This window comes from Salvia splendens, chromosome 10, assembly GCF_004379255.2.
Source record: "Salvia splendens isolate huo1 chromosome 10, SspV2, whole genome shotgun sequence".
NCBI lineage: Eukaryota > Viridiplantae > Streptophyta > Magnoliopsida > Lamiales > Lamiaceae > Salvia > Salvia splendens.
Window position 1 is genome coordinate 2,505,975 of NC_056041.1, and position 140,974 is coordinate 2,646,948.

Genomic DNA, 140,974 nt, shown 5'->3' on the forward strand with positions numbered 1-140,974 from the left:
CATTCTATGTATATATTTACAATATGAATATAACTATTTTGATATGCATGGAAAACGCCCAAAAAAAAAATTAAAAGAAAATAAAAAACTTCACCTGCATTTTATTGTTGATTTTGCATCTCTATAAGTTTTCACTAACTAATTACTCTTAATAAAATATTAAATGATAAGGGTTACGATTAGTGCTTTATAAAGTAACTAAGAGTTCATTGAACCTGAAAATACCAATTCATGCATAGGCCAAAAGAAAGATGGTATCCTCTTTTAAAGCAAAAAAGAGAGCATGTCATAGGTTAATCCCCTTACTTAGGTAAATTGTGTTCTTCTTTGGCAATATTTTTTGCATCCATTTCATTTTCACTAACTTTAATATATGCTAATATCTATATAAAAGTTTTGATTATGAACCAATTATCTTATACAATTCATAAAATATTATGGAGCATGGATGCGAAATGGAGAGGAAAAAAAAATCAATTATAAAATTACATGCAATTAAATTAGGTAAAAGTAAATGAGGTCCACATAACTAAATAGAAGTAATATGCAAAGATATAGTAATTAAATTTTGGAGAGAAAAGGGAGTTTAACTTAATGTGTGCTTTGTTTTAGTAGTATTACTTATCTCTTAGATGGCATAATCTGATTGCTAAGAGATTTGCCGGTTTCACGATTAACTTTTTTATTTAGGTGGAAGAATTATACTATAAAAAATTAAACATCCTTGATTGTTTATAATATTCTTATATTTATATATGGAATATTGTTTTCTCAATATCAAAAAAGTAATATGAAATGTAGTATGCAAAACAAAATTCAAACTGGAGATAACGCCCCGAAAAGAATTTTAGTTTTATCCGTTCAAGAATTACACATGCTTATGTATATATAGTATCAACTGTGAGTTAATTGTAAAAAGTGATCTTATTCTTTAATACTCCATAAAAAATAATTTATTGTAAAAAAACACAAACTTTTTGATTTTGACAGTTGACTGAGTGTATAAAAAAACTAGTAAGAGTAGGGGTGTGCATTCGGGTTTCGGTTCGGTTTTTTGCCAAAACCTAACCAAAACTGAAAAACCGAATTTAGTTCAAAATCCAAACCGAAAACCGAACTTAAAAAACCAAAAAATCTGAAAAAAAAAATAAATATAATATAAATATATATTTATATATGTGTATTTTATTTTATTTTATATATACTAATAGAATATTTATATATAATATAAAATTAATAATACATATAATATATATTATATAGTAGAATATATTAAAAGAATATATATTATATATAATATAATATATTAAATTAATTGAATATATATATAATTCGGTTTTTCAGTTTTTTTCTTCGCCCGAACCGAACCGAACCGAAAAACCGAAATTTTTTTATTTTTAAAATCGAACCGAACCGAAAAACCGAAAAAACCGAACCGATTTTCAAAATTTCGGTTTGGTTCGGTTCGGATATTCGGTTTCCGGTTTTTTTGCTCACCCCTAAGTAAGAGTGATTTTTATAATTTCGTGCACCTTTAATAGTGTGTGTGTGTGTGTGTACACTAGTATCGTAGATCACAAAATATATATGGAGATCAATCCATAAAATCAACCGCCTAGACTATTCTCAATTAATATTTTTTTTTAAATCTCCAAAAACCGTTTAAATGTAACTTTAACCATTTGATTAATCAAATCGAGCTTTTGAAGGGTAAACTAAAAAGAAAAAAAAGAAAAAGAAAAAGCACCTATTCTATACCTATTTACTAATCACACTATGAATGGTTAAAGAAAATTGTTGCAATAAATAAATTGGGCTACTTAGTATTATAGGCCCAAAATAGGGGTTGGTAAGATACTAGGTGGTCTTTCTTTGCATGCTATGAAGCCACATGCATTTTTTTTCTTTATAGTTCCAAAATAAAAATGAGAACATTACAATAGTGTAATGAACATGCATGCTTGCACTTCTCAGCAACTTTTGTGTGCCTACTTATATAACTTTCTCAATAAAAAAACATGGGTAAAATCTGTCACAACCCTTTTTCTCTTCTTCGAAAATTTTCTTTTACCCTTCCTTGGAATATTCTTTCTACAAACTTGAGGGCTTAGAATTATGTTTCTATTTTGTTTATAGGTAAGTTTAGATGCTCACTCGAACCCTTTAGATCCTTTTAGTATGTGTCCACTAAGATCCACGTGTTTGTGTCAGGTTCGACTCATCACTCATGTATGCCTTTTTGTACTTGTCAGATTTCATTAGGTTTTAATCCCGTAGTCAGTCAGTTAACATTACCATCAGTCGATCACTCACTACTTGGTTTCTGATATAACAACCGACAAATATACATATCTTTGTTTTAGGTCCTAGCGAGATATGTAAGTATCTTCATTTGTTAGTTGGACCTCAATTCTTCACAAGTTGTGGTAATCAAAGGATTGAAAGACCTAATCTTTTGGGGTGCAATCCCAATTACAAACCCTAATATATTGCTTTTAGAAATAAAATCTAGGGTTTTGAAGTACTTTTGCAAAAAAATAAAAATGTAACCACAAATAGTGGTCCAAGTGCTATAGTCCTAGAGTACTATTCATTTTATCCACATGCTAATGATGGAGGGCACTATTTTATACACCTCTTTACGTACGCACATGCAATCTCAATAAACCATCCAATTTTTATTTATTTATTTTAAAAAATCTATGCTATATTTTGTACTCCTTGGTTTATTTTACGAATAAAGCAAAATTTAAATTTCTTTGAATTTTTATTTATTGTGGTCCAGCAAAAATTTATTGTATGAACTGTAATATAAAAGAATTGTGTTTGGGGTGAGGGGTTATGGACCATATTGAATTGGTGTCAGCATCATATGGGGTATGTTATTTGTCAATGATGATTGAAATATTTTTCGTGTAGAGAGTACAAAATTTAATGATTGGGATTAATTCTTTGTCATCATAGTTTATTTGATGAGAATGTCTGTCATAACTCATAAATGTATGCTTTGGTTTCTCCATTTGGAACTATGCATTTTATGCGTAAATATACACATAAGTTAATTATATAATAATATTATAGTATTTTAAAATCGGGAATAGCTATATGGCCATGTAATGTAATCCGAAGGCGGGATCGGGATCGGGATCGGGGTAGGCAATAAGGGATATGTAAGTGCCTGAACCAAGGACCTATGGAAGTCCGGGCTCATATTCGGTCAATATTGGATCAAACAAAACAATAGTAGTAGGTAGTAGTACCGACCTTCCAGTCCCTACGGAACACTCGATCGACAAACCCCTGATAGAATTAAGTCCACAATCGTGTAGTAGGCGTGTTGAAAGATCATTGAGTCCGTATATATATACTCTAATATTTTGCACATTCTCTTGAATTTTGATATGACTAAATAATACTAGTATTTTTTTAAAATAATATCCGTATTTATAGCATTTTATAAATGACAATGAAAGAGTAGAGCTTAAGCACCCCTTATCATATAATACTAGCATTTTAGAAAATTAATTATTTGGAGGATACATATATAGGTCGAAAATGAGGGAGCTTAAGCACCCCTTATCATATAATCATTTTATTATATGCATATTTCACGTTATATATTTTACGAGCTTCTCATAATTAATTAGCATAAATAAATAAATTAAACATGTTAAATTAGTTAAAATCAGTAGAAGGCGTGATAATTAGTGAAAATCAGTAGAAGTCAAGAAGCTTGAAAACCGACATAAACGGGTGTGATTTCAACGTCCCACATTAATCTGTAAAGAAAACTGAAAATTATTAAACATATAATTAATAAGTGGGTTCGTCAACTCTCCTATCCACATATAAACCAAAAAATTTATCAAAATTAAATTAATGTTGCAAACCTTTTGAAACACTAAGCACGATGATAAAAGGTCAAATTAATCTCTTGTGAATTAGGTCGGTTCATATTGGGAAAAACAATTAAAATACTAGTAAACTTCTTTCTCGTGCAATTACTTACAAATTGTGCCAAAAAAAGGTAAATGAGGCATTGATAAAGAAGTTCAAACATTTGAAGCTCAATCGAATTAGAGACATTTTTTAAGACTACATATATAGATGCGTGCAAGGTATTCCTATGTAGAAAGAGTTATATGTGGCATCCAAATTATGCAGTCATTACTCCACCAATTAATTAAGATATCGTGTGATATAAATAATACTACTACTAATTTTCTTTCTATTATTAAAAAAAAGGTGCATAATTTATAATCGTATGAATTTTGCGGTCCAGCGGTATCAATGCAATTTGAGGAGGCTCTGAGAAGGATGCTGACTGGCCAATTAGTGCCTTGAGCATATGATATTTTTCTTTTATTTTCACCCCTTTAGGAATTATATTTACTATTAAGGTTACTGATTATACAAATTATAAAAATATAAAAATTAAAAAAAGTGAGCTTTATTTTGAAACATTTCAAAATTAATTTCGTGTAAATTACAAATTGGATAAACTGAGGGTCTATTTGATGACATCGATGACTAATTCGCACGAAGCCCGTGAATAATTATGATATTTCATGAGTACTTATGAACACTAAATTTTATGATAGTAATCGATTTAATTTTTATAAGTATTAATATTACATTACTATTATGGGTAATTAGTTTTCAAAATTCAAGATTCAATTTAATAATTTGGTTAAAGAAAAAATAAATCAAAATATTTTTAAATATATAGTATTTAATACTAGAATTTAACATATTACAAATAAATATTGAATCCATATTGTTTTTTCTAACGATTGAGAAATACTATAATACTTATGTAACGTCAAATAATTATATTGTTTTAATTAATAAATATTAAAATTAAATATATGAACTAATCTAAAAAAAACTAGACTGCTTTAATAGGACAACTCATTGAACAAAATCTTCGAATGAAAAAACCACCAACACATTAATGCCATATGGTAGACCATGATACAAAATTCCACTCAATGTCAACTAATAAAAGCATCAACACAACTAATCAAATTAAGCCCAAACAACCACTAGTTGGTAGAGGCTCCCATTTATAGAATTAAGTTTGAAAATTCCCAAAAATGACCCAAACCCATCACAAGAATCATAATATACCAAGAGCTTATCATAACTATTTGCATAACCTTTGACTAAAAATAGACCCCATGTTGAATTATTGTATTTTTCACAATGGCCCACAAATTTTTCCAGTATCTTTGGGATGGAGAGCAAGAAAAGAAAGCCCTTTATGCATAACATGCAAGAAAAGATCCATACATCATAGGCGCATGTAAATTGATGAAAATGACACATCATGAATTCATCATCATCTTCACACATAATATCATCAATGCCTATGATCATCAGAGAATATACAGATCACCACCATTTCACTCACCTCACAGTGTGTGTTTGTGTGTGCAAATTATTATTTTAGGGACCAGAAAGACCACCTTGTGTTTATTTTATTTTTTCTAAATAGGATTCAAAATATCCTTATGATTACTTACACCTCTAGGTCAAAATATTGTAGTATATGAAGTTCATTTAGTGGTGGTTCATCATCGATAACAAAAAAATCAGCCAGATACGAAGCCAAAAAACACCTTCATCCAGGCAAGGTTATAGTTATCCAATCAAATATCTGGGGTACTCAGTCTGAATAAAATCAAATAACTAAACCCAAAATCGGCACAATCCAATACCTAAAATCCGAATGGGCGAATGGACAACCGTAGACAAGCCCGAGGGGCAATAAAGATACAACACCAAGGCAAGCATAAAACTTGAGTAACCTACTCAATTCGACCCGATGACAACATGATGATCTCTAAAGTTCGACCATTCCTGTCAATGCGCCAATTTCGTTGTTTTCATCGTTTATATTCTGAATTGTTTTTGTACTGCTATATTAGCGCTTCTCTTCTTTCTTTTAGTTTGATACTCCAGTTTGTTGTACATCAAAAACATTTCAACCATGCATAATATTTTTATATAAAAATTAATACTATATTAAAAAGTAATATGAACTCAAATCGACTAGATTCTATTTTGATACCGCAGTCCGCACTATTAGTTTGATGGTGGAAAATCTACATAATATCTATCTATCATTACACTTTATCTGTCATTTGAGATACTTATCTCTCAATATCTTTCCTTTTTACTGCCTTCCCTTTTTCCTTCTACGGAAACAGACAATTCAACTAACAAAAGTTAGTATTTTTTTAAAAATTTTCGAATATTTTCATCTCTTTGATTGGGACACATCTTTTGAAGACATGGAATCTAAAGTATCTGTCGAAAGCCCATGTTCGAATTTTCCGAAACGAACTTACAAATAGTGAATATTCCTCTCCCTAAAAGGTATCTTCCTCGACCAAAAAAAGAAACAAGAAAAATGAAGAAAATTAATTAATAGTATAATTATATATGTTGTATCCTACTTTCCTTCTGTTAATGACTTGTTTGTAGGTTTTCTAGAAATTAACCCCACAAACACGAGTTGCTAATTTGATGAAAACAATTTTGTGATACTTAATTACTCATAAAACGAATCTTGAGTTTTTTAGGAAGTTGTTTCACTATTTAAAGTGTGATTTGGATTATCGTTGCTTTGGTTATGTTGGCTACTTTATTAGTCAATGTCGTGGTACACTTTAATCATGTAGGCTACTTTAGAGGTTGATTTTTAATTAGATGCAGAATTAAAATGTGGGTAAATACTATTTTGCCAGCTATTTTACAATTACTAGTAATACCCTGCAAATTACATGAGAGAAATAAATCATAAGTGTCAATTGTAAGACGTTGGTTGGTTAAACTTACTAGTACTACTAACGTATTAGTATTTGATTTGAAGAAAATGGCAAAAGATGTGTATTTTCGGAAATTCGTAAAATAAGTCATATCTACATTCTATATCCAATTGCATATTTGTAAGTAGTTTTATACTATGTATTAATCTGAATTTGAACCCACCTTACAAATTGTAGAATTATTTTGAACTCAAATATGTGTTTCATAGGTTTTGGGCTTGTATTCACTAAAGAGTTCTGCAGATTTATGATTTTGCAATTGAGTACTTATAAAACACAAGAAGTCCAAACTTTCTGCAAAACACAATCAAATCTTGGGCTGTTTGAAACCCACTTCTTACTATCATAAATTTAAGACCACTAGACTAAGAAAATTTGAAATAAAAGTTGACAATTCATTAACCCCAACCCAACCCGGCCCAAAAAAATTGGGAACCCTCACCCGAAAACCAAAGAATATCCCACCCGATACCCGACTATGTATATTTGGGTACCCAAATACCCAATGCGGTACCCAACCCCAACTATTCGGATATCCATAAACCCAACATTCTTTTCTATATAATTTCCTATATTTATATAAATTATTAATTATATGAGTTGTGATGACTGATGAATACTAGTACTATAACATTACACGACACCAGACTAGGAAACAAATATTAAACACTTAGCAGAAAATAATTATTGTAGGAATGAAATTTTCAAATATAAGAAGTTCGAAAAAGGTGAAAAGTGAAAACTAAAAATAAAGGGAACTAAATTCCAATGAAATACGCAAACCCGATATATGTGTATTGCAGGTATCTGGTAAACAATACCCGGCAGTGGCACCCCTAGGTAAAAACAAAACTATAACGAGATCATTTAACAAGGCATGTTGTAGTAGGATTTAATTAGAAACACAAAAATGTTCAAGTCCAACTACCAAGATAAATTTTGAAATATACGGTTCACGTAAAACTTAAACAAACACACAAAAATATGTTGGCTAATCAAATCAAAAGACCAAGTTAATTAAGTTCTATGTTTGACGTGCTTACTACTGAGGCAATACAAATATGATTAACCCAACAGTCAAACTTGAAGAATTCTTCCTTTCAAAACACACCTGATGATTGTAAAGGCAAAGTTCAGGCTCTCGATATTCAGTTCCTCGATTTCTTCCTGGTCTTTGAGGAAGGCTTGGTTTGTTCTGTGCTGGCATTCTGAGATGTTCCTTTAGAGTTGTTCGTTTGGCTCGATTTCGAACTAACAGTGTTGGCAGCTTCTTTACCGACTGCACCCTGAGAACCCCGGACCTGTGCCGCTCTCTTATCCTTTCTCTTAGGCCTATAACTTGACCTCTCCCGCTTTGGCAGCCACCTTTCTGGATCTGGTGGAGGACCAGGGTTTGCAGGGTCGAAGCCTTTTGGGTACTTGGGCTTCCTCTTTCTTTTCTTCTTTGCTTTCTCCTTATTCTTTTGTTCATATGCCTCAGGAATGCCTGCGATTGGCCCATTGTCAACGTGCTTTGCACCAGAAGTCTTCTCCAAAGCATCCACATCAATTCCCTTTAGACCAGTAAGGGGTTTCAGCTGCTTCTCATAAGATTCCGCCTTTGCAACATCTGTATGAGCAGCAGTCTCAATGAGACCTACCAAAGCGTCCATGCTTTTATGGGTTTTAATGAGCTCCTCGAACAGACGAGCAGCTTCATTTTTCTTTCCATGTCGAAGCTTAAATAAAGCTGCCTCTCGCATGATGACAGCAAGTTTATTGTCTTCAGCCATGGCATTGGACCACCACTGTATTGCAGAATCAAATACAGCATCAGCACCATCTATGTCTCCAGCACGTTCTTTGAGTGACACGATGGTAGCAGTCGTTGCAGGCATGTGCTGAATATCTTGTATTTTTAGCAGCGACTCAGCTGCAATTTGAGGATGGCCAGCAGATGCCGCAACCTGTGCCCTCGCAAGTAGGACAGCGTTTGACTTATCAGGAAACTTATTTGCAAAATTCCCAAGTATCTCCTCAGCCTTATTGGCTTTGTTTTCTCTCACATGCACAGCAGCTTGCAGAAGCACTGGCATTATACTCTTCGGAAACATGGTTGGAAGTGCAGCAGCAAGTTCTCTAGCCTGCATATCGTTTTATAATTAGCTAAAGAATCACTAGAAACTTCTGATAACAAAAATTCTCAAAATAAAATAAATAAGGATACTGAATGGGAATGGAACTAAAAGTCTAAAACTATATAATAAGAAAAAGAAAAGAATTAACACTATATTAAATAGATAGAGCAATCTCAAAAAAATTTGAAAATGCATTTTCTGACTACCGCATTAGAATGAAATATATTGCCAACGTAAAACATTTATTGCACAATGCAAAATTAGAACAATCACAAAATTTACTGAGAAAGAAGGGCTCTCGTAAATGGAATACCTGATCCAACTTATTTGAATGTAGTAGTAATAACAAACGGTTAACATATATAGCTTCCCTCTGCTTTGGGGAGAGCTTTAGGTCAAGGCCGCTAGCAAGAGAGAAAGTAGGTCCTTCACCCTTCACTATTAGCTTATCAAGCTTTCTCAAACCATCTGACACATCCTTAGGGCCCTTCAATGCAACAAGGTTGTTTTTTGCCACCGCAAGTGATGTTTCATCTGCCAAATTTTTCTTGATAAGAGTAGAGTAAGCTTCTAGAGCTTCTGGATTGTTTCCTAGGACCTGCAAAAAAACATTCAGAACCTGTTAGATTTCTCTCTACGACAAAGGGAGATACAAAACAATGATAATATTACATCGCTGAGAACCTGTTGAACATATCCTAGTTGAACAGCTACAGGTGCCAACTCGGTTTCTATGTCATCATCCAATAAGTTCTCTTCCATCAGTGTTTCCTGGCCAATTCTGTATGAAATAAGTGTCAGCTTAAGTATCACTCAGATTCTCATTTTGCATGATTTCATGACGAAGTGCAGGCAAGTCTCTGAGGAGTTTTAAGAGTATTGCTAGACCTACCCAGCATGAAGTGAAAGGAAAAAATGTGTCCATGTGCAACCTCCTCTTTGCAGGACCACAGAAGTACTTAGCCCAAGGCAGAAAATGATAAAATTCGACTTCCACAAATTGTCTACATACAACTCATTGTTGTAGGAACAAATAAATAAAAGCTCACACTTTTCAGTTTCATGTATATAAACTCCCGATAATGCTATACATCAAATTCTGAAATGATAAGCACAAAACTCAAAATTGTTTAATTGATTATTAATCGTGGTTCCTGAGATTGTACATTACCTTCGAGCTGACAGCAAAAGTTGTTCCGCATCTTGAAGCTTGTTTCTTTCTATCAAAGAGCAAGCAACATTGTAAGCCAATTCGAAACTGCTTGTTGGTTTAAGTCTGAGAGACTCAATTGTCCCCTGGACTTCGGTAGCCCTCCCAGCAGTTACCAATGCAGCAACAAAATTGATTTCTAGAGAATCTATCTTGGACTTCTGAAGATTTTGATACACTGATACACATGCATCCATTCTTCCTAAACGAAATAAAATCTGTGACTCTAACAACATAGCTGCAGAGTCCCCATTATGCCCTTTCAGAGAAGTCAAAGCTTCATCCAACTTATTTTGTCGATATAAGCAATATGCCTATTTAGAAAAAGGAAAAAGACATTAATCTCTAAAAAAATAAACCCTAAATTTGGCCAGTTAAACATATCATCCTACTATAAGAGCCGAAAACAGTTTATGGATACAAAAAATCCCAGCTGCTGAAACCGGAAAATATGAACAGATACATACGATGATTGCAACTTTGATTGTAAATTAGCTCTAAAAATCACTGAACTTTGAGATTCACTTATTTGTGTAAAATATTGTCTCAGTAGTCTGACATAAACAATCTAATGAAGATAATTTATGTTAACGAAAATAGTATATTTTTCAAATTTATCAGACTCCTGAGAAGGACTAGAAAGTTCTAACATCTATAGCAAAAGGATCATAACACCACCCAAAACTATGCCAAACTTTCTAATGCGTTCAGCTGCAATCAGCATTCTTTTAGAGTTAAAGAATTTAACTCTACACATTGAATAAGAAACTACGCAAAAATAAATCCGAGATCAAATCTACAAACAAATCATCGGAGTACCTTGAAGAAAGTTAAATCTACTGAAGATTTCCTGGATAATTTTTCAATTGCAGACAGAGCATCATCAATTTTGTCGTTTTTAATCAGAGCCACGACTTTGCACCGAATCGCATCTTCATCTCCCGGTGCAATCGAAAGAACTAAAGCAGCAACCATAGACCAAATTAAATGAGATTTAAAACATCAACAAAGAAAAATCACTATTAGCATCGCGATTCTATATACGAAATATGTTAACTGATATGAATGCGGAAAGTAGTTAACTGAATCTACATACCTTGATCTGACACCCTAACGGCGAGGTGAAATTCAGAGCGCTGGATGTGCCGATTGAGTGACGTGAATAGATCTTCAATTGACACGGTGGGGGAGGCGGCCGCCGCCGCTTTAGGCGCCATTTCGAGCTTCGATTTCACGGCGGCGGAGGGGACGAGGGAGAGGGAGAAAAATTAGAGGTATTACCGATTTTGACACGTAATTGGAAATTGGGATAAATCGGCAAAATATCGATGTGTAATTAAATTCATTTTTCCAATATAATATGGAGTAATTAGAATCCATTAATATATGGAGGTACGACTGAATTTACATTTCTAACCTTAATCTTGGCCAAATTATTATATGCAGTAATTTAGTTACGAAGTCATTGTATCTCGGTGTGGATAGATATATTATGATACACAAATACTCCGTAAAATGCTTCGATTTAAAAATGCAAATTATATTTCAAAACAAACTTAGTGTAGTTACTATATAAAATAAACACTTACTATATTAATTTTATAAATAAGAAGATGAAATAATTTTTTTTATAATTATTACTCCATATAAACTCTTTTAGGAGAATTACTATACAAAACTTTGCCGAAAAATATGTGTCATAAGTAGAATAGATGGTATATTAAGTTCAGAGGAAAACATATTTTATTATTGAATCCGGACTTTCTCTATTCCATTTTCTTTTTTTTATTGTATCGTTTTAATTAGTTAAATACTGATTATTTTGATTGTTATTCCTAGTATACAAATTTTTATATTTTTTATTTGAATATTAGATGTAATTATAAAACTAATTGGATAATTAAATAGAACGAGACACATGACAAATGCAGAGTTTTCTTTCTCAGCATACTGCAATATGCTCCAAAAATGTTTGTCTCTTGGAATGATAGAGCTTGAGAAACTAGAAGAATTGGTGAAATCTCAAAATTTAAGAGGATTTCGATTACCACTTGTACTCAAAGAAGAAGTAATCGTATATTTAGTCGTAAAGGGCTAGTATTTCCTTTTTAAAAATAGACAGTGGTATATTATATTGAAACGATCAATTTTCGAGTGGGCAATTTTAATAAGTGATGGTTAGATCTATTACACACGGCTTTATAAATGTGTTTTAAGATTTTGTTTTAGGAGATCCTTCCGAGGCCGCACCGGATATGATAAGCAAAACAACGCGGGAGGCTCGTCTGCGTTTCACATTGCAAAATTAAATTTAGAATTGATTTTTATTCAGTAAACGAATACTCCGTATTTAATTTCACCAGAAACATAAAATAGTGTTTGAATGGTAGTATCATATTTATGCACTTTAATTCAAAATTAGTCCTAAATTTTTCATCGATAAAACCTCTTAATCTTAGCTCGTATCCGATCGATCAGAAACGGAGCTATTGAACTAGGGTTTGATTAACGCCGCCGCAGAGGCAGTAAGCTCGGAGAATGAAATCAATGGCTGCGGCGGCTGGCGGCGGCGCTGCGGGTTCTTCGAGCCAAATACACTTCGGCGGCAACCGGAGGCCACCGCTGTTTCCATTTTACGCGGCTTCTCACCATTCAACACGGCTTCTCACCATTCAACACGATTCTTCTTTATCTTACGACTCATCAGCCGAAATCCCTCTGCTACAGAAGCTTCTTAAAGCACCACTTTCAACGATCAAATCAACACTCGATTCTGAGTTCAGCTCCGTCGCGGCCGAGTTCCCCTGCGCCGCTCTGCTTTCTTCTCTCTACACATCCGCTCCTCAGAAAGCTTATTTGGTAATTTCACATTCTCGATTGCAATTCATGTGTGTGATTTCGCATTTCACAAAGGAGAGCTCCTTAACTTCTACCCGCTATATTCGTAGCGATTGAAACTGAGAAGTTTCGTCAGTTTAGGTTAATTGTTGGAGTAATTTGATTGTTTATATTAAAATTCTTATTATTATTATTATTATTATTATTATTATTACTATTAATTACTGTTTCCAATCTGCCATAAACAAATGTTGTTCACATCTTGTTTGATTGTTCCGAGACTCAAATATCGGCGTTTTTTTGCAGTAAATTTGATTTTTGCTGCATAACTACACTCCAAATTAATGACTGATACAATGTTCTTGGCCTGCTATAGCCAGATTATCGAATGGAAACTAGAGAATTTGAGAAACGATGATGCAAAAGATCTCACTAGCTATGCTCTCGATTGATATCGTTGTGCGGGAGGATCAAAAACCTCCATTTAGCACTGCCTGTGTTTTCATCAATGGAGGAACAAGGAATTATTCCAGCTTCTCCAGTTTTTAATGCCCTAATATCGACAAGATTATCCTCGGGTAATTTGATCACAGCATTGAGCTTATTTGAGATAATGGAGGGCTCGGAGAGCTACAAACCTGATGAAGACACCTACAATGCCTTCATCTCTGCGTATGCAAGCATGGGAAACAAGACTGCAGCGGAGGATTGGTTCAAGGCTAAGGTGGAGGCTGGATTTCATGCTGATGCTCGGGCATATGGTTCCCTCGTGCATTGCTGCATCAAACTGAGGGCTTATGAGGATGCTCGGAGATATTTTGAGGAGATGCTGTTTGAAGGTATATTGCCTGATGAATCATCGGTTATTCAAGACGTGCTGCTGATGTATTGTCAGCAGAGAAACTTGCAAAAGGTGAAGGAGGTTTTGAAGTTTGTCAGGTGGCGAATTGATTTGAATGTGTGTAAGAAGGTTGTGGATTTGTATCAGGAGCTAGGGTTGGCAGGAGATCTGGAAGAGCTAGTGGTGGCTTTGTCATAGTCGAGCCAGAGTTCAGAAGCTAGATCTGTGGTTCACTGCTCGTTGATGAGAATGTACGCGGATAGGGATAGATTGGACGATGTTGAGTACTGTGTGGGGCGAATGCTGAAGGATGGCGTCTCGTTTAGCTGTGATGAGGATGTTGAGAAGGTGATATGTTGCTATTTCAGGAGGGAAGCTTATGATAGGCTTGACATGTTCTTGGAATGTATGAAACAGCATTCGTGTAAGCTCACGAAAACAGCTTATGATCTGCTGGGGGCTGGCTACCGGCGTGCGGGCCTGTTGGAGAAGACGAACGACGTGGTGAGTGAGATGAAACGCACTGGTTTTGTCTAGATTTGGCTCGTTTCTCAGATGAAACAGTTAATTATTGCAGTTTTGGATCTGTTTGTGTTGATGGAGCAGAAACTACAAATTTGGATTGGAAATACATGAGTAAATAGGCTAATGAACTGTGTGTTGCTATTATTGGAGAATTGATAGGAATTATTAACATCACGTTGAACTAGATATGTATGACTGCTTCAGTTGCATTTCCACATATTCTCTAGCATCGGAGATGGGTATGGAGTTACCCATTCTCGTCTGCCTCGTGTGCGCCCATCAACGACCTAGCCTCTAACTCGTCTGCAGTCGGTTTCGAGCCGGACCCTGCCTTGTCTGCAGGCATGCAAGACTTGAACCAATCCATCCAGGGAAGGGCTTCTTCCTGCTGCTCGACCCACGAGAGGAAGCAGCTGTCGAGTAAGCAAAAGATGTTGACATAGAGGAGTTGATACTCAACAGGCACAAATCTGAAGTTGGCGATCTGGACGAACGGCCACATGGTCCCCTCGAGGATGACGGCTGGGATGAAGTCGCGCCTCAATTCTTCCGCCACTTGGGAGACGGATTTCCCGGACGTGAAGCCCATATAGGTGAAGAAGAGGAGCAAGTCCATCGGCCCGAAGATCGTCACGTCGAGAGCAACTTTCATTGCGATGAAACAGAACGATCTCGGGTGTAGCTTCAGGCGCAGCCTGATGAAGCTGTCCAGCCAATCATACCTGCGTTTCGATGACCAAAATTACAACTACAATTGATTATAAGACAGTCCGGATCAAGTTTTTGGGATGTGGTGAGAGTGTACGGACCAGAGGTGGCCGACGGGGCCCACAAATCCGATACCAAACAAACTCGTCTTAGCAACTCGCTTCCAATTAATGTGGAAACGCTCCTTTTCTTCATCCTGCAACCTTTTTTATTATGTCAAATATTCATTACAAAGCTAAAACCTATCACAACATGTTGAGGATATTAAATTTAAAAATGCTTGAATTTTCCCATCTTTTATTAAATGAAAACCCAACTTTCTATATTTGGACAAATCAAGAAATCAAACTCAATCTCAGAACCTTAATAAATGGAGAAGGAACGTACTATCATAAAAATACAAATAATTGTACATATTTAAAATAGAAGAAAATGACAAACATTGCGTTTTTTGGCGGTAGTGTGCGTTATGGTTTGAGCAGCCATATCACCAATGCCCCATATGATGCCTGAGCTCACCATCTGCACAACGCAATTTTTAATCCAAAACGGAATACAATCAAAATTTAATATCTACACTTTTTTTCCCTTTTCTTTTTCGTTTGAGCGAGAGATCACCTCGGTTCTAAATGGGTACTTTGATAAATAATACTGGTACCAATTCCAAAGCTTCGACATGGTAGATTGTGATGAACATGCAGAGATTTTGCAATTCTTTCATTGATCACAAACATTTTCTGAATCAATCCCTAGATTGTTTCCTCGAGAAAATAGTTTTTATGTATAAATATAGTATATGGATGAAACGGTTGTGTATTCTTATATTCATCTATTCTCAGTATTTTGTGTCATCCATCAATTCTATACTTTTTCATTTTCAATTCAAAATAAATACTAATGGCATGTTACTTTAAGGAATTTAAGTAGTATAATTTCTCCAGACTTAAGAAAACAAGTAAATAGAAAAAAAAATGGAGTGTATATAATCAAGAAAATGCCATGAGATAAAATACATCAATAACCTATGCTACATAGACTACTACATTGTCATCAGTTTGCAATATACAATGACAAAACCACCCTCATCAATCATGGCTACATGATTCTTGAGCAAAGGGCGTCATAGTAAACCAGTGGTGAGTTTCATCATCAAAAAAAGAAGCCCTATTTCTCATCAGTTGGTGTGGGAACACTACTGAGCAGCCAGATTAGAACCACACCGATGAGAGCGCCCGAGAGATGCGCAATATGGTTTACGTTCTGCATAGCGTACCCGCCTCCTCGGAAGCTTCCACCTATTCTCGCCGAAGCTTGGGCTGCTTCCATCACCTGATATATGTGTTACCAACATCAGCCACAAACTTGCCAAATGTTTCAGTGATGTCCCAACATTTCAAATCTCAATTTCATATTCAGGCACCTGAAAACCTCTGATGAGGAAATACATGCTTGAATACTTACTTTCCACGTGGGCTCACAACAGCAAAGCGACGTGTGAGATTTCAAGTGCCTTAAATATCACATATGGGACATAATTGTGGAGATGTTGAAATTTGGGTTGTAAAAGTTAGCAAATTATTGAGAAACGGCCAAGTAACAATGTAGTAGCTAATTATCACCATATATGATTTCATCGAGGTGAAGCAAGAAACTATATCAAGAGACTCTACACGATTAAAAAGTTTAGGAGCAAACTAAAAGGCACATCAGCTTTGGTTGCATAAGTCACAGTCTCGTAGATACAAACCTTTTCTACCACGAATTGCCCCAGTATAAGAACTTCGAGGATCTTCCTCCAATCCCAAGACATCTGCAGCACATGTACGGGAGTTTCAGCAGCTCGGAAAAAAGGAAAAAAAAATATACGCTGCGTCACTGCCTAATCACCCAAGAAAGCCTAATGATCATCATACCTTCACAAGGACACTAATAGCAAAGAGTCCAAATACAGCACCAGACGCCCCAATGGAAACAGCATTTCTTGGAAGAACTAACCATGAAACAAGGTTCGCCCCTGCACCTGTCAAGATATAGGAAAGCCACAAAGCAAAGTTTCCCTCTTCTTCTTCAACGAGTTTTCCTGGATCACAAAATTACAAGCCATCCGTTAGCACTAGCCATTTCCTCAAAACTTTTTTAAAGGAAACAGGCGCAAAAGGTCTCACCAAAGATGTACAAGAAAAACAGATTGCTCGATAGATGGCTCCTGCAAGCAAAAACACTTGCTGAGTATAATCTCAAATTCCACATGTAAAAACACGAGAGAATGAGCAGCCTTACCAGTTGAAATGACAGAACGTAGACATTATAAACTGGTACCAAGCAGGCTGATTATGATAAAGATACAGTTCCTTAATCAACGGAACCTGAAAATCGAAGCAAATTCCTAGTTAGCTTCATTACAAGAACTATCTAACATCGGTTTGTAAAGAATCAAACCCAATATTGCAAGAGTTCTTCTATAGGGCAAATGAGACTGTTGACATCCATATTAAGCTAATAGAGAAAGCAGTGGAATATTTCTACAACTCTACATTTTACAGACTGGGGTAGAGTACATAACACAATAACCACCTATTTAGTACACCAAGATAGCAAAATTCACAAGAATGAGATTATACGAAACCTGGAAGACGTGATCAGCCACATATATCCCAATATTGATCAGTAGAATCCAGAATATGCCATTAACACGCTTCTCGCCCTTCCTTTTCTCTTCGGGCTTCCCAAGTTCCAGCTGTGATATAATGTCTAAGTGAAACATCATCAAACTGAATTACAAATCATACAAAAATCAAATTCCCAAATCATGATCAGTTACACAAGCTTACTCTAACTAGATAAACCTTTAATATGGAACCTGAAAATAATTTTCAGAAAAACAGCAAACTTAGGGCTTCACCAGCTATGGCATAATTTCTAAGTGAAACATCACCAAATTGAACTACACAGCCCTAATTCACTGTCAATAACAAGTTTATCCTGATAACTAGATAAATTTCAATTCTGTGGCAATAATAAATCAGAAATTCGTGCAATACAGGTGTATGTAAACAATATAAACTGACCCTGCAAAATATAAGTGGTAACTGACCTGAATTATCCTTCGCTCTGTGGAGCAACAATCGAGAAATCGGCTTCTTCCAAAGTCCAAAGGTAACTCGACTAACTTCAGGAAGAGGGCGCAGAGCCGCCGCACGGGCGCCGCCGTGGAATTTGGGCACTGTGATAAACTGCTTCTGCTGAAGCTGAAGATTGAGCTGAATCATTGCTCTGCTCTTGGGCTATCAGAATCCAATTTGAAGTTGGAGCGTAACAATTCGAAGGAGATCACATCCACATCGATGAAATCCGAAGTAGCACAAACACAATTGCCGAAATGTATGATTATTTGGCAGCCATTTCGTTTGTATGAGAAACGATAAAATTGTTTCCATTGAAAAAATATATTTGATGAATATAATAATAAATTAGTGCTAAATGTTAAAGAGTAATGCTAGAAAATTATTTTTTAAATAGTGAAAGGAAATTATTTATCGTCGATTTTAATACACTAGGCAAACTAGTAAACCAAACAAAAAATTCCATTTCTTTTAAGAAAATATTTCTAATTATTTTGTATTTCTTCAAGTACATATCATTATTTTTTAGGGAAATAACAAATAAAAAACACCCCCTCATTTTAAAATTTTATGTGCATCGAATCGAACCATACAACAATACGGCCCATTTTTGCTGATTCATTAATATTAGCCCAGTCCAAAATGAAATTAATTAGTACTCTCTAGAAATTCATATAGATAATTATATAAAATAAGGTATTTGCACCAGATTTTTTGTCTCATTTTGCTTATAGCTTTTTTTAGAGGGGTTCATGTTTTAGATTTAATGAATTGATAATTACTATTTTAAATTTATTTGACCAAAAAATATCCATCACAAATGTATTTTGAAACATCAAGCTGTGTGGCTTTATAATAAGTGGTGATCATAATTCTTATAGATGGTTGTGATTTCAAAAGAATAACACCAACAATAACAATATATAAGAAGACAAAATATACTAATTCAACATCAATTAGTAGTAATCAATAGGTCGTGATTTTTCAAGGTCATTTTCATATAAATCCAATACCAATACGACTGATAAGTCGTTTGTTTATTTCCCAAAAAGTTATTTCTTTTGGATATGATTTTATAATCTACCTCACAAAGCCACAACCAAATTTTTTTATTTGTTGTTTTAAATAAAAATATTTCAGGTAGACATACTCATTAATTTGTTTGATTGCTCTCATTTGAGTCGGGTTGGTACAAAACGTGTCTACATAAATAAATTTGCTACAATTTCAGTAGTAGATTTCTTTTTCCATTTAATTATTGAACCTCTAAAAACTAAAAATTAATGCCCCAATATTATTTCGAAAGGATGTTTGTTACTCGGAAATTCGAAGCACACTATCACTTCAAATTTCGAAAGGTGGAGAATATTGGATTTAATTTCATAAATTGACATGATGTTAATCATTAACATATGAAAATTGGTAGGTCATACTTTTTTCGGTTTCCTCTCATAGGTTATATTTTTTTCTTCTAGGATGAACTAAAAAATATAATATAAAATGATCAATCATCTAAGAAGAAAAGAAGCCCAAAAAAATAATTTTCCAAAAATTTTGAGTATGTATCTAATTTGATAGTGAAATTATTAGGAGTGAGGTTTTTTAACGTTGTAACGTAACATTACTCATAGAAAGAGTGCTTGGCACAATTTTCAGTACTGTTACTTAATTAATTATAAGCAATTAATATAACATCAAATAATAAAACATTCGTCTTATACTCGGTCTAATTATTGAAATTGAACTAAATGTAATCATAGACAATCTGCCCAGTTAACAATTTATGATAAGAAAAATCAAGAAGAGAAATCACAAATCTTGACCAATAAAGTAACCAAATCACTTCTTAACTGCAAAATAAAGTGAAACCGACAAAGTTAATGGCAAACACCCAAATTTAGAGTACTAAAAGGCGTCACTCTATAAAGTATCATTATTTGTATTTAAAATTAATTCATAATGAAATTACTACACGAACAATCAATACCAAAAGTAAGTAAAATATCTAGTGGGCAGATTCATGAATTTTAAAAAAAAATAAAAAGAGATAGAGCCTAAGAAAAATGATTGAATTTTTTGTGTAATGAAGAAACACATTTTTCATTCCATGAGATTGTAATAATATAAAATTATCACTATATCATTATACAATCTTAAAAGTCGATTTCGTACCACCTAATCTACCAAAACCAAGCAATCATAAGTTGATAAAGTTGATACGTTTGGGCAATTATATGATTTATAATTAAGAAAAATATACAGGAGTGATGTTTCATTACATTTGTTGGTCTTTATATGTCATTGGTTTAGGTATTTGTTGTTAGAAAACATTAATTAGACGTCCTTTCGATCTTAATAATTTTATTGAAATTTATGAATTCATACTCAAAAAAGTCTGACTAGTCAAAGTATGATTAAAAAATATCATTTCAATAGTGTAGTTAGTGATATGGGTTTATTGGATTATGTTATACCAATAAAAGCTAACACTCGTACAAGGAGGGCATGCCAAACCCTAAATAAAAGCTAAAAGGTAAATGTGAGGGCCAAAGTAGAAAAAAAAAACATGAAGCAAAAATGTTTACAATTATATATTCCAACGACAAACATAAAAAATATACTAATAAGTCTATATAAAAATTAGTAATTCCAGCGAATTACAATTATAAATTGTTAAGTCAACTTTGGAGTAAAAAGGACAAATTGTAGAAATATATAAAAAATGGTGGGGACTATACTCTATATACGTTATTTTGTTTTATATATTTGTGCTCTTATGACAGATAAATAGGTTTGAAATATATAAAAAAAAAGGAATCTTATTTTTTTGTGAGAATTGGTAATTTGTTGTGATCTTACTATAGGGTTTTAAAATGATAATTCGCTACTAATGAAAACCCCCAGATTTAGGAGTAGATTCAACCTTAGTCTGTCACGTGGCAGACTTGTTTGCCTGTGTATCACAGATTACTTGATTATCTCTGATTTCGTATTCAGATTTCTTGAAACCATATGCTCAATTGTTTGCATATGCATCGTATATTGTTTACCTAAATTGTCATTTTAATTAACTATGGTGTCACCATAGTGCTTTGATTTTGTGTTGCAAGTTGTTTGCAACCATATATAGAGTTGTTTGCCTATGTATCGCAGATTACTTGTCTAAATTGTCATTTTAATTATGGTGTCACCATAATGCACCACTCTTAGAATATTTTAATCTATCGGTTAATATTAGGATATTTATTAACTCAAGAGTTTTAAAATCTATCGATCATGCTTCCATAATAAAAACCAATATTTCCAAAGTATTATTCCGTACTATTAAATATAAACATTAATTAATATATTTAGATATTAATAAGTTTAATGTAGTACTACTACTTATAGGCAAATTATTTTATCTTTAATTAATTTTTTCTGAAGTCTGAGTTGGCCACCTGACTGTAACTTAAACATCAAATTTACATCTTCCAATTGATTGGTATAACTTAAATTAAAAGTTTTTTCGAGCATCAATCTTACCAAGTTTGAATCGAATCAACTTTTATTTTCCAATGGTAGTAAACAAATTGACAAATCTATAATCAGTGATTCATACATCAAATTAGTGGCCTTTTATTGTCCACGTCATCTGTTATGCTTATCTATTTGTAGACTAATTTGGCTATTAGAAATAAATTAAATTGAGTACAAAATGGTACTTTGAATTTGATTATTGTCTTGTTAAATTACAAAGAATATTCTTGAAATATATGGATATTGAGCACGATTTTACTATCGAATATTCTCATATTCTTATTTTCGTGGTCAATTCACGTGTAAATTAACATAGAGTCAAAGCTGAAATTATAGTTTAACATGGCCGCCATTTTACTCGAGAAAATGGTAACTGCATTTGTTCCATATATAATTAATTACTTTGTCAAATAAGTATTATTCTTTTCGAGAATAAAATATGTTCCATCATAAATATTCCTATTTCACACCTCGATCGTAAAAATATTTAAAATTTGCTATTTTATCCGAAACCTTGATGTAAATTATTTAATTGTTCGATTTCATACAATTATTAAAGTATATAATCGATAAATTTATCCACTTTTTTTATTAAATGAGTAATTGATTTTGGTATTTACTAATAAATGAACAGCTTGTTTTGGAATACAAATACACGTTTCGGTCGATTGAAATTTCTAAACTTGGTCAAGCTAAATTCAATTCCAACTAATTTGTTAGCAAAAACGTATAACTATATGATTACATGAAAGAATTTTGTCAAATATTATAAAAAATTCACCTTTCACGAGGAATTGTGTGGAATTGAAATTCAAGATAGAAAGTTTGAAATGAATCTGTAATGCATAATAGAGCCAAATATAATCGATCTCATACATGTTTTGAGATTTTGGAATTTCAAAATCTCTAGTTAGTATTATGTATATATATTGCGTCTTATTAAGCAACACTTTTATGCTCTAGTATTATTTTGTTTTATTTTTCTCCACTAAATAATGGAGTATAAATATAATCAACATTTGTTAGTATTAATTATAACTTCTATATACTGTTTTTTGAGATTTTGTTATTTGCTTAAAAATAATACCGATGTGATACCAATAATATAATTAAGTAACACTTATAATAAAAATGATTATGAATAGACAATCACGTGATGATTTATGATACCTCCACCTTCATTTGTAATTTGTTTGAACATTGGCTTTTGGCACGTAACAACGATATGGTGCTTATCATGTTTTGATAGGGAATCTTTATTTTGATTATTATTTTAATTTGGATATGATGTCATGGGTTCATCTGAATCTAAATGTATTGACTCTGACCAGCACTATAGCACTACTCCCTCCGTCCCTGATTAAGAGTCACTCTTTTTCATTTCGGTCTGTCCCCGATTAAGAGTCGCTCTTCCTACTTATTATATTTGGACATTAAAAATACCCTAAAAGTCAAATAGGTCTCACATTCCACTACCTAACTTCATTTATTACACCACACATTCAAACACTTCCTCAAAACCTGTGTCCGATCAAAGAGTGACTCCTAATTGGAGACGGAAGGAGTATATCACATAAAAAATTACCCAGTCCAAACTAAATTTTTGGGTTACAACTCATATACGCACATCATATTCGGATAGAGGAGTTTAAGCATTTATCACACATTTTAGTCGTATTGGTATCGTATCTGAAGCAACTTTTAATCCTTACTAAACTGATGTGTATAAAGAGTAATTATCTGAAATTGAAGAGTTAGTTAGGAGGGGCTAAAAGCCTAAAACAATAGAAATAGACAAATAAAAAATTGCTATAAATAATTGATTTGAGAAAAAAAAAATATGAAACGAGGAGGAATAGAAAGTGAGTACTAAAGTAAAAGAAAAAAATTAAATTTTTTGATATTAACATAATTTGAAATTAGATTTAATGTATTGTATTAGGTTTAAAATATGCTAAGATGTTATTGCTATGATTATTTATGTGATTTACTATTAGTTGTAGAATTATATAAACACATATCTTTTTTAATGTGTTGTATTAAGTTTAAAATCGCTCACAATATCTTTTTTTTTTCATTCATCACTTATTCAAACCTTGTAGTACTTCTTCCGTCCCGTTCAAAATGAAACATTTGCTTAATAAATCGCGTGATCTCAACTAAGATTCCACCTAATAATCTATATAAAATCAAACCATCCACATCGGTGAAATCGCCTTTCTGGGATCACGTCAATTGATTATTAAATAGTGTGACAAATATTTGCTTAAACATTTTCCGTTTAATATTAGTTTTTCGAAAGATCTCACCCACTCTTCAGTGATTTAATGGTTTATTATCAAATTAATAAATACTAATAATTATAATTAACATTAATTATGTTGACGGGCATAGATTCTCACATGCATATGCACATTAGCGTACTTAAATTTTATTTAGTCACTCAATAATCAATACTATAATCAATCACTGCAAGATCGACAATTTATATTTGATCGAATGTATCCCCACTGATACCAATTTTTAATTATGTTTTTTTTTGTAACTCAAAACATGGCACTTAATCGGGGTAAATGCATAACTCATATAAAATGTATCACCTTTATTTCATATTAGTACATAAAATTTGAAGTTGACATAAATCATACAAAAAGTTTCTTTCATTTTTCAATTTAGTACATTCAGTTATATGTATTTAAATAGTGTTAACTCTTTGTCTATATGAAGTACAAAATGTTTCATCATTGTTTCATGTTGGTACAAAAAGTTTTTTGATTGTTTCATATTTGTACAAATTTTTTTTATCATTGTTTCATGGTTTATACGTCATATAAGTAAAAAGTTAACACCGTTTGAACACGTATAACGAAATGTACTAAATTGAAACACGAAAGAAACTTTTTGTATGATTTATGTCAACTTCAAACTTTTTGTACTAATATAAAATAAAGGTGATACATTTTGTATGAATTTTGTATTCATCCCCACTTAATTAGTTAAATAATACTACTATTAATGAAGTTGTTATAGTTGCCGTCTTGCCGATGATGCAGAATCCGAGCAAGAAGTTGAATTTAAAATAAATCAAAATTATATTATTCATTTGAAGTAGGGACTCTCGTGCTATGTGACAGACGTAATTAAATTTTCAAATCTAATTAAAAAAATATTGATAAATTACAAAAAAAAGACTTTGTTGGGATCTGATTCATTGCAGAATTTGAGAAATGTGAAATTAAATGTTAGTTAAAGCAATTTAATTGGAATATCCAAATTTGGAAATTCGAGAATGCCTTATGTCTATGCAAGGAACCAAAATATTTCATAAAAAATGATACTACTAAACAACCAAAATAATAATATAAGTAACTCTTTTGTCACAAAGTGCCAATTTCAAGACCAAAATATAAATTTTATATGACTCGTATCCCAAACAAGTACATATAAACACTTTATAGTTATTAATTCAAAATGTTACTCCTTATTTTTTTATGAAAAATTTAAAGCATGTTATTCCAAATTTGAGGATACAATGTCTAGAAGGTTCGAAAAATGGACGATTTCCAAATACATCTTTAAGAAATACTCCACTTACTAACAAAAAGAGGCAATAATACTATGAACTTCTTGATTGCCTTCATAACAAGCGTATGTTGTCTCACTGTCACATGTTTGAAATTAATCATCAAAGATTCAAATCAATAACAAACAACAAAACAAAATTTATGTATGGATTATTATCAAAATAAGTGTTTAGGGATAGATTGTCACACTCTCTATAACCTACTATATAAGTTTCTCATGCGCATTCTTAGTCTTGAGCTCTTTTAACTGTATGATTATATAGTTATAGGTTAATATTGACTCATATTATGTAATTTTATTTAAAAATATTACTAATGTTGAAATTGGAAATGCGAGCTTACAATTTTTGTATAATGTCACAAATCATGTCAATTTTTTAAATTTTTTACTAATTGGTTTTAATTTTAACTTTCTATGATTGAGGATCACTACATGAAATGAATTTGTTGTCATTAATTGAGAGCTCTGGCAACATAAACCCCCACTCGTCGTTTTATGAAGTTAAAAACGAGGCACATACTAATAAATTGGGAGTTGAGATTGCGCCAATGACAATGTTCTATGTTGGGCAAGTCATGGTCTTCAACGACTTTCCGGCAAATAAGGTCACGTTGTGTTAGTGTTAGCATTAGCTAGCAAGTTGAGATCTTCCTGCGCTGCCCATAGTAGGGCTTGGTAAATATACTGAAAAAACAGTATATCGATCGTATCGTACCGAAAAATATAAAAAAATCATTTTTTTGGTATACCGAAATTTTCGGTACGATACAATACCGTATCGTAAATTTTTGATACGATAACGATATGAATTTTCTTATACCACGGTATACCGTTTTATATCGAATATTTGATATATATCGATATTATCGGTATATCAAAATATATCGAAAATCAATAAGTATTGAATTATCGATGCATACCGTTTATACTAATATAATAATAATAATATAATTTATTTTTTAAAGATTAAAAGTTTAAAATCATAAATAGTATCCATTTAATTTATTTTTATATTCAAAAAATATTTATTGGAAATCCTAAAATCATAAATAGATATCCATTTAATTTCGATATACCGTTCAGAACGGTATACCGAAGTTTGGTACGATATATCGAAATTTCGATACGGTAACGATATAGATATTATCCATACCGAAATTTTTAATACTGTAACCATATGAAATTCTTTCATATCGATATTTTTGATACGGTAACGATACAAAAGAGAGAATATAACGGGCGATGCGGCACATGCTACACATGAAGCCACGCAGTATCCCCCTGAACACACACAGAGGCAATCAAACGATGTCGTTTCATGCTCCAATGAATCATCTTGTCCACTTCTTTTTCTCACCACTTTTAATCCTATTTATGGCCACCGGCTCCACTCTCTCTCTCTGTATCTCCCCATCCCACTTGCACCCACACACAAAAGTTATTGCTCTCTTATAATCAATCCGTGTCAATTTTTCACACTCCCATCTCCATTTTCGAAATTCTCGCTCTCGCTCTTCCCAAAATTCTCTCCGTCTGTGATATAAAAACCCAGATTATTCGGGAAAGCGGAGGCCCTTATGAGCTCAGTGCGTAAAGATACCCGAAAAAAGTTGAGCTTTTCCGTTTAAACTATTCCAACGAAAGGTGGGATTTTTTATAATTATTTATAATAATTTAATGGCGGGAAATCTGGAGAAATGGATGGCCTTTGGACCCTTTTTCACGGTTGTGTGGAGCTTTTTGATGGCTGCGTTATTTGTTTCTGCTGAGAGAAACTTAAAGCAAGATACCTCATCTCGAAATGCGGCCGCGGAGTCGCCTCGCGATTTGGATTTTTTGTCGGCCGTTGCGAATTTCTTGTGGCAGGAGAATCAATCTGGATACCAGCACGTTTGGCCGGTGAGCTTTTTGTTTTTTTTGGTTCGATTGATTCTGAAAAATTCTACTGCTCGCAGTTATTTTTTATTTAGATTTATTTTGATTTTGAATTAGTTTTTTTATATCCAAATATCCATTCTCTCTCTGCTTTTATTCGCCTCCATCTCTCTATCTTTAAATTTTATTGCTATTAATGGCTGTGTATGGTATGGGGGCCGAACTGATACAAACATTAATTGATGTTGTTGAAATTGATAGCTCAGTTGTTATTGGGGTGTGGGTTGGGGGAAGGGTAAGAGATGATATGTCGTTTTAACTGTTAATGGTAGTTGCCACTTGTATCTATCAATGGAATTAAATTGATTGCTTCATAGCATAGATGAGGAGGCTTCCATGGTGTGTTGTACAGTAGGACTATTCATGTTAAAGCTATGATGATGTTAACTTAGATGAAGAATGTAAGATCATGTGACTGAGATCTGGTCTCAGGTGTCCCATACCTCATTAAACATAGTGTTCTTGATCTTGATATGTTGTGTGGGGGTGGTCGAGATAATACTATTTCCCTTCTTGATTCGTACAGGGTAATATAGGCATTTTCGTGCCTTTGATGTTGAAAGCTGAAGTAGTTTGTTTTGATTTGCTTGGTGGGGGTGGTGACTTATGTTGTTGTTCTTGGCCTTTGATCGACAGGATCTGGCATTCAACTGGCAGATAATTGTTGGCAGCGTGATTGGATTCCTTGGTGCGGCCTTTGGGAGCGTGGGAGGTGTCGGTGGTGGTGGCATATTCGTTCCCATGCTCACTCTAATTATTGGGTTTGATGCGAAATCAGCAACTGCTATCTCAAAATGTGAGAGAAATGAGTTTGGCTTTTGTGATATTGGATGCCCTTTTCTGGTTGTTTGATGATAGATTGTCCCTTGATTTCTTTGGAAAGAGACTGTTTTGACATTTTTGGATTCTTTTTGCTTTATTATTACATTTGGTCTTCATTTGTAAGTTTTATTGTGATGATCAAGGCAATGATTAGTGGAGTTCTTGATTCAATAGGTATGATCATGGGGGCTGCTGCCTCGACTGTTTACTACAATCTTAAGCTCAGGCATCCCACCATCAACATGCCAATTATTGATTATGATTTGGCCGTTCTAATCCAGCCGATGCTCATGCTTGGCATTAGTATTGGAGTTGCTTTCAATGTCGTATTTGCTGATTGGATGGTTACTGTGCTTCTAATCATTCTCTTTATAGGTAATAGTTGGCATATTGCGATTTATTTATTTGAACGCTGTTTCCTGTTGTATTGATCGATCTCAAATGAGGTTACAGGTACATCTACTAAGGCCTTCTTCAAGGGGCTCGAAACATGGAATAAAGAAACTATCATGAAAAAGGTAAGCAAACTTCCCCACTTCACAGAATAGTGGGATCACATCAACTAAGAATTGATTCTTAAATCTTGTTTCTACTTATAAATTTATTCAAATTTGCTGTAGGAGGCTGCAAAGCGATCAGACACAAATGGTGTGTTTTTGTTTCTCATTTGCTTGAAGAATGATCTTCCTTGTTTTGTTCTAACGTATTCTTGGAACTGAACCACTTATTGTCTTGTGTCAGGCAATGGTCAAGAAGCAGATTACAAGCTTCTTCCAGCGGGACCCAGTACCGAGGCCAAACCCTTCGAAGAACCATCTGTAAGAAGGAATCATGGACTAGGTTTTGATCTTTTAGTGACGAACTTGCACGTGATACATATCATCATTTCAGGTCGGAATTATTGACAATGTATGTTGGAAAGAATGCGGGCTTCTTTTCTTCGTGTGGTTTGCGTTTCTTGCCCTGCAGCTTATCAAGGTTTGCTTTCCTTCGACATTCTAGACTACTTCTTGGAGTCTACTTAAATTCGTAACAGTATGCGGAAACCTAACTGCTTTCTATTGATCGAAACAGTCGAATACACCAACATGCTCTGCAATATATTGGGTGGTGAACTTCATGCAGGTGCCTACACGAATCTCAAAATCAATGTCGTTTTGTTTGAGCCTTGTAGTGACCTTATCATGATGGAAACGTATATCTTTGCACGTCTATTCTTTCTATGCAGATTCCTGTCGCTTTAGGTGTATCGGGATATGAAGGGTTTAGCCTGTACAAGGGCTACCGGAAACTTGGTTCCAAGGGAGATGATGGTACTAACTTCAAAATTCACCAGCTCATCATCTATGGCCTTTTTGGCATTCTTGCTGGGCTAGTCGGGGGCCTTCTAGGTCTTGGAGGCGGATTCATCATGGGCCCGTTGTTTCTTGAACTCGGCATTCCTCCTCAGGTGAGCCCTGCTTTCTTCTAGGGTTATTGTCGCCTATGTTCTCGTATCTATAATGATTTGGTGAACTTGTGTGGTCAGGTTTCAAGTGCCACGGCGACCTTCGCCATGATGTTCTCCTCGTCTATGTCCGTTGTTGAATATTACCTTCTAAAGCGATTCCCTGTTCCTTACGGTTAGTGTATAGTAATATCGCGTTTTATGATAAACGAAAGCATCACCTCCACGCACTCATGAGCTCTCTGTTGGCAGCTCTCTACTTCATCGCCATTGCAACCGTGGCCGCCTTGATCGGGCAGCACGTCGTGAGAAGGCTGATCGTCGTGCTAGGGAGGGCCTCCATCATCATCTTCATTCTTGCATCCACGATCTTCATCAGTGCGATATCGCTAGGTAAAAAACTTCGCCCCTTCCGAGCAACTACTGTGTTCTTGATTTCTCTTCTAACTGCTCGACACGTGCTCTCGAGCAGGCGGGGTAGGCATCTCGAACATGATCGGGAAGATCCAACGGAACGAGTACATGGGCTTCGAGGACATCTGCAAGTACGACGCATGAAGTGTGTCGGGCAGCCTTTCTCGTCTGTGGGTTTGTGGCAATGATCGTCGTCGATCGTCCTCGTTTCTGGCCAAGAAGAAAAAGGTGGGGGTCTTTTCTCATCCAAGGGCAAATATTTTTTTGTTGTATCCATTAAGATTTGAATTGCAATGTGCAAGAGTGAAATCTAGTCCTCAAACTGTAAAGTGTTTGTGGTCCAGGTAAAATTTATGGCACAATTGTCGCAAATTATTAAAGTTTTTTTGTCTTGTTTTCTACTGTGATCATATTTTACTGCCAAAAGAATCCAATGGAAATGTGCTTCATAAACATTATTGCTTCAATAGGTTCACGTGACTATGTTTAATAGTAGCATTTATACAAAAACTTACTCCTGATTACGGGTCCATTTTTTCTGCATGAGTAGTTGTAAGAAAGGTGATTTGTTTAAATATAAATTAAATTTTTATGTATTAATTTTATAATGAAATGTGACTTAATGAGTTAGTAAAATATGATAGTGAAATGTGACTATTATGTAAAATAGATATTCACTAATAAATTTTCTATTTTGTCATTTTCGTTCATCAATCAATAAACTTTTCATTTGCTTTTATTATTTTTGGATATACCTCATATTCCACTAACTTTTATCTCACTCATATTTTATTTTATTATAAAACTAATATGCCACTTCATATAAAAGTAGAATCCACATTATACCTATCTTTCAACCATTTTTTTTTACTGCATTTCTTATAACTCGTACCGGGCCAAAACTCCCTTTGTATTGGTTAACGGAGGGAGTATATATTTTTTGGTAATTTCTTGTATTGAAATATGAGTTGAATCTTGAAGAGGATGGAGTAGAATTACAATAGCTACCGACACTTCACAAACCGCAGCACTTTATTTAACCATCAAGCACACAAATACTAGGATTGAATTCAATCATCTATATTTTGTAAATTACAATATTTATAAAATCTAATTATACTATTATTCCTAAAATAGAAGAATTAGTGAAAATAATTGAAAATAATGAATTACTGTGCTTTAAATGTGTAAAATCAACCAATGATTAACCAAGAAAGTAAAAAAATATCAAATATAACAAAAAAAACTAATAATAATATGGATTATATAAAGATGAGGACCCCCACAGTCCCACCACCAAAGCACGATACTTTTCTATAGAATGACTTTCTTAAAAGTTCTTTTAAAATGGAGTTAGGCAAGGATTTATTAAATGTTCAAGAGAGACTTGAGAGTGATAGTATTTGATACATCACATAAAATACTCATGGGATTACTGTAATTTTAGTACACGTCGAGATATATTATCATGGACTAAGTTTTTTAAAAAACAATTGAACAAGAGAAAAAATAAATATGAATTATAGACAATAAATCGAACAAGCACTAGATGTACATGCACACTTCTACAATCTTGAAGGTATTTGATTATCAGATTATTTATTTTATATTTTTAGGATAATGGATGGATTTAACTTTGTCGATAAGATTTACTTAAAAGTTAAGACAAGACACAAATTTAAAAATCAAGATTGTGCATTTAATGTAATGGGGACTAGTGATACATGGAAAAATAATTCAACCAACAATAATTTGTGGAGTTGAAATCCAAGTAAAGATGTGGATATACCAACATTCCATTAATTGTTATAAAACGAATTGATAATTGCGCATACCACATTAGTCATTATCATGCTACAAGAACCATATGTCTTACTACCAAATTAAAAAAACATTTTAAAAAGAATTACCAACTTGCAATTTATATTCATGTTATTTTCGATGTTCATATTCAAATAAATACTTTTCCCTCCATAAATACGCGTCACATATTTTCTTTTTGGTCTATTTATAATTATAAGTCTCATATTATATTAATTGGTTTTACTCTCATTTTATTATAAATTAATACATAATTTAAAATTCAAAATCATATTTTACTAACTTTTTATATATACAAAATCTTATATTCGAAGTCAAAATCGAACGTATATTGCGGATGGATGGAGACAGGAGTAATTGTATATGGTACTCATACGTACAATCCAAATTAATGTCGCATCAATATAGTCAGTGTAATATAAGAGTGTGTGGTTATATTTTTGTGAAAAAAATTGAGTGTCTTATCTTGTGGTTGTGGGAAAGATATACTCCCTCCGTCTCGCACTACTCGCACCTTTCCTTTTGGGCACGGAGATTAAAGAATGAGTGATAGATAAAGTCAACAATTACGGCTGTAGGTATAAATTGTTACTAAAAATGAAAAGAGTGCAAATAACTTGGGACGCCCAGAAAGGAAATAAATGCAAGTAGTGCGGGACGGATGTAGTACTATTTATTATACATAGAGATGATTATATTTGAAAATAATGGGACATTTTTCTTGATAAAACTTTGTTCACTTGTAAATTCTGTTGCAGCCACTTTTATAAGCCCATTTTATCGAGTTTAATAATAATGGAATAATTAAATTACTGCTTCGCGCTTTTATTTTTCTTCTATTTTTACGGTGAAGAGATGTGTTTGTATTCAATTTTTTACCCATCGAGGTATTCGTTGGTGGACTTGATATAAAAGGTGCCATAGATCTCATTTTCTTATCATGCGGTGATAATAGTACTTAGAAGATTGATACGTAATCCAAGTAAAATATAATTAGATTTTTTGGAATGATTTTGACATCCAAAAATAGAGTAAGAAACTGAAGATAACAAGCTATAATTCCAAACGAAACAAAATTGATTTGAGTTCAAGGTGAGCGGCGGCAGAAATTTCACTTAATAATACTATACTTTATTGGTCTATGAATAAATGTTTCATTTGATCCAACATTAATTTTTAAAATGGGTGAAATGAAATACTCCGTAGAAAACAGTAAAATTAAAAACGAGCTATTTAATGTTGGACTAAGGGAGTTTAATTTAGATTGCAAAGTATGCTTCCCAATAGAAAAACAAAACCCACATGAAGCTAAAAATGATAGTACAAACTAAAATAATTGGGGTTATACATTATAGTTGATTGAATCAAAATGAGCACAAAATCATTCATGAAAACCAAAATAGTTTTCCTCTATTGTGCAATTACAGTATAATTGGGCTTATGAATGAGAGCCCAAATCATTCTGGCCCAACAACAAACCTTTTGTAACAATTAAGGCCCAAAACGGATCGGATTGAATTCGGTTAATAAATAATGGAAATTATTGAGAAATACGGGGCAGTAGCGAGTTTCTTGATTTAATAAAAAGCTGAGAAACAGGGAGGGGAGGATGAGAGTCTTCACTCTTCACCTCCAAAAATTCATTTTCTAATTCACCGTAAAGTCAGCAGAGAGAAGAGAGAATTGAAACCCTAGTGAGAGAGAGAGAGAAAAAATGGTTTTCTACTTCAAGGCGCGGCTGGAGGCGGGGGATTTCACCATATTCATGGGCCTCGACAAGTATGAGAACGAGGAGCTCATCAAATACGGATTTCCTGAAGATATTTGGTATAATTATTTTCATTTTTTTTATATTTTAACAACTTAATTGTTGCAAAGCTTTGCGAGCTGCATTTGGGAGAGGGAAAGGGGTTTTTGATGCGTTTATGCGGAAGAAATTGGGGAGAATGTTGCTGCCTTTTGTTAGTAATAGGATGGTTTTGTTTGTTGAAAAATTATATAGGAATATGTGTTTTCGGTTATATGAAGCTATCTATGCTCTTGTTTGAGGCTTTTTTTATGGAACTGCATTTTTAATTTCGGTGGAAATTGAGTTGAGAAGTTGTTGACTATGGAATCAGAACGGATAGAGCTGTAATAGTTATGAGTTGTTTAGAGGAAGATTATTGGAATTTGTGTGGTGAAGGGAATTACAATTTTCAGATTGTAGGTCGAGGGGCATAATTTTGTGGGTTTTGGGCTATTTCTGTCATTCGTTTTTGGGATATGACCTTCTTTCATGTGTTTTAGAGCTTTAGGTCTATATTGGAATTCGACTGATGATAGGCATGGAAAAACTGGTTTTGCTTTTGGCAATCCCAATTTAATATTTTAGCCACTAGTTGCTTGCTTGTTGAGAGTGTTTCTCAAATGCATGAAGTTTTAGCTCAACCAACTGGATGGCGGATGCTAAAAGAATCGTAATGATTACACCTTGATACACTTTTCTCAATGCATTCTTGTGGATTCATGGTGGTTGCCAACAAGCTCTCTAGAACAGCCAAATATGCTTCTAGAATATGGCCTGTTGTTCTGTTCTGTTCTATAATCGTTGCAGCTTACATGACAGGGATGATTTATTGCAGGTTCCATGTGGATAAAATGTCTTCAGCTCACGTTTATCTGAGATTGCACAAGGGTCAAACAATTGATGATCTGTCTGAAGGTGTATTGGAAGATTGTGCTCAACTAGTCAAAGCAAATTCTATTCAAGGCAAGATCTCCTTTTTCTCGTATCAACTTTTAGCTGGTGAACTTGTCTGTTGAACTTATGTTCAATTGCTAAGTGTTTTTTACTGAACAAAAGCTTGATTTACTTGCTGAATGGTTATATTGTCTACTATCATGAATATGGCAGGGAATAAAGTTAACAATGTTGATGTTGTCTACACTCCCTGGCAAAATCTTAAAAAGACTGCATCAATGGATGTTGGGCAAGTTGGTTTTTATAACTCAAAAATGGTGAGGTTTGTTATTTGTAACTTTTCTGATAAACTATGTGGGTTATTCACTACTGCTTGAAGTCTGACATCGAAGGTCAAAATAAATGTGCTGTTTTCTTTTACTTAGGTTCGCACTGTCAGAGTTGAAAAGCGAATAAATGAAATAGTCAATCGGTTAAACAGGACAAAAGTGGAAAGAACTCCTGATCTGAAAGGTTTGTATTTAGTTATTACTTATTATTATGCAAAAATTCTGTAATCAGAGTCTTTCTTTTCTGTGTGTGGTTTGCTATTTTTTCTGCTGCATGCATGTCCGAGCTTGAAGCTCATGACTGAGTAGACTGTGAGTAGAATGTTTTCTGATTCGCTTATTAGTGCTGACAACTCTTTTTTGTGTGATTAGCTGAACTAGAGGCTGTAAATGCAGCAGAAAGAGCAGAAAGGAAGCAGCAGCTCCGTGAAAAAGTAAGTGATTTTTATCTCTTCGTATAAGTACAAGGGTTAGACATATAAGCTTATTATGCCTTTTGAGTTTTTTCATGTTTATGTGAGTGAGCCATTACGAATCAGATGCATATTGAAATGTCTCCACTGACTAATAAAACTCTCTTTGAGATATGTCACCTGAAGTTTTTGTTGTTTTTGGTACTCAATTTTCCTTACGAAATCTGTGAGGTAATCAGTTTTCCTTGCCGTCTGCAAGGTTCTGAGTATAAAAACTCTCAAAGTTGACTAATTTTATTTGTTGTTTTTCTGATTGTGAACTGTTTATTATTTTCGTCTCTCAAACTACAACTGTATATTAAAGACATCTATTCCTTTAGGCATTCAGTTTCTAGGAATAGTCCCCAAGTTTGAGCTACTAAGGCATAAAGAAAATTTACTCAGCATTTATTGTTACTACTTACTTTGGACTATCTGGACAAATACAATGAATTTTATTGCTCTCAAGTTATGTCCTCACCTAAGAAGAGCGCCTCTGGCTACTACTTATATATGGCTTGATGAAGGTATATTTATGGTGGTCATGTATTGATGTTCATTAAGATGCCTTGAAACTATTTTTCTATACTGAATGCATTGAGTATTGCCAATGTAAAATTTAGTGTAGCACAGAGTTGTTCTACTGGAGTTTTGATTGAGACACTTCTATAGCGGTGCTTGGACCTCATAGTTTTGTTGATGCATAAGTTTCCTAAATTTTGTTAGTTCTTGATTTTCTAAAATACCTATTCTGTTAGATTGTGCAGATATTTTAATTGCCACTATGATGACTTATTCAGACTCCAAATACACACTTTTTTTTAAAAATTACACCTTACAGTCTTGCACACATATCACACTCATGTGCAGGTATTTTAATTGCCTCTATGAGTTGTGCTTTATCGTCAACCAAATACATGCTTAAGCATATTAAGAGCTCTTTTGAGGCTTAGTTGTGTTTATGTATGTTTGCAGAAGCGGCGGGAGGAGTTAGACAGACTTGAGAAAGAGAGGCAGACTGAATTAAGGAGCTACAAAAACTTGATGGTAGCTGAGAAGATGACGTCTAACAAGGACATTGCGTCTACCAACAAGTCCCTTCAAGAACTCGAGGAAGATTTCATGTGAACATGAAATTCTTCTAAAATCCCCCAACATTCAGCTATTAATCGAGTATTTGGGTCCTTTGGCCACAAGGGGCCGGGGACCAAAATGGAGTTGAGGAGAGAAGAATGTCCACTCATTGTCAGATAGGTATTTTCCAATTTGGCCATGTCCTTAATTGAAGCGCTCGCTAATTGTAGTAATTATATAATAGGAGCAAAGATTTTATATAGAGGGGCTGCCCCAATTCGATCTGTTGAATTTCTGGATACGAAAAAAGCTCGTTTCCAGATTGTGATGTGATTTTGTTTGGATTATGATATTGCGTTGTTGCCCGCTTTCTTGCTTAAAATCGTTTCCTGAATTCTCAAGTACCTCAGTTTTTATGTATAATTCTCAAGTAGCCGTTTGAGATTGTACTGTGTGTTTGGGATCATCCGTATAATGTGAGAGGTTGTGTTTGTTTTATAAATGATGATAAAAAATGGTCCTGCAAGAGGTTTTGGGTAAGGATCAATAATGGTTATCCAAATCTAATGTATATGAGCTTTATTCCATTGGGTCATGATATTGAATTAAATTACTACTTGTATTAAATTAATGTGGAAGCCAATATACTAGTAAAAATTGGACAGGCAGCCGAACTACAAATGATTATAGCAACTCTAACCTAAATAGAGAAATGATGATACATTGTTGGAGCTACAAATAATTAAATCAAAAGAAAAAAAATGGATTGCTTGATGTGCATGCCAGAACCAGATGCTCTTCTTGCATCTTATCCACTTCGTTTTCTTTTCATTTTCTATAGTTAATTTTTGGGGGCTCGAAATTCATTGCTTTTCCAATTTATAAACTTATAATTATTGAGAAGACGTTTCTTGATAAATAAGAAGTTTTTCCCCATGAATAAACAATCTTCTTTCTCGCAAATTATACGTTAATCTGTATTAGGATTTTCAAACTGATTGATTGACTATTCAATTTTGTTTATTTTATTATTATTTCCGGTCAATTAAGGCATATCATGACTAGTAACCAAAAGCTTGCTACCTTCTCTTTTAATACCCAAATATTCAACCTCTCTCTCTCTCTCTCATGAAATATGCTATATATATAAGAAAAACACACCATGCACACACATTGTCTGTCTTTCTCTTCCATCAACCATTTCTCTGATCATATCTACTTCCATGAGCAACTGGAAAAGCTCACGCAGCAAGAGCATGAAACTGGGGCAAAACGACTACGAGTATTCATACTCTTGGTCGAGTAATCACAAATGGCTGATGCTTTGGCGAAGGATCAAAGGGAAGAAGAATAAGAAAAGCTCGGAGTCTCCGTTTGCAACGCAGAAAACCTACGATCCTCAGAGCTATATGTAGAACTTCGACGAGGGCTCTGCCACCGTTGAGCCCGACAACCTCTACCGATCATTCTCAGCAAGATATGCTAATCCTTCCAGATATGTTCAAAGGAGTTGAGGAGATTCAATGTATGTAAATTGTAATCATAGTTTTTCATATTTTGTTTTTTAATAGATTTTTGGTGTTAAAATCCTCTTCTTTTTCCTTTTTGTGGATAAATATGTATCCTAGCTCTCTGTCTTTCACTCTCATGGGATTAGTTTATTTTCTGGATAGAATATGAGGAATGAGGTTTCAAACTGTGAATTCTGATTTTGCATTTATGATGAAATGAAGATGAGAATAAGTCATCCAATGTAGGCTATTGGATTATAAAATATTGATTAGGGTGAAAATTGTGACTGCTTTGATGCAGAAAAGTTTGAAAACATGAAACAGAATACTACTATTAATATTTACAGTCAAAATTCATCCATGAGACCATGACAGGTATAAAATAAGGTATCCAGAAAAGGTAACACAACCGAGAGAAGAAAGGATCAAGACTTAAAATAGGCATATAAATGAGAGTAAACAGCAAGTGAAGATTTTTAAAACAAGGAAATGAAGAAAATTTTATTTATTTATTAAAGAGAAAAGGAATACAATGTGGTTATTCATCAGCTATAATAATAATAATAGGTAATATCACTATTTTTTGGTTAAGAGCGATTTCATGAATGAGCATATTTTAGGAGGTGCTTCTGTGCTGCTGCTGCTGCAGCAGGTTTACCAACTGTGTGCTTGCGCGGAATCCCCTGACTCGGGTTCTTCAGGACGTCTCCGGCTACAAGGAAGAATGCGGTGCCTAGCAGGAAGAACGATAAAAAAATATATGATTGTGCAAAAGACAAAAGGGCTCATTAACTCGAACAATTTGAGAGATGAATTTATTGGTAGAGTTGTATGTAATATTATACCTAAAGAAATTATCAATATTTCAACTTTGATTACTTGACTCAAATATGTTGCAAACACATATTCTCACATTAAAGACCATATTTTCCATAGTCTATGAGACCTATCATACCGCATGAGAAGGTTGTATGCAAAATTCCACAAACTAGTATGGGCAAAATCGAATTTTCAAACAATTTCCATGGGCAATGTGCAATTATGTAAATTGTACGGAATGTCTGGTTTTGTTTTCGTATTTCGAGTCCATTTTTCGTAATAAAAATACATATCCGTTTCACTCATATCCTTGCAAGAATCTGTTCTTCAACTTTTTCCCTGAAAAAAAATTCACTAAGCTATCGGATTCGCCTCTTACGGTTGCAGATATTCTGTCACACTCATAACAATTTCATTTTGATTGGGATTTGACACACAAGCGTCTATATTGCTGTGTGTATGCGATTGCCAGAGGAATTCGGTGCCTGAGAAATCAAAGTAATGGTGGAAGTGAATCAAGGGCGGCAAGCTCGCAAACGGCGCCGTTCGACGTGGGACGTAGCTCCGTCTGGGCAGCCGGAGGTAGTTGCCGAATTTTGGGAAATTAGGGTTAGGTTTTCATAGAAGATTAAAATTTGCTGTTTTTTGCTTTTTTGGCAGGCTGATCAAAGGGATTGTGAGGATGACGAAGCCAGGGCGCCGCCGGTGCTGCGGAGACATGTGTCGCCGCCGAAGAGGGATGATGATCCCAATGGGCATTACGTGTTTAGCCTCGGCGAGAATCTCACATCTAGATGTAATTATTTTTAATCTTGGTTGTCTGAATTTTAGTTAGTATTCCTAGCTGGGAGCTGAGCATGCAGTGAGAATTTGGTTATTTTTATTTAGATTTTGGTGATTGTGTGCTTTTGATTATTTGTATGCTGGGGTTTTGAATGTGTATAAGAGTATGTATGCATTTCTGTTTATATGGTTGCTTATGTTTTTGGGTTAAGTCTGAGAGTTGAAGTGTTTTGTTTTAACTGTGTGAACTTTATTCTAGCGGCTTTGGCTGTACTTAAAGGCACTCCTTTTTTTGTACTAGTGTATACAGTGGAATACTTCATATCATAGACTCAACTATTTGAAGGAATCAATTTAATTGTGAACTTTTTAATTGGATGGGCTTGCTCTTGGATTGTCATAAGGTCCAATTATTTCCACATGAAGTGTTTGAATATTCTTTCTGCTTGAATTTGCAGATAAGATACTTGGCAAGATGGGTGAAGGTTAGGGGTCACGTGCCTGATAAGAAAACCTTATATTTTCATCATTGTTATTGTTTCAAATCAGCAAGTTGCTAGTGCTGTAGGCACCTTTGGTCAAGTATTGGATTGTTGGGACCGTCATACACAAGAATATGTGGCTATCAAAATTATTAGAAGCATAAGAAAGTACCGTGATGCAGCAATGATCGAGATTGACGTACTTCAGCGCCTTGCTAAGTATGACAAAAAAGAGTCACAGTAAGTATCCTGAAGCCAGCTAGTTTCTGATGGACTTATATTTATCTTATTTTTCGGTTTTTTTGGTGTGGCAGTTGTGTGAAGATGCATAGGTGGTTTGATTATCGCAATCATATATGCATAGTAAGTATTCCTACGTGATTCCTTGCCTACCTCTTTTATTTCAGCTCTATGTGAATACCTATCTCTACATTTGATTCGTACCATTATTCAGAGGTTCGATTTTCTTTCAATTGATAATTGCTGCATGTTAGGATATGCTATTAATGTCTGTTTTGAACTCTCTATTGAATGGAATATATGATCCTTACTCACAACTCATAAACAATGGTGCCGATCTAAGGGAGAACATACAGTTAATGATCTATCTTGTTTTGTTAACTAATTGTTTGATAATTTGCATGACATTCGGTGAATGTCTTTGTTTTGTGCTCTCCTGAGTTTCATTTACAATTCTCATAGCTTCACAGAGAACTACCTTTCAGTGGATTTTAATGGTCTTATCAGGTCTTTGAGAAGCTTGGACCAAGTTTATTTGATTTTCTAAAGAGAAATAAATACTCCCCCTTTCCTGTGGATCTTGTTCGAGAGTTTGGGCGCCAGCTTTTGGAATCTGTAGCATGTCTGTAGAATTTTCATTTCTGTATTCATTTAGTTTCATAAGCAGTTGCCCTGATCTCTATTAGCCTGTTATACATATTTGGCTATCTGCACATCTAACAGGGTTGCCTTTTTGTTATTTTAATATACCCAACAGATATGCACGATTTACGGTTAATCCACACTGATCTGAAGCCAGAAAATATACTTCTTGTCTCTTCTGAGTTTGTTAAGCTTCCTGTCTGCAAGGTATTTGGACTTGGGCCTTGTAAAGTTAAAAAAACATTTATGATTGTCATTAGACTCAAATCTCATCCTTGAACTTTTTTGGTTGGTCCAGAAAACGTCAGATGAAACAAATTCCAGGTGCTTACCAAAGTCAAGTGCCATTAAGCTGATTGATTTTGGTAGTACTGCTTTTGATAGTCAGCTTCATAGCTCCATTGTCTCAACAAGGCATTACAGGGCACCTGAGATCATTTTAGGTAAAAAGTTACTGTTGTGAGTGAGATTCACAATGGCTCCTGTCTAATTCTTATGAGGTTTTACTCCAACAATCTGCTGGCATTCACATCCAGATTGTGTCAAGACCTGCTAATTTTAAAATTTCTGGTAGGAGAAGGAATAATCCTTGTTAAGGCTATTGAAATCTGTGCGATTAGGTTGATTATCCAGCCTCATAAAGGAATACTCCTTATTGTAGTGGAAATACATCCGAGTATTGACACACTTTTACTGTTTTCTGCGTATATGTTTATTAATTTGTGTTCAACTAAATGGCGTTGCATATCATTGTCAGGAACTTGGTTGTGTATTTTATTATTCTTGAACAAAGACATGGAAAGGCAATGTTCCCCGAATAAGTTCCAAGGGGACCAGTATTGATTTCTGTCTGTTTGTGCCAGGTTTAGGATGGACCCACCCTTGTGACATTTGGAGTGTTGGTTGCATACTTGTGGAGCTTTGCACAGTTTGTTCTGCTTCTCCTCATCCACTATTCTCGTTGTACCATAGTAAATTTTATTTATCTGATATGTTGAGATCCGTCGTTCTAGGGTGAAGCACTTTTCCAAACACACGAGAACCTGGAACATTTAGCTATGATGGAGAGGGTTTTGGGACCACTGCCAGAGCATATGATTCAAAAAGCGACGTAAGTCTTGTTAGGGTGATTATTTAGTGTTATGCATATATCTTTGTCGTTTTCTCTTCATCTTTCCTTTTCCTTGGTTCTTTATCTCTTGGTTCTTTTTGTAAGCAATATTTTGGGTTTCCAATTTTCCTTATTAGCTCGGCCTCTCAGTACTTTTTTGGCTTTGCATGCATTGAAGCATACTTCTCTCATAATATATTCGGTCTTTAAGATAGAAATTAGTTGAGACTATGCATGAGTCGGCCAAAAAATAGAGTCACCTTCATGGTAACAAAACACAAGAGGGGAAATTGAGATGGTTTGGGTTCCTTGTGGGTTTTGCAGCAAAGGTGCTGAAAAATATTTCAGAGGATCCAGACTGAACTGGCCTGAGGGAGCAGTTTCCAGGGATAGCATCCGTGCCGTGAGGAAGCTAGACCTATTGAAGGTTGCAATCTTCTCCCAGATGTTGATTTAAAAACTATACCTTACTTCATGCTAGATGCATCCATTATTTTCTCTTGTTATTTCTTTGTTATGTGTTTGTGGTCCTTGTTTTTCTAACACCACCATATCGCGGTTGATACCATCTGCTTTTGCTTCTCTGCCTATAACATGTTTAGCTATTATTTGCAGAATCTCGTCTCAAGGCATGCTGATTCCTCCAGATCCTCTCTCGTGAACTTGTTGCACGGCTTGCTGAAGTTTGAACCATCTGAACGTCTCACTGCTCGGGAGGCGCTGGAGCATCCTTTCTTTAAGGACCCAGCTTAGAAATTCCTCACCTTGCGTGTAAAAACACGTGTTTGATCTATATGTAGTTCTGTAGCAAGTATAACGATCATGATATAACAGTATCATTATTTTTGCTGTGTCTATTTGAAACCGCAAAAATATCCTCAGTTTTGGTCTATGTAGAGAAAACCTTCTTTTCCAACTGGGTGAGAGTTCACAGTAAGACTGCTTTATAAACCCCCTCTCTCTCTGTGCTTGACTAATGCCCGTTTTGAGGCGAAATTGTCGTGTTTGTCTAAAGCCTAGGTCTGTTGGAACATGCTTTTGGTGAAAAAACTTGTTTCATCAACTTTTCATCATATTGCTTAAAAGTGGAGATATCGGTATGTTTTAGTGTATGTCTAATGAAAAGACAAAATGGGATGTTGCTTAATCCAAAAGAAGTGTACAAGTGTTCGTTTGCTATATATGTGTAAATGTTTGATATAACAATTGGTGGTGTGCTTATGGTTAAGGATTAGTGGATAGGAATATTAGTAAAAACTCTCTTGAGAAATGTCAGATATTGTGAAAATATTTATTGGAGTACAACTTTTTCGGTGACAAGATTTAATAAATACTAGTAAAAACTCTCGAGATATTCCCTTTTTTTCATTTTTTTATAGTACTACTAATCTTCATTTACAAATGTTTTTACATTTTTAATCATTCATAAATTACTAGTACTAAATTAATTGAATCATATTTTTATATCCATATAACCATATTACTCCTCCACTTCACATATTTTTAATTCGGCAATCAAGTCTGTATGTTTAATTTATTTGCTTTTGTATTGGTAGCTTTATATGCATATCCGATTATTTTTTGCGCTTTTTAGGTTTGAATTGTTTCATACAAACTTATTGAAGGCAAGCATAATTTTTAATTGGAGCGGATTGTGTGTTTTTTTTATTTAAGCTGTGATCATATGACTATGAGTATAGCTGCTATATTTGCGTAGTTTACTTTAGTTTAGTGTTTAATCTTGTATAAGGCTACTAGAAGAATACATAAACTGGAGAGCTTTAGTAGTAAGAAATTTGGCTAATTGTGGATCCCTTAGGTAGGTTCTTTCCAAACATTATTTAGTTCGATTCGAGACTGGGATGGTGGTGATGTAGCGGTAGTACTAATAGTTGTTGGTGAAGAACTGCAGAAACTGCATTTCTTTGTATTTATGAGTCTGATAGTTCCATGAAAGTAGTAGTAAGTTGATGGAAATTTTAGCTAGGTATTGTTGAGAAAATGTATGATGCTTGGTAACTTTTAGTAGTAAGTTGATGGAAATTTTAGCTAGGTATTGTTGAGAAAATGTGTGATGCTTGGTAACTTTTCTTTGCTTGATCATTCATTGATAATGGTGATTCTTATGTTCTTGGTTGCACTTTATTGGTTTGTGCTATGGAGGTTTTTTAGGTTGTTGCCATTAAGCTTAATTGTAGACGTCAATCTCAGCCGTAAATATTGGAAAAATATGAATGTTTATGAGAAGTACTTGCTGGTAGAAGAAGCATGTTGTAGACTTGTAGTTGAAAATATAAATAGTAGGAGCAGGTGTTTTGATTTGTTGAAACACTTGATTTTTTGGCTCTATCTTCCATTCTTCTACAATTCTCAACTTCATAAATTCCCATTCTTGAATTTCATGATTTGCAATTGTTCTAGGACAAAGAGGTGCTGGAAACCCAATGTGCAGGAGAAGCGGCTCTTTAGCTACATATGCTCTGCGCTGCATAGACAAGGCAGGGGGAATCGATGAGTACTTGCTCAAGACACCTCACCACAAGATGGACACAGAAATGGGTCTTTTCTGGAAAGTTAAGGTTGAGAAGATGTATCAAGACCTTGGAGGGAAGCAGGTTGTCTTCTTTGCACCTGAGGACGAGGCCAGCTTTGAAGAAAAATTCAACGAACTAAGATTAGAACAGAAGGCTGGACGTCGAGAAAGATGTATGGTTCATCCGCCAGGCAAGAGCCAACCAAGGATGAAACAGACGTGGGCAAAGCCAGTGAACTAACAACATCAAGAAATGAAGACATGATATCTCACACCGACTTCCATGAACCATTGGTCGCCAATGCTTAGTGTTGTGTCTCCTAGCACGGGGCAGTCTTCGCCTTGTCTTTTGGCATTTCCACCGGAGATTCCCTCTGTATCTTGTAATCTTGGAAAGAATAACAGTTTTGTTGGCTTAGGTGGTCCGTTATTATAATGACTATATAAGTGCCCTACTTTTTGGGATGTATGTTAAAATTTTGCAGCCAAATAGTTGACGACTGGCTAGCAGTAGATTTTCGGGTATTTTTCAGTAACAGGCAGGTCCCTGTGTTTTTGACATTGTGATTGTCACATTACTAAAATAATATGGAATTTTCAACAAAAATGTTGATTGATGGAGTACGTACTAAACAAGCCCAAAAAAACAAGCCCAACAGCAGTAAAGCCCAAGAAAGAGTATCAGTTCGGCATGACTAAAGAGTTCAGTTCGGCACAACCAAAGAGTTCGGCCCCAGTCTACAGCTCGGTAAAAGCCAACCAATCAAACTCTGCTCTCAGGTCGGCATCAAGCTCTACTCTCAGATCGGCAAAAGCTGCTCGGCAATAATTCAGCAGTTCGGTCTCAGTATTCGACCGAACTGGGAGATAGTGGACTCATGCAGAACCTCCACGACCTCCACTACACCCACGATCTATTTAGTGGTGTCAAGCAGTCATTAACTCATGCAGGATAGTGGACCCATGCAAGATCGCCACGATCTCCACGACATCCACTACCTAGTAAATAGCTGCATGCCACGATCTTGGTCATTTGTATAAATAGAACCTAGATCAGATAGATAGGGTTACATTCTCTCGATCTCTAGAGATAAAATACAAAATAGCAAGTCTGTATTGTAAGCTGTAGAAAACAGATCAAGCAATACAACTCTGCCCTCTTTTCTTCCCGTGGACGTAGATTTACCTCAGTAAATCGAACCACGTAAATTCATTGTGTCGTGATCTGCCATTTTCCTGCATTCGTCACTAACATCAGAAATTCGCCGATTCATCACTGGCGCCGTCTGTGGGAAACAGAGAACCAAATTTGTGATAAAGCGAATTTTTGACCCTTTTTCCACCCCAAAAAAATGCATACCAGATCACATAACACCCATAATACCGTTCGTGATAACCGTGAGGAAGCTAGTCCAGCTCGCAGGTCTGAAAAACGGCCTCGGGAGACATCTACCTCCGGTTCTCACGAAGAAGGAACAAGCCACTCCAGGAGTCATCGCACCGAGTCTTCCCAGCAGCCCGATTTAAATGAAGCTGTCAAGCTGTTCTTGGCCGAGAAGCAGGAGGAGTTCTTAACCTTCCTGCAGAAGAGCCAACAGCCGGAGAAGACAACGACGGATTCTCCCTCCTCATCTAGGCATGAAAGTCACTACCCGCAGTAGTGACGTGTCTTCCAGGAGAAAGAATCCTCAACCCCGACATGTTCCTGTTCCTCCTCGGTACCGGAACCACAGGAGAACTCCATCTCCTCCGTACCGAAGAGATGTCGGGTTCGCCATGTACGGAGCATTAAAGACTCCGTTCTCGGACGATATCACCCGAACTCCTTTGCCGCGGAACTACCGAACTCCGTCGATAACCTATGACGGACTCGTGGATCCTCATGATTTCTTGGGACGCTATCAATATAACATGGCGAACCAGGGTCTCAACGAGGTCCACATGTGCAAGCTGTTCCCCGAGCTGCTCATCGGGAACGCCAGAAGGTGGTTCGACAGCCTTCCTCAAGGCAGCATTAGATCCTACCGAGATCTAATGGATGCTTTCCACAGGAGGTTCTTTCAGAAAGCGGAAGCCCGGATCACTTCGGCTCAGCTGCTTTCTATTCGTCAAGGTCGCGACGAAAAAATCAGCGACTTTATGACAAGATTCCACAAGGAATGCCTGCAAGTAGACGATCTCAACGATCTGCTTGTCATCTCGGCATTCCAAAATGGAATCCTGCCTGGAGCTCTCTACAGGAAGCTCGTTGAGTGCGGTCCGCAGACAGCTCAGGAAATGTGGGACATTGTGGACCAGTACTCCCGGGCCGATGAGGCAGACCGTCGCAAACGGTCGTTAGACAGCTCATCGTCCCGAGGAGACAGAAGGAAGCCCGATCATAGCGATCAGGGGCATCCTCGCCGGACTCCATTTGAAAGAATTCAAAGGGCTCCGGTGCGAGACAGATTGGGACCCCGTCTCAACCCCGAGAAGCCGCCTGCTCAGTTCGTACCGCTGAACAAGTCAAGAGCGGAAATTTTCGAACTACATTCCGATATGTTCGAAAGACCAAAACGGATGACGAAATCAGCCGTGCGGCGACCTCAGGATCAATATTGCTCCTTCCATCAAGCCCACGGACACGATACCGAGGAGTGCCGAGATTTGGCTGCAGGTATTGATGTTCTTGTGAAAACAGGAACGTTAAAAAAATACCAAAGCAAGCAGCCGAAAAAGAACAAAAGGCAGAGAGGTGCGAACTGCAATCCTCAGGATCCGAAAAGGCATGAGGATCCCGAAGACGACGACGAGCCGCAATATGATGGAGTAATCCAGACTATTGATGCTCTCCCTGCCGGGAAGACTAAGTCGTCCCTAAAAGCAGAACGCAGAGGTTCCAATCAAGAGGAACCGACACATAAAAGGCTGAAGAAAGACGAAGTGATTACATTTTCAGATGCCGATCCCGTCCCAGCCATCTCTCCTCACCAAGACGCTATTGTCATTCAAGCCGGAGTGGCAAATAAACTGATCCACAGAGTATTTGTGGATACAGGAGCGTCAGTCAGCATTCTTTTTAAAGAATGTTTCGATAAAATGGAAGTGGATCCAGCTCGGCTCAGTCCGGCTCCGCTTCCTCTGAAAAGTTTCGCCCAGGAGGACACCCGCCCGGAAGGTATTATCAGCCTTCCAATCACGGTGGGAAAAGCGCCTACAAGCTCCAATACGATGATCGAGTTCTTTGTGGTGAAAGCTCGGTCCCCGTACAACATCATCCTGGGGAGAGACTGGCTCAACACAGTTCGGGCCGTTTGCTCTACTTATCACCTCACCATCAAGATCCCCACTAAAGGTGGGATAGCGGTCATCCGAGGTGACCAAAAGAGAGCAAAGGAATGTCTGCAAATTGCGCTTAGAAGTGCCGAGCAGTCAGATCGGCACCACCAAGCATAGCAATCACAGCGGCCGGAGTCAGAGGCGATGACCGAAGTCATACCGGAGCCGAACTCGATGACAGTTCAGCTGTACGAAGACGATCCATCCAGAACGGTTAAGATCGGCTTCGCGGGAACGCCTCTACTTCGGGAAAAAACCATCCAGCTCCTCAAGGAGTATAAAGACGTCTTTGCATGGTCTCCGTTGGACATGACCGGAGTGCCCCCCGAGGTAATCACTCATCGGTTAAATATTGATCCTTCGGTCCGGCCGATAAAACAGAAGCAAAGACTCTTTGCGGCAGAACGAAGTCAAGTCATCCATGACGAAGTCCGTCAATTATTGAAGGCGGATGTGTTATTCGAAGTGAAGTATCCTTCGTGGGTGGCCAATCCTGTCATGATCAAGAAAAAGGAAGGAGGATGGCGGATGTGCATAGATTTCACCGATCTAAATAAGCACTGTCCCAAAGATTGCTATCCCCTTCCGAACATAGATAAAAAAGTAGAAGCTTTGATAGGCTTCGAAATTTTCTGTTTTCTTGATTTATACAAAGGATATCACCAAGTGTTGATGGATGAGAGTGACGCTCCGAAAACAGCTTTCATTACCGATTTCGGCATTTTCGCTTATAAAAAGATGCCATTCGGTTTAAAGAATGCCGGAGCCACTTATCAAAGGATGGTAGACAAGCTTTTTCGGCACCTGATTGGAAAGGAGGTCGAAGTGTATGTTGACGATATAGTCGTCAAAAGCAAAAGCACTTCGGAGTACGAGCACAACCTCAAATCCACTCTCAACGTACTCAAGAAAGCCAACCTCAAACTTAATCCCCAAAAGTGTACCTTTTTGGTAGATTCGGGAAAGTTTCTGGGTTGTTGGGTTTCAAAGGACGGACTCAAGGCAAACCCCTCAAAAGTTCAAGTCGTTCAGAACATGGCAATGCCGAAGTCCATACATGACGTGCAAAGGCTAACCGGATGTCTAGCCGCACTGAATCGATTCCTTTCCCAAGCAGCCGAAAAGCAACTGCCGTTCTTCAAGGTGTTGAAAAAGGCACCAAAGTTCGAGTGGGGAGCCGAGCAGAAAAAGGCCTTTGACGAGCTCAAAAGTTATCTAGCCGAGCTTCCTATTCTCTCTGCTCCAACAGAAGCCGAAGTAATATTCTTATACTTAGCGGCATCAGATCAAACCATCAGCGCGGTGCTTGTACGAGAAGAAGGCCTAAAGCAGTTTCCCATCTACTTTACAAGCCGAGCATTAAGAGGTCCAGAAACAAGGTATCAACCTCTGGAAAAAATTGCTCTGGCGTTAGTAAATGCAGCAAGGAGACTGCGGCCATACTTCTATGCTCACAAGGTATGCGTCTTAACCGATCTGCCTCTTCGGCAAGTTTTGACCAAGCCAGAAGCATCAGGCAGAATCGCCAAATGGGCCATAGAGCTGGGAGAACACTCAATCGAGTACCTACCTCGAAAAGCCATCAAGGGACAAGCCTTGGCAGATTTTCTTGCAGAGGCCAAGTTCGATCAAGCAATCCCTGTCATTGCCGAACAGAAAAATTCTGCCAATGCCGAACTAGCACAGCCCTTGGAATCCGAAGTAGAGCCGTCAGACTGCTGGAGCGGATTCGTAGATGGAGCTTCAAACAAGATGGGAAGTGGAGCTGGTATTTTACTCGTCGCTCCCGACGGACACGAGGTAACCTACTCACTTCGGTTCCTATTCCCCACTACTAATAATGAAGCCGAGTACGAAGCCCTCCTGGTCGGACTCCAGTTAGCGCAAAGTCTGCTCGTCAAATCTCTCAAAGTCCATTGTGATTCACAAGTCATAGTAAATCACATGTTGGGTACAAGTGAAGCCCGTGACGAGAGAATGAAGAAGTATTTGGACAAAGCGCAAAACTTCAGCCGAAGTTTCTCCTATTTTCGGATAATCCGTGTTCCCAGAGCGGAAAATAGCCGAGCAGATACCTTAAGTAAGTTGGCCTCAGATCCGAGCTCAAAGGCGGAAGAATTAATGCATCGAAGCATTGATGAAGCCGAGGTACATTCAGTATCCAACTCGCCGGACTGGATGACGCCGATCTTGCAGTATCTGGATCAAGGACAATTGCCCGAGGATAAGAGAGAAGCTCGGAAGATCACATGCCGAGCACTTCGGTACGAACTTCATGAAGGAGTCCTCTTTAGAAAGTCTTACCTCCAGCCGTTATTGCGGTGCGTAGGACCAGAAGAGACGGACTACATCCTCAGAGAAGTTCATGAAGGATCGTGCGGCAGCCACATCGGAGCTAGAGCTTTAGCTAAAAAAGTTCTAAGATGGGGATATTATTGGCCAACCTTGGTACAAGAAGCAGTACAGCTCGTCAAGACATGCCCGAAGTGCCAAATCCATGCAAATATCCCAAGGATGCCGCAGACCGATCTATTCACTATGCAAAGCCCTTGGCCTTTCATGCAATGGGGCATAGACATAGTGGGACCACTTCCTCAAGCTCCTCGGCAAATGAAATTCCTAATCGTTGCCGTGGACTACTTTACGAAGTGGGTGGAAGCTGAACCATTAGCTACGATAACGAGCTCGAAGGCATTGGATTTCGTCTGGAAGAACATAGTGTGCCGATTTGGCATACCCCACATCCTCATCTCGGATAACGGGACTCAGTTCACCGACAAGACGTTCAAGAATTGGTGCCAAGAGCTGAATATTCAACAGCGGTTCACTTCGGTCTCTCATCCACAAGCAAACGGACAAACGGAGGTAACAAATCGTATCCTGGTGAAAGGGTTAAAAGCTCGGTTAGAACAAGCCAAAGGACAATGGGTAGAAAATCTCCCTCAAGTCCTATGGTCCTACCGAACTACACCCACAACCTCCAACGGTGAAACTCCGTACAGTCTTGTGTACGGCACTGAAGCCGTGATTCCGGTGGAGATCGGCGTACCCAGTCCCCGAACTCTAAATTTCTCCTCAGAAATGAATGACGACGGACTGAGAGCCGAGCTAGATCTTGCCGAAGAAAGAAGAGAATTGGCATGCATAAAAGCAGCCAAGTACAAGGAGCAAGTAACCCGGTATTACAACCAAAGGGTGAAGAAGCTACAATTTCAAGTGGGAGATCTCGTCTTGAGAAACAACGAAGTAAGCCGAGCAGAAAAGCTAGGCAAGCTCGAACCCACATGGGAAGGTCCGTATCGGGTGTCAGAAGTCCTCGGCAAAGGGTCTTACAAATTGGCTCACATGTCAGGAGAACAGGTACCCCGAACATGGCACATTTCCAACCTCAAAAAGTTCCATTTGTAAGAGACAGTCCGGTCAGTCAGTCTTGAGTCTTGTTCAGTCAATGTGCTTTATTTGGTTTACTTGGTCTTTATTTGTCTCTGTGCGTTTTGTCTATATGCGTTTTGTCTGTCTCTGTGCGTGTCGTCTCTTACAAATGTTACTGAGGTATCTTGTTCTTCGAAGGCTGATCCCCTTCTTAGAACATATACAAGCTAAACAATTGTGAGTCAAAGCTTCTACAGAAGATACAAGACCACAATTCAGCTTAAACAAGCAGTTCGTCTGAAACGAGCTGCAACAAGCCAACGATTGTGAGTCAAAGCTTCTATAGAAGATACAAGACCACAATTCAGCTTAAACAAGCAGTTCGTCTGAAACGAGCTGCAACAAGCCAACGATTGTGAAGTCCAAGCTTCTAAAGAGGATACAAGACCACAATTCAGCTTAAACAAGCACTTCGTCTGAAACGAACTGCAATAAGCCAACGATTGTGAAGTCAAAGCTTCTAAAGAGGATACAAGACCACAATTCGGCTTAAAAATCAAGCACTTCGTCTGAAACGAACTGCAACGAAAGTCCGATTCTCGCGATAAAACTTGCCTGAATTAGGACAAGGGAAAGTCCGATCCACGCGATAAAACTCGCCGAATTAGGACAAGGGAAAGTCCGATCCCCAAATTAGGACAACGGAAAGTCCGATCCGAGCGATAAAACTCGCCAAATTAGGACACAAGCTTAGTCCGGTCAAAGATGTTTATTTCATCAGACCAAAGACGAGTCCAGTCAAAGATGTTTATTTCATCAGACCAAAGACGAGTCCGGTCAAAGAAGAGTTCACTTCATAAGACCGAGGACAAACATCAACTTACCCCGTACCTTTATTCAGAATGCCGAACTAATTCACTTCGCTTTCCGGGGGGGGTAGTGATGGAGTACGTACTAAACAAGCCCAAAAAAACAAGCCCAACAGCAGTAAAGCCCAAGAAAGAGTATCAGTTCGGCATGACTAAAGAGTTCAGTTCGGCACAACCAAAGAGTTCGGCCCCAGTCTACAGCTCGGTAAAAGCCAACCAATCAAACTCTGCTCTCAGGTCGGCATCAAGCTCTACTCTCAGATCGGCAAAAGCTGCTCGGCAATAATTCAGCAGTTCGGTCTCAGTATTCGACCGAACTGGGAGATAGTGGACTCATGCAGAACCTCCACGACCTCCACTACACCCACGATCTATTTAGTGGTGTCAAGCAGTCATTAACTCATGCAGGATAGTGGACCCATGCAAGATCGCCACGATCTCCACGACATCCACTACCTAGTAAATAGCTGCATGCCACGATCTTGGTCCTTTGTATAAATAGAACCTAGATCAGATAGATAGGGTTACATTCTCTCGATCTCTAGAGATAAAATACAAAATAGCAAGTCTGTATTGTAAGCTGTAGAAAACAGATCAAGCAATACAACTCTGCCCTCTTTTCTTCCCGTGGACGTAGATTTACCTCAGTAAATCGAACCACGTAAATTCATTGTGTCGTGATCTGCCATTTTCCTGCATTCGTCACTAACATCAGAAATTCGCCGATTCATCATTGATGTTACTCTACGATAGTTTTCTATGCAATGCACTGATTGCTATTATGTACACGAAATGTGGGGCACGTGTTGCAGGTGTGTGGAGCAATAGAGGAACGAGACATTGTCTCATTTAGGAAATCATGAGAGAGCTACTGAGTTGTTTGAGGAGATGCAGAGGGACAGATGTGAATCCTAATGAGATCAGAGTCATAGGTTTGTTATCTGCTTGCAGCCACGCAGGAGGATGGGATGGGATGGGCTAAGATATTTAAATATAATGGAGAGTGGTTACAGCTTAATCTGAGATGGACGTGGTTGCAGCGGAGCATCTCTTGGAGCTTGAACCGGGAGACACGAGGAAACTCATATTGCTAGCAAACGTATGTGCGGATCTCGGGTAGTGGGGTGAATGGGGAGAGGCCCGGGTGCAGCCTCATTGAGTTAGTGTTATAATCAATATACTCTGTATCTGTAGTTTGTAAGAATTCAATCACAAAGGTGTAATTGTGCAATGGTAGTTTTGTGAGTTAAAGGTTCAAGTAGTGGCAGTTAGCACTTAGCACAAAAGAATGCTAAAACAAAGAGGAAACTGTTGCATTAATTAAAACAAAAAGTGTGGGTGGAAAAATCAATGTCAGAAGTGGGATTTGAACCCACGCCCTCGTAAGAGGACCAGAACTTGAGTCTGGCGCCTTAGACCACTCGGCCATCCTGACCACTGTGAACGATTACATAATTTAAACAATATTATAATCAATTATTTGCTTTCTTTTTTGATATATATACGAATACGACACAGAATAATGGTAGTCTTAGTGTAACACAAGTTTTAGTAAAAATGAAGCAAGCGATTTGCGAGTTGAAAAAGTATTACGATCCCACTTTGTGTTTCTTATGTTTATTAATATACAGATATTGGTGGGCCATGTTTGATATTTTTATATATAAGTGTGTAAAAGAGAGTAAAATATAAAGAAATACTGTCCATGAAAAGTTTATAATATGTACAGTGTACTACTATATTTTGTGAAATAATTTAAAATGGGGTAGAAAAATAATTTGTGAATATAATTATTTTTATAATAAAATGTGAGTTGAATAATTAAATTTGTGGATTGTTTAATCCACTTAGCAGAATTAGTAAAATAGTAAAAGTAAAATGAGACATTTAGTGATAGAAGACAGAAAAGGGAGTATGATAGCATATAGCAAAATAAGCTGGAGCATTGGTAGAAACAACAGACAATTAGTCTTCACAAAACTACACATACTTGAGTGTTGAGACAGCTCCCTACAACTGATCTAGAAATGTGTCTCAAACTCTTTTTTTACTACAATGCCAAAATCTCTCTTTTGTTACTTGTTAGCTGCACCAAAGTCCCCCTTCTAGCTCCAAGAATCCTCTCAAAAATCATCATCTTTTACCCCGGGGCACCAGTGGTTGAGCAAAAACGCGATCAGTTTCATGAATCTTCAGCTCATGTCTCATGACGATCTATCGTCTTCAGAATCAGCAACCACTATGGATTCAACAGCAGTATTGACGGATGGCCTTTGCCTTGACCTGTTTTTAGAGCCTAAATTCTTGCTTTCTGGGATAGTGTGGCCAGGAACTCTAGCTAGCCTGCTACTGAAGCGCGATCCCTTTTGCCTGTGGACTAGAGGCATATTCTGCTTGAGGCTGGGAACTTTATCTTCGTCTTCGTCTTCATCTTCATCCTTTTCTATGTCATCTTCCTCGTTCTCCACATATTCTTCGTCCTGGGAGCCATCAGCACCGTCACTTTCTTCTGGATTGTGTTTCTCAGTATCAGTTTCACTAGATTCACTGTCCCTTGAAGATGTTGCTGAATTGTTAGATCCATCTGGGGTTTTTGTCATCCTTTGCTGGCTCGGTTTGTCTTCCTGCATTCGTTCTTCACTAGTCTTTCTTTTGCTGGAAAACAACGATATTGGCACATGATCATAATCACGAAATAAGAAAGGGACAGCTAAAGGGGAGAGGATTACTTAAAATCAAAGTAAGAATGTGTTTAAAGATCAATATAAATTGAAAAGACAACTACAAATGCTAAAGATACATGCTATTTCAGAATCTTAGTAGCTTATTAAAACATGCCACTCGAGCGTCTAATTCAAATTTTAGAGTAAAACAACTCCTTGTAATTAAGTAAAGCAAGAGAAGAAAATATAAGAAAGACTAACATAATGAGAAATAGGCTACTTACTTCGAATCTTTTATGGCCTCTGCAATGTCTCTGTCATATTTATCTGTAATAAAATAGGTGACGTTAGTCAAATATCGAGGTGGGAAGAGTAGATTTATCCGCATTGTTTTAACTCTACAATAGACTGTCTGGCTGTTGTCCGTGTATATGTGGATAACCTACAGTTTCTTGACTTGTAGCTATAGCTCCAAGCATGACGCATAATTCTATTCGACGTTAAAATACATTGGCAATGGTCAGTTATCAAGTATAACTTCACACAACATTTTGATCTTGATGTTCTTTTATGTGGTGTGTCAAAAGCCTGGTTTATCTAATTCCACGCTCTCATAGGGTGTCCATATCTCAAGCCTCAAGGTCACACAATTAGAATATAATCCGTTTTTGCAATTCAAAGTAAATGACTTATTCCTGTCCAAGAATCAAGACACAAGCCATGAAACTGTCACGGTGTGTCCAAGCATCACGAAAAAAACATATCAAGTGAAAAGCAACTTTGCAACTTAAGCATAATATCTTAAATGTTAGCATGTGCAACTATAAGCAAGTGATCAGCAACCACACAATCTAAAGTTGTTCTCTGGAATTTGGTCCATAAGCATAAATCAATACGATGCCACCACAATAAGCAGGATTAGTGAAAAGGCCTTCAGATATTTATCAAAATATATACACAAATCCAACACATACCAAATACGTAATCAGGACGCTTGTTAGTACGACATGATCGAGTTGAGACAAAGTTGTGAAAACCATTGAATCGTAATTGCTCTCTTTGCAGCCGGTACAGTGCCTTCTCTTTTTTCTGTCAAAAGGCAGTTATATAGAGATCATGCCATTTACTGAAGCCAACATAAAATTTGAGATATGACAAAAGTATAGTTCTGAAAACAATTCTCACTAACCTTCTGCTGCTTTGCAAGAACAGGAATTACATTCATTTCAATAGATTTAGCAAGAGCAACCTCCCATTTGAATTTACTAGATGAGAATTCATCCTACCATCAAAAGAAGCAAAGAATAAATGCAATGTGGTAGTGAGGAAATTGTGTAACAACCAAAACATGTATTCATACCACAATCTTGTTGAATCCTTCTAGATTGGTAGCAAGGGTTTCCCATTGGCAGTTTAATGTAGGGGCAGTATCCTTCTTTCTGGGTTGCTGATTTTCAAAGGAGTGAACTTCCTTATATAATCTGTGACCAATAGTTTCGTTTCCATCATACCTGTAACCAAGAGTCATTAACAGCCATTACTTACTTACAAAACTAAACTCCGACAGCAACTTACCAGAATGATACTCTGTTGCCATCACTTCCAAGCTTGTCCTTTCGAAAATTAGAGACACCAGTGCCATTTTTCATTTGCTCACTGATATAGGACACAGCATCATATTGCTGCAACAAAAGCCAGAAAATGGAAAATTCAAACAACTACATTTTCAGCGTTACCAGAAACATCTGGAAGTTCATTATGCTATACATAAAAAAGGGATCTTTAGACTTAAAAGAAAATCACCCCCAAAATCTCATCAAAAATATTGAGCAAGAAAATGAATATGCATAAACAAGCATGCAAAGATCAAGTGTAGATATATACATCTGCTCGAACTTCACAAAGAGCTTTAAGAATCATAAGACGAGCTGTTGGGTCGAGCTCCTTATAAATGGATATTTCCTCCCTGAACATTTGAGAAAACAACATATGTTAACAGAATTGAGAGAAAATACAGATTTGCAGTTGTGATAACGTGACATTAGAAATTACAACTGACAGAATATCAAGAAACAATATACCCCTTGGCTCCAGTTAAAGGAAAATCTCCTTCAGCAACCTGCAAAGCAAGATGTAGGACAGCTGCATCTTTTAGTATTAAAAAAACCATAACAGTAACCTTGGGGAAACTCAAGTAGCAAATCTCTTCTGTGCAAATAGGGTTCAATTTAGACAACTCCTGTTCTCCAACTAAAAAAATCCATAACCATAACTAATACAGGTTTGACCTACCCAAGGCCACCACGTTGAGAGAGCCTTACTTAGAGCAGCCATCCACCCATCAGAGGACTTTAATGTTTGGGCTTGGCTTGAAGAAATAATTCCCTGAAAGTCACATGTCATGCATCATTTATTCAGAACAAGGCAGATCAGATAAAAGGAAATGCATCAGGCCATCCGCAATGGGCGGACGATGGCACGCCCGATGGCGCGCATCGTCCGCGCCATCGATCGTCCGCGCCCATTGCGGATACGGACGATAGGTCGCGGACGATCGTCGCGGCCGATACTAAGGGCGCGGAGGATGGCGCGCCCGATGCCTATCGTCCGCGCCATCGTCCGCCCCATTGTGGCGTACACGGACGATGGCTGCGGACGATAGGCATCGGGCGCGCCATCGTCCTCCCCATTGTGGCGTACACGGACGATAGGTCGCGGACGATGGCACGCGGTTTGGTTGTTTTATAAATAGAGTTCATTCGTTTTACATTTCATTTCACAATTTCACTTTCGAAACTTACATTTACATAATTACTACGAAATGGCTTCAAGTCCAAATAGTCCTATGTTTAGTGGAGATGCGCGTTGGCCGGGTACAGAACCCGGCCAATATCGTTCGTTCGACACCAACGCCCAATACGATCCCGATTTCAGTACGGACTCGTATGGGTTGTCGGACATGGAGCCGTCTCCAACCCGACCAGTCGCCCCCTCCCGACGTGACGCCGCAGCGGCCGATCCCGACCCCGCCGCGACCGCTTCCGCCCCAGCCAAAAAGAAGCGGAACCGGCAGCGGGCGCAGAAGTTGCCGCCTCCCGGTGATTGCGATGAGTACGCCCCCGGTCGTACAAACTACACCGACGAGGAAACTCTCATTTTGGCCCGGTGTTGGGTAGATATATCGGAAGATCCGATATTCGCGAACAACCAGAGGCAGTTCGCGTACTGGGAGCGCATCGCCGACCTCTACAATGCGGCCAAGCCGCCGAACGCGTACAAGCGCAAGCGTGAGCAACTCCGCAAGCACTGGGATCAAGTGAAGAAGCAAGTGAACTTGTACGCGGCGGAGTTCGAGAAGTGCGCGCGGGCACAGGGGAGCGGCGAGAGCTGGGAAGACGTGCGTGCTAAAGCGATATTGTCGTACCGGTCGATGTTCGGCGAGTTCAAGCACGAGGCCATCTGGACGCTTTTGAGGGACAAGCAGAAATTCCAAGGTGGAATTCTGCACACTAGTGCGCCAAAGAGGATGAAGACCACCGAAGTTGGTGGTTACACGAGCAGCGGCAGCGGCAATCAACCGGTTGACCTCAACCGGTTGTACGTGGACGACAGCGGTTCCGGCACACCGATGTCCTCCCGACGTCCTCCCGGCGTCAAGGCTGCGAAGGCCAAAGGGAAGGCGGCCGCGACCTCATCCTCGACCGCTGCAACCCCACCTCCGCTCCCGGAAATGCTCCCGCCCCAGGCAGCCGAAGTGTATTCGTCGTTGGCGACAGCGTCGATGGCGAGGACGTTGTTGGAGACGCACAAGGCCCTCAAGAAGTGTACCGACCCCGACGAAGCCGAATACCTCCGGGCATTGATAGATGAACTGCGTCGGAAGTTGGGAATTGCACCGACTTAGTTTTTTTTTTTGTAAGTTGAACGGTGTAACTTCTTTTTTTATTAATGTGTCCCCGTTTGTTATTTCGACCTTTTTATTTACTCGTTATTAATTGTTAGTTGAAAACATTTAAATCAATTAAACAAATAAATAAAATGATGATGTGGCGCGCCATAGGGCGCGCCTTAGGGCGCCCCACTGCAGGTGGGGAGGTAGGAGGATAAAACTGCTGACGTGGCGCGCCATAGGGCGCGCCTTAGGGCGCGCCTTAGGGCGCCCCATTGCTAATGCCCTCAGATTTTGTTTCACAATTTTGATAAATAACATCTTATTTCAAGATCTTAGCAATTTTTATAAAAAGTGTATATAACTTATGAGAAGCAAAAGAAACCTTCAAGAGTGCTATGTGAAGCTGAGCAAGTGTACTGTTTTGCTCAATGATTGCAGTTTCTACGTCTTCAGCTGATAACTTCAGTTCTTTACCAATTACCGGATGGAATACCTGTAGGTGCATTATTTACAAGCATTAATTATCAGAGATATCAAAGTCGGACGAGTATAAGTTTCCGATGCCTAGTCTAAGTGAAAACAACTCACGACTTCATATCCTTTTCAAAGAACCTAAGATCAAAAAAACACCAAAAAGTACAACATTGTACGGTTCGTGTTAGGAATATGAGATCAAAATCTCTTTCCACAACTAACCCCTGCCTACCATAACGACAAATTTGAAGTAAGATATAAATCATGAAACTGAAAAGAGGTGGAAGAAGATAAACGTCTCAGAGTCATGGAAAAAATGGCGTGGAGGAGAGAGGTTACGTGGAGAAAGTTGAGAACTGAAGCCAACTCCCATCGTTGGCGAAGCTTCGTGAGGGAGGAGTCGAAGTCGGTCATTTTCGGCGAGGATGGCTCCGAAGCTCCAGCTGCGCCGTTGTTTACAGGAATTCCAGACAACGGCGACGGAGCTCGGTTAGCTCTGGCCATGGAATGAGATAATCTGCAACAAATTTGAGGGTTTAGTGGTTTAGTAAAACTTACTGCGCGGTATTTATTGGGGGATTTTGGAAGGGGTAAGTGTGAACTATTTGGTTTCCCGCCTAATCTCCTTCGCTCTTTCTACTCTGTTCGTGCCCTCCTTAAAAGTGCGAAAAACAATTTAAAAACAGAATTTATTGTTTTAGTGTTATTTCTACGAAATAAATCTAATTCAAATTATAAATATTCCCTCCTCTTTCTGAATTGCATTGTGCACTTTACCCACTTTTAGGTGTAGTTTGGTTACTCCATAAACTTATTTAAATTATTACTCATCATTAGCGGCGTTAGACCATCCACTACGCTGTCTTTATACCGTCCCTTAAACCGTCCTTTAACTACTATTTGACCACTATTTGAGGGTCCCACTGTCCTTTTTTCCTCCATCCCTTAACTAAGGGACGGAACCTGCAACGCTCCGTCCCTTAATTACTATTCATTCAATTTCATTTTTTTTTTATAACCCAATTAAATTTAAACAAACACAATTCATTAAAATTAAAACAACATTACAACTTAAACTAAAAAAATAGGAAAAAAGACATAATTAAAATTCTAAAAAAATAAAAAATGACATAATTTAATCTTCTCCGCCAAAGTTTTCCCAAATGTGCTCAATTAGATCCTCTTGGAGTTGGGTGTGGGCGCTAGAGTCGCGTGTCCTTGCCCAAATAGCCAACCGTTCTTGTATAGACGGATGCGCTCCACTTCGCGGCGGACTACTTGCGGTTGAGCTTCCGGGAGATTCGGGGTCGAACCAATTTCCCGCATCGGGTCCTTCGTCTCGGACAATCATGTTGTGCAAGATTATGCACGTATACATGATGTCGACCATGCTCTCCATGAACCAGGAACGAGCCGGGGCTTTGATGATGTTGAAGCGCGCTTGGAGAACCCCGAACGCCCTCTCCACATCCTTGCGCGCAGCCTCCTGCTTCTGCGCAAAAAGAGCCTGCTTTGGGTTCGCAGGCCTGCCGCACGTCTTCACGAAGGTCGGCCACTTCGGGTAGATGCCGTCGGCGAGATAGTACCCCATTTTATACAGCCGGTTGTTGGCGACGAAGTTGATGGCCGGCGCTTTACCATCCAAAACTTCAGTAAAGAGATCGGACTGGTGGAGCACGTTTACGTCGTTGTTCGAGCCAGGGACCCCGAAGTACGCGTGTCAAATCCAAAGCCGGTAGTCGACAACGGCCTCGAGTACAACGGTTGGGTGGGTGCCTTTGTGGCCGCTCGTGTAGGACCCCCTCCAAGCCACCGGGCAATTCTTCCATTGCCAGTGCATGCAATCGACACTGCCAAGCATCCCGGGGAATCCGTGCACTTGTTCGTGCAGGTTGAGGAGGAACTGACAATCATCCGTGCTTGGCCTCCGGAGAAATTCGTCACTGAAGGCTGCCCGGACGCCTCTGCAGAAGTTGAGCAAGAACATGCGCCCAGTGGTGTCTCCGATGTGGAGGTATTCGTCGAATATGTCGGCCGTTTGTCCAGTCGCAAGCTGACGGATGGCTGCAGTACATTTCTGCAGCGTCGTGTGGCTGGGACGGCCGACCGCGTCGAACCCTTCTCGGAAGAACTCTTCCCATGCCGCCAAAGTATTCGCTATGTGAAGAAATAGCGGTTTACTCATGCGGAAACGGTGACGGAAGTAGGTATCTCCCCAAATCGGGTTATCGCAGAAGTAGTCGCGCACTAACCGTGCGGCGGCTTCCTCCCGGTTCCGATTGATGTACTTCCGGGAGCGTCGTGGGGGTGGCGCGGCTTCCTCCACCTTTCGTCGTCGATCTTCTTCAAGTGATTGTTCCATTAATTGACCCATTTGCTCAAAATGATCCATTTGTTTGAGTTGATTTAAGATGGAAATTGGAGTGATAGAGATGATTTGAGAGGAATATATGTGTGTTTGTGTGTGAAATGAGTATGAAATAAGATTATTTATAGAGTAAATAAATAAATATAAATAAAAATAAAAAGAAAATAAAAAATTAACGGTATCATTACCGTTTGATTTTTTTTATTATTAAAATTCAAATTTTTTAAAAAAAATCGATTTTTTTTAAATGAATTATTGCGTCATCCGTGACGACGCCCACTCACGGGCCAGCGAGTGGGCGTCACGCATGCATCGGGGGCGCGCCACGTCGCCCGGGCGCGTGACGGGCCGGCGCGTCCCTTGTCTTGCGGATGCGGGATACGGGACGGGCTGAGGACGGGCTACGGGACGGGACGAGGGTTGCAACGCGTCCCGCGGCGGAACCGTCCCTCCGGGAAGGAACGCGAGCCGCGCGCGGGACGCGTAGTGAATGCTCTTAGGATGAGTCTATATTTATTTGATTGGTCTTGTTAGAATCGGTCATCTTCCTTTTTATTACGATTTTACTCACAACAAGTTGTATGGGCTAAAAAAGTCAAGATGACCCCCTTGTCAAGGAATCTTATGTCCCTTCGCCAGGCTAATTAGCGGTTTTGACTCACTCGTCCTTGATAAACATGTTGTTGATTATAATGTATGAGTAGATGATATAAACAAATAAGCCATTACGCCACATACGGCCTGGATCCTAGATGGTGAAGATGTGTTTGAAGCACGCTAAATGTGTGTTTTATGTATTTTATGGCGACCTCATGCTTCAAATTAATATAGCTATGTTGGGTCAGTTGCACACAAGCGTGACCTATTAAAGTTGACCATTGTAGACATAGATGTCATATGCGATGTAGTAGCGCATTGATGTCGACATCCAATAGCCATGAGATACACGACGCCCTTCAATTCAATATATTATTGAAGACACCAACGTGGTTCAAGACGATGGTGTCGTTATTTGACCCGGTACTACTGAAGATCGCATGTCAAATATATAATACTTGGTTTGGGATTGACTATAAGACGATAGTTTGATAAGAACCCTCTACTAATATATATAATCGATGCCATCAGGCACACCGAAAAGCCATGCACAAAACTCACACATTTATTTATTTTATTCCTTCTTTCTATTTTATGCTCACTCCATTTACTATTTTATAATTCCTACTCCAAAAGAAATTTCTTTATATTTTATGCTCACTCCATTTACTATTTTATAATTCTTACTCCAAGAGAAATGTGTAAATACCAAGAGATGTACATTTGGATTAAACAGCCTTCGCTCCATTTACTATTTTATAATCTTACGCCAACAGAAATGTCTAATTAACACCAAGAGATGTACATTTGTGATTCAGCCTTTAAAATTAATATGGAGGGACATATACGACGCCGTTTTCCCAATTGCTAATCGGAATATATTAGTACTGCAAACAAGACATGGAGTACTAAATCAATTCCTGCTGAATTCGTCTCTCTCTCTCATCTCTCAACGCACACACAACAATACATGTACACGAGCTCGTCTGAGCAGAAATTCCAACCATGGAAGACAAAGACACCGAGCTTCTCTCTAGAGTTGCCGCCAACCACTTATTCCTTGGCCAATTCGAGCCGTTTCGGGCCACGGTGCGCAGCCTCCGCGCTCGAAATCCCGACCTGGCCCGAACCATTCTACAGACGGTCGTCGCCCGGGGCGGGAGGCTCGGCACGCCCGACCCGGTCACGTGGTCCGATCCATGCCCCTCCCCCGCAGACCTCACCTTCTTCTGCACCGTCGAATTGCTCCAGTTCCCCGACGCTACCTCCAATCTATGGTCGTTCGACCCCAATATGCTGAAATTGCGATCCGAATTTTTGTTGTATGCACATATTGTTAGTTTTAGGATTCAGCGAACAATTGAAGGCGGTGTGATTAGGAATTTGGATGAGGACAGTGTGAGGAATGAAGAGCTGCGGGTTTTGGACTTGCTTACGCAGTTGGGGCTGAGCCGTTTGAGGCCGGATCTGGTTGAATCTGGAGAGCCGGAGGAGTTAGGTTTTAGGGGACCGGGTGAAGCTGAGTTGATGGTCTTGAGGGGGTCGATTTTGGAGAATTCTGATATATATGACGTGTTGTGTGACAATATTGGTGAGCAAGTGGGGTGTGTGGAGGCCGAGGATTCGGGGGGTTTGGCAATTGCTCTGAGAAAGGGAGGGAGGCGGGTTAAGGAGAAAGAGGAGGAGTTATTGAGGTTGGTTCAGAAGTGTGTTCAGACTACACATATGGATGCCATGAAGCAGTGCCTGGAGAATGGTGATGTGGATGGTGCTATTTCACATGTTAGGTTTCTTCATTTGAACCGAGGTGTTGAAGAGGCTGAGTACCGGTATGGTTATTCTCGTTGTTGTTGATAAGGTGTTTGTGCCTGCACTTGAGTTGCAGATGTAATGTCTAGTTGGTCACTGCGATAGCTAATGGGTTCAGTTACAGAATACGTATTGAGTATTTGTGTTTTCTTATTATTCGCTGGGAAATAAGCTAAACCTTGATGTTAGTATATTATGCGCAATGCATTATTGAATCCATGTGGTAATAGTTAGAATAATCTTCTTATGTGATGCCTTTATATCATACCACTGAATTTACACTCTCATTTTTTATAGCATGGTTTTGCGAGATCTTCTTAAGAGGGTGTTGTCAGGACTACATGATTATGGAGACACCTCACGAGCCATACAGAATAAAGTGTTTTCCATATATACAGAAGCGATTTCGTCTCAATGCACTCATCTTGTTCGGATGCTTCAGGTTTTGTTGATGCTCATATCTTATATTACTGGTAAATTATTGTTTGGAGGATGACTGTTTACTTCCGATACACATGACTTTCCATATGTTTGATGTGAGCAAGTAGCGCATGACCTGAATTCATGAATATCTGAGACTCTTAGCTATATGAAAAAGTCCTTTAAGATCTTGATAAGATACTGCCGAGTGCATCCATTTTCAGATTCTTGTGGAGTTCTGATGTGCAACTAATTGTTTTATTTGAAATGAGACTTAGTTTATTTTATGATATAAAGTAAGTTTGTTGATGGGCAGCAACCCGAGTAAATGGCCTTTTGAACGTACTAGAGGATTAATACTTGTAAAGATGGAGGTGCATTTGCTGGACTTTTGAAATGACCAGTTTGTATGCTTGTGTATGTGTTTGTCCGTTGTTTTGGTAGTCTCATACCGGCGAGGACAAGGTGGTTGTCTTCTAATAAGGACCTGTAAGGTGTATCCCCAATAGTTGGGTTACTTGGGTACATGTGTGCCAGCAATTTATGTCGGGAGCTGTTTTTAAGCATTTTTATGTTACTGTAGTCAATTTCATGGCAGTATATGTACTTTATTACTGCCTAAGTGCATATTTAAGGAACTAAGTACTCCCACCGTCCCACTCAAGATGTACACATTCTTGAGTGACACGGGATTTTAGGAGTTGTTAGGCGGAATAAGTAGAGAGAAAAAAGGTAGTTGAATATTTTAATGGGGAGAGAGAGGAGAGGGATTAATTTTCAAATATAGAAAGTGGACATCTTGAGTGGAACAAACTAAAAACGAAAGGCGGACATCTTGAATGGGACGGAAGGAGTATTAATTAAGACTCCGGCCAAGCAATAGGATGGGACTGTTATTGAAAGGGCCAAGGAAATATTACTAATCTTCTGAGCATTTTCTAAAATAAAGTTTGGCTATGGTGCACGGGAACATAAGACTGCATGACTGTCGCTTGCTAATAAGAAACATACTCCCTTCGTCCCGGCTAAGATGACACGTTTCTTACCCGGCACGGGATTTTAGGAGTTGTTGGTTAATGTATTTAATTGGAGAGAGAAAAGGTGGGTGTAAGTATTAAAATAGAGAGAAAAAGAGAGATGGATATTTTAATTGGAGTGAGAAAAAGTGGTTGTATTTATTAATTGGAGAGAGAAAGTTTCCAAAAAAGGAAATGTGTCATCTTACTTGGGACAAACTAAAAAGGAAAACGTGTCATCTTAAGGGATGGAGAGAGTATAAAATTAGGTGGATCCATGCACAACTGACAGTTGGAGATGGTATGTCGCCGCTCCATCCTTTCCGAACACTTGAAATGAGTTTCATCTGATGAGGAGCAAGCATGGTGTGCAAACGATGAAACAAAGATGTCTGTTTCTATGGTTTTAATTTTTGAAATACATTATCAGCAACTTGAGAATGAGTGAACCATTCTTTAGTCCGCATATTCCAAGTGAAAATGGGTTGTTCAACATGAAAATCCGCTTAGTCAACTCGTTGTCCATTGCTTATACTGAATTGTACATAGAAATAACTAAGCCAAAATTAGGGGACTCTAACATATAACATTGAGTGGAGTTAATCCTGTAGCCTTATGGATGTTGTTATTATTATAGTACACCTAGCAATCTAGAGGTGAAAATACTCCAAAATCAAACATTTCCGATAAGTCTCCAAACATCTGTTAACAATCAGAATAACCTCCGACTGATCATCACCTCAGGATGATAGGCCATTCTGATATGCAATTTCATACCCATAGAATGGAAATGTTTAGGGAGATGGGCGGATTAAGCACACGGCGCAATTGATGAATGCCACTCCATGTTTCATGACTTTTTGATTAATGCCACTTCATGTGTCATGGCTAATTGATTAATGCCATTCCATGTTTCTATTGTTTCATGATAATGTTCTCTATGCACCTAGCCTCAAATGCATTGCACTAAGAGGTAAAGGAGAAGGAAAGTTGTCCTGGGTCGATGTAAGGGCTTGTTGCATCACTTCAAAGTTAAATTGCTTCTTGCCCATACAACCAAATTTGGTTGAATATTTCTTGCATAGTCAGCGTCCGGGTCATCTTGCTGTCGTCTTTGATGAAATGACGGTGTTGCCCTATAATCCTCAGAAACCAAACACTCTGTCTAGAGAGGTGGAACTGGCTTTTGTAGACAATTAATATATTTCTTGGGTCAATGAAAACGCCCTTCGGCCCTTGAGACTATGTGCCCCAGTATTTTCATTGCTTGTTATCGCCATGATCACTTTTTAAGGTCATGCTAATTGCCAAAGAGTTATCACGTGTGATAGGTGATCATCCTAGATATCGTGTGGATATAAGTGCAAAGTTGTTATTTAAGGCTAACTGAAATTCCAGGTCCTATGTTGCATTCTCCTTATGATATGCACAGATTTATGATAATATAGGCACATGATCACTGTTGCCCGTGAATTTGTTAGATACAAGCTTATATGATCAGTTGATCACTAAAATTTCCTGTGAGTTTTGAGTTATGAAACTAGATCTGTAATCATAACCTTGCTGATGCTTTTGAATTTTTTTTAATGTATTTTGGCATTGATGTAGAATACAGAAGGTACAATGTTATCGAGAGTTAAAGGAAGTGGGAAGTCTTCTCATAGTCAGGGTGCTCATTTTCTAAATATGTGCACATACTATGATCTAAACTACATAGACATTTAGGGCTATGAATAAAGGTGACAAAAAACTTTGGAAAGAGGGGTTGGTGCTCATATAAAGTGTGCGAAAACTGTAAATATACGTGTTTGGTAAATGAATGGTGATGAAGATCTATCCATACTTGGCTCATATGAATTTATGATGGGTAATTCATGACTTCATGTTAGCTATTCAATTTGAGACTCGTGTTGCGTGAACTATGTTTTATAATGCAATTCGAAAGAATTCTTATGTCTATCATCGGCCTCACAGTTTATCCATGATGAATTACTCTCTCAAGAAATTGATGCCTACAGTGCTTCAGAAGGCGACCAGATCCCTCTCCCCCTTCTGCGCCTTCACAAGTTCATTGCGCAATTGATGCCTGACACAGTTTCAGCCGAGACACCAGTGCCTTTGAAAGTTGCAACTTCGCTTTGCATGAGAGACATGTGTCACTATGCTCGTATTAGAGGCTTGCATGTACTTGGATGTGTTATGGATACTGCTCTGTATCTTGTGCGGACAGAACAGATCCAAAAAGCTTGCCAGGTTTATTCTCTAGAACTCATCAGGGCAATGCTGTGTAAATATAAGTCCTGCCTTGAATTTAAGCTTGAATTTTAGTATGCTGCATTTAACTGTTCACTTGAGCTATTTAAACAGTCCACCCTCCCCCATCTCCCCCAGTGCCAACACACACAGATGGAGCTATTTTCTGCTGTAGAGTTTACCAAGTAAACTCTACACATTAAATACCAATACGGTACTTGATCTAGCTGATGTCTGTTGCATGTCTTCCATGCAAAAGGTTACAATTACAAGCTGTGAATATTTTCCTAAGATTTTCATATGTTTTCTAAAAAAGTGAAACCTTTTTTTTGGTGATTCTATCTTCATGTTCTTCTGCTGAAGGAAAGGGAAACTTTGGAATGCTCTGTACCTTTTCCTGGGACATACGCAGAAGTCAGAAAACTTTCATATGTTGATTCTTCTTTAGTGACATGTTATTGGACCTTCTTCTAAAAAATTGGCTTACTAAAATTTCTGATGTAAACAATTGGTGTCTTTTTTGGTCCTGGTTGAAAATTATCATTTTTGAGTTCTGATATTGTTTAACTTATGCTGGTGACTCAACACACTAGATTCTTATGCTCTTTCCCCGGCTTCAACCCTTGGTAGCTGCTTTGGGATGGGATCTTCTAGCTGGGAAGACAACAATTAGAAGGGAACTGATGCAGTCTTTGTGGGCAAGTAAATCTCAAGCTCTTCGATTGGAAGAGTCCTCTCCATATGATAATAAATTAGATGAGGTAAATATCTTTGACCCTGGTTAAGTTGCTAGCCAATTTCTATTGGTGCCAGTGAACTGTGCTTTTGTACGGTGACAAGAATCCTCTACTTAGATCTCCTATACATGCAAGCTACAGATTTGCCTAACATGTCGCTGTTGTCAGGTGTCCTGTGTAGAAAATCTTTGCGATACACTATGCTACCGGCTTGACATTGCTTCTTTTGTTGCGTGTAACAATTCTGGTCAACCATGGAGTCTAAAATCCTCAATACTATTATCTGGAAAAGACTTAGAACAGCGGTATGAAAATGCTCAATTTGATCCATTCGTGGAAAACTTCGTACTGGAGAGATTATCAGTCCAGAGCCCCCTTAGGGTAAGACTCTAAATTTGTTTTACTTGTACACACCCCCACTAACTTTCCTGTCAGATGACTAGGATGTGCTGGTCAAATTTGATACTCCTTCCATCCTTTATATTATTTTGCCAATTTAGTCCGTCCCTCAAAAGTGTGTACTTTCCACTTTTAGAAACCTCCTCACCACTAACCCCTTTATATTTTATTCTCACTGTATTGACTTATTTACACAAAAACCAAGCACGACAAACCACTTACCTAACATTCACAATTAAATACAATACCGCTACAACAAATGTTGGCCCCTTTTCCCTTTCATCTACTCACTCACCTAACATTCATTGAAACTTGTGCCGAAAAAGTGTGAGCACACTTATAAGGGACGGAGGGAGTACTTATTACTGAATGGTCTAACATAATTTTTTGAATTTATAGCTTTCTTATGCATGGTATTCCACCTATTTTTTTTTGTAGGTGATATTCGATTTAGTTCCTCAAATAAAATTTCAAGATGCGATTGAACTCCTTAGCATGCAGCCTATTACTTCCACTCCAGATGCTTGGAAGAGGTGCAGTTTTCATTTACCCACTTCTTGGGGTTGTTACACAACTTGCTAGCTTTTAAGTTTCAATTTTATTTTGAAAGTAGAGATCCTATTCAGCTGAGGGTGGTAGAGTTGCTGACTTAAGGAAGAACCTTTCTCTTCCATAATTTATACTCACATGTTGACTGTGACGCTGCAATTCTTTGTGGTTATCGGCTCAAAGATGACATTTATCAGTGATATTTGTTTGATGCCATCTCAATTATTTAGAACTTTGTTTGATATATTCTAGAATTCTGATATCTATAGCTTCCATCATGATTCTGAAAATGATTTTGTTATCTACTTGCTTAGCTGTCTGAATTATATATGAATGGTTCTGCTGATGATTTAGGTAAAATCATTTAAAAAAATTTATAGCCAAACCGATTACTTTTTCTCAGAACCTTTATAATTCTGAAATATCTTTGTGAAATACTATTGCTATGAGCCTTTTTCCTGTATATGAGGAGAAATTATTGATGCCTCGTCATAATAATTGTTAAGTTTCTATTCAGAAATTTCTTTTAGAACTGTGGTGGTTTCTCGATGCAGCCTTTATCTTGTTCTCAACCATTATGTTGTTGGTTCATATTTGGAAATATTTACAAAAAAGAGTTGTTGAACTTCCCAACCTACCATTTGCATGTTTTCAGGATGCAAGATGTTGAACTTATGCACATGCGATATGCTCTCGAATCTGCTCTTCTTGCACTTGGAGCTATGGAAAGGAGTACAGCTGATGGAATGGGAGATCAGCAAATGGCTTTCTATTGTTTGAAAGAACTGAAGAATCATTTTGATGCAATCACTAGTACTGCCCGCAAGGTTTTGTGAACTTTGTACTCTTCATATTTGTCATTATTGTCTTTCTGCACCAAAACGAGGAATTGTGACCCTGCCCTTGGTATTGCTATAGTCACCATTCAGCAATGCGATGAAAGTTAAGCAGCATGGATTTATGAATTATTTGATGCTTTCATGCTTCAAGCATGGAGCATCGCCTACATCTATATATGTGCTGTGGCTTTGACATCTGGAAACATAAATAAAACAACTCCCTGTATTCTTACTAATCAGGACATCTCTCTTGAATGATTCACACTGTTAAGTTAATTGTTCTTTCCTCCAAATTCTTAACAATTATCTTGCTTTTCATCCTTTTATGTCAGTAGTTTTGGGAGTAGGATTGACTTTAAGTCAAATATTTTATGCTGTTAGTGAACCATTATTTGCTATGAAGGAGGAATGATTGTTTTTAATCATATCTCAACATGAAAGCCATCATCCTTTTTGCAGAAGATTGGGAAGTGGTCTAAACTCATAGCCTTTCAGTTCTGTTGTCATAAGTTGGTGTCTTTCATTCCTTATCACTTCGCTGTACTGACTGGTGCTAGAGTATCTGTTTTTCCTTTCCCTTGATTCTCCATCATTCATTATGCTATGGCTGGTCATTCTGAAATGCAGATATATACGGTGAACATAATAATCTCACTTCTATACATGGACAATCTACAAATTGATTTGACACCTTATGACCTAATGAGAAGACAATCCAAGTCATTTAATTCTCGTGGTGGGCTACAAGTTGATGTAATAAGCAGAGAAGGGGGAAATGAGATGGTTGTCTCCTTTACAGGACAAGTACTTAATATTTTGCGGCAGCAACTACCGTTATCAATATCTGATCTGGACAATTCCTTGGATGGTCATATATCTGCTGGAAGTAAAAAAGCTTTAGATTGGAGAATTTTGACGGCAAAACGTTTCATTGAAGACTGGGAATGGCGCCTGTCTGTTTTGCAACGTCTCCTTCCGTTATCTGAACGCCAGTGGAGGTGGAAGGAGGCTCAGACAGTGCTTCGTGCTGCCCCATCTAAGCTACTTAATCTGTGAGTTTCTCTATTGGTTATGATTTATTGGTTCCGCCAAGTGATAATTTTTCCATTTCTGTATGTAATTCTATGGAACTTGGACAGACCCATGCAATTGCTGGTTATGCTATAAGAATAAGTCCATAATTTTGCAGTTTAGACATTGTATTTGCATGAGTATATGCTTGTATTCTTGTGGAAATAACAATTGATTCTCCACTGTTGTTGGCCGGTGGTGATTGCTTGTACTTCAGTTGCATGCAACGGGCAAAGTATGACATTGGAGAGGAAGCTATTTCTCGTTTCTCTTTACCTCCAGAAGACAAAGCCACACTAGAATTGACTGAATGGGTGGATGCTGCATTCAACAAAACATCTGTATGATCCTAACTATTTCTGCAAATATCTTTCTCCATATAAGTTTTGATGGGTGCTAATTTTATGTTCTTGTGAAACTTCTCATGTATCTATAACATCTAGTAGATTCGATCTAGCATTTTGGTTTTTCCTGTGAAGACTTGTTATTTTTTGTGACGAGGATTTCTTTCTTGTGCCTCCCTAAGAGCGTTGCCTTTGATAGCTTGACATTTTAAATTACCATGTCTGTGGCTATCCTGTGCTAGTCACACCAAATAAAATTATAACTGAGAAATCAGGAATTCTAGCATGAAATGTAATGAAAAAGCATGCTATGTTTAGTTTTTGCATTTATCTCATGAACTTTTACAGAGGGATTTCAGAGGACTACAAATCTGATTTTGGGTTTGATTGAGTACTAGGTGGAGGATGTGGTATCACGTGCTGCTGATGGTGCTTCTGCTCAGGAATTAGATCTCTTGTCGTTGCACTCTCAGTTGGGACCTTTGGCAGCTGTAAGTGTTTTGCACTCTTCTAAGCCCTGCTATGGTGAAGTTGCTGAACTTCTTGCAAACATTACTGACACAAATGGTGGTGTTTTTTGTTGCAGATCCTTTTATGCATTGATGTAGCTGCAGGTTGTTCGCGGTTGCCGAATGTGTCTTCGAAGCTTCTGAATCAAGTATCATAACCCAATCTTCTTTGAACAGTTTTTAAATTTAAGATTTTTTTGGTTTATTTAAAGTACTACTATTCTCCTAGTTTTCTTGAGTCTTATGCTGTAACGAGTGGAAAGGGGGGTATTTTGGATTTTTTACATAATGGAAAGTTTTAGTTTTAGTATTGGTAGTGGAGTTATTTCTAATGGTCATTTCTGATTTGAAATGAAATTCATGATATGATTGGATTGAATTTGACTCTAATCTTTTGACGCTAGGCCCAGGTTATGCTTTCTGAGATCTATCCTGGTAGTGCTCCAAAGACAGGACCAAGTTATTGGGATCAAATTCGTGAAGTGGCCATAATTTCTATTGTGAAACGTGTCCTTAGGCGCTTGTCTGAGTTATCAGAACAGGTAACTTGAGCTTTCGAGTTTGACACCAGAGAGCTATTCTGAATATCTATGATAATTCTATGCATTTGTCTTTAAAATCCAGATCATGTCTAAGTTGCTACATGTGTATTTCTTTTGTCTATGTTATGACTGGTGATTCTGAATCATTTTATGGATATCATCAGTCTTGTTTGCAAAATGCAGTGGAAGTCAGCACGAAATTTATACCTAGGGCCAACAACATTTTTAATTTAACAATGCATTAAGGAACTTGATATTATTTTATTTTTTTTGGTAAAATCACAATGTGATTTGGTTTCTTTGGAAACCAGTGTCAGGCAGATTGAGGGGTCTTTAGAATCTTTGCATTTCTACTGCATATCCTGTAAGAGATCATATTTCCTAATGAGAATTCTGACTTTCCTCTTGTTGACATGATATGGGAAGCATTGTTACCAACAAACATCTGAGTTTTCTCATGCTTTTGCTGCTAGCAAATTTTGTGATATTGCTTCTAACCGGATCTAAAGTAAATTATGTTTTGTGTTTATTGAATACTTTATGACAACATTTTTATTTTTGTTATGCATGTTCAAATTCATTTTTATCACATGGTTAGTCCTCACTTGTTTGTTAATTCATACCCCAGGACAAACCCACAGCTCTCCAGGCTCTTTTATCAGGTGAAGTGATCCTGTCATCGTCAATTGAGTTTCACAGACAAGGTAACAGAGATCGGGCTCTTGTTATGCTTCATCAAATGATTGATGATGCTCATCAGGGAAAGCGACAGTTCCTTGCTGGTAATCCCTTTGACGCTGTACATGTTTCTTCAGTGAACATAATTCTGGTGATGTGCAGATCTATCAACTAGGCTTGTAATCCTTATTATTCATTTAAATGTCAGGTAAACTACACAATTTAGCTAGAGCTATTGCTGATGAAGAAGCGGAAAGAGACCATGCTAACAGTGAGGGCTCATATTCTGATGGGAGAGGGCTTCCAGGTTTTGACAGGAATTGGGTTCTGGGGCTTGGTTTGAGACCCTCAAAGCCGCCACCTTTGGCTTCAGAGTCTGGAGAAAGTAATGCAAATTCTGCAAGTTATGATGTAAAAAATTCAGAAAAAAGATTCTTTGGTCCCTTTGGCCCCAAGAGCACAACATTCCTTTCTCAGTTCATTCTCCACATTGCCACAATCGGTGACATTGTCGATGGGACGGACACCACTCACGACTTCAACTACTTTTCAGTAGTTTATGAGTGGCCCAAAGATGTAAAGTTTCTTTCTCCTCTTTATTTGTTTTAAATAATTTCTGTCTTGTTTGTACCTTGGGAGCTACGTTTTCTCCATATATGGGAAAAATTGTGCATATTCTATCTGGTCTGCACAGGTTAATTTTAAAAGCTTAGATTTCAAAAAAGTTTTAGTTAATAATATTGATCTTTGGTCTGGATATTGACACAGCCATTGACCTTTACTTTACCATGCTCAAGGACAGTGTGATTCTCAATTCATTATTCTCTTCCTCATTATCTCAAGCAACATATTGTGTCACACCTACCTGCTTGTTTTACTGTTCTCAGTTTTATTTCCTTCAATTTGTTTGCCTCATCAGAAGTTTACCCTGTTTAAATGTGCAAACATCAGGAAACTGCTGCTGGGTCCATTCTGACTTATCTTATTGTATCATTTTTCAGCTCTTAACTCGTTTGGTATTTGAAAGAGACAGTACCGATGCAGCTGCTAAGGTAGCAGAAATAATGAATTCAGATTTTGTCCATGAAATCATTTCTGCATGTGTACCTCCAGTTTACCCTACAAGATCTGGGAATGGTTGGGCTTGCATTCCAGTAATTCCCACTCTCCCTAGGAGTTATACTGAAAGCAAGGTTCTCTCACCCTCTTCCCGAGAAGCTAAACCGAAGTTCTACACACGTTCTTCTGCCACTCCGGGGGTCCCATTGTATCCTCTGAAGCTGGATTTAGTGAAGCATCTTGTCAAGTTATCTCCTGTCAGGGCTGTCCTGGCATGTGTGTTTGGAAGTACTATGTTGCACTGTGGCAGTGATCCAGCAATTTCTAGTTCCTTAAATGATGGCTTATTACCGACTCCTGATGTTGATAGGTCCTTCTATGAATTGGCTCTTGATCAGTCAGAGAGGTCTGCTTCCATCAAACCATGCGGTTCCTTTTGAGTAACATCATGTATGATTTATGTAAAGTAACCCATGCTGTTCCTTTTGTTTTGATCTTCAGGTTTCCAACCTTGAATCGCTGGATACAAATGCAAACTAATCTTCATCGAGTTTCTGAGTTTGCTGTTATGACTGAACATGGAACAGATGATGTGAAAGATAATGCAGAACCCAAAACTGCTGTGAAGCGGTTTCGTGATACTGAGAGTGATTCTGAACCTGAAAGTGATGATATTGCTGTTGGTAATAACATTTCGCTGTCATTGCCTGAGGTTATGGACCAAAGCAATGCGACATCTAATGCCTGGCATGAATCTCCAAAGTCTAGAACAGCTGCAGATGTTAATACGGTATTCCTTTCTTTTGATTGGGAGAATGAAGCACCTTATGAAAAAGCTGTAGAGAGGTAATATATTAATCATTATGTAATCTGTTGGAGAGTTAGAAAGTCATTATTTTTTGTTTTGTTTGGAGCCTAGTTACTATATTGTTTTTGGCCTCGCAAATATAGTATGATGTTGTTCACTTAAATCATTGATCAATGCATCATTAACATACCATGCTTTTTCGACTTTTGATATTCATAATTAACATATCAATGCCAAAAAATATTCTATTATGTGCTAGCAATCTTAGGTACTGTACTAACATATGTCTTGTTTTGCTTCTGGGACCTCTTGTTTCATCATACCTTCTTATTTTAACCAGTGCTCGTTTCTGTTTCTTATATGATAAGTTGTTAAGTGTTACTATGGCTTTTCTCTTGTTCATGTGGTGTGTATGAACATCTACTGACCTTTTCAATTTGCTGTCATAGATTGATTGATGAAGGAAAATTGCTGGATGCTCTTGCTCTGTCGGACCGCTTCTTACGCAATGGGGCCTCAGACCATTTGCTTCAGATGCTTATTGTAAGGGCCGAGGATGAAACAAGTGCACAACAAACTCAAAGTAGTTCAGCCCTTCGTATCTGGAGCAATAGTTGGCAATATTGTCTACGCCTGAAGGATAAGCAGCTGGCAGCTAGACTTGCTCTGAAGTATGACTACTAGTTCAGCTCTCTGGTCTTTTCATTATTTATTAATATTTATGTATTGTATTTGTATCTGTATATATTTGGGTAAAGTTGCATCTTACCATGTGGTCTTCCTTTTGTATCTTTATTAATGTAAATTCTGCTACTCTTTGTCCCGATCTTTGGTACTGATAAATGCTCTCTCTATGCAAGTCCTTTGTTATGTGCTACAGTTTTTAAGGGATTTATGCTCTTTAATTTCAGATATCTGGATAGGTGGGAGCTGGAAGCAGCATTGGATGTTCTCACTATGTGTATCTGCCATTTGCCTGATGGTCATCGACTTAAATCTGAGGTACCTGATTGGCTTTAATTGGTCCCATCAGATTGGAACTTATATCAATGCTTTGGGACTTTTTTCTTGTGATGCAATATCAAATTTGACATTTTGTTCTTAATATTTTATGAATAGGTTATTCAGAGAAGACATGCACTCTGTAGATACAAACATATTTTATGTGCAGATGATCGGTACAATAGCTGGCAAGAGGTTAATTATATTTTCTTTCATTAATTGCTCAACGTGAACAAAAATCTTGAACATTTAATGCTTGTCCTTTTCTTTTGGAGATCTACAAATCTCATTATTGTGCTATGCTATCAAATTTATTTCGATATAGGTAGAGATAGATTGTAAAGAAGATTCTGAGGGTCTTGCGCTTAGATTGGCTGAGAAAGGAGCAGTATCTGCTGCTTCAGAAGTGGCTGAAAGTGCAGGACTTTCTATCGAACTTCGTAGAGAACTTCAAGGGCGTCAACTAGTCAAGCTTCTCAACGCAGACCCAGTAAATGGTGGAGGCCCTGCAGAAGCTTCACGATTTCTATCTTCTCTCCCTGACCCTGATGATGCTTTGCCTGTTGCAATGAGTGCAATGCAGCTTTTACCCAATCTCAGATCAAAACAGCTTCTTGTATGTTGAGGGAGTTTCTTTCAATTCTGGTTAATATCTGAAAGTCGTATTTTGGTTATGTCAGGTTAGTAAAACTGTGTTTATTTTCAATAAGGTGCACTTCTTCCTTAAAAGGAGACATGGAAATCTATCCGAAGTTGAGGTTTCCCGGTTAAACGCATGGGCTTTAGGTCTTCGTGTTTTAGCTTCTTTGCCATTGCCATGGCAGCAAAGATGTTCATCGCTACATGAACACCCTCAGTTGATTGTAGAAGTTCTATTGATGCGGAAGCAGCTGCAATCTGCATCTCAGGTACATTATCCTGAACACATTGCTTTGATTTATAGTCCATTAAGTTGTAAACCACTTGGTGCATTAACTTCTTACAGATTCTTAAAGAGTTTCCTCTCTTGAGAGACAATAATACGATAATTGCATATGCTGCCAAAGCTATTGCTATTAGCATGACTTCCCCTGCCAGGGATTCCAGAGTTTTAGTTTCTGGTACAAGACCAAAGCAGAGATCAAAGGCTGCCACATCGACACGGTCATCATTTAGTAGTAGCCTGAGTAATTTGCAAAAAGAGGCACGCAGAGCATTTTCCTGGACTCCTCGTAATGCAGGAGATAAGGGTGCATTAAAGGATAGCCAAAGGAAGAGAAAGAACCCTGGAGTGGCACAATCGGAAAAAGTTACTTTGGAAGCAATGTCTGGCATCCAGGAAGACCGGGTTTCAGTATTCACTGCAGATGGGCAAGAAAGGCTTCCTTCTGCTTTAATTGCAACAGAGTGGATGCTTACAGGTGACCCCGAAAAGGATGAAGCTGTTCGTTCTTCTCATCGATATGACAGTGGCCCCGACATTATTCTATTCAAGGTACTATAACATGTATTTGAAACATGGTGTCAGTTTGACAAAAAATGTTATGTACCAAAAACAATCTTTGCTTGAAACGTGTGAAATTCTATAGCATATCTAGGTATCTTACAAATATTTATAATTACTCTTGAGTCAAATGCACTATTACTGAATATAAACAACTACTGAATTGCTGTCTGGCTAATGGTTGTCTCTGTTTTCCCAAGGCATTGCTTTCGTTATGTTCAGATGAAAGTGTATCTGGCAAAGGTGCTTTGGACTTGTGCATGAATCAGATGAAAGTTGTTTTGAGCTCCCAGCAGCTACCTGAAAACGCATCTATGGAAGCCATTGGCCGAGCATATCATGCAACAGAAATATTTGTGCAGGTATCCAATTGTGATACTTTTTTGAACTGAAGTAAAAGCTTTCATGAATTTTTTTACCTGTTGATACTTGTTTTGTATTATGCAGGGCCTGCTTTTTGCTAAATCCCAGCTCAGAAAAGTTTCTGAGGCAACTGATTTGTCTAGTAATTCTGAAAAAAGCAGGGATGCTGACGATGCATCTTCGGATGCTGGCAGCTCTAGCGTGGCTAGTCAATTAACCGATGAACTTTCGGAGGCACTATCACAGGTTGATATATGGCTTGGACGTGCTGAACTTTTGCAAAGTCTTTTGGGATCAGGGATAGCTGCTTCCCTTGATGATATTGCTGATAAAGAGTCATCTGCACATCTTAGGGACCGGTTGGTCCAAGAGGAACGATACAGTATGGCTGTATATACATGCAAGAAGTGTAAGGTATAAATATTGGATGTCATCTTAAGGGTTAATTACCCTTATAAAACCGAATAACTAACATTTTATTCTTACCCTTAAGATTGAGCTCTTTCCTGTTTGGAATGCATGGGGACATGCCCTGATTCGGATGGAGCACTACGCACAAGCTCGTGTAAAATTCAAGTAAGTCGACAATTTTGAGGAGAAATGAATAAATGAGTTTCTGTTACTAGTCATTCTGGTCTCTACTTTTATGTCTTGTTCTGTGTTAGTGGGAGATGTTTTTGCTGTGTCCTCTTGGCTTTTCAGTCATAAAAATGTGCAGGCAGGCTCTTCAGTTGTACAAGGGTGATTCTACTACAGTGATCCTAGATATCATTAATACTATTGAGGGAGGCCCTCCGGTCGATGTGGCATCCGTCCGGTCCATGTAAGATTTCCTCCGGTCAATCGTGTTTTTTGGTGCTTATTACATTAGAAGAAAACTATGCAGTTTATGGTCTTCAGATTTTAAAGAGCCAATAAGAGAGTGCTACCAGCCTCAGTATTGCTTCCTCATTAATCATTGTGAAGGGAGATTTTGCTTAATCCTGCTAACACGTAAAAAATATTATGATCCTATGAGAACAGTAAACAAAACATCTTTGCAAGTGAAATATCGTTCTAAAAAATCATCAGTTTAGATGCCCTCCAAAAGATACGATGTCTGGCATGGATTCCACCTAGAGTGATTTAACATATTATGATTTGATACTCTACTGTTACATAATTTTAAGAGCAAAGCTTGTGGCATTGTAGGAATGACTATTTTATCTACTCATACTTATTTGGTATTCACATGCTATGTGACCTTAGTGATACGTTTGAATGGCATGGTGATAAAAATCTAGCATTTCCTAGAAGTGCTCAAAACCTTTTTGTGTAGCATCACGGGCTTCTTTATAGAGAATTACTCCCTCCGTCCACGAATAGGAGTCCTGTTTACTTGTCTACATTATTCTCTCTCTTACTTTACCATTTCTACAATTTAACTATTTATTATCATTTTTATAAAACATGTCAAAAAAGTAAACAGGACTCCTATTCGTGGACGGAGGGAGTAGATTGGTTGTTTAGCGCTTAGTGCATATGTACAATATAAACATCTTGACATTCTCTCCAAAAGCATCCATATGAAATGGAGCTTTCTTACCAATACAATTTAGTTTCTTTGGTGGATGATATTAACTAGTTTTTTTCTGGCCCATTCACTATTATATAGGTATGAACATTTGGCAAAAAGTGCACCAGCGGTCTTAGATGACCCTCTTTCGGCTGATTCCTATCTCAATGTCTTGTACATGCCTTCTACTTTTCCACGTTCAGAGAGGTCCAGGAGGTTCCAGGAAGCCGCAAAGGATAATTCGCTGCATAATCCACTTTTTGAAGAGGGACCAAGAAGCAACCTTGACAGTGTTAGATACCTTGAATGTGTAAACTATTTCCAAGAAGTATGGCTCCAAATTCTTCTGATTTGGTTTTTGTTTTTGCATTTTCTGTGCTATTTAAGTTTTGGTTCTAGAATAGTTTTAGTGAGCTTATGATTTATATCTCTATAGTGTTCTCTTTTGAGGGGAAATATCTAATATGTTTTGTTTGCTCTATATCTTTGAGAATTGAGTCTTACAAGCTGCAGAATAACACCATTTCACCTGTTGTCTGGGACTGCTATATTTCATGTACACATAGTTTAGTTACTATTTGATTATTGCTATGATTTGTGGGATTCAGCTGATAAATGCTCTTCCTCCAAAACATCCCATAGTTATTCGTAGTGTTTTATATGAACTAGTAATATCTATTCTTGTTTAACGAAGTAACTCTACCAACTTCATTATAGTCATCCATCTGGCCTTGCATTAATAACAAATCCAAAACTTGTTAAATTGTGTTGCAGTACGCTCGGCAGCATGTGCTAAGCTTTATGTTTAGGCACGGGCGATATAAGGAGGGTTGCCTCTTACTTTTTCCAGCCAACTCTGTGCCGAATCCATCGCAGACATCATCTATGGGAGTGGTTACTTCAACTTCTTCCCCTCAAAAACCTGATCCTTTAGCAACTGATTATGGGACAATTGACGATTTATGTGATCTTTGTGTTGGGTATGGTGCCATGCCTGTCCTGGAGGAAGTGATATCATCAAGGATTTTGACAACACAGGATGAGTTGGTGAATCAGCATACCGCTGCAGCAGTTTCCCGAATTTGTCTTTACTGTGAAACTCATAAGCATTTCAATTATTTGTACATGTTCCAGGTAGATGCACTTCCTCATTCATTACTTCTCTCATTTTTATTTCTTGTTTAGAACTTATATTTGCATCATAGTTTAAGATCCCTGTGAAGTGAACAAATGAAATTGTCTCGTTGACAATGAGAGTATATTACGTTTGTCACGTAATCTTCATTATGATGCCATAATTTCTGGTTTGGCCTTACTAGTCAATGTGTTCCATTGCTTGGAAGTCAATCCTGACTATTGAACTTTTTACTTACTGTGTCTTCACTATGGATCTGTTGATATATACTCCATTATTAAGCGTGTGATTACCATTTATTTTTTCCTGCGACGTGTACTGATATAGAGCATTTACTGTGATCAGACCAAATTTATATATGTAAAGAAGCATAATTTGTAGATTAGTTGTCTTAGTTAGTGACATGTATTCCCCCATATCATACCCCTTCGCATGGCGAATGCATGCTTTTCATCAATGTTATCAAATAGCGGATATGGCGGCGCCATGGCGCTATGGCATGGCGTTCGGTGGTGGAAACGCCATAGCACCATGTCGCTGCCATAGCACCGCCATATCCGACATTTGACAACATTGCGTGTGTACTGCATTTAGGAATAAGGCATTATGCAAGAAACAATGTTATCAATCTACTATGGCGGCTTATGGCGGTTTGCCTAAAAACCGCCACAGGGATATGGCGTATTAGTATGGCGGATATGGCAGTTAATAATTAAATAAATAAAATAATACTTATATATTTATATATAATTCAAAAATTTTAAAAATATTAAAAATATTACATCTAAAACACTTTAAACAATTAATAAAGCATAAAATACCACTCTAACCTCCATGTTTCTTGCATAATGCCACATTCCTAAATGCAGTACACACACAATGTTGTCAAATGTCGGATATGGTGGTGCTATGGCAGCGACATGGTGCTATGGCGTTTCCACCACCGAACGCCATGCCATAGCGCCATGGCGCCGCCATATCCGCTATTTGATAACATTGGCAAGAAACATGGTGGTTAGAGTGGTATATTATGCTTTATTAATTGTTTAAACTGTTTTAGATGTTATATTTTTAATATTTTTTAATTTTTGAATTATATATAAATATATAAGTATTATTTTATTTATTTAATTTTTGACCGCCATACTAATACGCCATATCCCTGCGGCGGTTTTTAGGCAAACCGCCATAAGCCGCCATACGAGATTGATAACATTGATTTTCATAACACACAGGACAGGACTATTGTTGAATTTTGCATACAATTTACTCATCACTTTGAATTGATGACTTAGGTGATCAAGAAGGACCATGTAGCCGCTGGCCTATGCTGTATTCAGTTATTTATGAACTCTGCTTCTCAAGAGGAAGCTATAAAGCACTTGGAAAATTCAAAGGTGAGTGATATACTTTGTAAATGCTTATGGATCTAGTAAAGTTCTTGAGGATAAAAATGGAGGTAGTAAAAGCTAATTTGAACCAGGGTCGATACTCGATAGGATCTTAAGGACATAAATTTGTTTAATTAACCACAAGTAAATATGAATTTCTCTCTCTTACTACTTTATATGCAAAACTTTAGCTCACTCCTTAAAGTTGGGAAGTGAGAATAAGTCAGACAAATCTTTGACATGTATTAAGATTTAAGACTTCCAGTCTGTTTAGACATTTGACTTTGGATATAGCCATACTGATAAATGATACTCCTAGTGTAATGGACACATGAACTGCAACGTATAATGGTAGTAAAAGACAAGAACACTAAATCTTGTCAAAAGAGGCAAAACATAGAATGCAGAGCTTTATTTTTGCCCTTCACTACGTAACGGAAAATTTAATGATGGCCAACTGTATTGGTTTCTAAGATGTGCTCAAAACCCCCGTGTGGTTTTAGATTTGTTATAGCAGGACTCTAGAGACTCCCGGCATTGTAAAACATCAATATGCAGTTATTTCTATTCCATTAGTGTTGCTGTCAAAAATAAATTTTCTAAAATACGCAGTTGTCTAGATAACAGAATCCATGTCCATATCTGGATCATAGTTAGTGCCTTTGGTTGTGTTAATAATAGTGTTTATGTTGGCTCAGAAAATAAAAATTGGCAATTGATAACCTAGCAAGCATGCTCCAGGATTAATTGTTCAGTAGGTCAGGCAATATGAGTGGTACCTGTTACCACTTCCTCATATTGCTCACAAAAATTACTGTGTAATAACTAATGACCTATATTAAGTGTGAAAAACTAATATCTGTAGATCTTAACTCCTGGGAAAATTAACAGCATAAAAAAGGTAGAACCACTTTGAATGTATTGCAAAGTGTGTGCTTTTAAACTGAAAAACTTGTTTGTTCATCATGTATTTGATTTCAGAACTTTTCTTTGAACTTGCTCCACCAAATTTTACCATAGAACCATTTTCAGCATTAAACTAAATTGAGGCAGACTTATCTCAGTAAATAACACTCAGATAAGCCTGCTTCAGCATAATAGTGCTAACTGATGACTGTCATTGTAATCTCATTGTATAACTCTTGCACATTTTATTCTCTGCTTCAGATGCATTTTGACGATTGTAAAACATCAATATGCAGTTATTTCTATTCCATTAGTGTTGCTGTCAAAAATAAATTTTCTAAAATACGCAGTTGTCTAGATAACAGAATCCATGTCCATATCTGGATCATAGTTAGTGCCTTTGGTTGTGTTAATAATAGTGTTTATGTTGGCTCAGAAAATAAAAATTGGCAATTGATAACCTAGCAAGCATGCTCCAGGATTAATTGTTCAGTAGGTCAGGCAATATGAGTGGTACCTGTTACCACTTCCTCATATTGCTCACAAAAATTACTGTGTAATAACTAATGACCTATATTAAGTGTGAAAAACTAATATCTGTAGATCTTAACTCCTGGGAAAATTAACAGCATAAAAAAGGTAGAACCACTTTGAATGTATTGCAAAGTGTGTGCTTTTAAACTGAAAAACTTGTTTGTTCATCATGTATTTGATTTCAGAACTTTTCTTTGAACTTGCTCCACCAAATTTTACCATAGAACCATTTTCAGCATTAAACTAAATTGAGGCAGACTTATCTCAGTAAATAACACTCAGATAAGCCTGCTTCAGCATAATAGTGCTAACTGATGACTGTCATTGTAATCTCATTGTATAACTCTTGCACATTTTATTCTCTGCTTCAGATGCATTTTGACGAAGGGCTATCAGCAAGATCTAGATTAGGAGATTCCACAAAACTTGTCAGCAAAGGCATCCGGGGTAAAACTGCTAAAGAGAAGCTAAGTGAAGAAGGACTAGTCAAATTTTCTGCTCGTGTTGCCATTCAGGTACATATTTGCAATGAATACGGAAGTTAGTATCTGGTAGTCTATTCTTTGTCCATCTTCAAAATTGATTGTCATCGATAAGATCTCTGTCGTACCAAGTCTTTCGATGTGGTTGTGTCCATTTGGCAAGTGGCTTGTGCTACGCAAGATTTTTGCTATATGCATATTTTTTCTTGCTTCTTCTTTGGACCCTTAACATCAAAAGATGATTCTTCACACTTGAACATTTTATCTTGGTATTATATTTATTTTTATCAAATTTATCTTGGTATTAAATACGCATTCCTTTAGTTTGTGTTTGTTAATTTAACATCTTCTATGCCTTTGGTCATGTCATTTTACTTATGGGTTTGCACGTATGATGCTTCAGTCATGATTTGTTTTGGCTAATCTTGAAGTCTTATTTGCAAAAAAAGGTGAAGTGCTATAGGGAATACCTTTCCAGCCCCCTATTGGTCACTGTACCTTGAAAGAAATTAAGCTAATTTTCAGGATCAAGAAGATCCTTTGAGCTAGTGGGGCAATGGGGATAGAATAGAGTTTGGAGTTTTTCAGATTTTGCTGGAGATTGGGACTGTATCTTTGCTAGGATGTTATCAGCTAGTGCAAATCATTTCATCAACTAAGCATCTTATATATTTCAAATGCTTTATTAAACTTTGCCAACCAATAAATTTAATATTGTTTGGCATAGTTTTCTATCCAAATGTTTGATTGCATCTCAAAATTTCAACTTGTTTATATTTGCAAATGCTTGACAACTTGTAGATTAATGTGGTGAGAAGCTTCACTGATGCTGAGGGACCTCTCTGGAAACACTCTCTTTTCGGGAATCCAAATGACCTGGAGACATTCAGGTTCTACTTCATTTTTCCTGTCCTTCTTGTGAAGTGTGTAATGTTTGATCTGTCTATCCTCTGCGTACTTTGAAATTAAGTCAGTTTTTATATGTCCCAATACATAATCACACTACATGTTCTAAATTTGGCAGCTAGGTTTTTATAGCTGTCCATAATTTGATGTTATGTCCATGTATTCAAATCAAACTCAAAAGGAGAGCTTTCTATCTTTTTCTTCCTACTTTCTCTATATGATGATATAGCCACATGTAAGTGTACATTTCAAATTTCATTTACATGGAGCTCCATAAATTTTCATCCAGCTCAAAAGTTGTAGCTTTTGTTCTGGAATTTTTCTGCATATGTGCAGTCATTAATCATTAAGGTCATTGAGATGTTCAGAAAAACAGGCATATTACGGCATTTCAACCATTTCAGTCCTTTCAGTGATTGAAACCTACATCTTTCTCCTCCCCTGACTTGCCACACCTTGCCCAGTACCCACTGCTTTCATGCTAGTATGCTACCGAGGAGTTTTATTGTGGGAGCTGTATTTGATCTTTATCCTTACCAAACTTATAATTTTAAATGCAGGAGAAGATGTGAAATTGCCGAAACTCTTGTTGAGAAAAATTTCGACTTGGCATTCCAAGTAATATATGAATTCAATCTTCCAGGTAACTTCCTGTAATTTTAAACTTAATAATGTAATGTACTATACATTGTGAAGAGTGACATGTCTTCTGCCGACACCATCCCAGCTGTTGACATATATGCTGGAGTCGCTGCATCACTTGCTGAAAGGAAGAAAGGGGGTCAATTAACTGAGTTTTTCAGAAATATCAAGGGTACCATAGACGATGAAGATTGGGACCAGGTAATATAGCTATCTGCTTTGCTAATTTCCATGTGATCCCCTGTGTAAGAGATGGCTAATGTCGTTGGGATATTTCTGTATTTATAGGACTTAGTGCTAAATGTGTTCTGTTTATCCAAATTTGAAGGGGAAATATCATAATTGTGTCAGAATTGGTAGTGCATCTTGGGTATGTTTAAATAATGCTAATATACTGCAAACAGATCAGATAACTTGCAAGATATGTGAGTCAATCTGCACTTGTTGCCAACTACTGGCCTATTAATGTAGTTGGCTGGGAACTGTTTAAGATTGTTTTAAATAGAAAAATAGATGTACAATATACGGTACTCAAATTAATGACAAATCTAGAAGTAGGAACATTGTGCTTTTTCAATCATGTCTGATGCCCAAAGGTGTGGGTCAGCAAGTGAGGTTTTGTTTCTCAGTTTCCAAAAAATGATTCAGCACCGTTGTTTTGGAAATGTATTTCACTTCACCCACACATAACTTTCATATTTTCTCCGACAAGAGAAGTGAACTACTGTCTCTATGTTATATTCCCTCCATCCCATTAATAACGTCAATACTGGATCTGGGCATGGAGATTAAGGAATGTAGTTTTTGTGGCTATAAATTAAAGGTGCCCCACATGTACGATGATTTTTAGGCACCTTTTTAGGTTTGAGACATTATGAATGAGACAACCCAAGAGTGGTTTTGGGACATTAGCGGGGAATGGAGTATATGTGATTATGTTTCATCTACATATCTGGCAGTACAGCATACTTTTGTTTCAGGTGGATAGACCTCCACGCTTGACCTGATGGAGTATAGCTTCATAATGTTTATGCGCATTATGAAGCACTGAATTGGAATTTTTGCTATAGTTACCTTCATTGGACATGATGTCACCTTGCGAAATGCACTGAGATCTTAATGAAATATTGAATATTTTTTGCAGGTCTTGGGAGCAGCTATTAATGTCTATGCCAACAGACATAAGGAACGCCCTGATCGCCTCATTGACATGCTGACTAGTAGCCACAGGAAAGTACTTGCTTGCGTTGTCTGTGGCCGACTAAAAAGTGCTTTCCAGATAGCATCTAGAAGCGGAAGTGTTGCTGATGTTCAATATGTTGCACATCAGGTTATTCTTCCATTTCTTTGGATTTCATTTAGTTTATGTACTCACTTCCCTTATTTTCTCTCTCTGTTTGATCCTTACTACATAACTACAGTAGTTATAATATTGCCCTTTGCATGTGCTTTATTATACTAAAAAATATTTCATACTTATTTGTTTTGCAAAGGCATGTTAGTTATAAAAAAAGGTGGAAACGATTAGCTATTTAAAAATAGAAATTATAGATGACCCACCTCAAGAGTGAACTAAAGTAAAACCTTTGAGAGTAGAACGTGAGTAGGCCGTTACTTGACAGTGCAAAACAAAATATGACTATCTATGGCCAGAGTATGAATAAGAATTGAGGGAGTCATAAAGGTATCAAAAATCTTACGATTACTCAGTGAATGGAAAAGTTTTTACGAGCACTAATGTTGCGTTTTTTGCTTGGTGAACTAAGTTACTTAGTTGAATTAATTTGTTTAGGCCTTATGATTCTCAATTTAGGTATATTTGGTCCAGTATAAATTTAATCCATGGTTAAACATGGACTCCTTTCTGCAGGCATTACATGCCAATGCACTTTCAGTTCTTGACATGTGCAAACAGTGGTTGGCTCAATACATGTAGCTTGACAAGCTTAGAGTCGATTTTGAGATGTCTGCAATTCACTACACTGCTGCATCGTCAAGTGTTGGAACCAATAGTATATCCAAGTTACGTGGTGAACATTACTCTGATGTGAAATTCTGTTTTTTGGTTCCAAACTGGGGAGCAGTTGGTTTCAAGACCCACCCAGGCTAGAAATGAGTTACCCCTTAGTGAATTGTGATTCTGCTACAGCCATAGTTAGAAGTCGATTCTTTGGAGAGAATTGGAATTGCAAGCATATAGCTCCACAGACAAAGGTTGCCGGTCCTTTTTTGGGTTTTCCTCCAGAAGCTATGATGATTGGTGATTATATGGTTCAGAAAAATCTTGGTTCAAAACCAAGTCGCAATACCTGCTGGTTGTTTTGTTTGTATAAAAGTTGTCGATACAAATACTTGTACAATGTAGAGGGGGCCCACCGAGGGACGAGGCTTTTTCTTTGTTCCTTTATGGGAGAGAAGGGAGGAGATGTCCAGTTTTTAGAGTCGCCCAGCTCCTTTCAAGTAAGTTATATATATGAAGCTATTTATCTTTGTTTAACAGCTTATGTCCAGTTTTTAGAGTCGCCCAGCTCCTTTCAAAAGAGGTAGCGGTGAACTACTACTAATTTCTTTTTAAATATTTCCATTGCATTATGAATTATGATGCTCACTTACAGATCTGCGACTTTGATATTCATTTATTTACTCATTAATTTCCCAGGGTCAACGATATGGCATACATCCACATTCATTATTGCTAAATACTTGCCCAATTGGGTATAAGTCGGTGAATGATGCTAGCAAAGAGAGTCAACTTCTCTTGTTAATTAAGCTTGATATAATTAATGAGGATAATATGAAATAAGGTCGGCATATCGTCTATCGTTTATTTAACCACGAATTGTAGGTATAATATAATGGAATTATCATGTTTTCAGTTTTGGTGTTGGTGGAATGGGGGAGGTTGATATTAATGGCAACTAAGCTTCGCTGTTTTTAGCATTCCCAGATCAAGATTGTGACTATTGGAGAAATGTGTCATTACTGATTTTGATATCAATTCAAGAAAACTTTGGACCACACAGTGAATATGGGAGCTTTAGAGGCAAAACCCACTTTAGGTCTCTATTCTAGATTTCTAGTAAAATTTGGTTCGATAGATATATTTTGTTATGCAAATCCCTATACATAATGGCTTGGACGAATTTAAGAGAAAAATACTACCCTACCTCTTAAATTGATTTTAGGGATTAACTTGAAAAAAAAAATTCTATTGAAACAACTGAAATTATATTGGGACATAAAAACTATCATTGCCGGGTACTAAAATCATAACGTTCACTCGTGTTTGATAAGAATTTACTTTTGCAGAACATTTGATACTATGTTATATGTAACTGATGTAAGCTTGATCTCATTCAGGAAGAGTATATTTAACTAAGACTTATTTGACATGTTATATAATTTTGAATAACATTATACTTGTATATAATTATTTTAACATTTAAGTGTAACTTAACATCAAAAAAACAGATCCGTAAAATCTCATGTAAAAGTGCTATTCAATAGTTAAAAGTTAAGGTTCAATAAAACCTCAGTCACGTGTATATGAATGTGGCGGAATTTTTGGGATTAGAAACTGTTTTTCGATAATTGCACAACTGAAAAAAACAGGGAACTTCTTTGGCTTATTGAACTCGTAAATATTTCCTCACCTAATGGGGCATATATTTTCTTTATGTATATTTGACAAAAATAATAAATTGTAAAACCATCCAACCTATCAAAATTCATATATTTACTATTATTATACTTATACTAATATTTATGCTTTGATTTAAATATGATCCAATAAAAAAAAAATCCCTAGTCAGCTAGAATCAATTTGGGCTGTTATTAATCTTTGTATGATCTATGATTGTCGTCAAATGAAATTTTCCATTGTCAGAAAACGAAGCATTACTATATATATGAAGAAATATGATGTCCAAGTTACTATGAGAAGATTTCAACCAGATCCATCCCTATGTAAGTATATAAGTATACAAATATACATATCCATAGGTGCATACAAAATAAAAAATAATAAAACTAAATGCAGCCGACTATAGAATAAAATAAGAAGTGTAACTGATTTTTATAGGCTAGCTAAATTCGCAGGAAAGGATGGTATTTTTAGCCATTTTTGGCTTTATGGACTCTTCTACTTAACTGGCAACTTACTCATTTTTTTTCCATAAAAGAAGCTGTGGTTTGATTTGATATTTAATTTTTAATAGGCAATAAATGCAAACTTATGACTTTGCGGGAGTCTAATCCTCAATCCACGCCAGACAAGGATTTGTATTATATACTGAGATAAGTCGAAATCGTGTATGTATATCATATTTATATTTTAGATTATCATAATCAACTTTAATATTATTAACTGACATTTAGCATATAAATTACATAAAATAGCTCTCATGAGTCCCACTACTTTAGGAAACTCAAAAAACAAACAACATATACATATACAATCAACCTACGGTGCTAACCGCAAAAGGCGAGACCTTTATCACTCCCATGTTTTAATTGTTAGTTTTAGGTTTTGGTTTGAAAAGAATATTATATTAGAAAAAGATGTCAGCATCGGACGGAAGGTCGCCGACGACGGCGGATATGAGATCGCCGATGACGGCGGACATGAGATCGCCGGTGCCGCTGCTCTACCGGCGGCGAAATAAAAAATCTTGCCTCGATTTCAAGCAGTTTGTTGCCTGCTTTTGGTACAATTGTAGGAGAGAATACTCCCACTTTGCAAAAATATATTATTGCACCTTACGATAGAAGACACAGATAATTAATTCGTGTTTCTCATCAGCACACACACTACACACATTATACGTGTATGCATCTGTGTGAAGATGATATATATATCTATATATCGACTTTGATCTTTTGGTATATTGCTGAAGGCATGAAACGTGACTACTTGATTAGGATTCTACCTTTTTGTTGAATATAGTATTTAAAGAAAGATAATCAAATTTAACTCACACAGAATCACGGAGTACTTGCTGTGTGTGATTTATACGATCTGAGTTGACGATGAACCATACCGTTTCTTCAATAAAAACCTTTTTCTTTTTTCATTTTATTCATTAAACAAACCTTCATTAAGTTCCAAGGAATTTTTTTTATTTGTTTCTATTCAGGTTAGATTCTTTTTATTAAGATTGATTCATATCAAATTCAATGCATTAGCCAACTATGCATATATTGTTTTGGATAGCCAAACCGATATACTTGTGTGTATATATAGGAGGTGATTGATGCTAAAGAATGGCTAGGAAAAGCACAATTTCTGGTCCAACACTATAGTTTGTTTTTGTTACGTTATATTTGGCGGCCCGTATCTCAACATAATAAGTGACTTTTGGATCGCCGAACGGATATTATTTTAATTTATTATAAATAAAAAAATTAATACCATATAATATCATGATTAACATTTATAACAAAAAAATGGGATTTTACTCATCATCTTAGGCGCGAATTACAAAAAGAGATTTTCATCTTCTGACCTTTGGCGCTACAACGTGCCTAAATTTCAGGAGACTCAAAGGGAGATATTATTTGACTTCTCATTTGCGGTTTGCCTTTGTAATGTTCTAAGATAATTTAATGAACAACATAATGGCCCATTACTGCTTATTGATTACTCTTTATTCTCGTGAATCAGACCATACTCCATATTTATTTCTTTATCTTTTTTTATTCAATACAAAAATTATGTGCAAAGATTTTCAACACCTATTTGAGGATTCTAGTGGTTCACATGCATCAGTAACAGTCCTAATAGTAATTAGGAGTCTATATATGTAAATTAAATATTCCTATCTAGCTACCAGCAGATTTGTCTCTTTGAAGTTATAAAAATATGCTAGTAATATTCGCCCCATCATGTATATTCCTAATTCCTTGTAATTTTGGAGTATGTAAATTACTACTAGGGTTCTGTTCGGCTGAATTTTATGCTATTAAATTTTTTTATATGTTTCTAGATCCTGTAAAATGTTAATAATTCCAAAATAAGCTTTTGAAATGCTTAAAGAAGTTATAATTTGCGACAACTATTAATATTATGCCTATAATATGGTAATTTAACCAGAAATGTCGAATTATGCCTATTGTATATATAGTTACACGAGTATGAATTTATTCTAATTAAAAATATACTGCATGAATTTATGTTATTCAATTTAAGAATGTGAGATTTTTTTTAGCAATTGATATCAATTTAACTTCAGGTCTTCATCTAATAGCCCAATTTTAGGAATTTCCTGTGCGACTAATCCCAAGTGATAGTAATATAAATGGGTTATATTTTTTCCTCTTCATGAGGCCCTAGATTTTCTTCGAAACCACTCACATATGGAAGTGGGCAATAGGCACCAAGGCAAGATACTGAAATAAGATGGAAGAAACGACATGCTTTTATGACTCTAGTTCTATTTCATTGAGGGAATAAATGAGAAAGAACGTACCCGAATGTGATGCAGGTGGTGGCAACTGGCAAACCTTTCTTGAGTTTCTCAAATACGCTAAAAACAAATAAGAATCGATGAGGAAGTATATTTTCTGTACTAGTTCATGGGGGGGGGGGGGGGGGGGACATCAACGTAGAACAATATGATGCAGGTGGTGGCAAACCTTTCTCGTGGTGCTGGTGGTGTACTCAGCATGGTCGTCTCCGTTTGAGCTAGCTTTCAGGAAAATGTCAACGAGTGCGCTCTTGCCGATTGATCTGATAGTTGATCTCTTCTTTGGAATTGACATCGTTCTCACCTTCTTCGTCGCTTACTTGGACAAGACAACCTATTTGCTGATTGATGATCAAAAGAAAATAGCAGCCAGGTACCACTTGTAACCACTAGCTAGGTATTGAGATGATCACAAACCTGATATGTGGTTCCCAATGAACGTTGCCTCGACTCTTCCGTTCCAAGTCATCTACAGGCTCTTAAGTGGGAAGATGCACTATGGTGATATCTTTGGCTTCCTCAACTTGCTCAGGCTGTGGCGACTCAGGCGTGTTAGTGAGCTGTTTTCTAGGTATGTACACGGTTCCACATGCAATGAACAAATGCTAAAAATTTCTTCATTTTTTGTTTGATCAGATAAGTAAAGAACCAATTTATACCTTACTTCCACCAGGTTAGAGAAGGACACCCGCTTCAGCTACTTCTGGACGCGATATATTAAGCTGATATGCATAATTATCTCTTCCTCGATCAACTTGAACTATTCGAGGCGTGTGTGCACCTGAATATATAGTAATGCAGGCTGTCTATGCTTCATGACAGGTGACATTGTTTGCAGTACACACTGCAGGTTGCTTCTATTACTGGTTGGCTGTACATTACCATGTGTCGAGTGATACATTGATCGGATCTCAAGTTCCTCATTTTGAGCAAAGTAGTGTCTGGTTGGGATATACGTACTCCATGTATTGGTTGATTGTCACCCTCACAACAACGGGATATGGTGACCTGCACGCAGAGAACACAGGAGAGAAGATTTTCTCCATCTTCTACATGCTTTTTAACATTGGCCTTACTGCCTACTTGATTGGAAACATGACCAATCTCATTGTCCACAGTTCTATGCGAACATTCGCCATGGTATTGAATTATAACACTCCTGAATGTACCTACCTGCACACATGCATTTAAGGCCAGCAAATTCTCAAAATTATTCACTATACAAAACTTAGCATCTGTATATCTTGCTGTAATGATACTAATTACTGCAATGTTGCAGAGGGATGCCATCCATGACATATTACGGTATACGAGCAAGAACAGACTTCCGGAAGGGTTAAAAGAGAAGATGCTGGCACACGTCACGCTGAAATTCAAGACTGCAGAACTTCAGCAAGACAAGTACTTGTAGACCTACCCAAGGCTATAAGAACAGGGATCGTGCAGCATCTCTTTCATGAAACTGTGGAGAACTGCTACCTCTTCAAAAGAGTCACAGAAGATTTTATTGTTCAGATGGTAATTTCCACTCTCTTCTGATTTTCGATCAATCTTGTGGTGTACAGAACAGAGTTACCTATCACTGATATCATAAACAATCAAGTCATAATATGAAAATACCTTAGTCCAGATGAGGATTCCTAGTACTTTGCTGCCTGTGACAGGTTCCTGAGATGAGAGCAGAATACTATCCTCCCAAAGTAGATATAGTCATTCAAAACGAGATATCAACAGATTTCTACATCATAGTATCTGGAGCAGTGGTATGACAGATAGCCTAATTTAGTTATGTTTTTGCATACTTCTGCAATTGAATTATCTTCTAATTTGTTCAACTACAGGACATAATAACAAACAAGAACGGGACAGAGCAGGTAAGCCGCTTTCCTTTAATTGATACGACTAAAAGCATGTATTAGTAGTATAGTATAGCACTTTATATTGCACTTCCACAAGGGAAATAGTCTTTAAGCACAAGGATTTTGAGATACAAGAATACAAATAAGAAAAACTTTTATTGAATGTCAGGAATCATGTAGATAGTATCAGCTAAACAACATTCTTCAGTGTAAACATTAATAAGTTCTATAAAGGAAATGCTGGGCCCCAATCCATTAACAAAATCCTTCACTTCTGGCTTTCTTTGACATGTCAAAACATCCTGAACAGTGACCCTGAAACAGAGTTGCAGATGATACTATCAAAAGCATAATACATTAACATTATTGCAGGGCTAACAGAAGGAGGAAATGATAAAGACAATATGTTCCCTGTTTATTAAAAATGAATATTCTGCTAGCAAACATAAAAATATCATGCCAAAAGCAGATAATTACATAACACAAAAGATCTAAAATAAGACAGAAAGAACATAATCCTTTTTTCTATCATTTTACAAGAATAATAGGGACTTTTAGGTTAGGTTCAACTTCATTCATGATGCTCATAAGATCTGACCATAGATTTTCCAGTTTCTGTCAGTTTTAAAGTCTCCAGAGATATTTGGTGAAATCGGGGTGATTCTCAATGTTCCCCAGCCTTTTACAGTAAGAACAAAGAGGCTTTCTCAGGTTATCTGAATTAGTCACAATCATTTCAAGCAATTGGTGCATCCAAATAGCACAGATGGAAAGATGATCGCCGCAAACTTTATTCAGGTCAGAATCTTAGACTTTTATTTTCCTGTAAAATCCGGAAAAATAGACTTTACAAGCAGCCAGTTGAGATTATTGTATACAGCTAGTACACAACTCTTTGTATAATTGTTTACATCATCTTTTACTAATGAAAACCTTAATCATCATCTGTGTCTTAATTTACTAACTTATTTAGCAAGTAATCCTTCTAACATGCATCTGAACCAGCATTTGAATGGCCTAAAGAAGGTGGGAGCTAGAGGAGATGCCATTTATAATGGATTTGCTGGATGAAACAAATGTAGAGGTAACACCAACACTCCGCACTAACCAATGTCTAGATCATGATTTGCTGACGTAAAATCTCCTTTGCTCAATGAGGAGAAAAAGATAAGCATGGAGAGAGTACTTTATGATCGGATAAAGGAGATAACAACTAACAAAATATGGCTGAGTCATCATTTTTCAGGCAACATTACCAACTGAGGAATCTGAAAATTATGAAGGGTCGGCCCAAGAAGCAAACAGTAAGCCACCATCTCACCAAATGATATTCTCTGTACTCCTTAGTCTTAGTATTATCATCGTGTAATAGCATGAAACCAGTGAGGAAGATATTTTATGCCCTATTTTTGCTAGAGAAGTGAGTAATATTAGCCTTATAGAATGCCCCTCTGCAAAATATTGGAGATCTTATTTCTACATATTCCTTTTATTAACAACAATATAACCATGTCTGTGGAATAATGACATCGGTAGCATTCATTTACCAAGCATTCACCATTAGCCATCTCAACTAGGGACAAATTTTAATACTTTTACTGAATCTGATTCTCTAGAATCTGTATCACATCTTAAATTGTGTTTCAGGTAGCCCCATGGTTCACAAATCAAACATACTTCCAACAAGGGTGGTCCTCGATGGACATCATCCGGATATCAACCCAAAAGAAGATGGGGGAAGGCTTGCTCATCTTCCTGATTCAATAGAAGACCTTCTGGAATAACCAGGTAAGCTATTATGACCTCTAAAGCTTGAAGGTGTTATAAGGCACTGCATTGTTTGTTTCATTCAGACATTCAGTGCACATAAAATAATCAGATAGCTCTATACTAATTGAACAAACAAGCAGAACAGGAAACCAATCTGTGAAATCTTAGACCAGAAGTTCTCATGGATGATGGATCTCAAGTAACATTTATGTGTTACATGAATGCAGATAAGAAGCTCGGGGTAAGAGGAACCAAAGTTCTCATGGCTGAGGGCTCTCAAGTGGAAGACATAAGAGCTATAAGAGACAATGGTCACTTGTACATCTGTTGAACAATGCATATAAAGTGCAGTTCAATTACTTTGATAGCCAGAAAATTTGAATGAACAATATTGTATCATATTGCAACTGTCAATGCTACGTCTTTTTGTATTATACACATTTAAGAAAAAGAATTTGATCTTTCAATTCATAGTGAGTACATATGGCAAACCTTGGACCTTTAGCTGGTATTACGACCATTGAGCATGTCAAAAATTGCATACGTAGTTTTCTGAAAGCTATCTCTCTTTTCTTCTAGTTGAATCTTCCTCTGAAGTGCAGACTCCTTTGACTTCTCTATCTCTTCTGTTATGCCGCCAGAGTTTTGTTCAATCTCGCTGTAAACTCCAACGTAGAAATATGTGAACTCATGAGACAGAATTTATAATAAGACTATACTTATTAAAGAACAACATGAATACAAAATGTCTAACTGATTCACAACGGATATCGAAGCAAAGAGTACAAAAAATTGAAATTGGTAACCAATCAAAATGAAAATGGAATGTAATTTCCAAAAATATAATGTGGCAACAACATTGGTGAGTTTAAACATACTGCAACATCTCTATGGGGCTCACCTTATTATCTTTAGCATGTTATCCATGGAAACTTGCAAGTTCTGGGAGAGATCTGATCATTTCACCGATAATAGGCATCATCAGTAAATAGTTGTGCAAATGGTATAGTTTTCAATATGCTATTTTAATAGCCACAAGTATAAACGTAGCAGGGACTTAAATAGGTAACCTAAGTTACTCAACACCTATTGATAACTGTAGGCATTACAAACTCAGGAATCATAAGATCAGCCTTATATGGCAGAATATGGTACTCGTGTAGCAAGGACTTCATAATTGCCATGTAACTAACGCAGATTAGTCTACTAGCTGACCAATTTCAGCTCTTCTCAAGCATCATGCATAAGGAGAGCGTTAATCACCTTTGAATGGATAAATCGAATTAATCATATTCAGATAAAAGACAACTAAACTAAATAATTTGCAAAAAACATCAGAGACTCGGAAGATAACAGAAAATGAATTACTCTATTAATCTCTGAACCGAGGACTACAGCGAGTTCAGAATATAAATTGCTAATCGATCAGGCATGATGCAAAAATTTACCGAATAAATGAACTCAAATCAATCGATAAAACACACTCACGAAACAGAACTGCCTCGTTATTTTGCGTGTAGCTCGAATCAGGAACTAATGCACTTAAAAATAAGCTGCGACAGAGAGAGAAGCATTACCGTAAATGAGAGACGATAGCTGAGACTCAGCTGCGAGTGATGGAACAGCAAGCTCCGTGCCAGTTGGAGGCGGTGATGACGCCATTGTTTGATGCTTGAAAGAGATGAGATATCAAAATTAAGAAATTTGGGAGCGATAATTTTTTCCCGCAGTTTTTTCAGCATTTATAGCGCGTTTCTTTTAGGGCCTTTCTCTAATTTTTGACAACTTAGGGGGCTAATACGAATTCTGGATAAAATACTTAATGAATATGCATGACGGTGTAAGAAATAAAGCTTTAGAAATTCAATTAAATTTTCCTATACTTTTTTTATTTTGTTTATTATCTTGTAATAGAACATTCATTCAATGCTTTAGAAACCCAATTACATGATAATTATAATAAAATTCAATTCAAAATGCAAACTAAATAGTTTATTCGAGGTTAAAATTATAGATGCTTTAAATAAGTTAGCAACTTAGCAGCGTATTTATTTAATATTACATGTTAAAAACAGACGCAAAAAAACTATTCTAAAAAATATCAAACAAATATTGTGGTATAATAAGAAACTAGTAGCATGCACTCAAAATGACTCAAACTTCTACAACTAAGTTTCTTCGTCAAATGTAATCAAAATTGATTAATTATCGAGAACATGATCTAATGCAAATATATCCATGATCAATTAAGTATTCGGTGAAACGTTACCTTAAATCTATCCAATTTTGTACTCACTTAATTCGAAAATGTCCCAAATGATAAGAAAATGTACTTAATTAAAACTCAAACCATCGGTTTTATATCAAAATAATCATAACTATTTTGTGGCTATATATTGGCCTCCGTAATTATGAAGTAGATCGTCATTTTTGTAAATATAAGAACACAAAACGACACAGTTTGTGCCATGTCGCATAAAAGGTAAAAAATAAAACTATTTATCATTTTGGATTCAATTAAGCTCATGATCAAATATAAATTAACAATAAGATTCTGTCAACATATGAACATACAGTACTACCAGTAATATGCTTTGATTAAAATTCCCGCAACCGCACGTGTGAAGGAAAATTAAAATACGTAGTGCTCCACCATACTAAATTAAATACGTCTGCTGACGGCAAACAATTTACGAATTACTTATGTCAAAGGACATGTAAAAATAAAAAATGAATAGGGTTTTTGAGAACGGCTATGATGATACTCTCTCCTTCTGTCACAGTTTAAGTTGCCATTTAAGTCGTCTCACTTTAATAGTCACATTTAGAATATAACATATTTGGACATTAAATTTACACTCAAGTGTCATTACTTTTATAAAAATAAAATTCTAAACATACAAAAAGTTAAAAGGGTCTCACTTTCCACTAACTTACTTCAATTATTACACACTCCAACAACAACTATCTCACTTAATTTATTATACAATCCACCAATTTCTTAAAACTCGTGTCATAGCTAAATTTTACTCTTAAATTGGTTAAACTGCGAAGGAGGGAGTAAATAATTTTATGCTATTGGAGTACTATTTTAAATGATGGTGGAATATTTCGTAACTTGTGAGATATTCTTTCGAGTAAAGTAGTGGGGAAAATGAAAAAGTGATTTAATTTGAGAAGCAGATGATTAGTGTTATGTCAGTGTACTGCTTGTCTGTCACATGCGGAACAGTTCATATGTATGGCTATTTCTATATGCGATAAAATCCAAATTGTAGATTATAGCTACTGCATTCTTTATTATATTATGCCTTATTATAAAATATGCTCTTCATTCAACCTATTCTGCATTTATTTTGTCAGAGTTAAAAAAAAGCCGTGTGAAACGAATTTATAATAAAAATATGGAAGTTTGGAACGAAAGTTCATGAAACTTTCAATTTGGAAATATGGGGGTTTTCTTATGTTAATCCAGAGCACATACAAACTTATCTATGTACAAAGCAACTACTCCAGTATAAATTTATCTCCATTTGATAAAAAAAAGGAACCTATATTTACTACCACTACATTATATTATACATATGGGATGTAGGCATTCGAAATATATGTAATATGAACATAGGGTTGTATTATATACTAAACTAGTTTTAAACACTAAACGCCAAACACATCATTATATAATAATGCGGAGTTCATTACAACTTTATTTGTAGTTCATTATAGGGAATTCTAAGATTTAAAAACAATGACATCATCATGCATAATTTAGAAATCTGAAATATATTATATGTTTATTATTAGTTTATTATAATGAACTCCATGTTATCATATAATGATGTTTGTTCGACGTTTAAGATTTAATAGTGGTTCGGTATTGATAATAATCCTATTCCTATGAACATATAATAAATGCAATTATACTATATTTTCTATGTGTAATATATGGCCCACTGCATTTTAGAACTGGATAACTTGACATAAGATATCAAAAAGTTATGTGAACGCAACATTTGATATCCCATTTTATATTCTGACTGTTTAATATTCGTTGCACTAAAGATATTAGTATTCTATTAATAAATATATAAACGTATGTAATTAATTTAAAAAATGAAAATAAACACTCTCATCTCAGCTCCATGTATGGATAATCTAAAATGAGTAAATAACTCGTGTAGTAAATTAAATTTTGTTCTCTGTGCATCAAATATTGACTCAATTTGTCATTTGAAACGTCTAAAAAAAATACTATTTTATAAAAAAAATTTATCAAATAGATCTCACAGTCTATTCTTATTCCATTATAGAATTAATATATAAAATAAAACTTACATTCCATTCATTTTTTCTTATATTTCTTTTACAAAATTAATCGATTTCTTCAAACTCGAATCAAGTCCAAATAAATAATTAAACATATATGGAGGGATATATTATTACTATGTGTAGTAAAAGAGATTGTACCACTACGAAATAATGTCATCTCCATGTTAAGTCAAGCTAACATGGAGATGACGTGGCATGCGGGGGAGCTGAAAATAACGGAGGGTATCTAACGGCGGCAGATAATGCCGTCAGATGTCGGTGTGAGAGGAAACCTCAATTTGAATGTGGACGCGGAGTCAAAGAAACGTTAGTCGATAATTACAGTAAAAAAACATAAATTACTTGTAATTACACTAATTACAATCAATGTTCGTAAAATTCACTCATTCGTCTCAATTAAATTATTAAATACGCATAAACGGCGCAAATAAATAGTCCATATAACAGCCTCACAAATAATTCCATTTTTGAAGTATTAATATTTTTTTGAATGGATATTACTACCTAGCATTCCAGTTTCCAGTATATAAAGTTTTGAAATTTACACACAGAAACAACGCATAATATACTCATCGATAAATTATTTTGTTTTAAGATTCTGCATGACATATTTGAAAACATAAAAAATTAATTAACAAAATAGTAGTGAAACCTATATGACGGACTTTAGAGCGTCCCACTGCAGGTGAAAGAGTAGGAGGATAGAATGGTGATGTGGCGGAGCATAGAGCGCCCTAAAAGGCGGACTATATAGGGCGCCCCATTGTGATGCTCTAATAAATTATAAAATTATAATTTGAACTTCTAGTGATCCATTACCTCCAAATCTTCAAAACACTTAATCACCCAATTATATAACACAAATCACCCCAAAAATGAAATCAGAAGGAGAAAATAAAATAAATATCTATTTAAATCTCACATGTGCCCCTCAAATATAAGATGAAAACAAATTTATTGGAATACAAATAGGATATGGCGTACACGTCTTTAGGTTGGAACCTTTTTTTTTAGTACATCAACTATTTCAAATTATCAAATTTGGTCGGCAACATTTTATAATATATTTTAAGGTAACAAACGTGATTAGATGGTTTGAAATGGAGTGGTAATAATAAAGGAAACGTCGGTTTTTTTTCCTGCATTAAAATGTACGAGGCATTAATACGAGTTGATTAGCTGTGAATAGGAGACACGTAATAATCATTAAATTGGGTAAATCTCAACATACATGTAATTAATACGGTTTTCGCTCGAGTCACAGATTTTTAGCTTTATGATTGATTAAAAATTAAATTTGAACTGCTGATATTTTAAGATATGATTATCAAGATCCTGTATCTAATTATAATATTCTAAAAAAGGTGCATATTCATATATTAGCACTACTATATCGCTAGAGAAGATATAAAGAATAATATGGAGTACAAAACAGTGAAAAACACATTCAATGAGTATTAGGCTTGGTATAATAATGGTGGAAATGTCATCATATATACTCCATGTATACATACTAATCATAAATAAATATGAGTATTGATGGGGTACGGACTAAACAAGCCCAATAGCAGTGACGGCCCATCAGCCCAAAGCCCAAGGAAGAGTATCAGTTCGGCATTACCAAAGAGTTCGGCCCCAGCCTACAGCTCGGTAAAAGCCGACCAATCAAGCTCCACTCTCAGATCGGCAAAAGCTGCTCGGCAATAGTTCAGCAGTTCGGTCTCAGTATTCGACCGAACTGGAAGATAGTCAACTCATGCAGGATCACATGCAGGATAGTGGACCAAGCACAGAGATAGTGGACTCATGCAGGATCTCATGCAGGATAGTGGACCCATGCAGGATCTCCATGACCTCCACGACATTCACAACCATCATTAGTGGTGATGCAAGCCACGATCTTAGTTCAATGTATAAATAGAACTCAGATCAGATAAAGAAAGGTTAAGTTCTCTAGAGATCAAATATCAAATAGCAAGTCTGTATTGTAAGCTGTAGAAAACAGATCAAGCAATACAACTCTGCCCTCTTTTCTTCCCGTGGACGTAGATTTACCTCAGTAAATCGAACCACGTAAATCTCTGTGTCGTGATCTGCATTTTCCTGCATTCATCACCATCAAAAATTCGCCCAACCATCACTGGCGCCGTCTGTGGGAAACAGAGAACCAAATTTGTGATAAAGCGAATTTTTGACCCTTTTTCCACCCCAAAAAAAAAATGCATACCAGATCACATACTACCCGTAATACCGTTCGTGAAAACCATGAGGAAGCTAGTCCAGCCCGCAGGTCCGGAAAACAGCCTCGGGAGACATCTACTTCCAGTTTTCACGATGAAGGAACAAGCCGCTCAAAAGGTCCACACACCGAGTCTTCCCAGCAGCCTGATTTGAATGAGGCTGTCAAGCTGTTTTTGGCTGAGAAGCAGGATGAGTTCTTAGCCTTCCTGCAAAAGAGCCAAGAACCGAAGACGAAAACGGTGGATTCTCCTTCCTCATCCAGACATGAAAGTCACTACCGCAGTAGTGCCGTGTCTTCCAGGAAGAAGAATCCTCAACCCCGACATGTTCCTGTTCCTCCTCGGTACCGGAATCACAGGAGATCACCATCTCCTCCATACCGAAGAGATGTCGGGTTCGCCATGTACGGAGCATTGAAGACTCCGTTCTCGGACGATATCACCCGAACTCCCCTTCCACAGAACTACCGAACTCCGTCGATGACTTATGACGGGTTGGTGAATCCTCATGACTTCCTGGGACGCTATCAGTATAACATGGCGAACCAGGGTCTCAATGAGGTCCACATGTGCAAGCTGTTTCCCGAGTTGCTTATCGGGAACGCAAGAAGGTGGTTCGATAGCCTCCCCCAAGGCAGCATTAGATCTTACCGAGATCTAATGGATGCTTTCCACAGGAGGTTCTTTCAGAAAGCGGAAGCCCGAATCACTTCGGCTCAGCTGCTTTCTATACGTCAAGGTCGCGACGAAAAGATCAGCGACTTTATGACGAGATTCCACAAGGAATGCCTACAAGTAGATGATCTCAATGATCTACTTGTCATTTCGGCATTCCAAAATGGAATCCTGCCCGGAGCTCTCTACAGAAAGCTCGTGGAATGCAGTCCGCAAACAGCTCAACAGATGTGGGACATTGCGGACCAGTTCTCCCGTGCCGATGAGGCAGACCGTCGCAAACGGTCTTTAGACAGCTCATCCCGAGGAGACAGGAGGAAGCCCGATCACAGCGATCAGGGACAAACTCGCCGAACTCCTTTTGGCGATCAGGGACATCCTCGCCGAACTCCTTTTGAAAGGATTCAAAGGACTCCGGTGCAAGACCGATTGGGGCCACGTCTCAATTCTGAGAAGCCGCCCGCTCAGTTCGTACCATTGAACAAGTCAAGAGCGGAAATTTTCGAACTGCATTCCGATATGTTCGAAAAACCAAAGCGGATGACGAAATCGGCCGCGCGTCGACCTCAGGATCAATATTGCTCCTTCCATCAAGACCACGGTCACGATACCGACGAGTGCCGACATTTGGCTGCAGGTATTGATGCTCTTGTGAAAGCAGGGACATTAAAAAAATACCAAAGCAAGCAGCCGAAAAAGAACAAAAAGCAGAGAGGTGCGAACTGCGCTCCTCAGGATCCGAAAAGGCAACAGGATCCCGAAGACGATGACGAGCAGCAATATGATGGAGTAATCCTGACTATTGATGCTCTCCCTGCCGGGAAGACTAAATCGTCCCTGAAGTCAGAGCGCAGAGGCTTCAATCGAGAGGAGCCAACGCATAAAAGGCTGAAGCAGGACGAAGTGATTACATTTTCAGATGCAGATCCCGTCCCGGCCATCTCTCCTCATCAAGACGCTATTGTCATCCAAGCCGGAGTGGCAAACAAACTGATCCACAGAGTGTTTGTGGATACAGGAGCGTCAGTCAGCATTCTTTTTAAAGAATGTTTCGATAAACTAGAAGTGGATCCAGCTCGGCTTAGTCCGGCACCACTTCCTCTGAAAAGTTTCGCCCAGGAGGACACCCGCCCTGAAGGTATTATCAGCCTTCCGATCACGGTGGGAAAAGCGCCTACAAGCTCCAGTACGATGATCGAGTTCTTTGTGGTAAAAGCTCGGTCTCCGTACAACATCATCCTGGGAAGAGACTGGCTCAACGCAGTTCGGGCCGTTTGCTCTACTTATCATCTCACCATCAAGCTCCCCACTAAAGGGGGGATAGCGGTCATCCGAGGTGATCAAAAGAGAGCAAAAGAGTGTCTGCAGATTGCGCTTAAAAGTGCCGAGCAATCAGATCGGCATCATCAAGCATAGCAATCACAACAGCTGGAGTCAGAGGCAAGCGAAATGACCGAAGTCACACCAGAGCCGAACTCAATGACCGTTCAGTTATACGAAGATGATCCATCCAGAATGGTCAAGATCGGTTTCGCGGGAACGCCTCTACTCCGGGAAAAGACCATCCAGCTCCTCAAGGAGTACAAAGATGTCTTTGCATGGTCTCCGTTGGACATGACCGGAGTGCCCTCTGAGGTAATCACTCATCGGTTAAATATTGATCCATCAGTCCGGCCCATAAAACAGAAGCAAAGACTCTTTGCGGCAGAAAGAAATCAAGTCATCCATGACGAAGTCCGCCAATTACTGAAAGCGGATGTATTATTCGAGGTGAAATATCCCTCTTGGGTGGCCAATCCTGTGATGATCAAGAAAAAAGAAGGAGGATGGCGGATGTGCATAGATTTTACCGATCTAAACAAGCACTGTCCTAAAGATTGCTATCCCCTTCCGAACATAGACAAAAAAGTAGAAGCTTTGATCGGCTTCGAAATTTTCTGTTTTCTTGATTTATACAAAGGCTACCACCAAGTCTTAATGGATGAGAATGATGCTCCAAAAACGGCTTTCATTACTGACTTCGGCATCTTTGCTTATAAAAAGATGCCGTTCGGTTTAAAGAATGCCGGAGCCACATATCAAAGGATGGTAGATAAGCTTTTTCGGCATTTGATCGGAAAGGAGGTTGAAGTGTATGTTGACGACATAGTCGTTAAAAGCAGAAGCACTTCGGAGTACGAAGACAATCTCAAGTCCACTCTCGACGTGCTCCGAAAAGCCAACCTCAAACTCAATCCCCAAAAATGTACCTTTTTGGTAGATTCGGGAAAGTTTCTAGGTTGTTGGGTTTCAAAGGAATGACTCAAGGCAAATCCGCTAAAAGTTCAAGTTGTTCAGAACATGGCAATGCCGAAGTCCATACATGATGTGCAAAGGCTAACTGGATGTCTAGCCGCACTGAATAGATTCCTTTCCCAAGCAGCCGAAAAGCAAATGCCATTCTTCAAAGTGTTAAAGAAGGCACCAAAGTTTGAGTGGGGAGTCGAGCAGAAAAAGGCTTTTGACGAGCTCAAAAGTTATTTAGCCGAGCTTCCTATTCTCTCTGCTCCAACAGATGCTGAAGTGATATTCTTATACTTAGCGGCATCAGATCAGACCATTAGCGCGGTGCTTGTACGAGAAGAAGGCCTAAAGCAGCTTCCCATCTACTTTACAAGCCGAGCATTAAGAGGTCCAGAAACAAGGTATCAACCTCTGGAAAAAATTGCTCTGGCATTAGTAAATGCAGCAAGGAGACTGCGGCCATATTTCTATGCTCACAAGGTATGCGTCTTAACCGATCTTCCACTTCGGCAAGTTTTGACCAAGCCAGAAGCATCAGGCAGAATCGCCAAATGGGCCATAGAGTTGGGAGAACACTCAATCGAATACCTACCTCGGAAAGCCATCAAGGGACAAGCCTTGGCAGATTTTCTTGCAGAAGCAAAGTTCGATCAAGCAATCCCTGTCATTGCCGAACAGAAAAATTCTACCAATGCCGAACTAGCACAGCCCCTGGAATCCGAAGTAGAGCCACCGGACTGCTGGAGCGGATTCGTAGATGGAGCTTCGAATAAAACGGGAAGTGGAGCTGGTATTTTACTTATCGCTCCCGACGGACACGAGGTAACTTACTCACTTCGGTTCTTATTCCCAACTACTAATAATGAAGCCGAATACGAAGCTCTCCTTGCCGGACTTAAGCTAGCGCAAAGTCTATTTATCAAGTCTCTCAAAATCCATTGTGATTCACAAGTCGTAGTGAATCACATGTTGGGTACAAGTGAAGCCCGTGATGAGAGGATGAGGAAATATTGGGACAAAGCGCAAAGCATTAGCCGAAGTTTCTCTTATTTTCGGATAATCCGCGCGATAAAACTCGCCGAATTAGGACAAGGGAAAGTCCGATCCAAGCGATAAAACTCGCCAAATTAGGACACAAGCTTAGTCTGGTCAAAGAAATTTACTTCATAAGACCAAAGACGAGTCCGGTCAAAGAAGTTTATTTCATAAGACCGAGGACTAAGTCCGGTCAAAGAAGTTTACTTCATAAGACCAAAGACGAGTCCGGTCAAAGAAGCTTACTTCATAAGACCGAGGACGAGTCCGGTCAAAGAAGTTTACTTCATAAGACCGAGGACGAGCACGATGAAATTTTTTTCGCTGAGCTGTAAATACGCAGTGATAGAAGCGAAATGAAGATTTCATTTATTAAAACTTGTTCGGCATACAATTCTGCTGTCCTACGAGAAGGCGTTACGCCATTACAAAGGACTATTCTACTGTCCCTGGTTGCTAAAGTTGAGCCATCTATTCACAAAATCCTCGTGAAGCCGAGTTCGGGCGTTCTCGGCAGCTGAAGAATAAGCAGGTCGACGAGATGCTCTAATCGACCTACCGCTTCTTCCCTGAGCCCGGGAAGCTCTAGCACCTCGGCGGCGAAGAGTCTCTTCACGAAGCATTTGTTGATCTTGCTCACTCATAATCACAGCTCCTCTACGAACTTCAGTCCGTCCTTGTCTTGACGTTTCCGGTTGCTCCTGAGTCCGTTCTCGTCTTGGCGTTTCCGGCTGTTCCTGAGTTCGTTGCTGACTTGGAGTAAGGTTTTGAGCAAGTGAATCAGGGGTTTGAGCTGGAGTATGACCATCTGTTAGCGGGAAATGCCTAAGGAATCTCTCGATTGAGGGACGCCGGGAAAGAATGATGTCGTACCGAGAAGCCCAGCGCCGCAATGATTTCACGACTTGTTGGCAAGCCGAGCTCTCCAGCGCATTGTTCCTCCGGAGTACATGATATTCCTCCCACAGTTCGTCAACTCGTTCCTGAACTTCAGAGATGGTCATTCCCCCGCGCCTGCAGATGAAATCCTCATACGCAGTCCTCTCAACGACGGCAGTGTTCAGCTCGGCCTCCAGATCTTTCTTTTCGGACTCTAAGTCCTTATTGTCGGCCTCCAGCTTCACTAAACAAGCCAAGAGTTCGTCATTCTTCATCTGGTCAGCTATGGCTTTTTTCTCAGCTTCGTCTAAAGCGGAAGAGTACAGCCGCTTCCAGTGAAGTACCTCCAGCTCCTTAAGAGTTCAGAATATAGAGCAGCTATGTCAGTTCGGCATTTCAGATTACTGAGCAGGTAGTAAACCACAACAGGAGTAAAAGAGAGTACGAAAGGCTATACGAAGACACAAGAGCAGAAAGAAGAATTTTTTCATTCATAAGAAAAATTTTTTTCTACACAAGGGCTTCAAGGCCGTTTTACAAGAAGGAAGAAACTAAACTAAGAGAAGGGAGACGAAATCATACTCCGCCAGCTTCGTCTCCGCCTTCTCGGTGAGGTTCAGCTTCCTTCTCCTTGTCTGCTTCAGCTTCAGCCTCGGCCTCCCTGCTCTCCCCAGCCTGCTCGGCGCCACCGTAGCCGATCTGCTGCGCCTCCTGCTCGGCCTGCTCATCGCCGGTCTGCCGCTCATGCTGCTCGGTCTCACCCTCTCCATGGAAAATTGGAGCGGGTGAAACTGACCCTATGGAGGCAAAGATAGCCTCCATGTTCTCATCGCGGTCAGCTCGGCAACTACGAACTTGGTCTGCAGAAAGCAGGACCGAGGACGAAGCAAGCTCCTCAAGCACCGGCAGACTCTGAAGCCGAGCTGCTATCTCTCGGCCGTACAGCGGCAGGATGACTTCGGGACCCTGCTCGGCTTTATCGGTCATCAGTTTCAGCAGATCACCGACAAAGGCCGAAAATTGGTTGCTCAGAAAGAGTTTCTCCGCGAAAGCACGGAGAGCCTCTCCTTGGGCAACCACGGCGGCAGCATCCCTCCGTTTCGTCTGCTCTCGCTGGATGACGAGCTGGTTTTTGGCAAATTGAGCTTCATCCTGGGCCGAAATCCTAGCAGCTCTGGCTTTCTCAAAGTTTGCCTCAGCCTGCTCGGCCCGGTGACAAGCAGCCGCCAACTTCCTCTGCATCTCAGCATAGTCGTTGGACGCTTTGGAGAGTTCGACGGCGACGAGCTTGGAGAGCATATCGTTCCTCTGAAAATGGAAAAAGCAAAAAGTCAACAGAGGGGCCACAAAAAATACAGGAAAAAAGCAAGGCCAGAAAATCAAGAAGAGAATTCACCTCGGCGAAGTCCGTGGGCCATAAAAAGGGCTCACAGATATGTTCCGAAGGAGGCGCCAAGACCACGTCTTTCTCTGGCGCTCTCGGGGGCTTCTGGGTCTTCCCCTTCCTACTTGCCGAAGTCGACTCCGGCTTCTTTGGATCCGAAGAGGTCTTCTGCCTCTTCGGATTCTTCTCGGCATCAGACGCCGAGCTGGTGGTTTTCGGCCTCTCCGGCTCCTTGGACTCAGAGGATTGGCGACTGAGCTTATTTAGCATGTTCACTGCCGAAAAGCAAGGAAACAAGGTTAGTTTTCGCCGCTAAAGCAGTAAAGCATAAAAAAGAAATCCTCACCCTCAGTTTCTTCGTCCGAAGACGAGATATTGAACACGAGGTCGCCCTTGACGAGCTCAGTTTCCGAGTACTGTTTCCTAATCATAGGAATCTTATTGAGCTCGCCCTCGAGCTCGGCCAACGGTTCTAACCGAGGATGAGGAATCACGGACTTCGGCCCTCTCCAGGGAAAGCCCGGAGCCGCTGTCCTATTATAAAAAAAGAAGCGGTTTTGCCATTTCGGCCATTTGGTTTTGCAGAAGGCCCTAAAAGGCTGTAAAGGGATCAAGTAAAACCAAGATCCCTTCCTCTTAAACTGGAAAAAATTAAGGATTGCCCTCAGAGACAGATCCTTATCTAGCCTACGCATTTCGGCAGCAAAGGCCGATAAGTGCCTCCAAGAATTCGGAGTCACCTGACCTAAAGGGAGTTGAAAGAAATCAAGAAGCTCTACAAAAGGTGGGGGAAGAGGGAAACGAAGCCCGCATTCTAAGCAGGCTTCGTAAACGGTGGCATAACCCTCCGGCGGCTCGTTAGCCCTATGATCGTCGTCGGGAACCACCGCCTTCCCCCTGGGAAGAAGATATTTTTCGTATATGGATATCACAGTATCCTTACTCAAGACGCTGTGAAAATACTCTACGGTCTTCTCCCCAGATTCTTTCCGGCTAGAAGACCCCTTACCCCTTTTCCTACCGCTACCTGACTCAGAAGAAGAAGAAGAAGACATAGTTCTTACTCTTCGAAAGTCTGAAGAAATTCTGAAAAAATTCTTGAAAGCGGAAGAAAATTTTTACGCGAAGGAGATAAGAGTACAGAAGAAGCTATAGCAAAAGTATTCAAATGATGAGGAAGGGACATATTTATCAGATTCGGAGAAAATTTCAAAATCATCGCACCGTTTCGAATCCCACCTTTTCAGGATTCAACGGCCGGATTTTACTGTCGCATTTAATGCAGTCAAATGCAGTCACGCGCAAGGCACGTCCCCTGACGTCAGCCTCCCCCGTACCTTTATCAAAATGCCGAAGTGACTCGCTTCGCCGAAGTGATTCACTTCGCTTTTCGGGGGGGGTAGTGATGGGGTACGGACTAAACAAGCCCAATAGCAGTGACGGCCCATCAGCCCAAAGCCCAAGGAAGAGTATCAGTTCGGCATTACCAAAGAGTTCGGCCCCAGCCTACAGCTCGGTAAAAGCCGACCAATCAAGCTCCACTCTCAGATCGGCAAAAGCTGCTCGGCAATAGTTCAGCAGTTCGGTCTCAGTATTCGACCGAACTGGAAGATAGTCAACTCATGCAGGATCACATGCAGGATAGTGGACCAAGCACAGAGATAGTGGACTCATGCAGGATCTCATGCAGGATAGTGGACCCATGCAGGATCTCCATGACCTCCACGACATTTACAACCATCATTAGTGGTGATGCAAGCCACGATCTTAGTTCAATGTATAAATAGAACTCAGATCAGATAAAGAAAGGTTAAGTTCTCTAGAGATCAAATATCAAATAGCAAGTCTGTATTGTAAGCTGTAGAAAACAGATCAAACAATACAACTCTGCCCTCTTTTCTTCCCGTGGACGTAGATTTACCTCAGTAAATCGAACCACGTAAATCTCTGTGTCGTGATCTGCATTTTCCTGCATTCATCACCATCAAAAATTCGCCCAACCATCAAGTATTGCCCTGTGCGAAATAACAGGTGAGAGCAAAAAGAGAAATAGTGTGGACTATGGAGAAAGAGTATTAGAGAAGCTCACTGCTCTTTAATTTTGATTCTAGAGAGAGAGTGAGAGTGAGAGTACTGTACAAGGTTCACAACACACACACACACACACACTACAAGGATAAAGACAGGAGAAGGGTCTCCATTTATCCTTCACTGCATTGGGGTTTTTTCCTCCATCTCACCAAATCTCATTTCTCAGAGTTTCGCGACAAGGTGGGATTTTTTCCCCCATTCTATTGTTTTGATCACTTGTAATTTTTTTCAGCCTGCATTAATATAGTACAAAAAAATTGATTGTTGTTTGTTGAGAAAGTCATCAAGTAATTATCTCTAGACTGTTTTCTTCTAGTTCATTGCTTTAATTAGGGCAGTTTATTGGGCTGAATCAATGGATTTCTGAGTTTGGTTGTGTCGAATTCAACATCTACTGATTCTACAGCCACAATAATTCCTTTTCTGAGGTGAATTTATCACGAGGTTTTTAGATGTAGATTAATGTTAGGTGTGTTGATATGAGTAAAAAATGTTATACATTTTGATGCACTTTTTTTTGCCCTTTTTGCTACCAACATTTGGATTCATTTTCTTTCTTTGACTCCTCATTACTGTATCTGAGTATCAAGTTGACTGTTTCTCCTTTTTTCTGAATTATTTCTCACTAATTGTCAGACTTAGTATTTTCTGGGTGAACTTTTGATTATTTTTAATTCACATCAATACATCATTGTTCTATTTGATTCTTAAAAGATCCATTATCTTGAGCTAAAGTCTATTTAAATTCCTTTATTTTTTAGTTTTGATTTTAAACAATTGTGCCGATTGATTGGTAATTTAAACTGAGTTAGGGTTGTTGTCTTCTTGCCATTATTATTTGTTTGTTGGGTTGATTCTACAATGCAGCTTTTGATTATCATATTATAATTTCCTGTTGTATTTCTGTATTGGTTCAATCCTGCATTTATTCATTCGAGGATGGACTAATTTGGGATGGATTCTTGAAATGTGGATACAGGGAGTTGGTCATTTGGTGCATTTGGGAGGTCTAATTTTTCTTTACAAAAATGCTGAGGAAGAGAACTAGATCACAGCAAAAGGTTCAAAACATGAATAATACATTAGTTGATTCTACATCGGAGTCGTATTTTCCCTCTGATGGATCAAATCAAAAGCACAAAGATACCTCCCTTTTGAAGGTTCCTGGCTTGTTTGTGGGATTCAATGCTAAGACCTCAGATTCTGATGCAGTAAGAAGCCCCACATCGACGTTAGATTTTAGGATTTTTTCGAGTTTAGGCAATCCCTTTAGGTGTCTAAGAGCACAGAACGAGGGCCACCACAAGAGCTGGGACTGTACCAAAGTAGGTCTAAGCATTATAGATTCCCTCGATCATGAGCTTAATCAGAGTGTTGCTCAATCATCTGATAATAAGAATATTCTTTTCGGGCGACAAATGAGTGTTAGAAGTCCAACCTTTTGTAGTTCTTTGGAGGCACCTAAGTCACTGCCTAAAGATGTTGCTATTTTTACTAAGCCAGCCAATGCCCAGAAGCGCGATTCTGATGTTGTGTTTGAGATTGGGGAGGTCCCGTTCAAGCAGGAGGAGGCTCCTGGAAGAATCCGTGCTCGTTCAGTGGATTCTGGAAGGTATGGATCTCACCTGACAGATTTCAGAAACCTCAAGTCCAAGCTTGGGTCCGGCAGCTTTGGTGCTGAGAACTCTGTTCGTTCGGAGTCTGGAGGGGTTGGCATGAGCCCTAAATTAGGCAACCTAAGTGGGGAGAGGCTGAGTCAGGCTGGTCCACTGGGAAATAGTTTTATTAGTTCCATTCCCGCTAGTGAGATTGAGCTGTCTGAGGATTATACCTGTGTTAGAACTCACGGCCCCAACCCTAAGGTTACACATATCTTTGGTGACTGCATTTTAGAATGTCACAATGATTCTTTGAAGAACAGCGAAGACGTTCTTCCTCCTTATCCATCCGAGGATTTCTTGAAATTCTGTTTTTCTTGCAAGAAGAGGTTGGATGGTGAAGATATCTTCATGTATAGGTTAACCAGCCTCAACATTCCTTACCATCTTTGCGTTTCTTGTTGGTAATATCTGCATTGCATGATTTTGATGAACCACATGATGTTTTGTGCAGAGGCGAGAAGGCGTTTTGCAGCTCAGCTTGCCGCTCACAGGAGATGGAGATCGATGAGGAGGTGGAGGAAACCAACAACCACTCGTCTGAAAACCTCCTCTAGCAGCGGCTTGTTCGTGTGGAAACACTGTGGCCATGAATGATTAAACTGCAGCGCAGGTGCTCTCGTCCGTATCTGTAACTTAGAGCTGTTTCTGTATTTGTTTGCGGCCTTGGATGATCATCGAGCGCGTGTGGCCTCGTGCTGGATCGTGTTTAATCTCTCATGGTGATGGTATTTGTTTTGTGCAAGAAACAGTTTTGGACTTGGAATTTTTCTGAAATAGGAGAAGAAAAGCTGTATTTTGGTGATGTTGTAAAGGGTAGTAGCCCTGTGTGGCTCCCCCAATTTTATCACCTGCCTGATGAATTTTGAATCCATATAAATGGCTTTTCTGACCATAAATTTTGAATTTTAAAAACTGTGATGTTTTTATATTGAATTTGTGAACTCTTCTGCACTTAAATACACTTTCGGCTAGCAACCAATGACGTATTTTGGAATTTTGGGTGGAGTTAGCTGCTACATGGAGTAGAATTACTACTATAGGAGTAGATTTTAAAGATAAATATAGTACTATAAGTACTATTTCTTATTTAAAACAATCATTTTCCTGTATGTCATGGATGTTAGATGGAATTATTTACTGTAGTTGAGATGGTTTTTTTTGGCAAAAAATTTAAAAATTTGATGTTCAAAACTAAATTTCGGTAAGGGTTTTGCATTCATTATGTCGATCCAATTACAATTAATTATAAAATAATAGAATATGTTCACTAATTTTTTTTAACTCGCTTCCTTCATGTGTTTTTTAAAGCTCTGGCTCGAATAAAAGTAAAATTCTTAACAAAAGTGGACTAAAATAAGGAAGAAATGTTGGCTAGGCGATGCGTGTGGTCACCCCTCTCTCATCTCCAACAATATTTTATCTGTGTTTCGCCATCATCATCATTCAATCCAAACAATTCTTCTCAAACATTATTTCGGTCTCCTGTATTAGTACTATTTACTGCTAGCAATACAGTTTACTAGACTAGGAGCATATGAAATATAACCACTTGTTTAAATGACGTAAATAAGGTTGGTACAACTCATAACTCTTACATTATTACTCCTTCCGTCCCGCTTAAGATGATACATTTTCATTTTTAATTTGTCCCAACAAAAGATGACGCATTTACTTTTTTGAAAACATTCTCTCTCCAATTAATACACCAAATCATTTTTTCTCACTTCTATTAAAATATTTATATTTCTTTCACTCTCTATTTTAATAATTACACTCACATTTTCTCTCTCCAATTAAACATTTGAAACAATAACTCATAAAATCTCGTGCCGTCCAAGAAATGTGTCATCTTAGCTGGAGCGGAGGGAGTACATGTTACTTATAGAATTCTTGACCAAGAGCTTGACTCGAATTATCAGAATTTACCTTCTTGCCCATGGGCGGATCTAGCATGGTTGAAGGTGGGGCAAATCCCCTCCTCACTCCTTCTTCACCTCTATACATTTATTGCAAATTTTTGAATATATACATAAACTTATACCAATTGCCCCTTTTAAAATATATAAAAAATATCCTATATTATAATTTTGCCCCTCTTACAATGAAATCCTGGCTCCGCCCCTGTTCTTGCCCCTCAAGTTGCACTATTTTGGTATTTGGTAGTCTCCTAGAATTAGTTCGAGCAATTAATGGAGTATAGTTTAATCATGCAGTGGAATTCTATCTCGTGGATATAATCATATAAGTTGGGTGTAAGAACATCCACAATGGGACGCCCGATGCGTGCCATCATCCACGGGAGCCATCGTCCGTCCGCCCCATTGTGGGTGTCCGCCATCGTCCGCGCCTTACGCCCACGCCCGATGCATCGTCCGCGCCTTACGCCCACGCCCGATGCATCGTCAGCGCCATTGTGGGCTCGGCGGACGATGGGCGCGGAAGATAGGCCATCGTCCGCGCCATCGGGTGCCCCATTGCGGGATCGGCGGACGATGGTCGCGGACGATGCCACACGTTTTTGATTTTTTTCTATTTAAACCTCGTTTCTCATTCACTTGTTCATACGAACATCTCGAGTTTCTCGTTTCGCTCCTCTCTCACATTTCTACCTATCTCACATACCAAAATGAACCACGACGATTACACCACTAGTTCTAGCTCCTCGGAGTAGGGTAGTTAGCACTCGGAGACCTCAGCAGCCTTAGATGCAGCCGTTGAAGAGGCCATGGAGGAATGCTTACTCGAACTGTAGCGCGAGGAGGCGGCGGAGCAGATCCGCAGGCCTATTCGACGTCGGACATCTGTCCGACGCGACCACGCGACAGCTCACCAACGTCTGGTTGAAGACTATTTTGCCGATCAACCACGGTGGGGACCGACTGTTTTTCGCCGGCGGTTTAGAAGAAGTGTGCAACTCATGAACGGCATAATTGAAGAAGTGTGGGCCCGTAACCGCCGTCGTTGAGTTTGCGTATTTTTTTTTATTCGTATTGTAATGCATTAATTTTTATATATGAAATGAAGTTTTTTCCCAATTTTTTGTTATTTAAATATTCAAATAAAATAAAATGCATAGGGCGCGCCATAGGGTGCCCCATTGCAGGTGGGAGGGTAGGAGGATAAAACTGCTGACGTGGCACGCCTTAGGGCGCTCCATTGTGGATGCTCTAATATAGGAAGGCGTGGGCAGGGAAATAAATGAGTAACTAATTCGATGAATTGGCTCATACTTCACCCGTACACAAAATAATGTCATATTTTGTTATTTTAAAATATCCACTCTTTAATGTAGTACTACCATTTCTAGAGTAACTTTTATTTTTTTCTTTTGGGACACATGAACCACACTCTACTAAATCATTATAAAAATGAAATTCATATTCCAATAACTTTTCTTCAATTTCATTCACATTTCTTAAAATCTTCACTGAGGTAGAACTTTAAATCGTGGACAGGGGATGTGTATATGTCTATTTTGACTCACCAACTCATTTTTTACTGTTTCAGCACACACTGACATACATATACGAGTACGAAATACACACGTACGCATGTATTTTCAAGAAAATATGATCCGCTCGGGTTGCGAAAATAAGCTTGAAATGTGACAAAATTATCTAAGAAAGAAAATAAAACTAAAACCGAAAGAAACCTAAGATTTATGCATATTTTCAGTTATGAATTGTACGTAACACTTATATGACTTTAACTCTTCAAGCAAAATGCTTAAAAACAGGTGCTAATCATCAAACCTGAAGCAAGGTATTTGAGACCATAACTATGCATCAAAATGTACAAAGCTTACACAGAAATTCATGCTGCCAAGTCCTTCGATCATCCGAGAATGTACATCCTACAAGTCAGGTAGCGTAGCCAAGCACATAAAAATGGTGCTATAGTTAGGTATATGCAATTCATTCGTTTAGAAAACTTGGAGACACAAACACACGTTAGCAACATAAAAAACGAAGAAAGATATAGGCATGAATAGCATAACCCCAAACACCTTAGTATAACCTGCCGGTACACCCTGCAGCACCGCAGTAACAGTTCTTCACCTTGACGTTTCCCTCAGAGTCACGGATCTGACCCAGAGAGTAGTTGTAACAATAGGTGAGCTCCTGGAGAGGCGGAATGTTCTCCATTGCAAAAAGCATCACATGGGGCAGTCTCTTGTCTTTATTGTCATATATCACATTTTGCGCCAAAAGGTTGGGTGCACAGCTGTGATTAATGAACCTCCCAACATTCCCATATGTCAATGCATCAATTGTGAAACACACTCCTTTAAGCTCAGCAACTGTTTCATCGTCATCAGAATTGGTGGGGGAAGAATCTTGAAGATTCTGGACGATGTCAAAGAGATACTCATCATAGCCAATTCTTTCCTCAGCTTCTTTATCTTCAAGAAGTTCTCCTGCGTACTCACATATGAAGCTTCCGGAAGGTATAGAAGTCAGGGCCCTCACACCCCAGCCTCTCCATTCTGTCTTGAAGATCTCGAGCTGAAACTTGATGCCACGTTGCGTGGCCCTATTGTAGCAGGAAGGGGGGCATTTACAATGAGGACCACACTCGTATACTAGAGTCTTAGTTTCAACTAGAGCGCCATTGTGGTTGTATGGGATTGCGCCCCCATTTCTATCTGCACATGAACATTTTTCCATGGCAGAACATCGCCCGACACAATTGCAACCTTCTGGGGGGATTGGACGGTACCAATCAGGGTACATCATCTTTGAGATGTAGTTGAATGGAGGCGGTTTTCCATTGTCTATAGTGTTCACAGCGCAAATAGGAATGCGCTCTTTTCCATAAGAAATGTCAGCGACACACACTCCTAGGCGGGTCTTGCACTTACTCGACTTCTTCAATTCTTTCCAAGCAAGATCAGGCTGACCAGGGTTCCTCCTCAGATCAAACATAAAAACCTTCTTACCATGGGACCCTTTTTCTGTAAAGCAATCCGTCACAGTGTATAGGCCATCATAAACATAAGTAGTGACCAATTTAGGCTTGGAATCCAGAGGGTCAACATATTTCATTTCTCTCCAACCGCGAACAACACGCACTGGTGTCTTTGTATCAATACAATTCTTTAAAGCCAAATTCCCCCCTTTGAGCTTCTGATCCTCAGGTTGTTTAGACTTACTGTTACCAACGACATTTCCACCTTGCCCACTGTATCTTAAGACATCAGCATTCTCCACGTCATCGTTATAAGCACCGGAAGTAACTATACTAGTAGCAAGTAGAAGTTCATTAACCTTCATACTATCTATACCAGACTGGAATGGGAAGTGAATGCCAACAACAGCAAGCTCCACTCTGTATTGAAATTCGTCGCCCACTTCAACACCCGGAACTGCTCCAATCCTTTTAGTTGTATTTACATATTTTTTGTTCCTCTTGAGCACCTTTGCAGCCTCTAGATCAATCCTATTTTTGCCTTTTCGGCCCTTCTGCTTAGATCTTCCTTCCTGTCCTTCAGTCGGGTTCGCTTCTTCATCTTCTTCTTCTTCTAGTTGCAAGAGCTTTCTACAAGTAGCATTGAACAACCGAAGAGTTTCTCTCACTCTGTTACGGTCATCACCATGAGAAGAACTCTTGGGACCAAAGCGAGGGCCAAAGCGAGGGAAGCTTATTTCATATTCTTTTAGGTTGCGTCTGGAAGGAAAAGTTGTAGCAGAATCTCCATCATGAGCACCATCATCTTCAAGCGTCAAAGAACCAGGCCCGTTAATTACATCATTAAACTTATGAACCTTTTTCTTCTTCTTAGAAGACAAACCCAGAGATTTCATTTCAGGTTTACTTTTTTTGGCAACGGCCTTGCCATTCTGTCGCCAAAACACAATATGCTTCCTCTTTTTTGCTCCACTTGTCCCTCCATGTGAGTTAGTTATTGCCGTCTCCTTCTTCCATGGATAATTAGGTGCAGCCCTTACACCTTGGACAACCTCCCTGTCAACATCATCCTTTGAGCCATTTGGGCTGCTTATAGAAGCTTTTGATTTCCTCCAGCCAAGTGGTGCAGCCACCAGACCATCTACAAGCTCCCTGTTTAAGTCATTCCTGGAGCTAAAATCACTATGAAGAGGCATATCTTTATCATTTCTATCTGGTGAAAAAGTGACAATTTCTTTCCCAACTGAAGCTCCGGCATCCTCGATTCTGATATTCACCAATGCCTTAGACATAGTATATGATCCTGCGCATGCTCCATTTGTTTTAGTGATGTCATGCTCTAAATCTCTGTTATACTCTTCAAATTCCATCACGCCCCCTTCTGCTGTGGCCACTGTCATTTCTCCTAGCAATCCTCTTCCCGAGTTAGCATCCAATGTTTCGCTTTCTTCAATTTCAACACAAACATTGTGAAGCCCATCAAGACATTCATCTAAGGTCCTGAGCATCTCACTTGTTATCTCCATCTCGGGGGCAGCCATCCTCTTTTCTTCCTCAATCAATGAAGAAACATATATGCCACAATGTGGAGGGAAATCACGAACAGCAGATACTCTTCTAGGATGGTATTTGTCTTTTTGCATAATGGAAATCTCTGGCTGAATACTACCACAAATGGCAGAAAATTCCCGAGGACCACCCAGGGACTTATCCACCTCAACACTAGAGTTCTGAAATGAAGCTACACCATGATCCTCCTTTAACTCTTCCACCACTAGTTGAGATCCAGAATGATCAAGAGTATCTATGTTCTTCACAATGTCGACTCCAACAAGATCTGGTTCCAGAATCGCTTCATGAACTTCATCTGTGAGACCGCGTGTTATCGTTATTTCCCCATTTCCCACATTCTCATTTACCTTTTCGATTAATTTATCAAACATCATAGCCAGGCGTACGTCTATGCTACTGCTTGCCTCTCTACTCCCAGCCACCTCACCAGCAAAACTTTCTTCTGGTCTCGAATTCACTGGCACTGCGTTGGGCCCACACCCAGGCGGAAAATCACGGATGGCAAATACTTTCCTGGGCTTATATTTAGGCATAAAACCAGTCTCCAAGGGCCGCTTATACGAGACCTCATTAGACAAGCCACCATTTGATAATGAAACCATTCTCTGAGGTCAATAGCTACAAGAAGTCAAGTTCGAGCCTGAAAATTTAGATAGAAATTTTTACAATGACACAGTAAAACTAAGACTGGCACCCCCAGACAGCAGACACACAGAAAAGGAATAAAAGTAAAGAAGATATTGCTAGGTTTGCTATAAAAATTAAGTGATCACATGAACAACAGATAAAAAATAATATTGTTCCATCTATCAAAACACGCGTCCACAGAACAACATATACCAACTTTAGAACATAAATTTAGGGCAAAAATTGCAAAAGCTAAAAAAAATGAAAAAATTGGTGACTCCTAAGTCCTAACAGCTACCGCAAGTCCGCAACACAGTAACTATGAAAAACGGAAAACAAACAAATAGCCGACAAGACGCACAATGATCGAAACACGAATCCAGACATGCAACCACACAAACAAAGCAAGCATGCAGAAATACCAGAAGCAGTCTCTCCGATCAATCGAACGCGAATCGCGGGAATCGGTCACCGCAGAAGCAGCATTAACGCAACAAACATTATTATCCAGAAATCAGTAACAATTCAGCTCGAATTGCAGATATAGAAATCGCAAAAAAAAAAACATAAAATGAAACGATAATTTAATACTACCGAGGAGTACTCGTCGTCGCCGCGGCGGAGATACCTGAGCCTTCGGATTCCTGCTTCAGGTAACTATGGTATATACATACACACAGAGTAGTGGCGGATGATTGTGTGTGAAGGATTGGGAATTGAAGAAATCTGCAGCGAGCAAAGAGTGTGCGAGTGGAAAGGAAAATGGAAATTTGGGTAGTGGAGCAGTGCAAATGGTGCTGAAATGACAGTTTTAGCCCTTCAATTTTGGGGGAACATTGTCTTTGGCTGGCGCCGGCGCGATTCTGAGACGGATGGCGGGCGAATTACCGAATTTAGGCTCGTGACACAAGGATCCAAGGTTCGGGTCGTTTGTCTCATTCCATTATCAAATTTTAAATATACTTCTTCCATCCACTAAAATTAAACTGTGATTCACAAACTTTATTTAAAATTGGTATAATATGAGAGGAAGAGAAAAAATATTACTACTTGTGTAATTTTGATAGACACAAAATACAGCAAAATAACTTTTTTTGGGGGGACGTAGTAGGAATATATAATTGTCATCCAAAATTGTTATGTGAGCAATTGTAAGAAAGTGAGAGTACCATTCTTGTTTTTTAAAAGATTATTATCAATAATGGTCCCCATATATTCTAATAATGATTTGAAAATACAATTTATTAAATGGAAGAGAAATATCTAATCGATTGAGTTGTTATTCGCTGACATGTCACATGAGTATCATTCTTGTTGAGTTCATAGTACTTCATTCGTCTCATTACAATTGCGTTGTTGAGAAATATGAAAGATTAAATAAATAAGTCAAGAGAAAATAAAATAAATAACTAAAATAAAAATAAACTAAGAGGCATTAGATGTGCCGAATTTTGCCATAAAGTGACTCACTATATTTGAACACACTAAAAAAGAATACGGTTTTATATATTTAGTTTAATTATAATACTTTATATTGATGCCATTAATTTTATAGTAGTTGGTAATGTATACTAATAGTATTAAACTAAAAATAGTGTTTTGAAGATGTTAAGAAAAAAAAGGTACTTTAAGTAGTGAAAGAGAAAAGGCAAATGTAAATACTCCATATTAGTTGCATATTATTTCGTCTATCCATAAAAAATATTCCATCCGTCCCTCTGTAGTAGAAGCGTTTCATTTTCAACACCCGTTTCAGAAAAATGATAATAAATAATTAAAATAGAGAAAATATAAAATAAGAGAAAGAATAATATAGAGAAGACTCATAACTATATTATTCTTTTTTTTACTTTAATTTTTCTCCACTTTAACTATTTATTATAATTTTTCGAAAACAGTGTTCAAAATGAAAATCCTCTACTACAGAGGGACGTAGGGAGTATCTGATTTTATCATTTAGAGATATCTACCATTTAAAATTTCATTTTTTAAAAAATTTTAAATAAGTAGACACTATTATTTAATTAAACATTACACTCACATAATAATAATAATAATAATAATAATAATAATAATTACAAGAGAGAAAAAGTAAATCCTGTGTAAATATATTGGTGATGATTTACTTTTTCTGAAATGGAAAGGTGAGATTTTTTGGAAAAAAAGAGAGGAAAGCGTGACATTTATCTAAGCGAATATGTTCCTATAATTCTTTAAGAAGAACCCCCTACATGAAGCACGTGAAGTTTACAAGTTGCTGTTGAACCCACGGAATATAGCAAATTTCCAAATTTCATTTTTATACTGTACACAAATACCCACGAAATAGAACAAATTTCCCATTTTCAATTTTATTTTTTATATACGGAGTACAACAAATTGGAACCATATTATTTCAATAATAACTTTAGAACTTCCTAACCTATCTAATATCATAGAAAAGCGAGGTTTAATGATTGAAAAACGATCGTATAAATGATCATTAATTTAACGATCGAATTTCAGCTACAAGATGAACTGAGCAAACAACAAGAATATTAGGATTGGTTTCCTCAAATTACTGTAGAAGTTAGTATAAGGAAACAAACCCCATATGTGATTGAAGCATACAGCAAATCTATCTGCCAAGGCCTCTTGTTTGCCGGGTGTTGTAAGATTTGCAGTCGTGGCATTTCTGGCCGACAATGTGATATTTCACTTCAGACTTACTTCCACAGTCATTGCAAAGAATCCAAACCTGTAGTTGAAGGACCATCATTTAAATTATGCATGCTTCAAGCTCAAGCCTGAATGTGTGTGGGTGTGTGTAGCTTCTCGCACATGCTTATTAAAGTTGAATGTGTAGCTTGACTGTGTGTGTGATTGTGTCTGTGTGTGCAAGAGGGCGGGAGTAGGAGACCATCTTATCTTCATAATATGGCGGCATAGGAGTAGCTGCAATCTCCAGGTCATACTTCTCCCACACTTTTGACATATTGCGAACTGACTTCGAACAGATGGGGCAAGCGTACCTGTCACGGAATTATGCCAGTTTACATTGTGTATGAAACAAAGAAGAAATTAGCCACACACTTTGATATTGATCACTCACCGATAGTAATCCTGCATTTGTTCCAAGCATGTTCGATGTATGGTGTGCCCACAAGGCATAGAAACTACATCGTTTCTCGACTCAAACAGATACTGTATGGGATGGTACTTCACATCAGTTGGGCTATTCTATTACAAAGGGGTTTGAAAAAGAGGAATATAGTGAAGTTAGAACCTCAAAGCAAACAGGACAGTTTTGGTGCATTGCCCTCTCAATGCAAGGGTGGCTGCTTTTCAAAACCATAGAATAGCAGCATCCTGAATTACACATAAAATATCAGATTCAAGACGTGAGATACACACAAATTAGCTTCTGATCAGTGTATAACAAAGATAGAGAGACAACTTGCCACATTTATCGCAATGAAAGAAATTATTGGAGCCTCCGACCCTACAATAGTGTTCTATCCAAGCATGAGTAAATGTCATGAAAAGCCAAACAAGTCATTTCTACCAGATTATATAAGTCTACATATGGATCAGAAAGATCAGTCGGCAAAGAACTTGACTTATGGTGTTTGTTGCATAACATTTTTATTATGAGAGAACAGCTTTCGAGTAGAAGCTGAAATCTACCACTAAAGAAGCCTAAGGCAAACCAAAGAGTGTAATGGAAATACTGTAAGGAAATGTACCTGCAAATACCACAGCCATCACAATGATACTGGTCTTTCGATATCTGCAAATTGAGTGATATTGCACTGTCAACCACCCATCACACGTTTACAGAAGTGCAGTTTCACAAAATTATGTGCAAAATATTTCTGTGATTCAAACCATTCAACAAAAGCTCAGCGTGCAATCAAGAAGGTACTTATAACTCACATCATCATCATACAGCTTGCAAGTTCCACAATAGTATCTTCCCATGCACACCCCACAATTTCTGCAAACTTGTTGAGCCTAAGAGTAACACCCCAAATCAACAAAATAATAGATTGATGACATGGTCGAACCCAAAACTCCATAAAACAAATCACGAAAAATTGACTTTTAAGATTATTTGCCATCATACTATAGCTAAAACATTATTAATACAGGCAACCTCCACAACTGATAAGGCTAATCTTGCCTAGCTCATTTGAACTGGACACACATGAACCATTTGTAAGTGCATACAAGACTATGCATCGCTAACTTTCCCAGACCCATTTTTTTTATATTATGTTTTGAACTATATACATATATACGTGTGACATCAGAGCTTACGATATAATAACTGTACTCAGTCTAAGAGACAGAACAGTTCTAGCAGTGGTGATTATATATATGTGTGAGATCAGAGCTTATGATATAATAACTGTACTCAGTCTAAGAGACAGAACAGTTCTAGCAGTGGTGATTTGTTGCAGGTAATGTGGAGGTTTCCCAATTCTTGTCCAGGCTTACCCTACTGATTGCTGTATAGACATGGAGATGCATGTGTATAAAGAAAAATGAGTAAAACTAACCTCCTGTTCAGTGTGACAAAGTGAGCATATGACCTGCGTGACATAAAACGATGGTTTTTAGAGGATTATCAGGAATAACTAGAAAGAGGGACGCACAAAATGAAAAAGATAGAATACTGGATACAGCTTAGGAAGAAACTGAAAGACAAATCCTCCAGATTAAGCTGGCGTACCTTCTCAATTAAGTGGCGAGTGATATCATGCCTGAGCTTTTGGTCAATGCAAATATTGTTCTGTTGCCAGAATATAAATAACTAAGCATCAATCGCCATTCCCCAACAGAGAGTAAATCAAATCAAACAAGGAAAATCCCTCTGACATCCACCCTATCTTAGAGGCTGAGTTGATGAGTAGATGCTTCAATTATGTCTAGAACCTAGGTACACTAAAATATTCAGCCCCCATCTGACATGCCTTAAGATATAAGTTCAGACAAGCAAGGACAACCTTTATAGAACAGAATGACTCTTACCTTTGCCTCATTGTGGCAGTGATGGCAATCAAATATCTCATTACAACAAGGTGCTCTGATTTGACTCCTCCGATGATAATGGGAACAACTGACAGTATACAAACATGAACACATAATCAATAAGGGGAGAACAAACCAGAATAAGGTACACAAAGCTAGAAGCCATACCCATAGTTCAGGTATCCTTTATTGTAAGTTTCGGTGCTAGCAACTTCTTCATCACACATTCCTCCAGTAGGAATATGCTCTTCATGTGAAGACTCTAAAGGTGATTCACAAACCTCAATGCAATTTGTAACCACACTATCTCCAGCCAACCCTTTTTCTGTGAAGTTGGACTCAACTTGTAGACTGCTCGAAAGATCGTGATTAACAGCAACAGACACCATTGTACTGTGGTATGAAAATAGGAATATCTAGCAGCTATGAAATACACCAAAAATCTGCATTAAGAAATCAATGCCTAAATCTATTCATGCATTTCTAATATAGCTGCCCTCCAAATGGGGAACACCTCAAGACCATGAAGCTTATCTTTTACATTCACTGCATATCGACTCAATCATTCCAAATAAATCCTAATATATTCTCAGACTCATAGTGACATTCTTACCAAACTATCTGAGCAAGCGGCACTAGAATCAGGGCAGAAACAACCCAACTAAAGAAAAAAATAGCATATATTGCCTATCTAGAAGTTGAGTCACCCTGTCTTATATCCAGACAGACATATATCACTATAACCGAATGATAATGCGAGGAACACTATTTGGAATCAAGTTGTTTGGATTTGGATGGAGCACAAAATTCCCATAAAGAATGACAGCCACTAGTGTGTTAACATTAACTCAGTCCAAAAGGTGAGAAGTGGACAAAGTGTACTTCAGTGTCCACGGAGAGAGTTGCTAGGTGAAACCTAGGAAAAGCACTTTCCAACTTCACTCCTCGACAAGAAAACAACCAAATATAAATAAGACCCCCGAAAAAGTTGCAGCCAGCAAAAAGGTTCCCCCATTCAGATAGCCTCAAATTATTCAAACATAGTGTCCGAGATCTGCAAGCAGCTAATACGGACGTCATTTTCCACATTAAACTTATCGCTGTCGCAAACTAATCAATAAATAAGTATTTAGCGCTGAAACAGTGATTTAGTTGAGCAGTCGACATCTAACACTGGCTCATCTTAATCAAACGGCTAAGGCTTAGATTCTCCTCTCCATCGTCGCATATATAAAAAAAATGCACTGAGAATAAAATCACTCATTTAAATATTAACAAAATTCTCACGAACAATCGAGCAATATTTCTGACAGAGAATTCATCACTGCGATAGGAAAAAAAAAGAACAGAACTGAAATGAGCGCAAAAAAGGCATCGCAAAATGCGACAAGTTACTGCACGAGGACGAGGCTACCAAAAATTAAGAACGCGATAAAAACAAGAACGAAACCAAAATCAAACAAACGGAAAAACGAAATCAACACACGCATTCAGGAAAACGAACTTTAGAAACCGATACTCCTTGGCGGCAATGAATTCCTCCCGCCAAAATCTTCAGAAGGTTCAGATACTGGAGCAGAAATACAAACAAAAATTGCACGATGCAGATATTAATACGCGGATCACAGCAAGATTCTTTCGTGTATGAGGAAGTAGCTTAACAAAGACGAGAATTTTGAGAGCACGAATCGAAAAGAGAGAGAGAGAGAGAGTTGCGTTGTGATTTTCACTACGGAGGTGTCAATATCTAAATCAGGGGCAGAGGAGGCGACCGCCGACCCGAGGAAGGTAGTTGCGCGATTGTGACAGCTCTGTGTGAATTTACATTACTACCCCTGTAGGCGCGTGCCAGACGGTTAATTTTTTTTGGGAGAGATAATAATGTATCGAGCTCAGCTCAGCTTTATCTTACAAGTTTTGATCAATTAAGTTGAATAGGAGTATATTTAACTGAATAATGTGCTGTGGCTTTTGTAAATAGAGTCGAATAGTATTACATTTGTCACAAAAAAATAATGTATATTAATTTTCTTATATATTGCGAAATACTTATATTGCATGGAGAACGAGCCTTAATTTATTAGATAGAATGTATTGTAAATTACTAGTAGTATGTGACAAAAAAAAATGATCAGTGTTATGAATGTAAGTATAGTATGGAGATATTATTATTTTTTACGAGAAAAAAAAGTATAGTATGGATAAGAGAAAAAAAATTGTAGTGTATAAAAAAACTACAGCACAAAGAAACAAATGTTCACGAGTATACGTAACAGATGATCTAGTTTTCATTCCCAACAAAAATTAACTTTTTCTTTTTTATTTTTTTTTAACATTGTGTTGTTCAACAATTTCTCAATATTTGGTTAATTCTATACTATTCTTACCACCATTCCATTTTTAATCATTCAAAGTTTCACGCTATAATATAAAATTGGGCTAAATGTAGAAAAAATATATAATTTGATTAATTTTTTTTTAATCCCGCAACTTTTTAAAACAATAAATTATATCATAATTTTGATATATTTTTCAGTTATTCCATAACTTAACACAAAAAAGTTATAAAATACTAATTGAGTTTAGATAATGCATGAGTATAATATTATAAACGATTTAAACGTAGAAATTTATCCAACACGCTCACACTTGCTTTGCATGGAAAGAACGTGATTTGCACAAAATAGCAATTGAATAAGCAGAGTATTTAACATGTCACAAATTATTATGACTAATTCAATTTGACAAATTAATTACCAATATACAGTACCATGCAAATTCATGTCAGCGGTACTGCGATTCAGCGGACAATTAGGCCTGTCTAACAGAATATCGAGTATTGGGTACATAATACCCGATATATCAGGTGTTGGATGTCGGCTAGGTTGTGTTTGGAGTACTCGACAATTAAGTCTTGGGTACTTGATATCCGATATACCGGGTGTCGGGTACCCAATACAATTTCTGGACTGGGTTCGGGTTTTTGGATTTTGGGATCGAGTTTCAGAAAAATTCAGGACCCGATTGGGTCGGTGAAAAACATGTTAAATCTAAAAATGCTAAACTAACGAATATAATTAATTACATATATAACCAATTTCTTGATGCGAGGAGAAATATACAAACTGAATGCTATTTTGCAGGGGCGCAATGACCAAGTACTGACACATTCCCTAATAAAAACATACTATAGCATATGAAATCCATTAAACAAATACTACTATATTTGTGGTGGAAATTACAGCAAAAGGCAAACATAGAGTAACAAAATGCACAAAAATCTCATCTAAACTAACTTGTTAGCAACAGAACAATCAAAATTCATGCTCCATCTCAGTTATTCACAGCAACAGATCTACATCAAAGCCCCACCCAATGCAGCTCCAAAACTCATAACCGAACAATCACAACACAATGAAGGGAGACACTTACCATTTTCGTCGTTTTCACGCCTCGAAAATCTTGTTTCTCTGCACCATCTTTCTCCTCCTCAACGTCTCCACTGCCAAATATCATGCCCCCAGTGCAGCAACCGATGATCCTCACCACCAGAGACGGCTCCAGTCCTACGAGGGAGAACGTCTAGCAGTTGAGCCCGAGGTGGAGATTGAGAACCCTAGGTTGAGGAATGGCTACATTGCATTGCAAGCTTGGAAAGAAGCCATGCTCTCTGATCCAAAGAACATCACAGCCAACTGGGTTGGAAAAGACGTTTGTAACTACACCGGTGTGTTCTGTTGGCCCACGCCTGAGTTTCCACACGAGCTCACGGTTGCTGGAATTGATCTCAACCACGGAGACATCGCGGGGAGCCTCCCCAATGAGCTGGGCCTGCTGTATGATCTTGCTATGGTTCACATAAACTCGAATAGATTTTGTGGGGCGATTCCCAAAGGTTTTGTCAACATGAAGCGACTCTACGAGTTGGATCTCAGCAACAACCGCTTTGCAGGCAAGTTTCCTCAGGTTTTGCTCCAGCTACCAAGCCTGAGGTACCTAGACATTCGTTTCAACGAATACGAAGGCGAACTCCCGAGGAAACTCTTTGAGATAGATCTTGATGCTATATTTGTCAACAACAACAGATTTTCCTCCGCCTTACCTGACAACATCGGCAAGTCACGCGTCTCTGTCATCGTCCTGGCCAACAACAATTTCGGCGGATGTGTTCCTGCAGGTTTAGGCGAGATGGGAGAAACGTTGAACGAACTGATTCTCATAAACACTGGTCTATCATCGTGTTTCCCAAGTGAAATCTCTAAGCTGAAGAACTTGACCGTGTTAGATTTGAGTGAAAACAAGATCGTAGGTCCATTACCTAATAGTATCGGGGAAATGAACAGCTTAGAACAGCTGAATCTGGCACACAACATGATGTCTGGAAAGATTGGTGATCGGTTATGTGAACTTCCGAATTTGGTGAACTTTGCATATGGATACAATTTCTTCTCCAATGAGTCTTCTTCATGTCCAACGCTGCATAAGTTTGATGATGGAATGAATTGTTTAAAAGACAGGCCAAACCAAAGATCTGCATTGGAGTGTCAAAGGTTCTTGGCTCGGACGGTTGATTGTAGCAGCTACAAATGTAATCATTCTGACCCAGAACCACCACCAAAGGTGCTGCCTTGCCCGCCCCCACAACCACCCCCAATGTCTCCAACCCCTGCTGAGCCATCTCCAGCTCCTCAGCCCTCCGTTTCTCCTCCTCCACCTACCAAGCCACAGCCCGTGCCACCACCACAACCATCATCACCACCACAAGTTCAGCCTGACATCCCTCCTAGCCCAACCTCACCTCCTGCTCCAAACTCTACAACACCAATGTGTCCGTGTCAACAACCATCAAATCCACCACCGAAGCCTTGATTACCTCCATTTTCAGACTCCACACTTTCACTTTCTTGTTAAGAAGCTATCCCACCACCACTAGAACAACTTTTGTTTCTATTTATCCCTGAGACAATGAGATTCAATCTTCAGATCATTCCTGCACATCAGGTGAAGTATGATACAGTGTTCGATACAATTCGAACACAAGGTTCCAGTATCTCATTGTGCAAAAGCTGATCAGGGAACTTATAGAAGATGATGAAAAAGGTATTTAAAAAGAGAGAGAGAGAGAGACGGTTTTTTCATTTGTTCAAGAAATAATGTAAAGTTATGAGCTTCTACCTTTGAATAATGTAAAGTTATGTTCAACGAATGCGACAGTTGCAATTTTCAGAGTCATTATCTTCTCCAGCCATTTTATTTCACATGTAAAACTAAAAATCCACATTGATATGAATAATTATGTTGAGTTTTAGTTTATAATAGTAGTTCCTAATTATCAATGTGAAGCATAGAGCAAACGCACCCTGGTGAAAATTTTATGATCAGGCTATATGAGCAGTTACAGCAAGTAGACATACACATCTAAAAGACCAAGGTTTCATTAAGATACCATTTAAAAGCTAGAATCTACGAAAAGGGGGGTCACACATTTTACCCTTCAGTTTCAGCCAAAAATTTATGGAATTGAAACTTGGAAGCAAGACCTGCATAATTAATCCAGATCAATTGATCCGTGGCAATGGCTGAATATTTTCTGCCAATATGGAGTTCGTCCCTGAAGACACTGGCTGTAACAACCCACTATTCGACAAATCCTCCAAGTTTTTGATGTCTTGTTTCATGCGATTCACGAGTGAAATTGCATGTCCAAGAACTAGAGGATCATCTGGAAGATTCTGTAGCAGGCTAAGCAAGGTTTGCCTATAAACTTGAGCAGACAATAATGGCCTCGCAATCTGCCGACTACGGCAGTAAATTGCCACCTTGATTGTGTGTTTACACATATTACCCACCATTGACCAGGAGCAATCACACAACCCGAACTCAGAACCAGGATTCCATAACGTATAAGCCATGCTACTATCTGCCTGAGAAGCAACTTTTGCAAACTGGAGATTTTCCACATCCAGCAGGACATCCATATCCGAGATATGCACTGCCTGATACCATGGGTTGGTTAAACTGAATCTATCCCTTAGATTTTCAAAATACCCCGTCTCCACTATGTATGTGTCGAACCAGTAGAAGGAGTGAAATTGGGTTGTCAATGCATGAACCAACAAGTCAATTCTGTGTGATTTTTCCGCCAACAAAGAGAGGACCCTCGATTTTAATCGCAGGTGATAGGATTCTATTGAAGCATAATGCTCTAGCCCTGCCACTGGGAGAGTCCTCACACAATTGAACCATAAATCTGCAACACAACATTATCAAATTAAAGTCTGCATTCCATGATAAAAGCAAGGAACAAGTATCCCCGCCTAACAGAATAACTAGGAAAAACTGTACCTAGTTTTGGCAACCATTTACTTCTGAAATACTCTACAAATTCAGACTGATCAACATATATTTGCAGGAACTCTTCAACCGCAACAGCAGTGCTCGACACATTCCCTGTGCAATACAATATCCTGCCTAGGTGCTTAAACATCTCTCTTTGAACATCAAAATTGTGACAGTGTTTTAATAGGCTTTTAAGCCAACCACGACGAACATGCCAGAGGCATAATAGAATTCGACACTGGAAAGCTTCACTGAGAGAATAAATTGCAGTGTTAGATGATGGGTGATACTACTTCAACTTCTACAAGAGAATGGCATAACAATTCCATATTCACCACATACCGAATAACCGAGAGCTGAAAAGAGGGATCATCCACTAGAATTGCATAAGGTCTCCATCTTGTGTCCTTGCCACGTAGTCTCTCGACAAGGGACAGCATCCATTTGTGCGTATTAGTATTACCAGGAGAAGTGGAAGTAATAATCCAGGCAACTGGAACTGCATTATGTGACGAATCGAATGCCAGTAGAGAGCATAAAGTATCCTGTACAAGTCCAAAGATACATGGTAAAAGTCAAAAGAATGAGGCAAATTAACAAAAACTCTAATTTGAAAAACTCAAGATAATGCTTTCACATTAAGGTACCAAAATAAGTACTGAATCCAATAGTGTATGCAAGCATATTCTTAATTTCTAATCTCACTGTTTGAAGTTTTTGTCTACCTCACAAATCATATGTAAATAAGATGCACAAACACCCAATTATACGAAGAAACCAAAGAATAAACCCCAAAACACAAAAAGAAAACAATGTTGAACACTCCATCTATATATCAAAGTCCAAGCAAAACATAATAGAAATTCTACACAAAAAGAAAACAATGTTGAATACTCCATATATCAAAGTGCGGGCAAAACATCACCCACCCCTTCTTTGTATCCTGTGAAAATTGAGGTTTACCTTACAAGTTCATACCAAATATTAATGTTTTAACATGGTAATTCGATGCTTGAAGAATCAGGTATTTGCTTGTAAATGATAGTACTTCTAAGAAAATTTTATAAAGGTCCAATTTAGAACTACTTGGGGCGACACTCTTTCCTTTACCATACAAACAAGAAAAGTAACAGATCATACAGAACCTTAAGTCTCTTAGATCCAGATACAGTATGAAGAGCTATGGATCCACTATGTCCATAGCGAAGCATCTGCTGCAGCTGCCAATCGGTTTGTAATCCTAATACAAACGTTTCGGAACCAGAACTCTCCTCAAAATAAAACACATGCTTATGGTGGCGTTGTGCCCATATCTTCACACTGCTTTCAACATTGGAATGCAAATCATGTGAGGCATTGCGTATAAGCCTTTCCATGTTACGGACGTCATTGCGTGTCAGGAAATCATCACGGATATGGGGACCCCCATGCCTCTGCACCTCTTCCATGTGATGCTGGACTATTGTATCCAAGGATACTCCAACATGAAGCATGGCCATCACCTTTTGACGAAGTTCCTCTGATATTCGAGGAGCATACATAGCTCTAGTTCCCACAGCTTCTTGATCAAGTATCCCATGGCAGGGAGCTCCTGTTTTATCCACATGATTCCTCTGATTGTATATGATGAGAGCTAGTAGAGGCCGGGTGTATAAACGTTTAACAGTGAAGTGACAAAGACATCCCCGCATCATGTGCCTTCTCCCTGGCCTACTTCCCTTACCCGAAGCAGGTTTGATGCTCGAGTTTTCACCTATATGAGGTTCGACATCCCTGTAGTCTTCAGGACCATAAGAGCACCAATACCTAGACACAGAAATAGACAAATAGTTAGTAACTCTACAATCTCTAACGTGATTTGTAATGCTGTTTCAAGGGTGCCATCTTCAAATTAAGCAATACAAAGTAGTACTACTTACAAGGAGTTACATACAATGTATACTCAAGATAGCCATCGACTCTTGGTCTGCTCAGACTCCCCTCTGGTCTCTTCCTTCTTGATTCGACACGAAACCTTGCAGGGCAGTCTGCATTGCTGGATTCACTTTTCACAAAATCATCAACTCTAGAAAAGGGAATCAGTGCAATATCATCACCACCTTGTCGACCACCTTCGACTTTAAACCAATTGATATGAGCTGCAGAAAACTCGGAATAAGGAGGATCTTGCACTGGTAGGTTTAGTATGTCTTCCATCCTCGCCATCTAACACAATTGAATTGTAGAAATACAAGCAAGTAAGCATTCATCAAATGCTATAAAACATCAATAAACAAGCTTTGATTTTACTCTATATAGTTCAATTTTAACAGGATTAATGTTGATTCAACATTTGAACGCTGAAATTAGCATAAAGATGGTATGATGAACAATTTTTTTAAAAAAATAGATAAGAAAAAAAAAAAGCAAACAAAGAGTGGAGAGTGATTGTACCTTTGCTTCATTACTCTTCATCCTTGCCCCCTCCACGCTTATGTTCGCTGATTGAATTCAAGTAATCTGTATTTTCTGCAAACAAGGCACGAAACTTCAACTTATCATTCGAGGCTGTGAACATACTGGATTTTCAACGCCTATCTTCGGTGATTGAATTAAAAATTATGTGTTTTCTGCAGAGAGCGAGATCCCAAACTTCAACTCGACATTCAATGCTGTGAACTTACTGGATTTTCAAAGCTTAGCTGATTGACTTTAAAAATTTGTGTGTTTTCTGCAAAGTGAGGTTGCAAAATTCAACTTGACATTCGAGGATGCTAGATCACTGGATTTTCAATGATTCAATTATCCCAAAATTTTGTGTTTTTGTTTTCTCGGGTTTTTGCTAATTTATTTTGCTGAATTGCTCCCCTCTTTTTCCATTATTCACTTTTTTTGGGTTGCATTGCATTCACATACAAATATTAAAATATACAAATACTAGGAAATCTTTTTTTTTCTTTCTTTTTCCTCTCAGACAAATGATTTTATTTACTGTTTGATTTTCAAAAAAATTTAGATTTTTTCAGTTTAGAACATTTATCAAAATTAGTTTTTCATATTTTTTTCGTATCTGTCATACTTACTATTTATGTATCAAAACAATAGGAGCCTTACTTACTAGTATTAAAATTAGTTTTCATGGATGGATGCAGTGTCATGCAGAATTTTGTTTGGCTAAATAGATTTTTCTTGATTTTTTTTTCGATTTGATTTACAAATTAAATTATCAACATGGCCCGTATTAGATTCTCAATTCAAAAGGGCATGGACTGATTTTGTTGTTTTGATGAATTGTTTGAAGCCACTAACAAATTAGTAGATTAATCATTACTTTATGCCGATTGAAATTTCGACTTGGCTAACACTATTACATTATCTATATATCATCATCTTCCTCAATTTTCTAAAGAATTAATGACCCTGAAAACGTTTACTTTCCTTTGAGAATCAAAGTGTAATTGCATTCATCTAGAAAAAAAATTATATTTAGCATAGATTTTCACTATTCAAAAACTGGAAATAATTTTACAAAAAGAAAGTTAAGTATTAAATACTCATAGAGTATGATTTTTATGTATTGCTTTGACAACGAATTCATATGTACTATAGCTATCTGTCAGTCGTAATTGAGGGAACAAATTTTTTTTTGGGGGCTTTTATTCTAATGGGACTATAGAGATGGGCCATTATTTTGGTCCAATAATCACCACGTGGATATAAAAAAGAATGGGGAGAACTGGAGAAGGGAGGAGATATAGATGAATTTATTGGTCCAACCCAGTTTTGACACACAATACTCCACTACTATTATCCTTATTAAAAGTGAGAGCAAAGAAAAAATACTTCCAAGAAAAGAGAGAAAATGCAGAAAAATGAAAAATATATTCACTTTGAAAGTAAATGGGAATTGAAGGGTGGCTAAGAAGTAGTTGCCACTTTTCTATTTTTGTTTGACATTGTTTTCAATTTTAGGAACACTTTTATTTACACACTCACAAACACTGTTTAATTCAGTCATTCATACCTATGAATTCTAATTGCAATATTAGAACTCAATCCTAAAATAAAATGATTAGCTTTGAGTATTTGAAAAATAGAAAAAAGCATACAAACAATTTATAATATCGTAAATATAGTACTACTATATTTGGTGATATTGAGTTAGTTATAAATGGCGTGTGGTTTTGAAGTAAAGCATGATCATCAAAAGTGGGCTAATTGTTCCAAAGAACATTGTACAGAGGATTATGCTCTATGCCTCATTAAGAGGCTATTACTCAATCTCTTCACAAACGGCCCCTCAAACTTTTTAGGGATACTATACATATATTTATTTGGCCCCTCTTCATTATTCTATGTTGATTCTCTCTCTTCCTCATATTTTATTTGTCATATAAAATTAAAGTCAAACGTATATTTAACCTACAAAGTCAAATTTGACTGAAGTATAAACATTCTATCCTCATAAAATATGTCATCCATTCATGAACAGATGTCTTAGTTTAATTTGATATGGTTTTACGAAATGTATAAAAAATATTATTAGAATATAATAAATCTTATTTTTATATATTAATTTTATAATATAATATTTTGAGTTAAAGGAGTTAATAAAATGTTGTTTTGATTTACATTTGAATTTGTTAGTGTTTGAGCTCATCAAGATCGGATTGAGCTGGTGGAAGAATCAAGTCAGGAAATAGCCGTTGGGAACCAAAACAGGAACTAGCCGTTGGAAACGGTTATAACCGTTGTTCGGCAAAAGGAAGCTGTTCGGCAAAAGGAAGCTGTTCGGCAAAGGAAGTTGTTCGGCAAAGGAAGCTGTTCGGCGGTTTTCTTGATCGATACTTCTTAAGGGAGTTGCGATTCATTCCAGAACCAACAACAACAGAAATCAAAAGTGATAGAGAGAGAATTCAAGAGAGGAAGTGTTATCTTTCAGCTGTGCGTTTTTAGCTCTCGAAGCAAGAAGTTTTCGGGCGAGTTGAGGGTTTTCCATCTTGTAAATTCTTGAGAGTTTTGAGTGCTCTTATGTTTGTAATTTGATGGGGTACGGACTAAACAAGCCCAACAGCAGTGACGGCCCATCAGCCCAAAGCCCAAGGAAGAGTATCAGTTCGGCATTACCAAAGAGTTCGGCCCCAGCCTACAGCTCGGTAAAAGCCGACCAGTCAAGCTCTACTCTCAGATCGGCTAAAGCTGCTCGGCAATAGTTCAGCAGTTCGGTCTCAGTATTCGACCGAACTGGAAGATAGTCAACTCATGCAGGATAGTGGACCAAGTACAGAGATAGTGGACTCATGCAGGATCTCATGCAAGATAGTGGACCCATGCAGGATCTCCATGACCTCCACGACATCCACAACCATCATTAGTGGTGATGCAAGCCACGATCTTAGTTCAATGTATAAATAGAACTTAGATCAGATAGAAAAGGGTTAAGTTCTAAAGAAGTTCTCTAGAGATCAAATATCAAATAGCAAGTCTGTATTGTAAGCTGTAGAAAACAGATCAAGCAATACAACTCTGCCCTCTTTTCTTCCCGTGGACGTAGATTTACCTCAGTAAATCGAACCACGTAAATCTCTGTGTCGTGATCTGCATTTTCCAGCATTCATCACCATCAAAAATTCGCCAAAGCTCTCTACAGAAAGCTCGTGGAATGCAGTCCGCAAACAGCTCAACAGATGTGGGACATTGCGGACCAGTTCTCCCGTGCCGATGAGGCAGACCGTCGCAAACGGTCTTTAGACAGCTCATCCCGAGGAGACAGGAGGAAGCCCGATCATAGCGATCAGGGACAAACTCGCCGAACTCCTTTTGGCGATCAGGGACATCCTCGCCGAACTCCTTTTGAAAGGATTCAAAGGACTCCGGTGCAAGACCGATTGGGGCCACGTCTCAATCCTGAGAAGCCGCCCGCTCAGTTCGTACCATTGAACAAGTCAAGAGCGGAAATTTTCGAACTGCATTCCGATATGTTCGAAAAACCAAAGCGGATGACGAAATCGGCCGCGCGTCGACCTCAGGATCAATATTGCTCCTTCCATCAAGACCACGGTCACGATACCGAGGAGTGCCGACATTTGGCTGCAGGTATTGATGCTCTTGTGAAAGCAGGGACATTAAAAAAATACCAAAGCAAGCAGCCGAAAAAGAACAAAAAGCAGAGAGGTGCGAACTGCGCTCCTCAGGATCCGAAAAGGCAACAGGATCCCGAAGACGATGACGAGCAGCAATATGATGGAGTAATCCTGACTATTGATGCTCTCCCTGCCGGGAAGACTAAATCGTCCCTGAAGTCAGAGCGCAGAGGCTTCAATCGAGAGGAGCCAACGCATAAAAGGCTGAAGCAGGACGAAGTGATTACATTTTCAGATGCAGATCCCGTCCCGGCCATCTCTCCTCATCAAGACGCTATTGTCATCCAAGCCGGAGTGGCAAACAAACTGATCCACAGAGTGTTTGTGGATACATGAGCGTCAGTCAGCATTCTTTTTAAAGAATGTTTCGATAAACTAGAAGTGGATCCAGCTCGGCTTAGTCCGGCACCACTTCCTCTGAAAAGTTTCGCCCAGGAGGACACCCGCCCTGAAGGTATTATCAGCCTTCCGATCACGGTGGGAAAAGCGCCTACAAGCTCCAGTACGATGATCGAGTTCTTTGTGGTAAAAGCTCGGTCTCCGTACAACATCATCCTGGGAAGAGACTGGCTCAACGCAGTTCGGGCCGTTTGCTCTACTTATCATCTCACCATCAAGCTCCCCACTAAAGGGGGGATAGCGGTCATCCGAGGTGATCAAAAGAGAGCAAAAGAGTGTCTGCAGATTGCGCTTAAAAGTGCCGAGCAATCAGATCGGCATCATCAAGCATAGCAATCACAGCAGCCGGAGTCAGAGGCAAGCGAAATGACCGAAGTCACACCAGAGCCGAACTCAATGACCGTTCAGTTATACGAAGATGATCCATCCAGAACGGTCAAGATCGGTTTCGCGGGAACGCCTCTACTCCGGGAAAAGACCATCCAGCTCCTCAAGGAGTACAAAGATGTCTTTGCATGGTCTCCATTGGACATGACCGGAGTGCCCTCTGAGGTAATCACTCATCGGTTAAATATTGATCCATCAGTCCGGCCTATAAAACAGAAGCAAAGACTCTTTGCGGCAGAAAGAAATCAAGTCATCCATGACGAAGTCCGCCAATTACTGAAAGCGGATGTATTATTCGAGGTGAAATATCCCTCTTGGGTGGCCAATCCTGTGATGATCAAGAAAAAAGAAGGAGGATGGCGGATGTGCATAGATTTTACCGATCTAAACAAGCACTGTCCTAAAGATTGCTATCCCCTTCCGAACATAGACAAAAAAGTAGAAGCTTTGATCGGCTTCGAAATTTTCTGTTTTCTTGATTTATACAAAGGCTACCACCAAGTCTTAATGGATGAGAATGATGCTCCAAAAACGGCTTTCATTACTGACTTCGGCATCTTTGCTTATAAAAAGATGCCGTTCGGTTTAAAGAATGCCGGAGCCACATATCAAAGGATGGTAGATAAGCTTTTTCGGCATTTGATCGGAAAGGAGGTTGAAGTGTATGTTGACGACATAGTCGTTAAAAGCAGAAGCACTTCGGAGTACGAAGACAATCTCAAGTCCACTCTCGACGTGCTCCGAAAAGCCAACCTCAAACTCAATCCCCAAAAATGTACCTTTTTGGTAGATTCGGGAAAGTTTCTAGGTTGTTGGGTTTCAAAGGAAGGACTCAAGGCAAATCCGCTAAAAGTTCAAGTTGTTCAGAACATGGCAATGCCGAAGTCCATACATGATGTGCAAAGGCTAACTGGATGTCTAGCCGCACTGAATAGATTCCTTTCCCAAGCAGCCGAAAAGCAAATGCCATTCTTCAAAGTGTTAAAGAAGGCACCAAAGTTTGAGTGGGGAGTCGAGCAGAAAAAGGCTTTTGACGAGCTCAAAAGTTATTTAGCCGAGCTTCCTATTCTCTCTGCTCCAACAGATGCTGAAGTGATATTCTTATACTTAGCGGCATCGGATCAGACCATTAGCGCGGTGCTTGTACGAGAAGAAGGCCTAAAGCAGCTTCCCATCTACTTTACAAGCCGAGCATTAAGAGGTCCAGAAACAAGGTATCAACCTCTGGAAAAAATTGCTCTGGCATTAGTAAATGCAGCAAGGAGACTGCGGCCATATTTCTATGCTCACAAGGTATGCGTCTTAACCGATCTTCCACTTCGGCAAGTTTTGACCAAGCCAGAAGCATCAGGCAGAATCGCCAAATGGGCCATAGAGTTGGGAGAACACTCAATCGAATACCTACCTCGGAAAGCCATCAAGGGACAAGCCTTGGCAGATTTTCTTGCAGAAGCAAAGTTCGATCAAGCAATCCCTGTCATTGCCGAACAGAAAAATTCTACCAATGCCGAACTAGCACAGCCCCTGGAATCCGAAGTAGAGCCACCGGACTGCTGGAGCGGATTCGTAGATGGAGCTTCGAATAAAACGGGAAGTGGAGCTGGTATTTTACTTATCGCTCCCGACGGACACGAGGTAACTTACTCACTTCGGTTCTTATTCCCAACTACTAATAATGAAGCCGAATACGAAGCTCTCCTTGCCGGACTCAAGCTAGCGCAAAGTCTATTTATCAAGTCTCTCAAAATCCATTGTGATTCACAAGTCGTAGTGAATCACATGTTGGGTACAAGTGAAGCCCGTGATGAGAGGATGAGGAAATATTGGGACAAAGCGCAAAGCATTAGCCGAAGTTTCTCTTATTTTCGGATAATCCGCATTCCCAGAGCGGAAAACAGCCGAGCGGATATTTTAAGTAAGTTAGCCTCATATCCAAGTTCAAAGGTGGAGGAATTGATGCACAGAAGCATTGATGAAGCTGAGGTACTTTCAGTAGCCAGCTCGCCGAACTGGATGACGCCGATCTTACAGTATCTAGATCAAGGACAACTGCCCGAGGATAAGAGAGAAGCTCGGAAAATCACATGCCGAGCCCTTCGGTACGAACTTCATGGAGGAGTCCTATACAGAAAGTCCTACCTTCAGCCGTTATTGCGATGTGTAGGGCCAGAAGAGACGGACTACATCCTTAGAGAAGTTCATGAAGGATCTTGCGGTAGCCACATCGGAGCTAGAGCTTTAGCTAAAAAAGTTCTGAGATGGGGGTATTATTGGCCAACTTTGGTACAAGACGCAGTGCAGCTCGTCAAGACATGCACGAAGTGCCAAATCCATGCAAATATCCCAAAGATGCCGCAGACCGATCTATATGCTATGCAAAGCCCTAGGCCTTTTATGCAATGGGGCATAGACATAGTGGGACCACTACCACAAGCTCCTCGGCAAATGAAATTCCTTATCGTTGCCGTGGATTACTTTACAAAGTGGGTAGAAGCTGAACCGTTAGCTACGATAACGAGCTCGAAGGCATTGGATTTCGTCTGGAAGAACATAGTGTGCCGATTTGGCTTACCCCACATCCTCATTTCGGATAACGGGACTCAGTTCACCGACAAGACATTCAAGAATTGGTGCCAAGAGCTGAATATTCAACAGCGGTTCACTTCGGTCTCCCACCCACAAGCAAACGGACAAACGGAGGTAACAAACCGTATCTTGGTGAAAGGGTTGAAAGCTCGGTTAGAACAAGCCAAAGGACAATGGGTAGAAAATCTCCCTCAAGTCCTATGGTCCTACCGAACTACACCCAAAGCTTCCAACGGTGAAACTCCGTACAGTCTGGTGTACGGCACTGAAGCCGTGATTCCGGTTGAGATCGGCGTACCCAGTCCCCGAACTCTAAATTTCTCCTCAGAAATGAATGATGACGGACTGAGAGCCGAACTAGATCTGGCCAAAGAAAGAAGAGAATTGGCCTGCATAAAAGCAGCCAAGTACAAGGAGAAAGTAGCCCGGTATTATAACCAAAGGGTGAAAAAGCTGCAATTTCAAGTGGGAGATCTCGTCTTGAGAAACAACGAAGTAAGCCGAGCAGAAAAGCTGGGCAAACTCGAACCCACATGGGAAGGTCCATATCGGGTGTCAGAAGTCCTCGGCAAAGGGTCTTACAAATTGACTCACATGTCAGGAGAACAAGTACCCCGAACATGGCACATTTCCAACCTCAAGAAGTTCCATTTGTAAGAGACAGTCCGGTCAGTCAGTCTTGTGTCTAGTTCGGTCCTAGAGGTATGTGCTTTCTTTGTGCTTGTTCGTCCTTTTTTGTCTATGTGCTTTTTGTTGTCTATGTGCGTCTCGTTCGTTTATGTGCGTCTTGCTTGTCTAGGTGTGTTTTGTCTGTCTATGTGCGTGTCGTCTCTTACAAATGTTACTAAGGTATCTTGTTCTTCAAAGGCTGATCCCCTTTTTAGAACATATATAAGCCAACGATTGTGAGTCCAAGCTTCTAAGGAGGATACAAGACCACAATTCAGCTTAAAAAACAAGCAGTTCGTCT

The 140,974-nt window shown here is 38.2% G+C and overlaps 13 protein-coding genes, 1 non-coding gene and 2 pseudogenes across 34 annotated transcripts; 8 read left to right on the forward strand and 8 right to left on the reverse strand.

Annotated features, from left to right (window-relative positions):
• Positions 1-7,699: 7,699 nt before the first annotated feature.
• Positions 7,700-11,491, reverse strand: LOC121753060 (signal recognition particle subunit SRP72-like). Its single transcript, XM_042148216.1, has 6 exons — positions 11,257-11,491; positions 10,980-11,119; positions 10,122-10,474; positions 9,635-9,731; positions 9,264-9,548; positions 7,700-8,956 (listed from the first exon to the last, which is right to left on the reverse strand). The coding sequence occupies exons 1-6, from the start codon at positions 11,375-11,377 to the stop codon at positions 7,982-7,984; spliced, it is 1,971 nt and encodes a 656-aa protein (XP_042004150.1). The 5' UTR covers positions 11,378-11,491; the 3' UTR covers positions 7,700-7,981.
• A 960-nt stretch (positions 11,492-12,451) lies between these two features.
• LOC121750198 lies at positions 12,452-14,468 on the forward strand (annotated as a pseudogene).
• A 10-nt stretch (positions 14,469-14,478) lies between these two features.
• LOC121751780 (protein sym1-like) lies at positions 14,479-15,750 on the reverse strand. The gene is made up of 4 exons (XM_042146575.1): positions 15,691-15,750; positions 15,514-15,594; positions 15,174-15,268; positions 14,479-15,086 (listed from the first exon to the last, which is right to left on the reverse strand). Exons 1-4 carry the CDS (start codon positions 15,748-15,750, stop codon positions 14,612-14,614), a joined length of 711 nt encoding a protein of 236 aa, XP_042002509.1. The 3' UTR covers positions 14,479-14,611.
• A 305-nt stretch (positions 15,751-16,055) lies between these two features.
• Positions 16,056-18,509, reverse strand: LOC121750105 (rhomboid-like protein 11, chloroplastic). Its single transcript, XM_042144562.1, has 7 exons — positions 18,167-18,509; positions 17,699-17,823; positions 17,353-17,438; positions 17,238-17,278; positions 16,986-17,152; positions 16,820-16,882; positions 16,056-16,401 (listed from the first exon to the last, which is right to left on the reverse strand). Exons 1-7 carry the CDS (start codon positions 18,339-18,341, stop codon positions 16,237-16,239), a joined length of 822 nt encoding a protein of 273 aa, XP_042000496.1. The 5' UTR covers positions 18,342-18,509; the 3' UTR covers positions 16,056-16,236.
• An 8,172-nt stretch (positions 18,510-26,681) lies between these two features.
• On the forward strand, positions 26,682-30,369 carry LOC121750153 (sulfite exporter TauE/SafE family protein 3-like). Its single transcript, XM_042144626.1, has 12 exons — positions 26,682-27,197; positions 27,870-28,029; positions 28,230-28,430; positions 28,509-28,573; positions 28,676-28,703; positions 28,797-28,873; positions 28,947-29,033; positions 29,130-29,180; positions 29,284-29,505; positions 29,584-29,677; positions 29,755-29,895; positions 29,975-30,369. Exons 1-12 carry the CDS (start codon positions 26,976-26,978, stop codon positions 30,058-30,060), a joined length of 1,434 nt encoding a protein of 477 aa, XP_042000560.1. The 5' UTR covers positions 26,682-26,975; the 3' UTR covers positions 30,061-30,369.
• Positions 30,370-33,306: 2,937 nt separating this feature from the next.
• Positions 33,307-36,657, forward strand: LOC121753172 (coiled-coil domain-containing protein 25-like). The gene is made up of 6 exons (XM_042148372.1): positions 33,307-33,564; positions 34,362-34,489; positions 34,634-34,737; positions 34,846-34,933; positions 35,122-35,183; positions 36,177-36,657. The coding sequence occupies exons 1-6, from the start codon at positions 33,452-33,454 to the stop codon at positions 36,327-36,329; spliced, it is 648 nt and encodes a 215-aa protein (XP_042004306.1). The 5' UTR covers positions 33,307-33,451; the 3' UTR covers positions 36,330-36,657.
• Positions 36,658-38,883: 2,226 nt separating this feature from the next.
• Positions 38,884-42,814, forward strand: LOC121752453 (serine/threonine-protein kinase AFC3-like). Of its 2 annotated transcripts, XM_042147534.1 has the most exons (12): positions 38,884-39,187; positions 39,266-39,401; positions 39,847-39,873; positions 39,957-40,110; positions 40,185-40,233; positions 40,618-40,732; positions 40,868-40,959; positions 41,051-41,195; positions 41,616-41,680; positions 41,766-41,863; positions 42,188-42,290; positions 42,479-42,814. In XM_042147534.1, exons 1-12 carry the CDS (start codon positions 39,107-39,109, stop codon positions 42,614-42,616), a joined length of 1,203 nt encoding a protein of 400 aa, XP_042003468.1. In that variant the 5' UTR covers positions 38,884-39,106; the 3' UTR covers positions 42,617-42,814. The 2 variants fall into 2 exon arrangements, with proteins under 2 accessions (XP_042003468.1, XP_042003470.1); XM_042147536.1 differs by lacking the exon at positions 42,188-42,290.
• A 10,492-nt stretch (positions 42,815-53,306) lies between these two features.
• Positions 53,307-53,390, reverse strand: TRNAL-CAA. The gene has a single exon. It is a non-coding gene; the product is annotated as a tRNA-Leu (tRNA).
• Positions 53,391-53,880: 490 nt separating this feature from the next.
• On the reverse strand, positions 53,881-59,594 carry LOC121753375 (DDT domain-containing protein DDR4-like). The gene is made up of 11 exons (XM_042148664.1): positions 59,324-59,594; positions 58,893-59,003; positions 56,911-57,003; positions 56,700-56,737; positions 56,503-56,584; positions 56,194-56,300; positions 55,979-56,129; positions 55,808-55,900; positions 55,593-55,707; positions 54,903-54,945; positions 53,881-54,610 (listed from the first exon to the last, which is right to left on the reverse strand). The coding sequence occupies exons 1-11, from the start codon at positions 59,486-59,488 to the stop codon at positions 54,160-54,162; spliced, it is 1,449 nt and encodes a 482-aa protein (XP_042004598.1). The 5' UTR covers positions 59,489-59,594; the 3' UTR covers positions 53,881-54,159.
• A 3,283-nt stretch (positions 59,595-62,877) lies between these two features.
• LOC121752018 lies at positions 62,878-87,995 on the forward strand. 5 transcript variants are annotated; one of them, XM_042146888.1, is made up of 35 exons: positions 62,878-63,778; positions 64,056-64,200; positions 67,169-67,447; positions 68,041-68,208; positions 68,353-68,565; positions 69,022-69,116; positions 69,788-69,959; positions 70,599-71,023; positions 71,260-71,383; positions 71,785-71,877; positions 71,973-72,044; positions 72,300-72,437; positions 73,066-73,219; positions 73,324-73,691; positions 74,117-74,580; positions 74,676-75,020; positions 75,432-75,653; positions 75,894-75,984; positions 76,102-76,179; positions 76,310-76,600; positions 76,695-76,892; positions 76,970-77,458; positions 77,668-77,829; positions 77,915-78,244; positions 78,324-78,406; positions 78,549-78,653; positions 79,485-79,713; positions 80,160-80,519; positions 81,816-81,917; positions 83,723-83,866; positions 84,635-84,723; positions 85,300-85,382; positions 85,467-85,582; positions 86,526-86,711; positions 87,252-87,995. In XM_042146888.1, the coding sequence occupies exons 1-35, from the start codon at positions 62,955-62,957 to the stop codon at positions 87,315-87,317; spliced, it is 7,503 nt and encodes a 2,500-aa protein (XP_042002822.1). In that variant the 5' UTR covers positions 62,878-62,954; the 3' UTR covers positions 87,318-87,995. The 5 variants fall into 5 exon arrangements, 3 of the variants coding, with proteins under 3 accessions (XP_042002822.1, XP_042002823.1, XP_042002824.1); XM_042146889.1 differs by having other exon boundaries at positions 63,643-63,778; positions 64,056-64,231; positions 67,213-67,447; XM_042146890.1 differs by lacking the exon at positions 62,878-63,778 and having other exon boundaries at positions 64,093-64,231.
• Positions 87,996-89,794: 1,799 nt separating this feature from the next.
• LOC121751821 lies at positions 89,795-95,925 on the forward strand (annotated as a pseudogene).
• A 14,449-nt stretch (positions 95,926-110,374) lies between these two features.
• Positions 110,375-112,963, forward strand: LOC121753393 (FCS-Like Zinc finger 10-like). Of its 3 annotated transcripts, none has more exons than XM_042148685.1 (3): positions 110,375-110,570; positions 111,370-112,401; positions 112,503-112,963. In XM_042148685.1, exons 2-3 carry the CDS (start codon positions 111,419-111,421, stop codon positions 112,603-112,605), a joined length of 1,086 nt encoding a protein of 361 aa, XP_042004619.1. In that variant the 5' UTR covers positions 110,375-110,570; positions 111,370-111,418; the 3' UTR covers positions 112,606-112,963. The 3 variants fall into 3 exon arrangements, with proteins under 3 accessions (XP_042004619.1, XP_042004616.1, XP_042004617.1); XM_042148682.1 differs by having other exon boundaries at positions 110,377-110,570; positions 111,370-112,407; XM_042148683.1 differs by lacking the exon at positions 110,375-110,570 and having other exon boundaries at positions 110,585-112,407.
• Positions 112,964-115,687: 2,724 nt separating this feature from the next.
• Positions 115,688-119,961, reverse strand: LOC121751931 (histone-lysine N-methyltransferase, H3 lysine-9 specific SUVH5-like). Of its 5 annotated transcripts, none has more exons than XM_042146753.1 (2): positions 119,520-119,961; positions 115,688-119,136 (listed from the first exon to the last, which is right to left on the reverse strand). In XM_042146753.1, the coding sequence occupies exons 1-2, from the start codon at positions 119,568-119,570 to the stop codon at positions 116,059-116,061; spliced, it is 3,129 nt and encodes a 1,042-aa protein (XP_042002687.1). In that variant the 5' UTR covers positions 119,571-119,961; the 3' UTR covers positions 115,688-116,058. The 5 variants fall into 5 exon arrangements, with proteins under 5 accessions (XP_042002687.1, XP_042002691.1, XP_042002690.1 ...); XM_042146757.1 differs by having other exon boundaries at positions 119,753-119,960; XM_042146756.1 differs by having other exon boundaries at positions 115,688-119,171; positions 119,753-119,959.
• A 1,523-nt stretch (positions 119,962-121,484) lies between these two features.
• LOC121752126 (probable E3 ubiquitin-protein ligase RZFP34) lies at positions 121,485-125,993 on the reverse strand. 3 transcript variants are annotated; one of them, XM_042147029.1, is made up of 12 exons: positions 125,676-125,984; positions 124,340-124,564; positions 124,172-124,259; positions 123,873-123,932; positions 123,700-123,732; positions 123,074-123,151; positions 122,884-122,927; positions 122,599-122,639; positions 122,424-122,506; positions 122,250-122,341; positions 122,058-122,169; positions 121,485-121,895 (listed from the first exon to the last, which is right to left on the reverse strand). In XM_042147029.1, the coding sequence occupies exons 2-12, from the start codon at positions 124,558-124,560 to the stop codon at positions 121,776-121,778; spliced, it is 972 nt and encodes a 323-aa protein (XP_042002963.1). In that variant the 5' UTR covers positions 124,561-124,564; positions 125,676-125,984; the 3' UTR covers positions 121,485-121,775. The 3 variants fall into 3 exon arrangements, with proteins under 3 accessions (XP_042002963.1, XP_042002962.1, XP_042002964.1); XM_042147028.1 differs by having other exon boundaries at positions 124,340-125,981; XM_042147030.1 differs by lacking the exon at positions 123,074-123,151 and having other exon boundaries at positions 124,340-125,993.
• A 1,264-nt stretch (positions 125,994-127,257) lies between these two features.
• LOC121751882 (leucine-rich repeat extensin-like protein 3) lies at positions 127,258-129,040 on the forward strand. The gene has a single exon (XM_042146690.1). The coding sequence runs from the start codon at positions 127,586-127,588 to the stop codon at positions 129,038-129,040; it is 1,455 nt and encodes a 484-aa protein (XP_042002624.1). The 5' UTR covers positions 127,258-127,585.
• On the reverse strand, positions 129,005-133,354 carry LOC121751881. Of its 8 annotated transcripts, none has more exons than XR_006040200.1 (7): positions 132,944-133,354; positions 132,444-132,715; positions 131,656-132,316; positions 130,853-131,055; positions 130,517-130,761; positions 129,663-130,421; positions 129,005-129,128 (listed from the first exon to the last, which is right to left on the reverse strand). XR_006040200.1 is itself a non-coding variant. In XM_042146685.1 (7 exons), the coding sequence occupies exons 2-7, from the start codon at positions 132,962-132,964 to the stop codon at positions 129,730-129,732; spliced, it is 2,094 nt and encodes a 697-aa protein (XP_042002619.1). In that variant the 5' UTR covers positions 132,965-133,018; positions 133,174-133,354; the 3' UTR covers positions 129,005-129,729. The 8 variants fall into 8 exon arrangements, 6 of the variants coding, with proteins under 6 accessions (XP_042002619.1, XP_042002620.1, XP_042002621.1 ...); XR_006040199.1 differs by having other exon boundaries at positions 129,005-129,161; XM_042146685.1 differs by having other exon boundaries at positions 129,005-130,421; positions 132,944-133,018; positions 133,174-133,354.
• Positions 133,355-140,974: the final 7,620 nt, after the last annotated feature.

Bases quoted from the DNA above. Each gene is read 5' to 3' on its own strand.
- LOC121753060 (XM_042148216.1), bottom strand. From the start codon at position 11,377: ATGGCGCCTAAAGCGGCGGCGGCCGCCTCCCCCACCGTGTCAATTGAA. The intron at 11,120-11,256 runs GTATGTAGATTC...TTGCTGCTTTAG, and splicing joins CGTTAGGGTGTCAGATCAAG to TTCTTTCGATTGCACCGGGA. The intron at 9,732-10,121 runs GTAATGTACAAT...TATTTCATACAG, and splicing joins CTTTTGCTGTCAGCTCGAAG to AATTGGCCAGGAAACACTGA.
- LOC121751780 (XM_042146575.1), bottom strand. From the start codon at position 15,750: ATGTCGAAGCTTTGGAATTGGTACCAGTATTATTTATCAAAGTACCCA. The intron at 15,269-15,513 runs GTTTGTCATTTT...AAAAGGTTGCAG, and splicing joins CTACCGCCAAAAAACGCAAT to GATGAAGAAAAGGAGCGTTT. The intron at 15,087-15,173 runs GTCCGTACACTC...ATCGAAACGCAG, and splicing joins GGCCCCGTCGGCCACCTCTG to GTATGATTGGCTGGACAGCT.
- LOC121750105 (XM_042144562.1), bottom strand. From the start codon at position 18,341: ATGATTCAGCTCAATCTTCAGCTTCAGCAGAAGCAGTTTATCACAGTG. The intron at 17,153-17,237 runs GTGAGACCTTTT...TTTGTGATCCAG, and splicing joins GTTTTTCTTGTACATCTTTG to GAAAACTCGTTGAAGAAGAA. The intron at 16,402-16,819 runs GTTTGTATCTAC...CACATATATCAG, and splicing joins GGCAATTCGTGGTAGAAAAG to GTGATGGAAGCAGCCCAAGC.
- LOC121750153 (XM_042144626.1), top strand. From the start codon at position 26,976: ATGGCGGGAAATCTGGAGAAATGGATGGCCTTTGGACCCTTTTTCACG. The intron at 28,574-28,675 runs GTAAGCAAACTT...AATTTGCTGTAG, and splicing joins AAGAAACTATCATGAAAAAG to GAGGCTGCAAAGCGATCAGA. The intron at 29,181-29,283 runs GTGCCTACACGA...CTTTCTATGCAG, and splicing joins GGGTGGTGAACTTCATGCAG to ATTCCTGTCGCTTTAGGTGT.
- LOC121753172 (XM_042148372.1), top strand. From the start codon at position 33,452: ATGGTTTTCTACTTCAAGGCGCGGCTGGAGGCGGGGGATTTCACCATA. The intron at 33,565-34,361 runs GTATAATTATTT...GATTTATTGCAG, and splicing joins GGATTTCCTGAAGATATTTG to GTTCCATGTGGATAAAATGT. The intron at 34,738-34,845 runs GTGAGGTTTGTT...TCTTTTACTTAG, and splicing joins GTTTTTATAACTCAAAAATG to GTTCGCACTGTCAGAGTTGA.
- LOC121752453 (XM_042147534.1), top strand. From the start codon at position 39,107: ATGGTGGAAGTGAATCAAGGGCGGCAAGCTCGCAAACGGCGCCGTTCG. The intron at 39,188-39,265 runs GTAGTTGCCGAA...CTTTTTTGGCAG, and splicing joins CTCCGTCTGGGCAGCCGGAG to GCTGATCAAAGGGATTGTGA. The intron at 40,234-40,617 runs GTAAGTATTCCT...TGGTCTTATCAG, and splicing joins ATCGCAATCATATATGCATA to GTCTTTGAGAAGCTTGGACC.
- LOC121753375 (XM_042148664.1), bottom strand. From the start codon at position 59,488: ATGGCCAGAGCTAACCGAGCTCCGTCGCCGTTGTCTGGAATTCCTGTA. The intron at 57,004-58,892 runs GTTTCTTTTGCT...TGTGACTTTCAG, and splicing joins TTCACATAGCACTCTTGAAG to GGAATTATTTCTTCAAGCCA. The intron at 55,901-55,978 runs GTATGAATACAT...TTTTGATGGTAG, and splicing joins AAGGATTCAACAAGATTGTG to GATGAATTCTCATCTAGTAA.
- LOC121752018 (XM_042146888.1), top strand. From the start codon at position 62,955: ATGGAAGACAAAGACACCGAGCTTCTCTCTAGAGTTGCCGCCAACCAC. The intron at 63,779-64,055 runs GTATGGTTATTC...CATTTTTTATAG, and splicing joins GTTGAAGAGGCTGAGTACCG to CATGGTTTTGCGAGATCTTC. The intron at 77,459-77,667 runs GTACTATAACAT...TGTTTTCCCAAG, and splicing joins CCGACATTATTCTATTCAAG to GCATTGCTTTCGTTATGTTC.
- LOC121753393 (XM_042148682.1), top strand. From the start codon at position 111,419: ATGCTGAGGAAGAGAACTAGATCACAGCAAAAGGTTCAAAACATGAAT. The intron at 112,408-112,502 runs GTTAACCAGCCT...TGTTTTGTGCAG, and splicing joins GAAGATATCTTCATGTATAG to AGGCGAGAAGGCGTTTTGCA.
- LOC121751931 (XM_042146753.1), bottom strand. From the start codon at position 119,570: ATGCTTGCTTTGTTTGTGTGGTTGCATGTCTGGATTCGTGTTTCGATC. The intron at 119,137-119,519 runs GTGCGTCTTGTC...TATTGACCTCAG, and splicing joins GGATTCGTGTTTCGATCATT to AGAATGGTTTCATTATCAAA.
- LOC121752126 (XM_042147029.1), bottom strand. From the start codon at position 124,560: ATGGTGTCTGTTGCTGTTAATCACGATCTTTCGAGCAGTCTACAAGTT. The intron at 122,928-123,073 runs GTGAGTTATAAG...CTCAATTTGCAG, and splicing joins GCAAGCTGTATGATGATGAT to ATATCGAAAGACCAGTATCA. The intron at 122,640-122,883 runs GTACATTTCCTT...ACACTATTGTAG, and splicing joins GATGGCTGTGGTATTTGCAG to GGTCGGAGGCTCCAATAATT.
- LOC121751882 (XM_042146690.1), top strand. From the start codon at position 127,586: ATGAAGGGAGACACTTACCATTTTCGTCGTTTTCACGCCTCGAAAATC.
- LOC121751881 (XM_042146685.1), bottom strand. From the start codon at position 132,964: ATGAAGAGTAATGAAGCAAAG. The intron at 131,056-131,655 runs GTTCTGTATGAT...GGACTTGTACAG, and splicing joins CTGGATCTAAGAGACTTAAG to GATACTTTATGCTCTCTACT. The intron at 130,762-130,852 runs GTATGTGGTGAA...TTATTCTCTCAG, and splicing joins TTTCAGCTCTCGGTTATTCG to TGAAGCTTTCCAGTGTCGAA.